Source organism: Entelurus aequoreus, linkage group LG12, assembly GCF_033978785.1.
Source record: "Entelurus aequoreus isolate RoL-2023_Sb linkage group LG12, RoL_Eaeq_v1.1, whole genome shotgun sequence".
In the NCBI taxonomy this organism is placed as follows: Eukaryota; Metazoa; Chordata; class Actinopteri; order Syngnathiformes; family Syngnathidae; genus Entelurus; species Entelurus aequoreus.
This window is the reverse complement of record NC_084742.1, coordinates 39,972,642-40,116,820: the sequence shown is the minus strand read 5'-3', so window position 1 is coordinate 40,116,820 and position 144,179 is coordinate 39,972,642. Positions and strand designations below refer to the sequence as shown.

General features: G+C 40.4%; 1 protein-coding gene and 1 long non-coding RNA gene across 2 annotated transcripts; both read left to right on the top strand.

Moving 5' to 3' along the window:
• Nucleotides 1–63,759: 63,759 nt before the first annotated feature.
• Nucleotides 63,760–133,435, top strand: LOC133661280 (uncharacterized). Its single transcript, XM_062064417.1, has 7 exons — nt 63,760–63,817; nt 70,520–70,618; nt 79,258–79,446; nt 79,564–79,835; nt 118,507–118,636; nt 119,830–119,914; nt 133,167–133,435. Exons 2-7 carry the CDS (start codon nt 70,559–70,561, stop codon nt 133,433–133,435), a joined length of 1,005 nt encoding a protein of 334 aa, XP_061920401.1. The 5' UTR covers nt 63,760–63,817; nt 70,520–70,558.
• Nucleotides 133,436–138,769: 5,334 nt separating this feature from the next.
• On the top strand, nt 138,770–139,653 carry LOC133662839 (uncharacterized). The gene is made up of 3 exons (XR_009828174.1): nt 138,770–138,839; nt 138,899–139,015; nt 139,078–139,653. It is a non-coding gene; the product is annotated as an uncharacterized LOC133662839 (long non-coding RNA).
• The last annotated feature ends 4,526 nt before the right edge of the window (nt 139,654–144,179 follow it).

Below are 144,179 nucleotides of genomic sequence, written 5' to 3'. Positions count from 1 at the left end.
CAGACCATACTACTACCACCACCATGCTTGACGGTAAGAATGGTGTTCCTGGGATTAAAAGCCTCACCTTTTCTCCTCCAAACATGTTGCTGGGTATTGTGGGCAAACAGCAAAATTTGTGTTTCATCTGACCTTAGAACTTTCCTCCAGAAGGTCTTATCTTTGACCATGTGATAAGCAGCAAACTTTAGACGAGCCTTAAGGTGTCGCTTCTGGAGCAAGGGCTTCCTTCTTGCATGGTTGCCTGTCTGTCCATGGCGATTGAAAACACGCTTGACTGTGGACACCGACACCTGTGTTCCAGCAGCTTCCAATTCATTGCAGACCTGCTTTTTGGTGGTTCTCGTTTGACTCTTGATCATCCTGACCAATTTTCTCTCAGCAGCAGGTGATAGCTTGCGTTTTCTTTTTGATTGTGGCAGTGACAAAACTGTGCCCTGCACAAAGTATTTCTGATTCTGATTTATACCTAGAAACAATTGTCTGCACAGTTGCTCTTGGGACCTTAAGCTGCTTTGAAATGGCTCCAAGTGACTTTCCTGACTTGTTCAAGTCAATGATTTGTTTTTTCAGATCTGTGCTGAGTTCCTTTGACTTTCCCATTGTCACGTTTGTCACCGAGTCTTATGACTGCATCACATGAGCCCTATTTAAATGGGCTCAGAGAAGTCAACAGGTGTCGTCAATCATAATCACTCAAATGAAGTTAAGAGGCCATGCCATGAAGCTAATTTGATTTGATTGTAACTTTTCTACATCACCAAAATTGATAATGTATGTTGCTGTATGTATACTTTCGACCCAGCAGATTTGGTCACATTTTCAGTATACCCATAATAAATTAATGAAGGAACCAAACTTCATGAATGTTTTTTGTGACCAACAAGTATGTGCTCCAATCACTCTATTGCAAAAAATAAGAGTTGTAGAAATTATTGGAAACTCTGGACAGCCATGACATTATGTTCTTTACAAGTGTATGTAAACTTTTGACCATGACTGTATGTCAACCAAAAAATTCTGACTGTCGACTTTGTTTTGGTAATCCTGTTACTAGAGATGTCCGATAATTTCGGACTGCCGATTTTATCGGCTGATAAATGCTTTAAAATGTAATATCGAAAATTATCGGTATCGGTTTCAAAAAGTACAATTTAAAACGTTTTAAAACGCCGCTGTACGGAGTCGTACACGGACGTAGGGAGAAGTACAGAGCAGTTGCGTCTCCCAGTCCCAGTTGCCAACCCTCCCGATTTTCCCGGGAGACTCCCGAATTTCAGTGCCCCTCCCAACAATCTCCCAGGGCAACCATTCTCCCGGATTTCTCCCGATTTCCACCCAGAAAACGATATTGGGGGCGTGCCTAACAGGCACTGCATTTGCGTGCCGGCACAATCACATAATATCTACGGCTTTTCACACACACAAGTGAATGCAACGCATACTTGGTCAACAGCCATACAGGTCACACTGAGGGTGACCGTATAAACAACTTTAACACTGTTACAAATATGGGCCACACAGTGAACCCACACCAAACAAGAATGACAAACACATTTCGGGAGAACATCCGCACCGTAACACAACATAAACACAACAGAACAAATACCCAGAACCCCTTGCAGCACTAACTCTTCCGGGACGCTACAATATAACCCCACCCCCCTAACTCCTCATGCTCTCTCAGGGATAGCATGTTCCAAATTCCAAGCTGCTGTTTTGAGGCATGTTAAAAAAAAGAATGCACTTTGTGACTTCAATAATAAATATGCCAGTGCCATGTTGCCATTTTTGTTCCATAACTTGAGTTTATTTATGTTGGAAAACCTTGTTACATTGTTTAATGCATCCAGCGGGGCATCACAACAAAATTAGGCATAATAATGTGTTAATTCCACGACTGTATATATCGGTATCGGTTGATATCGGAATCGGTAATTAAGAGTTGGACAATATCAGAATATCGGATATCGGCAAAAAAGCCATTATCGGACATCTGTACCTGTTACCAAAACGAATGTTGCATTACAGCCCAAGTAAACAGCGTCTTGTGGCACAAACTATAAATGCTCGCAAAAATTAAAGCACTGCGTCAGTGAGGTTTCCGTCCCTTTCTGATCTGCATCACAGACAACAGCCACATGAAAAGCCTCTCTTATCTTATTTGAGCAGTTGCCTTAGGTATTCCTTTAAGGTCCAGATGGGGAGGGAATTGTAAATCAAACAGAAACAAGATGGCAATCAGCAAGCATTGTTGCAAAGACGACTAATGAAAGCGCCCACGCCTGTAAATGACCTGGAGATCTGCTGTGATATTGACTCCCCGTTGTCACCAAGGTGTGATACAGCAGATCCAAAAACACCGTCTCCCACGATGCCGCGTGGGCTGGGGAAGGCCAGATAAGCCCCCCAAAAAGCAAGCAAATACACCTCTTTGTTTGTTTGTTCCATTACACGTACGACAGATTGTTTCTGATTCCGCTGCTTTCTGTTCAACAGCAGCACAGAGGACATTACAATTTTAACTGGGAGAGGAATACAAATGTGTTGCTTGGTTTTCCCTGCGGTAATTCACATTTACTGTAAATTACAGACTATAAACAGCTACTTTTTCCCTAAGCTTTGTACACTGCGGTTTATAAAACAGTGCGGCTAATATATTGATTTGGGGCCATGATGGCCATAATGTTTTTGAGTACAATAAGTTTTCATTAAACCCAAGCATTGTTTGTGCTGTGGCACCATCTTTTGGACAAGTTCACTCACTGCAGTTTGAAACTTCCTGTTTTAATGCCTAAAACCACAAGTAAATCTGTCCATAACGTTTCTGCTCGAAATTATTCTTTATTCATCACTCCAAGCAAAGTTTGGAATTTTCACAATTTACTTAAACAATTCATACGTACGAAACAGTCCCATGTGTGATGTCTGTAGGAGTGTTTTCATGCATATTTTTATGTGCTGTTGTAATGTAATGAAGCTTGTGTCGTTAATCTTAGCTAACACATTTACAAGGGTCAGTTTTAGTATTAACTTACAATGGCATTCTTTTTATATTGTCTTCAGTTTCGCAAATTCCTCAGTAAATTCACCAAAACGTCACCGTGAAGTTATTGAGACTGTTTAGCTGATTGGAGAGATAGCTTTCGCAGCTAGTGGGTCCATGACGATGACTTATGTTGTGTTTGATCAGCCGTTTTACTGCCGTGTTATGTATGTATGTATGTAAGATATATATAAAATATGTACAAAATATTTCTGTGTAAATAACTCATTTCACAATATATACTGTACATCTGCAGCTTGTAGTCCAGGGCGGCTAATGCGGGGGTCAGGCTCTTTAGTGCCGCCCTCGTGGCTCCTTGGAGCATTTTTAAAAAAGGATTGAAAATGGAAAAAGATGGGGTGAAAATATTTTTTTTTGTTTTAGTATGTTTTTTGTTTGAGGACAAACATGACACAAACCTTCCCAATTGTTACGAAGCCCACTGTTTAATATGTTTGTGTGTATGCTTCACTGATGAGAGTATTCGGTGAACATCGTTTTGTCCTACTAATATCTGCGGTTCTCAAACTCACCATAGTGTGTACTGTGACGCTACAGTTTGTTTACATGTAAAATCTTCTTCTCCTTCTTTGTCTCATTTTGTCCACCAAACGTTTTATACTGTGCGTGAATGCTGCCGTTGATGTTATTGACCTGTTGGAGCGCTAATCAGGCATATTTGGTCAGTGCATGACTGCAAGATAATCAATGCTAACATGCTATTTAGGCTAGCTTTATGTACATATTGCATCATTATGCCTCATTTGTAGGTATATTTGAGCTCATTTAATATACATTTTTTATCCTCTTTGAATATAATTTAGTTTTGCCTGTCTTATGACACATTATATGTATGTAATATTGGCTGCATTTCAGACAGCCTGACATTTCCTTTAACTTGGACACACACATATATACCTTTGGCCATGAAAAGACAGTAATTTCCAGGAGTTATCTTACCTTCTGAATAGCCTCTGATTTACTATACTTTATTCTACACATGTTGTAAAAATGTGTAGAATAAATATTACATTTCAACATTTCTGTCAACGAAGATTTGCTTCAGCCTGCGACACATGTCATTTTGATAGTAGGCTATTATAGCTAATATAGACACTTACGTCATGTGTTGCCTTCATTACAAGACTTATATACGGCTTTTAATTTTTTGCGGCTCCAGACAGATTTGTTTTTTGTATTTTTGGTCCAAAATGGCTCTTTCAACGTCTTGGGTTGCTGACCTCTGGGCTAATGTATGGAAGAAAACAAATAGTTTCTTCTAAAATGTAGTGGGTACGGCTAATATCCTGCTCTGTAGTTCGGGGGGAAAAAACAGTAATTGTAAATATGTGCTCCAACCTTTCCTTCGGAATAAATTAGCATGTTTGTGATTGTTGCTCTGCGCTTCCAAGGACCTCACAGTGATCAAAGCGGCACGTTTGTTTGAAGAATGAAGCATTCAGCATATTTTAAGTTAACAAGGGCTGAGTTCTCCTCTTCACTCGTGTTGTCTGTGCATCCTCTCTCCACTCATCAAATATGGGGTGTCATCGCTTTTTATTCATTTTCTCTTTTTATCACCACAAACGCATCTCCCCATACATGGATGGAAACCTCATCCTCCCCAACAATGTCGTTAATATCTCTTACTGCACCTCTAAATCGCCTCATGTTATGTCTTAACGGCACGGCCAGAAAGCTACGCTGCGCCTCTGATGCTCGCAAAAGTTAAAGTTCATTTAATTTTTTTCATTTATTTATTTATTTCAGGCAATGACATAAAGAAGTACAAGTTGACAACACATAATAATATAAATTATTTTAGTGCATGATTGTCCAGTTTTGCCTGAAAGGGAGTGGGAAGAAGATAACTTATTTAATCCCACCCCCAGTTCTCCATTCTGTGATTATTCACATGAGTTTCACTCTTACGTTGTTCAAGGATTATAATACAGATGTTGTATCATAGTGGCATTACCACAGGTAACAATAATTATTACACTGTAACAATAATTTGTATCAACAATGTAGGAATAATGAATATACCAACAATGGTAATAGACAACAACGCAATAATGGTAATAGACAACATAGTGGTAAGGAAACATTGAGCACATGTTAATAATTTGAGACAACAGCAGGTCAAATTAAAGACCTTCATCTCTATATTTGAACCAGACCCCATGTTTGTATAATAGTTTAAAGGCCTACTGAAATGATTTTTTTTTATTTAAACGGGAATAGCAGATCCATTCTATGTGTCATACTTGATCATTTCGCCATTTTGCCATATTTTTGCTGAAAGGATTTAGTAGAGAAAATCGACGATAAAGTTCGCAACTTTTGCTCGCTGATAAAAAAAGCCTTGCCTGTACCGGAAGTAGCGTGACGTCACAGGAGCTAGTATTCCTCACAATTCCCCATTCGGACCGAGAAAGTGATGATTACCCCATTAATTTGAGCGAGGATGAAAGATTCGTAGATGAGGAACGTTACAGTGAACGACTTGAGAGGCAGTGATGGACGTATCTTTTTTCGCTCTGACCGTAACTTAGGTACAAGCTGGCTCATTGGATTCCACACTCTCCTTTTTCTATTGTGGATCACGGATTTGTATTTTAAACCACCTCGGATACTATATCCTCTTGAAAATGAGAGTCGAGAACGCGAAATGGACATTCAGTGCCTTTTATCTCCACGACAATACATCGGCGAAATGCTTTAGCTACGAGCTAACGTGATAGCATCGTGCTTTAACTGCATATAGAAACAAAAAAAATAAACCCCTGACTGGAAGGATAGATAGAAAATCAACAATACTATTAAACCGTGGACATGTAAATACACGGTTAATGCTTTCAAGGCTGGCGAAGGTTAACAATGCTGTGCTAACGACGCCATTGAAGCTAACTTAGCAACTTAGCAACCAGACCTCACAGAACTATGTACTCTCTCATTTTTCTATTGTGAATCATGGATTTGTATTTTAAACCACCTCGGATACTATATCCTCTTGAAAATGAGAGTCGAGCACGCGAAATGGACATTTAAAGTGACTTATCTCCAAGACAATACATCGGTGACACACTTAGCTACTGAGCTAGCGCGATAGCATCGTTCTCAAATGAAGATAGAAACAAAATAAATAAACCCCTGACTGGAAGGATAGATAGAAAATCAACAATACTATTAAACCGTGGACATGTAAATACACGGTTAATGCTTTCCAGGCTGGCGAAGGTTAACAATGCTGTGCTAACGACGTCATTGAAGCTAACTTAGCAACCACCCCTCACAGAACTATGTACTCTCTCCTTTTTCTATTGTGAATCACGGATTTGTATTTTAAACCACTTCGGATACTATATCCTCTTGAAAATGAGAGTCGAGCACGCGAAATGGACATTTAAAGTGACTTTTATCTCCAAGACAATACATCGGTGACACACTTAGCTACTGAGCTAGCGCGTAGCATCGTTCTCAAATGAAGATAGAAACCCATCAACAGCCGTGCTCACCTGCATTCCAGCGATCAACGGTACGACGAAGGACTTCATCCGTGGGTTTGGCGGCAAGCATCGGCTAGGCGTAGTAAGTAGTCCTTGTTGTGTTGCTGTAAGTATTGTAATGCCCCGCAGTGGAGAAGGAGTCACACAGACGAGGAAGCGCTGCTCAATCGCTTTATTAAAAAGCGGTAACTGGTTGTAGTTCAAAAAGTAACGCACACACATACACGAGCTGCTGTTAGCCAAAACTCACGCTCACACACACAAGTTCTCCGCCAACTCACTCGCGCATGCGCATTCCCCAAACCCTTAAAGACAGTACACTAATGCAAATATCACAGATATTACAGTATTGTACTTAGCCGCTAAGACACCGATCGATCCCACCTACAACGTTCTTCTTTGCAGTCTCCATTGTTCATTAAACAAATTGCAAAAGATTCACCAACACAGATGTCCAGAATAATGTGGAATTTTGTCGAAGAAAACAAGAGGCTTTTCTATCGGGTCCGATGGGGTCCAACCACTTCCGTTGCTTTTCTGACGTCACGCGCATAAATCATATCCAAAGGAGTTTTTCAACCGGAAGTGTGGCGGGAATTTTAAAATTGCACTTTATAAGTTAACCCGGCCGTATTGGCATGTGTTGCAATGTTAAGATTTCATCATTGATATATAAACTATCAGACTGCGTGGTTGGTAGTAGTGGCTTTCAGTAGGCCTTTAAATCGATTAATAGTTTGGCATTGCTTGTGTTGTAAGTCCAGTTTGTTCCATAGTTTTACTCCGCATACAGACACACAAAAACGTTTACGAGTGGTTTGAGCTCTCGGCAATAAGAAATATCCAAAGCCTCTCAAGTTATGAGCCTGCACTCGTCTTATAAAAAAACGTTGTAGATTAGGCGGCAATAATTTGTTAAATGCTTTACATAAGATTATTAATGTATTGTATTTAACAAGGTCATCAAATTTGAACAACTTTGATTGTATAAACAGGAATCAGAGAAGGAAATAGAGCCAGATACAACTTTTTTCCTTCCATATCAGGAATAACTGTTCTTATTACACGGATGAACACAAACTGTCAATTATTCATTTCAAAAATGCCTCAACCACCCTTGCAGCATTCACACAAGTCAACAAGCTCCTACACAACATATGGCTCGCTTTGCTTCAAACATGGCTACTGGCATTAGCCCAATTTAACTTAACATATGAAATCCCTTAGAACTTGTTACCTTATGTGCTTTAATTAAACTGATGCAGTATGTCTTTATAATTTTTCTGCCAACAACATAAAAGTCTGAATGCAATATCCCTATGTTAAGAGGTGCCATGCATTACAGGCTGTTGTGAAATACATGTGAGAGTCCCATGATTGCATTTTTCAAAAATAGTCGGATTTTTGCTCTGGTTAAAACCATCAACATTAGGGTTGTACGGTATACTGGTATTAGTATAGTACCGCAATACTAATGAATCATTTTCGGTACTACACCGCCTCTGAAATGTACCAGTCCCACGCCCGCATCGTCGTCACGTCGTGTCAATGCTGGATTTACGAGCAGTGGAGCAAGTTCGGCAGTGCACAATCACGGAGTACTTACAAGCAGACAGTGTGTAGACAGAAAAGGGAGAACGGATGCATTTTGACTTAAAAACTAACAATAAAGGTGAAGTTATAACACTGTAACACCCTTAGGAAGAGGTGCTTTAAGACATGGCTAGCTAGCTAGCGGCTAACGTCAGTCGGCAGTGTTTTAGCTACTTTTAAATCACTAATCCTGGTCTCCATGGCGACAAATAAAGTAAGTGTCTTACAAGTATTATCCCTGCAGGACGAGGAATAGCTAAACATGCTTCACTACACACCGTAGCTCACCGGCGTCAAAATGTAAACAAACGCCATTGGTGGATCTACACCGGACATCCACTGTAATGATATCAAGTACAGGCACGTATCTAGTCGATACTACTATGATTACGTCAATATTTTTTGGCATCACAACATCTTCTTTCGTTTTTTTTTTATTCACATTATGTTTATAAACTCAGGAAATATGTCCCTGGACACATGAGGACTTTGAATATGACCAATGTATGATCTTGTAACTACTTGTTATCAGATTGATACACACATTTGTGGTATCATCCAAAACTAATGTAAAGTATCCAAACAACAGAAGAATAAGTTGTTATTACATTTTAACAAAAGTGTAGATAGAACACATTAAAAGAGAAAATAAGCAGATATTAACAGTAAATGAACAAGTACATTAATAAACAATTTTTACAGCTTGTCCCTCATAATGTTGACAAAATAATAGAATGGAAAATGACAATATGTTACTGCATACATCAGTAGACTAATTAGGGGCCTTTGTTTGTTTACTTACTAATAAAAGACAAGTTGTCTTGTATGTTCACTATTTTATTTAAGGACTAAATTGCAATAAGAAACAAATGTTTAATGTACCGTAACATTTTTTGTTAAAATAAAGCCAATAATGCAATTTTTTTGTGGTCCGCTTTATTTAGAAAAGTACCAACAAGTATCGAAAAGTACCGAAAAGTATCAAAATTATTTTGGTACCGGAACTGGTACCAAAGTATTGGTATCGGGACAACACTAATCAACATTATGTTGAAAGTTGTGACTTAAAAGTATGAGCACCGTGCCTGTGAATGTTATCATTCATCCACGCCATTGAATTTTCAGGGCATTGAATCGATTGCAACGGGACTGTTCAATTTGTTTTAGAAGACATTTCACCTCTCATATGAGAAAGATTCATCGGGTCATACTCAGATTTAGATTGGGCAGCTTGAGTCCGAGCGCCACGTGACGGATCCAAAGTATTTAATCCTCCCCAGAAGGGAGCATGTCTTGGCAAGAATGTCTTGAAGTGGTCATAATATGATTTATTTTCTATATTTGAAACACTTCCTAGTGGTCTGCATAACATGTAATGGTGGTTCTTTGGTCAAAATGTTGCATAGATTATGTTTTACAGATCATCTTTAAGCTGCTTTTTGACAGTCGCTTCCGGATGCACCGTTTTGTGGGCGGTCTTATTTACATGGCTCACCTTCGGCAGCGTCTTCTCCCCATCATCTTTGTTGTAGCGGTGTAGCGTGCAAGGACGGGAGTGGAAGAAGTCTCAAAAGATGGAGCTAACTGTTTTAATGACATTCAGACTTTACTTCAATCAATAACAGAGCAGCATCTCCTAATCCGGAAACAACCACACCGGAAATGTGTCTCGTGGAAAACCGTACGACCAGAACTCTAATAACTAAAGTTCCTTGGGTGAACAATGTAAACTCACTACATCGGTATGTTTTAGCGCTTTCATGGCAAGTTTACTGACAGATATAAGTAAGAGCTTTACACTACTTTATAATAGAAATGGCAACAGTGGAGGATGAATGTCCCATAACAAGAAGATAGAGAAAAAGAAGAAGATTATCGACTACAGTACAGACTACAAAGGCAAACCCGCACAATTTTTCAGGATTTACAGAAATCCCAAATACACATCAGCAGGTATGAAAAGTTGCTTTTGCTTAATATTGCAAAACAAAATGCCAGATAATATGTCTTACCTTATACACACCCCATAATAATACCTGTATGTTTAATGTGCCGACAATCCTTCAAGTGGTGCGGCTTCATAGCTTACCAAAGTCGTACTAAAACATTTTGATAGATTTTTGAGCGCTGTGTGTAATGTTCTATATTTTCAATGGAAACTTTAAAATGTTGGTGTGGTTTACTTGAGACCCATCATAGTGCAGTCTACATGTATCTCTTATGCTTGACTGCCATCTACTGGTCACACTTATCATTACAGCAGGTACCAAATAAAATAGCTTAGATATGTTGAAGAGGTTCATTTAGCCTACTAATGTGTATTTATAAATGGTTGATTTATATAGGCTAGTAAGGTAAAGTTTTGTACCTGACAAGTTTCGGCTATCTTGCTTCTGCAGCCTTCATCAGATGACGTCACGCTAACATCACGTGACATCTCTGATGAAGGCTGCAGAAGCAAGATAGCCGAAACTAACCTTACTAGCCTATATAAATCAACCATTTATAAATAAAAAATAGCTTAGATGTGGGTATGCTCAACCAAAATGATTCCTTACATTAAGCGCACCGGGTTATAAGGCGCACTGTCAAGTTTTGAGAAAAAAACATATATTAAGTGCGCTTTATAGTCTGGAGAATAAGCGCTTCCATACTGAATTTACTGAGAGTTTTAAGTTTGAACCGAGTGATACTTTGTATTAGAAATGGCAACAGTGGAAGACGCATCAGAGATGGGAATCGAGAACCTGTTTGTTATTGTTGAACCTGTCTGTTCTTAACAACCAGTGTATCAATTCCTTAGAAGAAGAGCTGCAATTTTTTCCAACATTTTACAAGAAAAAAATGCAACAGCACTACTTGTAATCATTACAAGGTTACTATTTCATCAAGAGGACAATATAGGAGCAATATTCAATAATATATATATATATATATGCAATATCACATTTCAACACACAGCATACAATAACGACTGGACAAATATTGAAGCTCCCAGAGCAACCACAACAACAACAATGATAATGGAGTCTTACAGAAAACAAATCGACATTCAACTCCAAAACTTCAACTCTTGAAGCGATTACTGAACAACAAGACATGTACTTAGGTGCACATTCATTTACATTTATCGACCTTCATGGAGCAACACAAACGATTGCTGAACAGGGATGTATGGAACCGAAAACCTTCTGCAGCATAGATCACAATAGTCCGGAATCAGAGAAGGAAATAGAGCCAGATACAACTTTTTTAGAAATAACTGTTCTTATTACACGGATGAACACAAACTGTCAATTATTCATTTCAACAGTAGAAGCTTGTATGCAAACTACAACAACGTGAAGTGTTTTTTTGGAACAATTCAACAAACCCTTCAAAGTGATCGCTATCTCAGAAACATGAATAGATGCTAAAAAAGGAATAGATTTTGATCTGGAAGGATATGAACTAAAGTATATCAACAGAACTAACAAGAACGGAGAGGGAGTAGCTGTGTATGTGATGAAGAACTTGAACCATAAAGTGGTAAATAAAATGTCATTAGCTATTGATGACATCTTAGAATGTATAACCATTAAAATATGTCACGAAAAAAGCAAACGTTTAATCAACTGCTTATATAGAACACCTGAGTCAAACATTGTAATGACATCAGTCAAAAAATAACTATGTGGTGACTTCAACATTGACCTCTTGAATCATGACCAACAAAAGTCCATAAATGACTTCATAGACACAATGTATAGTCTGAGTTTAAGTCCCTAACCCCACAAATCACAAGGCCAAGCGGAATATCGGAACACAATGCCAAACTTATTGATAATATATTTACTAATGATTTTTATAATAATAGCACAAGTGGTCTGCTAATATCAGACATCAGTGATCATCTGTCAGTGTTCACAACCTATTACGGAAACTATAAGAAGAAGGACATTGAGGACAACAAGACAATTCAAAGAATATGCAAGGAGCATGAAAGCTTTCAAGAATGAGCTGAGAGATCAAAGTACGGGCAATGTATCCAGTGAAAATCAGAATCAGAAATACTTTAATAATCCCCGAAAATTTATATTTTCAGCACAATTCCATTCAAGAGCAGACAAACATTACAGGGAGACAGAACAGGATCGCTGACGGGTCTGCCAACTTCCGGCGGCCCTTACAAAAATGGTGAGAAACAGGTAAACGCTGGGAAACAACTTGAAGCAAAAGAAAAACAATCAACCATTGATGACAAAAGGACTGAAAAAAGCTTGCATAAGAAGAACACATTATCCATCCAGCCATCCATTTTCTACCGCGTGTCCCTTTTGGGGTTGCTGGAGCCTATCTCATTATATAAAACATTTATAACACAAGGTTCTACTGAGGCAGAAAATAAGTAACAAAAAAAACAACTCATAAAAACAAGCTAACTAGCATACTAAGAACATGAAGGAAATAATACTACAGTCAATTAATAGACCGGAACAAAAACATCTTGAGAGCACCAAAGGACATCCTAAATAGCATTGTTAAAAATGGTGATAAGAAGGATTATCCTAAATACTTCTGGCAGAAATGTAAAAAAATAATATATGAACAAAGTAGTTGAACGCTTCAATAACCATTTTGTAAATATTGGACAAAATCTGGAGGAAAATATTCCAGATCCCGAATCAGTTAAGGACTTGAATTACACTATAGGGTTGCTGGTTACTGGGGTTCAATCCCCACCTTCTACCATCCTAGTCACGTCCGTTGTGTCCTTGGGCAAGACACTTCACCCTTGCTCCTGATGGCTGCTGGTTAGCGCCTTGCGTGGCCGCTCCCGCCATCAGTGTGTGAATGTGTGTGTGAATGGGTGAATGTGGAAATACTGTCAAAGCGCTTTGAGTACCTTGAAGGTAGAAAAGCGCTATACAAGTATAACCCATTTATCATTTATTTATAGACATAAATCCCCACTCGATGTTACTCAAGGGTGTGACAAAGGAGGAAATAATCAATTTTGTGAAAAATGTAAATCAAAGACCTCAAATGATTGTAACGAAATTGATATGGAATCTATAAAAAAGGTTGTTGAAGAGATTTCAGAACCTTTAACATATCAGCAAACTATCATTTCAAACAGGCAAATTCCCAAATAAAAATAGCAAAAGTTGTACCAATTTACAAGACTGGAAACAAACACCAATGTACTAACAGACCTGTTTCTTTACTTCCACAATTTTCTAAAATTACTAAAAAATTGTTTAACAACAGATTGGACCAATTCATAAATAAAAATGGAACACTCACAGAGCCAGCATCTTAACATCAACAACACTAATCAAAATAATGGAAGAGAGTACTAATGCAATTGATAGTAAAAAAGTGTGCTGCAACAGTGTTAATGGATTTAACAAAAGCATTTGACAGAATCAATCTTAATCTCATAAAAAACAAATTAGAATGGTATGGCATCAGAGGGTTGGTCTTGAAAGGAGTATGAAGCTACTTAACCAACAGAAAGCAATACGTGAAGATAGGCGAACACACGTCTACAGAACTGAATATATCTTGTGGCATACCCTTGGGATCCATACTGGGACCAAAATTGTTCAATCTTTATATAAATGACATTTGTAAAGTTACAAAAGACTTAAAGTTAGAGTTATTTGCAAATGGCACAACTGCGTTTTGTTCAGGAGAGAACACACACAAGCTAATAGAAATAATAGAAAAATAAACTAATTAAAGAGATGGTTTGACATAGACTATTTTTGAATCTCAGTAAGACAAAAATAATGGTATTTGCTAAATGTAGAACAGTAAAATTTCAAACAGAAATACAAATACACTAAGTAGACATTGAAAGGGTGAACAAAAAAGTTTTGGGTGTAATAATGACAAAGCGAACTGGAAATCTCATGTACAAAATATACAACAGAGACTTGGATTGATGAACACCCCAGCCACTTTCCAAAGGTGTACAGAGGAGTTTTTGGAAAATGTGCTTTATTTAATGATACCATTGTTTACAAGCCCATCTTTTGACGATCATGTAAACCATGTCCGGCAGTATTTAACTTAATGAGAAAGCGCGGAATAAAACTAAAGCCTCGCAAATGTGACTTATTCAAACGAGAGATTTGCTTCTTAGGAAGAATTGTTTTAGCTGAAAGTGGCAAAATTGACCCGGCTGATACCATTACTTGTCAGAGCTCTGAAGGATAACGGGCCAAGTGACATTGCAGAGCTGCACACTATTATGGACTTGCTGAGCTCCTACCGGCAGTACTGTACATTTACAACTTCTCCCATACTGCAGGGCCGTTTTATAACTTGCTGAAAGACACAACTGAAGATGAAAATGTAACACGACAAACACTTGACAACTTCTGGGGAAAAATATAAGGTGTACCATCACACAAAACAATTGTGTGGACAGAGGCACATCAAGACATGTTAGAACACTTAACAGCCTGCCTGGTTCAACCACCTGTCCTTGGGTTCCCAGACTCCTCACAACTATTCATTCTCCACACAGATGCCTCAAATCAAGGTCTCTATGCTAGCCTTTATCAACGCCAAGATGGCAAAGAGCTTACGGGTCTCGAACACTGACTGCTGCTGAACAGAATTACCACCTCCATTGAAAAAAGTTTCTCGCTTTAAATTGGGTACTTAGAGAAAACTTCAAAAATTACCTGTACTATGCACCCACCCAGTGATTATAATCCACTTATTTTTTGTTTAAGATGAATGCAGCGTATCGATGGGTTGCATAGCCTGCAGACTTCCACTTTACTATCCGATACCGTTCAGGTAAAGAAAATGTCGATGCAGACAGCATATATGGTACTATATATTGAGGAAATGATGGAACTAGTGTTGTCCCGATACTAATATTTTGGTACTGGTACCGGTACCAAAATGTATTTCGATACTTTTCGGTACTTTGATACTTTTCTAAATAAAAGGAGACCACAAAAAATTGCTTTATTGGCTTTATTTTAACAAAAAAATCTTACGGTACATTAAACATATGTTTTTCATTGCAAGTTTGTCCTTAAATAAAATAGTGAACATACGAGACAACTTGTCTTTTAGTAGTAAGTAAGCAAACAAAGGCTCCTAATTTAGCTGCTAACGTATGCAGTAACATATTGTGTCATTTATCATTCTATTATTTTGTCAACATTATGAGGGACAATCTGTAAAAATTGATTATTAATCCACTTGTTTATTTGCTGTTAATATCTGCTTACTTTCTCTTTTAACATGTTTATATCTACACTTTTGTTAAAATGTATTAATCACTTATTCTTCTGTTGTTTGATACTCTACATTAGTTTTGGATGACACCACAAATTTGGGTATGAATCCGATACCAAGTCATTAAAAGGATCATACATTGGTCATATTCAAAGTCCTCATGTGTCCAGGGACATATTTCCTGAGTTTATAAACGTCATATAAATTTTTAAATTTTGTGATGCTAAAAAATATCGATGTAATCATAGCAGTATCGACTAGATACGCCCCTACTTGGTATTATTACAGTGGATATCAGAAGTAGATCCAAGCATGGCATTTGTTTACATTCAGGAACGGCGTCATTAGTGGTGACGCCGGTGAGCTACGGTGTGTAGTGAAGCATGTTTAGCTATTCCTCGTCCTGCAGGGATGATACTTGTAAGAAACTTACTTTATGTGTCGCCGCGGAGGTGAGGATTAGTGATTTAGAAGTAGCTAAAACACTGCCGACTGACGCTAGTCGCGAGCTAGCAAGCCATATCTTAAAGCACCTCTTCCTGAGGGCGTTTCAGTGTTATAGCTTCACCTTTATCTTTAGTTTTCAAGCCAAAATGCGTCTGTTCTCCCTTTTCTGTCTACACACTGTGTCTGCTTGTAAGTACTCTGTGATTGTGTGCTGTCGAACATGCTCGTCTGCTCATAAAGCAGCAATGGGGGGGTGGTGGTACTTTTTAGAGGCGGTATAGTACCGAATATGATTCATTGGTATCGCGGTACATTACTGAATGAATGAATGAATGAATGATCTTTATTTGTCATTGTGCATGTACAGGTACAGGTCCAACGAAATTTAGGTTGCTTCCCTAAGGTGCTTTGCATTTTAGAAAAAAAGAAGAAACCACACAATATGCAGAAACAACACAATATACACAATATGCAATATACAATATGAACTAAGAGGCAATGAAAAAAAACAAAAAAAAACTAATACCGGTATACCGTACAACCCTAGATGGAACAATGTACTGAGGAACTGACACCAGATTGGATTGCAGCGACTACCCAAGCTGTTGGGATTGAAGACTCCAGCTCATCATAGACCTGCTCAATGTTTATTCCCAATGTCACTTCCTGTCAATGAGAAAGGACGCAAAGAAAAAAGCTCCGCTTCTGCTACCGGAGTTTTTGTTAAGTCTGAAGATTTTGACCACTGATTTGACCACTGATTTGCGATCACAGCCACAGGAGAGTCACCTGGCATCTTCGATCTGATTTTGGTCAGTTGAGAGGCACTGATACGCTGAAATAAGGCGAGTGGAAGAGTCGTTAGCCTCAAGCCAAAGGCGCCTCCCGCAGTTCAAAGCGGTTGCCTAGCAACCAAAAGTTACGGCGAGTTTACAGCTGTTTTAAAGTGATCCCGACGTCGCAGAGTGATATAAGTTGACAGGCTGACACCTCAAATTGATCTCTGAACGGCGCAAAGTACGAAATTGTTGAAAAAACAAGTTAAAAGTGCCGCAAGTCGCTAAAGAGGTAACTGCCCTTAAGACATAAGAGGCGCTGACGTCAGTGACTGCCGCGATGCCAAAAGTTAAAGGATTGACTGGAAAGACTGACTTGAAGCTGGGCACAGGACATGATGGGATTCAAGAAGGGATACTACAAAAAATACTCCAGGAATTTAAAGAAGAAATGTTAGAAAAATTGGAAGAATTGATGGATGGATGGAAAGAGGATATGAAAGAAATGAAAGAAGAAATGAAAGAAATGAAAAAAGAGAACAACTCCAGAAATAAAGAAGCCACTGAAATGAGCAAACAAATGAAGATCCTTCAAGAAGACAACAACATGCTGAGGAACATCATAGATGAAATGGATCAGGATAAACGAATGAATGATATCATTGTGACAGGGCACCGAATTAAACCAAGATCCTATGCGAAAGCTGTGAATAATGAAGGTGAACCAGATGAAATGGATATGATCTCAGCAGAACAGCAAGTGGTCAACTTTCTGCAATCAAAAGAAATTGAAATTGACATTAATACCATCGAAACATGCATCCCACTGAACGGAGGAAACAACAACGCCACTCCAGTCGTGCTTGTGAAACTCGTAAACAGAAAATCTAAAATGGCATTGCTGAGACAGGGAAAGAAGCTGAAGGGAACAAATGTGTACATGAATGAGCATCTCACAAAACGCAATGCTGGAATCGCCAAGAAAGCACGCGACTTGAGAAGGCAGGGAAAAATCCAGGGAACTTGGAGCGCCAACTGTAAAATCTACATCAAGCTGAATGGAAGTCCAGAAGCAAGAGTAATTGTTGTCCATGACATCAAGGACCTGGACAATTTTTAAAGTTTACACAGCTACCACAACAACGATGATAATGGACTCTGACAGAAAACAAGCACCTAAATTCAGCAGCGGCACTACTATGTTCCAAGGGACGACTAAACAAGAGGACCTAGATTCAAGATTGCATCCACCTACACTTATAGAGATTATTGAAACAACATCAAAGTTTGTTGAACAAGAAAATATGGAACTAAAAAATTTCTGCAACAAAGATCACAAAAACCAGGATTTGGAAAATGATATAGATCCAGATACAAATGTTTTCTCCCACATCAGTAATAGTTGTTTTTATTATACAGATGATCAATATAATAGCAACATTGAATGTGATAACAAATTGTCAATTATTCATTTTAATAGTAGAAGCTTGTATGCAACTTACAATAACATTAAGAACTTTTTGGAACACATCAACGAACCCTTCAAAGTGATTGCTGTCACAGAAACATGGATTGATGATAAAAAAGGAATAGATTTTGATCTGGAGGGATATGAACTAAACTACATCAACAGAACCAACAAAAATGGAGGAGGAGTAGCTGTGTACGTGATGAAGAACCTGAACTACAAAGTGGTAAAAAACATGTCATTTGCCATTGATAATATCTTAGAATGTATAACCATTGAAATATGTCAGGAAAAAAGCAAAAACATATTCATCAGTTGTATATATAGATCACCTAAGTCAAGTATAGAAACATTTGAAGAATGGATCAAGGCAACTTACATGGACAATGGTCAAAGAATAATGTTCTTATGTGGTGACTTTAATATTGACTTATTGAACCCCAACAAGCAAAAGTCTATTGATGACTTCATTGATACAATGTACAGCATCAGTCTATATCCTAAAATCACAAGGCCAAGCAGAATCACAGCACACTGTGCCACGCTTATTGATAATATTTTTACCAATGATTTTGATAATAACACTACAAGTGGTCTACTTATAAGCGACGTTAGTGATCATCTGCCAGTTTTTACAATATATAATGGAAACTACAAGAAGAACATGGAAGACAAAAGGACATTTCGAAGACTATGCACAGAGAAGAGGATGACTGCCTTCAAAATTGAGCTACAAAAGCAAGATTGGGACAATGTGTATAATGAAAAAGAGGTTGATGAAGCATATGAACATTTCTTAAACAAGTTCATAATACTTTATGACAAACATTGTCCATGGATACAACTCAGTCACAAGCAGAGAAAGAATAATCAACCATGGATGACAAAAGGATTAAAAAATGCTTGTAAGAAGAAGAATACACTATATAGAGAATTTATAGAACAAAGAACCATAGAGGCAGAAATTAAGTACAAAAAGTATAAAAACAAGTTAACAGACATACTACGATCATGTAGAAAAGAATATTACAGTGAATTGTTGGACAGGAACAAAAATAATATGAGAGCAACATGGGGCATCCTCAATAGCATTATTAAAAATGGAACTAAGAGGGACTACCCTCAATACTTTTTAGATGAAAATAAAAAAAATGACAACATAAAGGAAGTAGTTGAAAGCTTCAATAATTATTTTGTAAATATTGGACCAAAATTGGAAGAAAGGATTCCAGACCCAGTTCCAAGTGAGGACTATAATGATACCATAGAGCGAAATCCCAACTCCATGTTTCTCAGTAATGTGACACAGGAGGAAATAGTTACAATCGTGAAAAAATGTAAATCTAAGACTTCAACTGATTGTAACGGAATTGATATGGAAACGATAAAAAAGGTTATTGAAGAGATCTCAGGACCATTAATGTATATTAGTAACCTATCATTTCAAACAGGTACATTTCCAAACAAAATGAAAATAGCTAAAGTTGCACCAATTTATAAGACTGGAGATAAACATCAATTTACAAATTATAGACCTGTTTCTCTACTTCCACAATTTTCTAAAATCATTGAAAAACTGTTCAATAACAGATTAGAAAGTTTCATAAATAAAAATAGAATACTCGAAGAGAACCAATATGGATACAGAGCTAATGTTTCAACTTCAATGGCTTTAATTGAAATTACAGAAGAAATTACCAATGCAATAGATAGTAAAAAATGTGCAGCAGCGGTTTTTATGGATCTAACTAAAGCATTTGACACAATTAATCACAATATTTTAATCAAAAAACTAGAACGATATGGCATCAGAGGGTTAGTCTTAAACTGGATAAGAAGTTATCTAACGAACAGGAAACAATACGTGATGCTAGGCGAACACACGTCTACAACGCTAAATATATCCTGTGGTGTACCTCAGGGATCAATACTAGGACCTAAATTATTCAATCTCTATATAAATGACATTTGTAAAGTTACAAAAGATTTAAAGTTAGTATTATTTGCGGATGATACAACAGCGTTTTGCTCAGGAGAGAACACACAGGAGATAATACAAATAATAACAGAAGAAATTAACAAATTAAAAAGATGGTTTGACAAAAACAGACTATCGTTGAATCTTAGTAAAACTAAAATAATGCTATTTGGTAACAGTAGAAGAGAAAGTCAAACACAAATACAAATAGACGGAATAGAAATTGAAAGAGTAAACGAAACCAAATTTCTAGGTATAATGATTGATGATAAATTGAACTGGAAATCTCACGTAAAAAATATACAACATAAAGTTGCAAGAAACACGTCAATAATGAATAAAGCAAAACATGTTCTAGACCAAAAATCCCTTCATATTCTCTACTGCTCACTAGTGTTACCATATCTGAGCTACTGTGTAGAAATATGGGGAAATAATTACAAAAGTACACTTCATTCATTAACGGTGTTACAAAAAAGATCAGTTAGAATAATACATAATGTTGGATATAGAGAACATACAAATCCTTTATTTATTGAATCAAAAATACTGAAATTCCACGACATAGTGAATTTGCAAACAGCTAAAATTATGCACAAAGCAAACTATAACCTGCTACCCAAGAATATACAACAATTCTTCTCAAAAAAAGAGGAGAAATATAATCTTAGAGAAAAACGTAATTTAAAACATTTGTTTGCACGTACAACACTTAAGACCTTCAGTATATCAGTATGTGGAATTAAATTATGGAATGGATTAAGCAAAGCAATCAAACAATGTACTAATATGATCCACTTCAAGAAACTCTTCAAACTTAAAGTGTTTACAAAGTACAATGAAGAAGAACCATGACAAACATTCTCAATTTATTTCATCCATCCATTCATTCATTCTTAAAGTAATCTTACTTATCTCATCATATGAAATATGACTTACTTCACCAATTATTATTATTAAATTCTTACTATTATTTATTTATTTATTTTTATTGTAATTACTTATGGAGTTTATTGTGAAAAAATTGTGAACAGGAAGTGAACAAAAAGTTTTGCAACTGTTATGTAAAGAAAAGGGGTAGGATTAAATAAGCTCTGCTTCTTCCTACTCCTTTTCGAACATGTTGAAAAGAAACTGGAAATTGTGATGTATCATGTTGTATGCTTGCATGTTCGAAATAAACTCAAACTCAAACTCAAACTCAATGCACAGCCATAAGTGAGGAGCATTACAAAACACTGTCGGCTGCAGAAATGGTAGAAGCGCAACAAAACGACATACACATTGGTCCAGTAATGCAATGCAAATTGAAAGACAGTAAGGCATCAGGGCCTGAACTTGGTGCTATTACTATGCAATGCAAGAGTTTGTTGCGTGAATGGGTTGGACTTCACATTGACGAAAAAGGAGTTCTTTGCAGAAAGACAGCAAACAAGACACAGCTTGGACTACCTGAGGTATGTAAGTCAAACTGTCCTGAAAGAGATGCATGACGAAATGGACCATCAATGCATTGATAGAGCAACATCATTAATTAGAGACAGATTTTTTTGACCGTACATGCAAAAATAAATTGAACATTACGTAGCCAGGACATGTACTTGTTTGAAACAGAAAGCACTATGCAACGAGCATTGTGACTACCCAGCCCTGGGAATTAGTTTTGATACCTTTTCTCCACTTAGACAAAGGCAAAGGTCGATATGAATACATATTGGTCATCGTAGATAATTTCACACGCTTTGTGCAGGCTTATGCCACCACCTCCACGTCTGCCAAAACAGCCACCTTGCTCCTGATGTGCTGTGGTTAGCACCTTGCATGGCAGCTTTCCGCTCATCGGTGTGTGAATGGGTGAATGTAATGTGTAATGTAAAGTGCATTGGGTATCGTTTCAGGCTAAGGAAAACTCTGTATTAATACAGATCATTTACCAAATTGGAAATACTCCCCAAAAAATTTAATCTATGCCTATAATTGCACAAAATGTGAAGTCACAGGTTACTCTCCACTGTATCTGCTTTTCAGGAGGCCACCACGGTTACTTGTACCACCAAAACATGACATTAATGGCTTCATTTTAACAGAAAATGTCATGCTAAAACTTATGATTAAACTTATGTTTCTTATTGAACTCAAATAACAATTTTAGAAGATAAAATTGAAATACATTAAACACACTGAGCTTTTCTTATTGCACTCAAACAGTTCACAATTGTACATATCACATTTCGCCTGCCATAACCTCTAATTTGGTTAGAATATTGAATTGAATTGAAGTATTTATTTCAAACCTGCACAATACAACAACACACGTTTTTTTTTACATTTTGGCAGAGACATTTATGCAAGGCTTGAAAAGGGTTTGGATGAAGCAGATGCTTATAATATCCCAACCCCTCTCACTCATTCCACATTTAACATAAACAATATAATACAAGAACAATACTATACAAACAAAAACAAGAAAAGCTCCTGTACACTAACAATACAATAGTACCGCTGTTACTATGAGACACGACGAGACAAAACACACACACACACACACACACACAAGCCCAAACACTCTCCGACCATACACCTCTCTCCCATCGCTCTGTGCTGAGGGCATCACTCTCTTTCCTCCTCGTACTTCTTCAGTACTTCTTTTTTTAAACAGTCTTTTAAATTGAATCATGTTAGAACAGGTTTTTAACTCGTCCGCTAATTTGTTCCACAGAGTGACTCCACGCACTGAAATGCACATTAATTTTAAAGAAATAAAATAGAAAGCTTTATTGACATTGTATTAAATGCTTCATGATTTATGGTTTCCAATTTTGATCTGATTCTGCCCTCCTTCCGACCTCCCTCCACCCACCCCAAAAGACGGTTCCAGACCGCGGGGAGCGCGTCTGGGATCCGCTCCTTGAGGGGGGGGCTAGGGCTGGGAATTGTTCAGGTGGGGTGGGTCAGCTTCGCCATGCCAAGCCACAGCCACCAGCACGACCCCCACCACCAGTCTTTCGTCACGCCAAGCCACAGCCTCCAGCACGACCCCCACCACCTGTCTTTCGACCTGCCAAGCCACAGGCTCCAGCTAGGCCACCTCCACCTGCTCCACGCCCAACTCCACGCCAAGCCCCACAACGCCAAGCACCACCAGTATCTGCTCCACGCCAAGCGCCACCAGTACCTGCTCCACGCCAAGCGCCACCAGTACCTGCTCCACGCCAAGCGCCACCAGTACCTGCTCCACGCCAAGCGCCACCAGTACCTGCTCCACGCCAAGCGCCACCAGTACCTGCTCCACGCCAAGCGCCGCCAGTACCTGCTCCACGCCAAGCGCCGCCAGTCGCAGCTTCACGACGCCAAGCGCCGCCAGTCGCAGCTTCACGACGCCAAGCGCCGCCAGTCGCAGCTTCACGACGCCAAGTGCCGCCAGTCGCAGCTTCACGACGCCAAGTGCCGCCAGTCGCAGCTTCACGACGCCAAGTGGCGCCAGTCGCAGCTTCACGACGCCCAGTGGCGCCAGTCGCAGCTTCACGACGCCCAGTGCCGCCAGTCGCAGCTTCACGACGCCAAGTGCCGGCAGTCGCAGCTTCACGACGCCAAGTGCCGCCAGTCGCAGCTTCACGACGCCAAGTGCCGCCAGTCGCAGCTTCACGACGCCCAGTGCCGCCAGTCGCAGCTTCACGACGCCCAGTGCCGCCAGTCGCAGCTTCACGACGCCCAGTGCCGCCAGTCGCAGCTCCACGACGCCCAGTGCCGCCAGTCGCAGCTCCACGACGCCCAGTGCCGCCAGTCGCAGCTCCACGACGCCCAGTGCCGCCAGTCGCAGCTCCACGACGCCCAGTGCCGCCAGTCGCAGCTCCACGACAAATCCAAGCACCCCCAAACCAAGACCAAGTCCAAGCACCGCCACACCAAGACCAAGTCCAAGACCAACTACGCCAAGACCAAGACCAACCACGCCAAGTCCAAGACCAAGACCAACCACGCCAAGTCCAAGACCAAGACCAACCATGCCAAGACCAAGACCAAGACCCCCGCCAAGACCAAGACCCCCGCCAAGACCAAGACCCCCGCCAAGACCAAGACCCACGCCAAGACCAAGACCCTCGCAAAGACCCGCCACGCCAAGCTTCGCCGCCTGATGCGCCACGCCAAGCTTCGCCGCCTGACGCACCACGCCAAGCTTCGCCGCCTGCCACGACAACGCGCCCACCTCCTTGTCGGCCAAGGATGAGGCCATTCCATGGGCGTCCGCCACGCCAGGTGCGCCGACCTCCTCGTCTGCCACGAATGTGGCCATTCCCAGGTCGCCCACCTCGTCAGGTTCAGCGGCGGTCTAACCGCCGCCGCCACCTGGCTCTGCCCCGGTGGATTCGGGGACACCTGGTCTGGCGACCCACCGCCATGTCCCCCTCCCCCCTCCCATGACTCTTGATCCTGTTTTTTGTTTTTGGACATCTGGGATCTGTCCGTAAGGGGGGGGTTCTGTCATGTCTGTGTTCATGTTTTTGTTTGGCCATGTGCTGTTTTGTTTTTTGGACACTTCCTTAGTTCCTGGTTTCACTTCCTTGTTTTGTTTGTCACCATAGCAACCATTAGTTTCACCTGGTTCACATTGTCATGTCACGCACCTGTTCACGGTTAGTCACGCACCTGTTTTCACTTATCATGTCACTATATAAGCTTTTCTGTTTCTGTTGTTCGTCCTGGCGACATCACACCTTCTCCACACAAATTTATGCTCTGCACCTGTTTACCATAGTTCTTGTTTCATCTCATGCCAAGTAAGTTTTGTTTATTGTTCATAGTTTTGTGCCCACGTGCATGTCTTTTGTTTCATAGTCTAGTTTTCTACTTCCGCATTTGTGCGCGCCTTTTGTTTGTACCTTTTTGTTTGAGTTAAAAGATTAAACATGTCCTCACCTGCACGCCACGTATGGTCCAATTCATTTGCACCACGGGAGAGCAAACCACGCCACAGACCAAGTCCTGACAATTTGGAAGCAATTTGTGTTGTGTGGCCTCACTGGCCTGGGATCAGTCAAACCCCCGCCCCCTCCCCCTCGCCTCCTCTGACACACACAACCTGTATTACTGTCAGCAGCAAGTTGAGGTGTCAGTAGACGTTTTCATACATAGGGCCAATTTGCCCGTCATTTTGGCAGCTCGGTCATAGTTTTCATACAGAGGGCGGTAAATTAGGGGTCTGTTTTGGTTCGGCGATTTTCCGTCTGAGAGAGTACACTTATTTCCGCCTCAAATTTGATATAAAACCGAGGCGGCAATGTGCCGGCCCGTGGCTGAAATGGGCAAAGGTGTTATTGGCCTCCTTTTGGAAAAGGAGGAATATTACACCTCTAATTTTAGAAAGACAGGCCAGCAAATTGCCCTTACCTAGGAGCAAATATGCCGCTTTCTCTATATAAAAAGGGCCACCAATAGAAAAGTGCGGTGGGAGTCTTGAAAACTTGCGAGTTTTGTTTTTTATTTTTATTTTTTATTGCGCCCTGGGCGCATACTTGCCAACCCTCCCGATTTTCCCGGGAGACTCCCCAATTTCAGTGCCCGTCCCGAAAATCTCCCAGGGCAACCATTCTCCCGAATTTCTCCCGATTTCCACCCGGAAAACAATATTGGGGGCGTGCCTTAAGGGGGCATGCTTTAAAGGCACTGCCTAGCGTCCTCTCTCGCCTGAAAAGGAGACTATTATATATGTCTCCGTTATCCATAGGTTTATCTATAACTCATAAAGTAGGCAGGCACGGAGCTATTTCTCAGCGTGTGTTTATTCCAGCCGGCACGTTAATACACTGACACACAACATCTGGATTCCCATCATGCATTGCTTCAAAACTACGGCAAGTAGTAATGTCCAAAAACATAACAGAGACAAAGCAGAAGAACGAAGAAGAGACATGGCGACGACGAGTAAGAAGAAGTACGCTTGCAAGTTCCAAAATGATTGGAAAAAATAATTTCAGTTCATCCAGGACAGCTCGAAGGGGAAGGGGTATGCTGCCTGCAAATTTTGTAGATCAGACTTCTCCATTGAACACGGTGGCCGAACGAATATACTCATTCATGAACGGATTATTTATATATATATATATATATATATATATATATATATATAAGAAATACTTGAAAATATATACACCCCCCCCCCCCCACCTCAACACCCCCCATCTCCCGAATTCGGAGGTCTCAAGGTTGGCAAGTTTGCTTGGGCGGTCGCCCACATTTTCCATAAGAAAAACAGGCCCTGGTTTAAAATGCATTGATATTCACTTTTATATGTTTTTATTGTGTATTTAGAGGAAATTACTTGTCACAATGTGTCTAATGTCTGCAATTGTTTTTCTAAAAGTGATGTCGATCCTAAAAAGACTGAAATTGTGTACCGTATTTTCCGGACTATAAGGCACACTTAAAATATATATTTTTTCTCAAAACTCCACAGTGCGCCTTAAAACCTGGTGCGCCTAATGTAAGGAATAAGTTTGATTGAGCTTACCCACCTCGAAGCTATTTTTTTGGTACCTGGTGTAATGATAAATGCGACCAGTAGATGGCAGTCAAACATAAGAGATCATTCTAGGCTGCACTATGATGGCAATATGTCTCAAGTAAACACCAACATTTTAAATGTTCCATTGAAAATAAAACATTACACACGGCGCTCAAAAATCTATCAAAATGTTTAAGTACAACTTTGGTAAGCCGTGAAGCCGCACCGTTTGATGTGCGTCAACATACGAGTATTATTATGGTGTGTGTATAAGGTAAGACATATCTGGCATTTTGTTTCGCAATATTATGCAAAAGCAACTTTTCTTACATTCTGGTACCTGCTGATCTGTATTTGGGATCTGCATAAATCCTAAAAAAATGCGCGCGTCCGTGCCGACACCGTTGTTGATAAGCTTCTTGTTTTTCTCTATCTTCTTGTTATGGGACAGTCATCCTCCGCTGTTGCCATTTCTAATATAAAGTAGTGTAAAGTTCTTATATCAGTCAGTAAACTCGCCATGAAAATGCTAAAACATACCGGTGTAGTGAGTTTACATTCTTCACTCAAGGGACTTTAGTTATTAGCGTTCCGGTCGGACGGTTTATCACGGGACACATTTCCGGCGGATGAGGAGATGCTGCTCCGTTATTGATTTAAGTAAAGTCTGAATGTCATTAAAATATATAGCTCCATCTTTTGACACTTCTTCCACCCCCGTCCTTGTTCATCAGTCAACTCATTGGTGTTAAAGGCCTACTGAAACCCACTACTACCGACCACGCAGTCTGATAGTTTATATATCAATGATGAAATCTTAACATTGCAACACATGCCAATACGGCCGGGTTAACTTATAAAGTGCACTTTTAAATTTCCCGCTAAACTTCCGGTTGAAAACGTCTATGTATGATGACGTATGCGCGTGACATCAATCATTGAAACGGAAGTATTGGTACACCATTGAATCTAATACAAAAAGCTTGGTTTTCATCTCAAAATTCCACAGTATTCTGGACATCTGTGTTGGTGAATCTTTTGCAATTTGTTTAATGAACAATGAAGACTGCAAAGAAGAAAGCTGCAGGTGGGATCGGTGTATTAGCGGCTGGCTGCAGAAACACAACCAGGAGGACTTTGACTTGGATATCAGACGCGCTATCTGACGCTAGCCGCCAACCGCACGGATGATCGGGTGAAGTCCTTCGTCGCGCCGTCGATCGCTGGAACGCAGGTGAGCACGGGTGTTGATGAGCAGATGAGGGCTGGCTGGGGTAGGTGGATAGCTAGTGTTTTTAGCATAGCTCTGTGAGGTCCCGTTGATAAGTTAGCCTCAATGGCGTCGTTAGCAACAGCATTGTTAAGCTTCGACAGGCTGGAAAGCATTAACCGTGTATTTACAGGTCCATGGTTTAATAGTATTGTTGATTTTCTGTCTATCCTTCCAGTCAGGGGTTTATTTCTTTTGTTTCTATCTGCAGTTAAGCCTGATGCTATCACGTTAGCTCCGTAGCTAAAGTGCTTCGCCCATGTATTGTCGTGGAGATAAAAGTCACTGTGAATGTCCATTTCGCGTTCTCGACTCTCATTTTCAAGAGCATATAGTATCCGAGGTGGTTTAAAATACAAATCTGTGATCCACAATAGAAAAAGGAGAAAGTGTGGAATCCAATGAGCCAACTTGTACCTAAGTTACGGTCGGAGCGAAAAAAGATGTGTCCTGCACTGCACTCTAGTCCTTCACTCTCACGTTCCTCATCCACGAATTTTTCATCCTGGCTCAAATTAATGGGGTAATCATCGCTTTCTCGGTCCGAATCGCTCTCGCTGCTGGTGTAAACAATGGGGAAATGTGAGGAGCCTTTCAACCTGTGACGTCGCGCTACTTCCGGTACAAGCAAGGCTTTTTTTATCAGCAACCAAAAGTTGCGAACTTTATCGTCGATGTTCTCTACTAAATCATTTCAGCAAAAATATGGCAATATCGCGAAATGATCAAGTATGACACATAGAATGGATCTGCTATCCCCGTTTAAATAAAAATATTCATTTCAGTAGGCCTTTAAGATGCATTGAAAAAACTTACTTCCAGCTGTTTCTATTGACTGAAAGACTCAGTGTAACATTATGACACTGTGTTAAAACATACAGAATATTTTTGAGTGGAAACAATTTAAAACTTTGGAAATATTATTAGCTTTAAACATATACCAATCATACAAAACAAAATTGTATCTTTTTAAATGCATGACGTGGCTTAAAAAAACTTTATTCATTTAATCAGTGACATGTCTATACCACCCTACTACTACCCTGATAGCAAAAAGTAAACGCTCCGGATCTGCAGCAAAAGTATAAAAAAAGGTCTGCGCCGGAGGCACAAAACGGCACCGCATTGGCGTGTGCTTGCACACCGCCTCGGAAGCATACCAACTGCGCCGCACAAAGCCTGAACTGACTCGCGGCGAAGGTGTTGCGGTTCCGTACTAAAATGTACAGATTCAATTGCGGCTCTGTCGCGGCCGTGTTTATTATTTAACTAGCTGCTTTATATGCTTCATGTTTGTTACTGATCTACTCAGAGTTAGCTTAGCATGGTAACGGGAAATGTCAAAATAACAAAAACAACACATTTTTGCAATTTTAAGCCATTACATGAAAAATGACGACTAAACTGTATTTATAACAATGTCATGATCCGTTGCCCCAGTCATGTTATGTTTAGTTTGGTATTTCCTTCGTTCGGGTGTCTACAACCTGCGGCTCTCTAGCGCCGCCCTAGTGGCTCCCTGGAGTTTTTTCAAAAATGTATGAAAATAGAAAAAGATGGGGGGGAAATATATTTTTGTTTTAATATGGTTTCTGTAGGAGGACAAAATGACACAAACCTAATTGTTAGAAATCCCACTGTTTGTATTAAACATGATTCTCTGATGAGAGTATTTGGCGAACGCCGTTTTGTCCTACTAATTTTGGCGGTCCTTGAACTCACCATAGTTTGTTTACATGTATAACTTTCTTCAACGATGCCAGAGAAAGACATATTTTATGCCACTCATTCTTTGTCTCATTTTGTCCACCAATCTTTTTATGCTGTGCGTGAATGCACAAAGGTGAGCTTTGTTGATGTTATTGACTTGTGTGGAGTGCTTATCAAGCCTATTTGGTCAGTGCGTGATTGCAAGATAATCGATGCTTTAAGGCTAGCTTTATGTACATATTGCATCATTATGCCTCACTTGTAGGTATATTTGAGCTCATTTAATTTCCTATGTCCTTTGTGTATCTGGCATTCTCCCCCACCTTCGGAGCCAACTCACCACTCGGTGATGATCGGTAGAAAGCTCTGCTCCGGAAATTGTGAAGTCGCATGGTATCGGAACTCTCTGCAGGTCGAATCAGACATTTCCGATCTGTGAATTACATTGTTATTAGAATCGAATACCGATACTGGACTGGATCGGCTTCATCACTGTAAAGCAGAACTTCCTATGTTTTAGAGATGATTGGGTTCTGCGCCAGTCCTGTAGGTGGCAGTAAATGTGGCACAAAGTGGCTTCAAAGTCAAAATTGTAAGATCCAAAATTTCCTGTGGACTGTCATACAAATAAATATAAACAGTATCTGCTTTACACAGTACAATGTCATCTCTGTGTTTGTACAGAGCCTGAACAGATGAAGATAGAATAACAGCTGGGAACAAATGGAGAGGGTGTGGACAGACAGTGATGGAGTATGAGAGTGACAAACAAACCTGGCGCAGCACTTTCGCTGACTGAGTACAACAGCGAGCGTATCGCTGACTTTAAAATCACTCCCTCCTCTCTACATTTACAATTTACAAAATTATCGCTCACTAGAGAGGTTGTTTTGCTTAACAGGTTGAGGATACAGATATCAATAACTGTAGTGCAGTTTCTTCCAGATAGATGTGGTAGTATCCATAGGCGCCGAACTACATTTCTGCCAGTAGGTGCTCAGTGTGTGTGTTTAAAAAAAAAGAAATTAATGTTCAGCAAAGTTAATATCCCATATGATTTGTGGCTTCATTATTTTGTAAAATAGACTAAACTCGCCACAAAATTAACTACAACAAGATTGATTTAAAAATATATATTTTAAAGATTGAAAGTTGCCATCAATCCCACGTGGGTGCTCAGCATTGTCCGTGGGTGCTCGGACCCCGAAGCACCCACAGGATCGGCACCTATGGTAGTATCAATCTCACTGGTGTTGATCAGGGCCGGCCCGTGGCATAGGCCGTATAGGCAAATGCTAAGGGCGCTGTCCATCAGGGGGCGCCACGCCAGTGCCACAAATGTTGGAGGAAAAAAAAAAAAGTTGGTACTATTATTTTTAAATACATAAAATAATCCCACGTTAATTAAAATGCAAAGTAAAGCCTATTTAATAGAAATATTAAATAGGCACGGTGCGCCCCCTCCCTTCCCGTATCATGACTCTTTTTGGACGTCACCACATAAAAAAAATCAACAGAAGATGTCAAAACGGCCAAAACTGTCAGGTGCCCAGGGGAGAAAAGAAGGGGAGAAACGAGAAAAAGACAGAGGTAGCAGGTAGGTAACGTTAGCCTACATGAAATTATTTGTCTGTTACAGAATGTGATAGTAACCTGTCTTTTTAGCATTAAGCTAATGTTACATGATTCGGCAATTGCTAATCAATAAATAGCTAGTTCTGTTTTAACGTCGGGTTAATATTGTGGAGGGGGCTAAATTGTTATGAAAAATAATAATGTAACGTTAGGTAATTACAGTACTCCCTGGTGTACAGTAATTTGTAAGTCATTCTAGTTAATGCAGTATTAAAAAGCACAAATAGAGAACTCTGTAGGATCCCCTTTTTTTGTAATATAGTTGTTAAAGTCATACTGGTTTGATATCTTGTTTTGTGCAGTGCCTTATTTATATTGTATTTTTAATTTATTTTATGCAACTTGTTGACACGTTTTATTTTGTGTTTATGTATGTAAAAAATATTGTATTTCATATATTCATATATTCATTTTTTATTTTTTGTATTCATTTATTTATCCATATTTTTTTTTAATCTTGTTAACTATTCTGATTGTTAATTTGCTTTCTTTAAGTAAAAATAAAAGGTCAAAGACAAAGCTATTTGGTTTCTTGTGAGTATATACACTTCACTGCCGATGTGGGGGGGGGGCGCCACCTAAAATCTTGCCTAGGGCGCCAGATTGGTTAGGGCCGGGCCTGGTGTTGATCATCCATTTGTCCAAAGCTTATTTGTGACCATCCCCACCTCAAAATGCATTATAACAGCAGGTTGTGGCATACTTGTCCACACTAAATCATATTTTGTAGGTCTGACATGACTCCTACAGCCTCAAATATACAAAAAACATACTAATGGTTAAATAATAGATACAGAGAGTATTCTAATTGATTGTGTATCCTTGATTGGGCCTGAGCACACTAATCTATGATAGATAACCTCTGCTCATTACAAAACACTAAGGGGTATTAGATGACTCATTGTGTGATGATTGGTAGAGGCCAGAGCCTTGGTTAATTACAGCCGAGGAGTCTAATAGGATTGGGGTTGCACACTTCTGCTTCCAAGTACCATATCACACCTTTAAGTAGGCCTACTCAGTCAAACAGGGTGACCTCAAAACTTCCAATGCGTTTCCAGCTTGGTTGTGATCAAATCCTTTGCATATTTCCCAAAAATGAAGCTAATCTGAGTTTTTAACATGCATGTGTTTTGTGCCTAAGTACTAGGGGTGTGGGAAAAAATTGATTCAAATTGGAACCGCGAGTCTCACATTGTGCGATTCAGAATGGATTCTCATTTTTAAAAAATAGATTTTTTTTTTTTTTTTTTTTTTTTTGATTTTTTTTAATTAATCAATCCAACAAAACAATACGCAGCAATACCATAACAATGCAATCCAATTCCAAAACCAAACCAGACCCAGCAACACTCAGAACTGCAATAAACAGAGCAATTGAGAGGAGACACAAACACGACTCAGAACAAACCAAAAGTAGTGAAACAAAAATGAATATTATCAACAACAGTATCAATATTAGTTACAATTTCAACATAGCAATGATTAAAAATCCCTCATTGACATGATCATTAGACATTTATAAAAATAAAAATAAATGAACAATAGTGTCACAGTGACTTACACTTGCATCGCATCTCATAAGCTTGACAACACACTGTGTCCAATATTTTCACAAAAATAAAATAAGTCATATTTTTGGTTCATTTAATAGTTAAAACACATTTACATTACTGCAATCAGTTGATAAAACATTGTCCTTTACAATTATAAAAGCTTTTTACAAAAATCTACTACTCTGCTTGCATGTCAGCAGACTGGGGTAGATCCTGCTGAAATCCTATGTATTGAATGAATAGAGAATTGTTTTGAATTGAGAATCGCATTGAATCGAAAAAAATCGATTTAGAATCGAATCGTGACCCCAACAATCGATATTGAATCGAATCGTGGGACACCCAAAGATTCGCAGCCCTACTATGTACTGAAAACATAAACTTTGTTTCTACATAACTAACCTTATTTAGCAAAAATGAATGCCTATCAGTAATACATTTTGCGCAGCTAAATAATTAAACAAAGATAACTGAGACGTGTTGGTTTAAGAATACAGGCAAAAGAAACCCAGGCTAAAACAATAACAATAACACAGCTGCTTCATCTCTTTAGGGAGAGAGAAGTGTAGAAAACAACCATTTGTTATATGAGAGAAGCCTCTAAAGAAATAATTATTTCATGTTATTCTTTATTTAACTCGACTATGTCTATAAAGACCATCTTATGCCTTGTATCTGCTTTGGCGCGTCCTTGGTGTCTCATTGAGACGTGAAAGTATCACAACGCCACGCTGCTGTTTTTCTTTTTGAAAAATGCATTTCAAGCGCCTCTGAACTCTCCATAGCCTTCAATGCAATTGAGCGGGGAAACGTGTGAAAGGCGTGAATTTCATCCCGACTTTACCTCAGCCTCTTTAAGAATAAAGACCATATATTTTATTTAACATATTCAGAATAGTTATTTTAGCCAGAGGGCAAGATTGGGATTTTCTGTAAAATTGTAAACCACCTGTTATATCAAAACTTAACAGAATTACCCAACACATTTTGGAAGACATAAGTAAAGATCTAAGTAATGTTCATTACACTGGGATTACCAATTATTGTATACTTGAATCGATCGTAACTGGACTGATCTGTTTATTTTAGAAGACAAAGTGAATATATATGTTCCCTAATATAATTGCTCTATATATATAAATATTAGGGTTGTCAACGTTAACGCAAGTGATTAATTAAAAAAGTACCGTATTTTCCGGACCATAGGGCGCACCGGATTATAAGGCGCACTGCCGATGAATGGTCTATTTTTGATATTTTTTCATAAATAAGGCGCACCGGATTATAGGGCGCATTAAAGGAGTCTGTTTTTTTTTTTTTTCTTAATTGAAATCACTTCCCCGTGGTCTACATAACATGTAATGGTGGTCAAAATGTTGCATAGATTATGTTTTACAGATCATTTTCAAGCCGCTTTCTGACAGTCGCTTCCTAATGCGCCGTTTTGTGGGCAGTCTTATTTACGTGGCTCACCTTCGACAGCGTCTTCTCCCCGTCATCTTTGTTGTAGCGGTGTAGCGTGCAAGGACGGGAGTGGAAGAAGTGTCAAAAGATGGAGCTAACGGTTTTAATGACATTCAGACTTTACTTAAAACAATAACGGAGGAGCATCTCCTTATCCAGAAACAACCACGCCGGAAATGTGTCCCGTGAAAAACCGTCCGACCGGATCTCTCTAATAACTAAAGTTCCTTGGGTGAATAATGTTAACTCACTACACCGGTATGTTTTAGCGCTTTCATGGTGAGTTTACTGACAGATATACAGTAAGAAACGGCTTTATACTACTTTATACGAATGGAAACAGCGGAGGATGAATGTCCCATAACAAGAAGACAAAGAAAAAGAAGAATATTATCGACTACGGTATCGGCACGTACTACAAAGGCGGATTTATGCAAATTCCAAATACAGATCAGCAGGTACCAGAAGGTAAGAAAAGTTGCTTTTACATAATATTGCGAAACAAAACACCAGATAATACGTATGACCTTATACACACACGATAATAATACTCGTATGTTGAAGCACATCAAACTTCACGGCTTCACGGCTTACCAAAGTCGTACTTAAACATTTTGATAGATTTTTCAGCGCTGTGTGTAATGTTCTATATTTTCAATGGAACATATAAAATGTTGGTGTTGTTTACATAAGTATTATTGCCATCATAGTACAGTCTACACATATCTATTATGTTTGACTGCCATCTACTGGTCACAATTACATTTACACCACGTACCAAATAAAATGTCTTCGAAGTCTGTAAGCTAAACCAAAATTATTCCGTACATTAGGTGGGTTATAAGGCCCACTATTGAGTTTTGAGGGGAAAAAAAGGTATTTTAAGTGCACCTTATAGTCCGGAAAATACGGTATATCACATTATCATAAAATAACTAACACTAATCACATTATTTGTTATGACCGCTTGTGAACCCGGAAGTCGGTGCCTATTATTACACGGTGCAAAGATGAGTAATGAGAGGCGGCCAATTTTACTTCAAAACACACTCTGATGGAACTTTAGATAAAACTGATGTAATTTGTTGGCATTGCAGCTAGGCCTGGGCGATATATCGATATACTCAATATATTGCGGGTTTGTCTCTGTGCGATATAGAAAATTACTATATTGTGATATTCGAGTACCGTATTTTTCGGATTATAAGTTGCAGTTTTTTTCATAGTTTGGCCGTAGGTGCGACATATACTCCGGAGCGACTTATGTGTGAAATTATTAACACATTACCGTAAAATATCAAATAATATTATTAATCTCATTCGCGTAAGAGACGAAGCAAATGGCAGCAATCGTCACACACACGTCAACCAATAAGAATTTGGCGGGGGAGGGTCATGGCAGAAGTGCATTGTGGGATGCTAACTGCTATATGCTATATGCTACTGCCGTAGCTATTAAAATGGATCACATCAACATTGGCGGTAACTTATAAAAACTGAGAAGGGCTGAACTAAAATGGCACCGAAAAGGAAATCATATACTGCAGATTACAAGCCGGACGTAGTGAAATATGCAGCAGAGAACGGCGATCGAGCAGCAGAAAGAAAGGAAACGGCGCACACCAGAGGCGACACCGGGGAGGAAGATTTCATCGGATATAGCGATCGGGAGTGACAGATTGTTTGGTAAACGTATAGCCTGTTCTATATGTTATAGTTATTTGAATGACTCTTGCCATGATGTGTTGCATTAACATACCAGGCACGTTCTCAGTTGGTTATTTATGCGTCTATATAACGTACACTTATTCAGCCTGTTGTTCACTATTCTTTATTTATTTTAAATTGCCTTTCAAATGTATATTCTTGGTGATGGATTTTATCAAATAAATTTCCCCCAAAAATGCAACTTATACTCCAGTGCGACGTATATATGTTTTTTTCGTTCTTTATTGTGCATTTTCGGCCGGTGCGACGTATACTCCGGAGCGACTTATAGTCCGAAAAATACGGTATACGTTCTCAGGCAGTTACTTTTAGCTGCGGGGCATTAAACTGCATGCGTTTCTCACTCTTTCCTGTCTCTCCTTCTCACAGAGACTTAAAACAAGCGCACCTTCTTACAAACGTCACATACTGTCACGTGAGCAACGTCACACGCTCCACGGAGCAGACAGGTAGCGACATGGTAACGTTAGCTGTGATGCTAACAGCTAACGGTGTGGTTTGAATGGTAATACGAGAGAAAGAAGGTGCAAATCTGGTAACAAATGGAGGAATAATTAATTCCCAAGAAAAAACAGCATGGGGTCCATCGTCTGGCGGTGGTTTGGCTTCAAGCGGGAATATGTCTTTACATGTCAACATCTCCGTTCGTTGCCACACCAACCAAATGCCGAAGCAACTATTTCCACATCAACACCGTAGGACATATACTATTTGATATGCAGCTCATTTTTATGTGACACGTATTGAAATATCTCGTGTGACATCATGTTTTAAAGTATTGTAGTGGGGTTATGTACAAAAAGTGCACTTTAATTTAGTGTAGTTTTGATAAGTCATCTTAGTGACATCATGCACACAAGTGTAATAACTTGTTTTAAAATGTCTCTGACAATCTTGCAATTTCTGTTTTGGAAATGACATGAATGTTTGTGCCACTGCTTAATAACTGTTTAATAAATACAGTTTTGCTAAATTGACTTAGTTGTGATTTCCCTCTCTGCATGAAAGTTTAAAATGAGCATATATTAATGCAGTTGGAACAAGAATGTTTTAATGTAGACACATAGAAACATCATACTGGTGATTATATGTATCAAGTGTTCATTCAAGGCTAAGGCAAAATATCGAGATATATATCGTGTATCGCGATATGGCCTAAACATATTGAGATATTAAAAAAAGGCCATATCGCCCAGTCCTAATTGCAGCGACTGACTTTCTCATCATCGGCGCACAACAGGTTTGCAATAGCATCTTAAAGCAAAGCACATAAGTGAGGATGGCGCTAGTATGAATGCTACATCGACACCAACTTTCCAAGCAATAAAACAACAACTTCAACGCTGGTGGAATTTACCTGCGTCAATGTTATCAACAAAAGTAGCGCATGTAAGTTGAACATAGCCTTCGCTAAATAGACAGTCAGCCCATGTAAGCTACTTAACATCGGTGAAGACAAAGTGCTGCAAGAAGATGTCAATCATATCACCACAGCTGATAGCTTTGTACCAAAAAGAGAGATCAATAGTGTCATCTAGGGCAGGGGTCCCCAACCACCGGTCCGCGGCCCGGTACCGGTCCGCGGACCGATTGGTACCAGGCCGCACAAGAAATTAAAAAAAAAAAAAACTTTTTTTTTTAATTTTTTTTTTATGAAATCAACATAAAAAACGCAATATATACATTATATATCAATATAGATCAATACAGTCTGCAGGGATACAGTCCGTAAGCACACATGATTGTATTTATTTATGTAAAAAATAAAACAATAAAAATGTTGTCCCACCGGTCCGTGGGACAAATTTTCAAGCGTTGACCGGTCCGCAGCTACAAAAAGGTTGGGGACCACTGATCTAGGGTTGCCAATCATCCCTTGAAAAACGGAATCATCCCGTATTTAGAAACAAAAATACAAAACCCTAAAAAACCAGTGAAGGTCCGTAATATCATCAAAAGGTTCAGAGAATCTGGAGAAATCACTGCACGTAAGCAGCAAGGCTGAACACCAACATTGAATATATATATATATATATATATATATATATATATATATATATATATATATATATATATATATATATATATATATATATATATATATATATATATATATATATATATATATATATACATACATATATATTTATATTAGAGATTATCGGCCGATAAATACTTTAAAATGTAATATAGGAAATTATCGGTATCGGTTTCAATAAGTAAAATTAATGACTTTTTAAAACGCCGCTGTACGGAGCGGTACATATCCGGTAAAACACGGACGTACGGAGCAGTACAGAGCAGTTAAGTCTCCCAGTCAGTAGCCCCTCCCCTCTCCCACACACAACACAGGAGTTGACGACTGCAGCATGAGAGGTTTACTGGCGACGCCTGATGACCTCATCAAACCGCCACGTGCGGAGTATAACAACAACAAGAGTGTGTTGTTGCCGGTGCTGTAGTCATGGCTAACAAGCGAGCTCGCTCGGTGACTGACTAACGACACCATGTCCATGGTTTGGGATTATTTTAAAGTGTGTCTGACGGATACTGGCAATTTGCAATGACTGCAAAAAGTTGCTTATGCGAGGAGGAACCAAGACGTCTTCCTTTAACACGAGCAATTTGATCTCCCACCTCTTCAAGAATCATAAGGAGATACACGATGAATACAAGCGGAAGATGGATGAAAAGCAAACACTGAAAAAAAGTAGTACCACACAGTTGTCGCTTAAAGACTCCGCCCAAAGGGACAAGCGGTAGAAAATGTGCAAGCACTCACCATTAGCTTAGCTTGCAACACATTTGTGTTACTCATACAAATACATTAGAGCAGGGCAAATTAAACCTAGTTTATAACTTCTTGTTATACAGTATGCCAGGTAGTTTTGCACTAAAGGAGGACTATGTTATTGTTTACTTTATTACTCTAGTATACTCTGGACTGAAGCTGTGTGCCTTCATTGTTTTTGTAGCTGTTGTTTTGAGGCATGTTTAAAAAAAATAAAAAAAATAATGCACTTTGTGAAAGTCAAAGTATAGTATTTCCCATAGTTGTAGTGGCTATCTGGATTATGGGAGAGCATGTCCCAAATTCCAAGATGTTTTGAGGCATGTTAAAAAAAATAATGCACTTTGTGACTTCAATAATAAATATGGCAGTGCCATGTTGGCACTTTTTTCCATAACTGGAGTTGAAGTTGTTCTCTTATTTTGGAAAACCTTGTTTTTGATTGATTGATTGAAACTTTTATTAGTAGATTGCACAGTACAGTACATATTCCGTACAATTGACCACTAAATGGTTAAAGTTAAGTTAAAGTACCAATGATTGTCACACAAACACACGAGGTGTGGCGAAACTATTCTCTGCATTTGACCCATCACCCTTGATCACCCCCTGGGAGGTGAGGGGAGCAGTGAGCAGCAGCGGTGGTAACACCCGAATACGTTTTTCAACTTGTTTAAGTCGGGGTCCACGTTAATCAATTCATGGTAAAGTTACATTGTTTATATCGGAATATCGGCAAAAAAAGCCATTATCGGGCCTTTGCGAGCATTAGGAATTACTATAGGAGAAAAAGGGGTATGATTAAATAAGATATGCTTTTATATTTAAAGATATTCAACACTCATATATATATATATTATATATATATATGTATATATATCCATCCATCCATCCATCCATTTTCTACCGCTTATTCCCTTCGGGGTCGCGGGGGGCGCTGGAGCCTATCTCAGCTACAATCGGGCGGAAGGCGGGGTACACCCTGGACAAGTCGCCACCTCATCGCAGGGCCAACACAGATAGACAGACAACATTCACACTCACATTCACACACTAGGGCCAATTTAGTGTTGCCAATCAACCTATCCCCAGGTGCATGTCTTTGGAGGTGGGAGGAAGCCGGAGTACCCGGAGGGAACCCACGCAGTCACGGGGAGAACATGCAAACTCCACACAGAAAGATCCCGAGGCCGGGATTGAATTCACGACTACTCAGGACCTTCGTATTGTGAGGCAGATATATATATATATATATATATATATATATATATATATATATATATATATATATATATATATATATATATATATATATATATATATATATATATATATATATATATATATATATATATATATATATATATATATATATATTTATATTTATATACAGGTATATATCAGGGTTTCCCGCAGCGTTTTGTTGTTAAGGCGGCGGCCTTAACAACAAAGAGCCACCGTCTAAACTGACGTCTTAACAAGATCTCCAACCACATGTGCGCATTTAAAAAACTATTACTGTCCCCAAGCAAACGCATACACTGAGTGTCATACGCATGCCAAAATACTGGGAGCGCTGTAGCCTAGGACTTAAGACCATTTTAGCCAATCAGAAACATCCAAAACGTCATTTCCGGAGGCAACATATGGGCGCGTCACGGCAATAAATCATTATATGTGGACTGACAGAGAAGTAGAGCTACTTTTAAGCATCGTTTTGGAGTTTAGAGTTAACAAAACTCAAAGTCTTGACTGGGAAACTTGCCAGTCCAAGTCTGGTGACATTCTTACCCTTATTTTGGAACGTTCTGGACTTGAAGGGACATCTGAGGAATTTCCTCATTGGAAACAGGACATCACAAAAACAACTATCGACACTAAACTGAAAGCGATTCGTGGAAAGTACAGACAAGCAGTGGACGAAGGTGGAATAAGTGGTTAAGGTAGAGTTGTTTTGTTGTACTTCGAACTATGCGAGCAGATCTCGGGTGGCTCTCCATCAACTACATCCATTCAATTTGGAATAGAAACATCAGATATTGACACAAGCTCTCACAAGAGTTCAGATTCTCCATTCACCCTTGACAGCCTGGTCACAGACAAAGATATGCCAAATGATGTACAAGAGCAGGAAGATTCCAATAGGAGCAATCCACAATCTTCTGTGGTGAAAGAGAGAAGAGCTCTACTTCAGGTATGTAGGCGCTAACGTCATTGCTAGGAAGTAATATTGTTAAAAGGCAGATAGTATGTTGTATATCTGGGGCATCAAAACATTTTTATATGAACTGCACTGCAATTACAAATGCTCTCAGATGACCACTTTCAACAATGTGGAATCATATGTTGCCCATTTGTTTTAATATTATCATTGTTTGACAACAGTGTGACAAAATTACTTGCTTTGGAATCAGAAGTCAAGATGGCAAGCATATATTAAAGTTCAGCTGTTTTAGATGTATTTAAATAGGGTTGTATTAAAAATGCTTTGAGTAGTTTTTTGTAATAAATAATATTGAGTTAAGTAAAACTGCAGTTGCATTAAAAATAAAAAAAATTCTGTCAAAATTAAAATACCTCGTAGTGCTTTATTGACACACATTGTTTCCCGACGATGTTGAGGGCCATTTGGTAAATAACATGTCACTATCTTACACCTGTGCTAAAGTGGGTTTATCCCAAATAATGTATTCATGATTGTTGAATGTAATTTTGTAAAAATCCTTATAATTTTTTTTTTTTTTTCACTAGGCAAAACTCAACAGCCACAAGCACGACAGACTAAAACGAAAACTTCCTATTGAGACAAAGTTGCTGAATGCAGTAGAAGAAGACGTCCAGATAAAGAAGAGACTTCTGGACATGATGGAGACATCAGAGAAGCAATCGCCTGACAATTTAGACAAACTAACCTCAAATTACTAAGTCAAAATATTGACTTACTAATAATGACATACTTAGTACCTCAAGTAACCAGGACTGTTTTGTGTTTTGTTTGTACTTTATGGAAAAAATATTGAGATATATATCGTATATCGCCATTCTGCAAATGGAGCGGAAAACACAAGCAAAAATTGTAGGCTTCTTTATTTCGCTATTATTTTTATTTATCATAAGATATTGTTATTTGGTTATTTTTTAATAAACAATGTGTTCAATGTAATCAGAGTCTGTAGTCTATTGCCCCCCCCCCCCCCCCCCCCCCGGGCTGTGGTGGCAGCAATGAGGTGGAGACGTGATGTCGACAGGCCGAGTTACACTGTTCTTTACAGTTGTTGACAAAATACACTGTACATTATATACCTCAGCTAACTAAACTATGGAAATTTATAATATAATTCATATAGCAATACGATCTCACTGCACAGCAGGCCAGCAGTTAGCCGAGTTATTGCGCAATCCATGGTGAGGCTCAACTGGCTGCTGACTCACCGCAAGTTTCTTCTCAGTATTTGAACGGCATATGTGAAAATTCAGCGATTTTGAATACAAATAATCTAAAACTGGTGAAGTTAAATAGAAAATAACTTTATTGTATAATCACTGGATACATATAACAATTTAATTTTTTTTTTTTCTTTTAACATTTTTTTTCTTTCCATGATGGCACGTGAGGCCCCGCCTCACCTGCCTCCCCTGAACGTCACTGATATATATATATATATATATATATATATATATATATATATATATATATATATATATATATATATATATATATATATATATATATATATATATATATATATATATATACACACACATGTATATATTAGTGCTGTCAAATGAAATGTCAAATTTATCACGATTAATTACAGGTTATAACTCGCCTGCGTAATTAATTTAGATTAACTTAAAAATATATTTAGACACAAATGTAATTTTATTGTCAGAATGTCATACAGGATTTAGAAAAAGATATTTTTTTACTTGAATGCATGTCATTTATTTGCTCAAAATGTTTTATCGAAAGTCCAATCAAGGTGTATTCGGAGTTTCCTCACTCGTCTTTGCATTGTCCTGATAACTGACCTTAAACAATGCACGTCTGCTTTCAGGTAACCATCCGTGGTTAGGGTAAAGGAGCATGTACAGTCAAAATAAATTGCGTCATTAATCTGCATATATGGGTCTACATGATTAATGCTATCATTTTTTTTAGATTAATGTGAAACCACAGAGGGTACATAGTGTGAGAGTGATGTATGATAAATAAGTCATAAACAATCTGGCAGCATGGTTGTAATGTAATCACCTTCCTTAATATTCATACCAAATTGAGAGTGACTACATCAATGATATAATAGTTCCAGTGACTTGATATATTAATCTCAACATGAAGACATGAAATCATTTTTTCATGGCAAGACGTGGCCCTGACACGGTGTTAGATCAAATAAACCAGTGGCCAGTTAGCATGGAAAAGCCCATGGTAAAGAGGGGCCCTCGTGCGCCCACCCATCTCGCATCAAATTGAGACGAACCGACTTGCTTCGCACCGCTGTGTTCTTTAAGCTCATGCCTGACATTATTGCTGAGGGTTTGGGTTTAGCAAACGGTCACCTGTCACCGCTGAAACATTTTACAGAGCCCGCCAGTCGACTAATCCGCGTCGTAGACAATCATCCGTCAGTATATGCGAACAGAGGGAGAGCGCGGCATCGCTGACTGATGGCCGTGCCTTTGCCGGAGGAGGGAGCGTTCATCTGCAACAAGGCCTGACTAATGAAGAGAGAGCTTAAATGCAAACACTGTCAGGCACTCCCTCACTCGCACGGCAAATGTAAATACACGGACGAGTCACCCAGCATTCGACTCGATTGTTGTTTGTCACCAGGGCAAGAAAGCATTTGTTAAGGTAATCCAATATTTTGGTCCTCCACTTAAAGTAGCAAGCACAAGTTCTCTGCTGGCCTATCAATGAGTTGCTATGAGCCAATCTAGTAACAGAGGCTTGGTAGCAGTGGCGGGCCGTGCATTTCCCACCTAGGCCTTCAGTGATGTCCGACTTCAATAAGTACCTCTCAAAATACCATCATTTATGTCACCACATGACCATGGCTGGAGAAATACCATACAGGAACACATTTACGCCCTACTGCACATTGAAACACATCAACAGTGTACAAAACGGGTTATTTTCTGGCGCATTTAAAAATCAATTAAAACGCATCAGCAATGAAAACATATCTTATGTGGTACTGTCAAAATTAAAATTGTAAAGAACAAGAGACGTCCGATAATATCGGACTGCCGATATTATCGACCAATAAATGCTTTGGAATGTAATATTGGAAATTATCGGTATTGGTTTCAAAATTATAGGTATCGGTTTCAAAAAGTAAAATGTATGACTTTTTAAAACTCCGCTGTGTACACGGACGTAGGGAGAAGTACAGAGCGCCAATAAACCTTAAAGGCACTGCCTTTGCGTGCCGGCCCAGTCACACACAAGTGAATGCAATGCATACTTGATCAACAGCCATACAGGTCACACTGAGGGTGACCGTATAAACAACTTTAACACTGTTACAAATATGCGCCACATTGTGAACCCACACCAAACAAGAATGACAAACACTTTTCGGGAGAACATCCGCACCGTAACACAACATAAACACAACAGAACAAATACCCAGAACGCCTTGCAGCACTAACTCTTCCGGGACGCTACAATATACAACCCCCGCTGCACCCTAACCGAGCCCCCCCGCCCCCAATACCACCACCAGCTCAACCTCCTCATGCTCTCTCAGGGAGAGCATGTCCCAAATTCCAAGCTGCTGTTTTGAGGAATGTTAAAAAAAATAATGCACTTTGTGACTTCAATAATAAATATGGCAGTGCCATGTTGGCATTTTTTTCCATAACTTGAGTTGATTCATTTTGGAAAACATTGTTACATTGTTTAATGCATCCAGCGGGGTATCACAACATAATTAGGCCTAATAATGTGTTAATTCCACGACTGTATATATCAGTAACGGTTGATATCGGAATCTGTAATTAAGAGTTGGACAATATCGGATATCTGCAAAAAAAGCCATTTTCGGACATCTCTACAAAGAACATTAAAAGTGAAAAAATAAAATAATTGAACTCACTATTCAACGCAGCATAAGTCAGTGGTACCCCTCGTCGTCGACTGAATGGCGAGCATTTCTCCATTTGATCGCCAGAACAGCTGCGCTAGCGTCCAGGGTTGGCCGACAACATCTCACAAGATGTAGTTTCTCTTTAAAAATCCTTCTTGAAAATGGCCTTGCAACTATATTGTAGCGTTCGATGGGTTAGTAATGGTCAATAGTTGAAGATGTCAAGAAAAGATTTCACTCTGTCAAATTATTGCCATTTTTAATGATCATGACAAATTTAAACACACGTGAATGAAGGGCATACTTAGCCAACAGCCATACATGTCACACTAAGGGTGGCCGTACGAACAACGCCAACACTGTCATCAACATGTGCCATATAGTGAAACCATACTAAACTAATTGTTGATTCTGAAGGCCTCCGGCAGATTTCGTACAGCATTGCAACATAAGCTAGCTGAATTCTGATTGGATACAAACTAAAAACAACAGCACTGGAATGAGCATAGTATGACATGAAGAGAATATGAATAATTTTAGATATTTAGGGAATGTAATTAAAAAATATATTTTATCTTTAATTATGATCATGATTTCTGGTTATGTTAGGCCAGCAGAGAAGGCCTTGCTGGCCCTGACGGCACACCACTGCTTGGTACCAATGTTCCCTCTAATTTTTCATGTGTGTGAGCAAACGCAAAAACTCCCTGAGCATTCAGTGGAGCCCATGTGAGTGACTTTAGACGTGCACACTGTGGCCATACCAGCAGCACACCTGTCCCAAACCTGACTAAATAAGTTAAATGTTTTATTATTACAATCAAATGACAGCAGTTATTTCCATGACATTATTTTCTACAAACCCCGTTTCCATATGAGTTGGGAAATTGTGTTAGATGTAAATATAAACTGAATACAATGATTTGCAAATAATTTTCAACCCATATTCAGTTGAATATGCTACAAAGACAACATATTTGATGTTCAAACTGATAAACATCTTTTTTTTGTGCAAATAATCATTAACTTTAGAATTTGATGTCAGCAACACGTGACAAAAAAGTTGGGAAAGGTGGCAATAAATACTGATAAAGTTGAGGAATGCTCATCAAACACTTATTTGGAACATCCCACAGGTGAACAGGCAAATTGGGAACAGGTGGGTGCCATGATTGGGTATAAAAGTAGATTCCATGAAATGCTCAGTCATTCACAAACAAGGATGGGGCGAGGGTCACCACTTTGTCAACAAATGCGTGAGCAAATTGTTGAACAGTTTAAGAAAAACCTTTCTCAACCAGCTATTGCAAGGAATTTAGGGATTTCACCATCTACGGTCCGTAATATCATCAAAGGGTTCAGAGAATCTGGAGAAATCACTGCACGTAAGTAGCTAAGCCCGTGACCTTGGATCCCTCAGGCTGTACTGCATCAACAAGCGAAATCAGTGTGTAAAGGATATCACCACATGGGCTCAGGAACACTTCAGAAACCCACTGTCAGTAACTACAGTTGGTCGCTACATCTGTAAGTGCAAGTTAAAACTCTCCTATGCAAAGCGAAAACCGTTTATCAACAACACCCAGAAACACCGTCAGCTTTGCTGGGCCTGAGCTCATCTAAGATGGACTGATACAAAGTGGAAAAGTGTTCGGTGGTCTGACGAGTCCACGTTTCAAATTGTTTTTGGAAACTGTAGACGTCGTGTCCTCCGGACCAAAGAGGAAAAGAACCACCAACTTGAAAAGCCAGCATCTGTGATGGTATGGGGGTGTATTAGTGCCCAAGACATGGGTAACTTACACATCTGTGAAGGCGCCATTAATGCTGAAAGGTACATTCTGGTTTTGGAGCAACATATTTTGGTATCCAAGCAACGTTACCATGGACGCCCCTGCTTATTTCAGCAAGACAATGCCAAGCCACGTGTTACATCAACGTGGCTTCATAGTAAAAGAGTGCGGGTACTAGACTGGCCTGCCTGTAGTCCAGACCTGTCTACCATTGAAAATGTGTGGCGCATTATGAAGCCTAAAATACCACAACGGAGACCCCCGGACTGTTGAACCACTTAAGCTGTACATCAAGCAAGAATGGGAAAGAATTCCACCTGAGAAGCTTCCCAAACGTTTACTGAGTGTTGTTAAAAGGAAAGGCCATGTAACACAGTGGTGAACATGCCCTTTCCCAACTACTTTGGCACATGTTGCAGCCATGAAATTCTAAGTTAATTATTATTTGAAAAAAAAAAAAAAAGTTTATAATATCTTGTCTTTGTAGTGCATTCAATTGAATATGGGTTGAAAAGGATTTGCAAATCCTTGTATTCCGTTTATATTTACATCTAACACAATTTCCCAACTCATATGGAAACAGGGTTTGTAATATACAGTCAGTGTTTTGGCCCACTTACAATGACAATAACACAACATATTGTTTTTCATGAGCTGTGCACTAGTATCGTATGTCTGGGTGGGGAACCTGCTTTGGAAATTATTTGCACCCCTTTCAGATATCGCATTTAGTTCCCATTAAAACATTCTCATGTTGCACAATGAGATGTAAGCATGGGATCATGTGTACATTCTTGTAACTTTGTTTGTAAAATATATAATTTTTTTTACCAATGTTTTGGTCATGTGTTGATGAGTTTTGCTCAATAAAGTAATCAATGGAATGTGTGTCCTCCTTAAAGCGTCTCGACAGACGTTACACTAATTGAACATAATTTGATTTTGGGCGTGGCATAGATTTGCCGTGCACAGAGGACGCATTAGCAGTGCGCAACTGCACAGGCGTGCACCTTCGAGGAAACATTGCTTGGTACCCCTACCAAACAATCTGGAAGGGTATAACGAGGATGTCGTTGTGGCTTGTGCAGCCCTTTGAGATACTCGTGATTTAGGGCTATATAAGTAAACATTGATTGATTGATTGATAACCAGGGTTGACCATGACAGACACAGGCCACTGATACAGACAAAATGGACTTGATGGTAGTGTCACGAAAGTGGATAATCTTTCGTCATTTTCCCGTTGATGGTCGCTGTCCCAAACTCCTTATATGCATTATCACCAACGCGCTTCTACTTGCCTCCGCGCAGCCCTGCTCAATAAACCCTGACATTTCCCCGCTGCCTTCTGTCACCACTCAACGACAATAATAGTCCGCTCGGGTGTGATGTTCCAGGACAGATTGCTGCTCTGCTGGCAAATTGGCTTTTAATGTGCGGGTGGGTTCGCCCCAAAACAAAGCGGAGTGTCGTCCGAAAGCCGCAAGAGGCTGTTTAAATGGCCGTGATACATGCCTCAGGAAGGCGTGCGCTGCAGGGAGGAAGGGGGGGAAATGGCTGTTACGTTTGAATTAAGTGGATGCCTTTCTGGGAGTGAAATTGGCTGACTATGGGATACATTCAACAGAAATAGCTTCGCTTTGCTGAGACCGGTGCAAAATATCCAACTCTACCTTTGTCAGCATAGAGTAGCACCGCCAATATCTTACTTTTCCTGCCACTCTCTATGTCAAACCAATCTTTTATAACATTTGCAGACTTATTTCCCAAGTCTCCATTCGGGTGCATCCAAACTCAGGACCTCGCCTGAATGATATTAATTAAAGCTCCCTTACTAATTGTCTGTTACTTTTTGCTGTCAACCAATTATGTTTTACACTCTTGGGGAGATGCAGGATCCTCCCGCTCACCGTGAAACTCCAGCTGTCATTGAATTTCAATGAGCATGTATTTAATTAACACCGGAAGCCGCTGGAGCATACCAATGTTTATTTCTTTCGCAGACAAGACTGCGGCTTCATTTCACTCAGGTGAGCTGACGCAAGGAGAACGTTTGATTGAGGAGCCATAATAATGTTGGCCTTCAGTGCGCTGCTGCTTTTCCAATGTATAGGTTCATTCTACAGCTGCGCCCTGTCAGTGGGTGATGGCGTCGAGGTTCAGATGCGAATTACGAGAATTGAAGTCTTGGCCATTCGTCTCCCTTGTGAGTCTGTCTTGCACTGTTATTTTGTCAAGTGCATTTTTATGGATCTAACTAAAGCATTTGACACAATTAATCACAATATTTTAATCAAAAAACTAGAACGATATGGCATCAGAGGGTTAGTCTTAAACTGGATAAGAAGTTATCTAACGAACAGGAAACAATACGTGAAGCTAGGCCAACACACGTCTACAACGCTAAATATATCCTGTGGTGTACCTCAGGGATCAATACTAGGACCTAAATTATTCAATCTCTATATAAATGACATTTGTAAAGTTACAAAAGATTTAAAGTTAGTATTATTTGCGGATGATACAACAGCGTTTTGTTCAGGAGAGAACACACAGGAGATAATACAAATAATAACAGAAGAAATTAACAAATTAAAAAGATGGTTTGACAAAAACAGACTATCGTTGAATCTTAGTAAAACTAAAATAATGCTATTTGGTAATAGTAGAAGAGAAAGTCAAACACAAATACAAATAGACGGAATAGAAATTGAAAGAGTAAACGAAACCAAATTTCTAGGTATAATGATTGATGATAAATTGAACTGGAAATCTCACGTAAAAAATATACAACATAAAGTTGCAAGAAACACGTCAATAATGAATAAAGCAAAACATGTTCTAGACCAAAAATCCCTTCATATTCTCTACTGCTCACTAGTGTTACCATATCTGAGCTACTGTGTAGAAATATGGGGAAATAATTACAAAAGTACACTTCATTCATTAACGGTGTTACAAAAAAGATCAGTTAGAATAATACATAATGTTGGATATAGAGAACATACAAACCCTTTATTTATTGAATCAAAAATACTGAAATTCCACGACATAGTGAATTTGCAAACAGCTAAAATTATGCACAAAGCAAACTATAACCTGCTACCCAAGAATATACAACAATTCTTCTCAAAAAAAGAGGAGAAATATAATCTTAGAGAAAAACGTAATTTAAAACATTTGTTTGCACGTACAACACTTAAGACCTTCAGTATATCAATATGTGGAATTAAATTATGGAATGGATTAAGCAAAGCAATCAAACAATGTACTAATATGATCCACTTCAAGAAACTCTTCAAACTTAAAGTGTTTACAAAGTACAATGAAGAAGAACCATGACAAACATTCTCAATGTATTTCATCCATCCATTCATTCATTCTTAAAGTAATCTTACTTATCTCATCATATGAAATATGACTTACTTCACCAATTATTATTATTAAATTCTTACTATTATTTATTTATTTATTTTTATTGTAATTACTTATGGAGTTTATTGTGAAAAAATTGTGAACAGGAAGTGAACAAAAAGTTTTGCAACTGTTATGTAAAGAAAAGGGCTAGGATTAAATAAGCTCTGCTTCTTCCTACTCCTTTTCGAACATGTTGAAAAGAAACTGGAAATTGTGATGTATCATGTTGTATGCTTGCATGTTCGAAATAAACTCAAACTCAAACTCAAACTCAAACTCAAATCATCTAGATCAGGGGTGTCAAACTCATTTTAGATCAGGGGCCATATGGAGAAAAATCTACTCCCAAGTGGGCCGGATTGGTAAAATCACGGCACGATAACTTAAAGATGAAGACAACTTCAGATTGTTGTCTTTGTTTAAAAAAAATTCTGAAAATGTACAAATCATAATGTTGTTGGGTTTTTTTTTTACACTTAAATGTTGCGGTTAATAGTGTTACGGCACATGCGCATACCATAATTCTGTCCGCTGGAAGCGCCGCTAAGAGGGCCTCTGGACATGCCCCTGCTCGTTATCCTCAGACCGCGGCTGCGGGCAATCTACAATCCGCGCACCTGGATCTAATGAGGCTCAACAACAAAGAACAGCGCAGCCTGAGATCCAGTGATGGAACGTAGTTCTCTGTCCCACAGTAAGCTTCGCGTCTCTGGCTCCTCTCCTGTGTTTGCTCTCCGTGTACTTCCTGCCCTTGTGCTCACCTGTCCTTGTCGTTTCCCTTGTTCCCTCAGAATACTCTCCGTCGTCTTGGAAGTGAGCTGTGCACCTCACTTCCCTGGACCCCCTCTGGACTCTGATTGCCTCCCTCGATCCTCGACCCCCGCTTTGGACACAGACCTCTTGACGCCTCTCTCCAGCCCCACGGACCTCCAGCTTGTGTTACGGACCTTCTTCTATAACAAGATCTGATAGCTCAGTACAGCTCTTTTTATTACCAAATATGTGTTATATGTGTTTTATGTTGCACGATTGCACCAAGAAAAATTCCTAGTTTGTGAACCCGTTCTCAAACAATGGCAATAAAACTATTCTGATTCTAATTCTGATTATCTTCTTCAGCCTAGCCCCTTTGGACTTGTCTGCGTTCTCAACCAACACACACCTACAACAACCTCCTGGTAACATTTACTTACTAATTCCTTCACATAGTCTTGCACTCACACACATAGTAGCATACACACTCCACCACTTCATTAAGCTCAATAAATTCCTGTTGGGCGATACTTCCTGTGTCGTGCCATCTCCTTCCCCCGTCGTACGTGACTGTTCTATTTTTATGTGTCGTTATTTATACTTTCTGAATAAATTATGTGATAATGTTCATCAGTCAACTCCTTGGTGTTAAAGGCCTACTGAAACCCACTACTACCGACCACGCAGTCTGATAGTTTATATATCAATGATGAAATCTTAACATTGCAACACATGCCAATACAGCCGGGTCAACTTAAAAAGTGCAATTTTAAATTTCCCTTGAAACTTCCAGTTGAAAACGTCTCTGTATGATGAAGTATGCGCGTGACGTCAATGGTTGAAACTGAAGTATTCGGACACCATTGTATCCAATACAAAAAGCTCTGTTTTCATCGCAAAATTCCACAGTATTCTGGACATCTGTGTTGGTGAATCTTTTGCAATTTGTTTAATGAACAATGAAGACTGCAAAGAAGAAAGCTGTAGGTGGGATCGGTGTATTAGTGGCTGGCTGCAGCAACACAACCAGGAGGACTTTGACTTGGATAGCAGACGCGCTATCCGACGCTAGCCGCCGACCCCATCGATGATCGGGTGAAGTCCTTCGTCGCTCCGTCGATCGCTGGAACGCAGGTGAGCACGGGTGTTGATGAGCAGATGAGGGCTGGCTGGCGTAGGTGGATAGCTAATATTTTTAGCATAGCTCTGTGAGGTCCCGTAGCTAAGTTAGCTTCAATGGCGTCGTTAGCAACAGCATTGTTAAGCTTCGCCAGGCTGGAAAGCATTAACCGTGTAGTTACAGGTCCATGGTTTAATAGTATTGTTGATTTTCTGTCCATCCTTCCAGTCATGGGTTTATTTCTTTTGTTTCTATCTGCAGTTAAGCCCGATGCTATCACGTTAGCTCCGTAGCTAAAGTGCTTCGCCGATGTATTGTCGTGGAGATAGAAGTCACTGTGAATGTCCATTTCACGTTCTCGACTCTCATTTTCAAGAGGATATAGTATCCGAGGTGGTTTAAAATACAAATCCGTGACCCACAATAGAAAAAGGAGAAAGTGTGGAATCCAATGAGCCCTTGTACCTAAGTTACGGTCAGAGCGAAAAAAGATGCGTCCTGCACTGCACTCTAGTCCTTCACTCTCACGTTCCTCATCCACGAATCTTTTTCATCCTGGCTCAAATTAATGGGGTAATCGTCGCTTTCTCGGTCCGAATCGCTCTCGCTGCTGGTGTAAACAATGGGGAAATGTGAGGAGCCTTTCAACCTGTGACGTCACGCTACTTCCGGTACAGGCAAGGCTTTTTTTTATCAGCGACCAAAAGTTGCGAACTTTATCGTCGATGTTCTCTACTAAATCCTTTCAGCAAAAATATGGCAATATCGCGAAAAGATCAAGTATGACACATAGAATGGATCTGCTATCCCCAATTAAATAAAAAAAATTCATTTCAGTAGGCCTTTAATTTCCAATTTATCAAGATAAAAAAACATATCAAAATCAAATTACAGGATGTTATTTATGTAGTTTGCTTATTTTCCTGGACTGGTGCACTAACATCATGTGGTTTGTTTTTTACATATGTAGCATAATTTACAAAGATACAAATAATTGCTATTGCGACATCTAGTGGACACATTTAGAATAACAATTTATTTCATTCAAAAAATGTGGCTCATTTTTATACTTAGCTAACTCATCCCGGGGGCCGGATAAAACCTGTTTGCGGGCCGTACGTTTGACACCACTGATCTAGACGTACCCCCGTAACCCGTGCCATAACTCCGCTGGCGACTAATGCATTTCAGAGGAAGATGGGAAGCCAAATGCCGTGCCAAAGGCAACTGCCCCTGGGATGTTTTTTTTTTTGTCTTGCTTTCCTGCTGGGTCAGCAGGAAAAATGCAGCAAGCAGCATCAATGGATTCATCCATGATATCAGGAAGAGAAGGCTTAGCTTTGTCGAGGAGCTCTCTTTTTCTACCCCTCTCTTCTTTTTCTTTCATTCCTGCCGCCACCTGCCTCCTTGTAGCACTGTCACACATAATGAGGACCGCGTTGGAGAAGGAGCGGGTCGAGACAGCCGCAAAACAACAGCCCAGTGGGCCACTGCAGAAGTCGTACATATTTTAGCATAATGGTCCATCAACGCTTCCCCCTTTTGGGTCCGCTGTGCTTTACACAACAAACACTTGATGTGACTACCGATCCAACCTTCCCCTACACCATGGGTGTTAAACTCTGGCCCGCGGGCCAAAATTGACCCGCCGTGTAATTTCAATTGGCCCTTGAGGCGATATCAAATTAACACTGGAGCTGGCCCGCCGATTATATACAGCGGCGGTGCCGCGGTAACACCGCATTCACCGCTAATTCTCATACTTGCCAACCCTCCCGGGAGACTCCCAAATTTCAGTGCCCCTCCCGAAAATCGTCACGTCCGCTTTTCATCCAGTCCAACGAGTGCGGGCCCAGTCACATAATATGTGCGGCTTCTGCACGCACACACACACAAGTGAATGCAACGCATACTTGATCAACAGCGATACAGGTTACACTGAGGGTGGCCGTATAAAGTATAAAAGACTAATTTAAGTATAATTATTTTGTATTGTTTATTATTATTATATATAAATATATATATATTAATGATATATGTAATAAATCATTGAACATTAGTGCCCCCTGGTGTCTGAGCCGTCAACTCCCATTTAGCATACATAACAACTTCACCTTTATTGCTAGTTTTTAAGCCAAAATGTGTCCGTTCTCCTTTTTCTGTCTACACAACTTAAGTACTCCGTGATTGTGCGCTGCCGAACATGCTCATCTGCTCATAAACCAGCAATGACATGACATGACGATGACGGGGCTGCAAGGTGAACCCTAGTTCAAAGTAATAATATTTGGTTTAAGCTCAAACGTTATCTAGCACTACCTTAATCCACCTTGGCGTGGAATTCACCAGACCTGCACACAATCACTGGTGGATGTGGTGGATGTTCGACACTCCTCCATCTTCCTCTTCCTCCCACAGGTGCTAAATGGAGTTCAGACATACGTGCCCTCTCCGTCTCCTTCAGTTTCCTCAGCCTTCATTAGGAGATGGTTTGGGCTCCTTTGCTTGTATAAGATCATGCTCTGTGTCACTATGTCACAGTCGGTGTTGGAATTCTTTGTTATCTTTAAATGAACCATTGAACGGCGTGGCGCTGTTGGGAGAGTGGCCGTGCCAGCAACCTGAGGGTTCCTGGTTCGATCCCCACCTTCTACCAACCTCGTCACGTCCGTTGTGTCCTAGAGCAAGACACTTCAACCTTGCTCCTGATGGGTCGTGGTTAGGGCCCTGCATGGCAGCTCCCGCCATGAGGGTGTGAATGTGTGTGTGAATGGGTGAATGTGGAAATAGTGTCAAAACGCTTTGAGTACCTTGAGGGTAGAAAAGCGCTATACAAGTATAACCCATTGCTCCTCCAGAGTTGGCAGCAATCATGCAGCCCCAGACCAGCAGCGACCGCCACCAATCTTGAGTCTAGAAAAGGCACACTTAGCTTGTTACTCACTTGTGTTGACAGCTCCAGACAATAGTCTGTGTGTTGAATCACTTTGAGTGGACAGTCATGGTACCTCAGTTTTTGTTCATAATGCGTTCCCTAAAATCCGACGAAAACCGAATTGTATGAGAACTGCATACATTATCCCCATAAAAAAAAAAAGTAAATCGGATTAATAATTTTCAGACACATTTTATAGAGAATATTTTTAGTTGTACATGGACAAAACTATGCAAAATACACATAATTTAAATATTAAATGGGTCATATCGTATTTGTTTTCATACATTTAAAACATCCTTGTGGTCTAAATCATACTAAAATAGTAATGCTAAAATAGTCATCCTACCCTTGATTTTAATTGTCCATCCATCCATCCATTTTCTACCGCTTGTCCCTTTCGGGGTCGCGGGGGGTGCTGGAGCCCAGCCAAGTGCGTGTTTCTCAAATCCCTTCACTGGCTTCCTGTTCCACTCAGGATTGAATACAAAGTCTCCCTACTAACTCACCAGTGCCTCCATGGGAATGCCCCCCTCTACCTCAAAGAACTGCTCACCCCCAAATCCTCCACACGACACCTCCACTCCGGACAGGCTAACCTCCTCCAACCTCTGAGGACAAAGCTCCGAACTATAGGAGACGGGGCTTTCTGCTCCGCCGCTCCAAGTCTGTGGAACGCTCTCCCTGACCACCTGAGGGCACCACAGACTGTAGATGCTTTAAAAAAAGGCTTAAAAACCCTTCTTTTTTAAAAAGCCTTTTGTTAGATATATGTGTGCTAGTTCTAGCTATTAGGCTGTTCTAGTTTTTATTTTATTTTACTATGTATTTTAATTGTTAGTAGCAGCTATTTGTGGTTCTAGCGTTGGTGTTTTTTAAATGCACTATAGCACTTTGAGGTTGTTTGTTTAATGTAAAGTGCTTTTACAAATAAAGTCTATTATTATAATTATTAACACAGATAGACATACAACATTCACACTCACAATCACACACTAGGCCCAATTTAGTGTTGCCAATCAACCTATGACCAGGTGTAGGGGAACCCACGCGGTCATGGGGAGAACATGCAAACTCCACACAGAAAGATCCCGAGCCCGGGATTGAGCTCAGGACCTTCGTATTGTGAGGCACATGCACTAACCGCTCTTCCACCGTGCTGCCCTGTTTATGTTATTGTACCTTGAAAGTATATACAGTAATAAAATGTGGGCTGCAATGCAAGGATTGCACTTACTTTTGTGGGTTACTGTATATCATGAAAAAACCCAAACATTTTTTCTTAGCTACACTGAAATATCTGAACGAGTAAATGCTTGATTCTCTTTTGCAGCCAATCTTTACTTCCACACTGCAGCTCAGTAAAAGTGTCACGGCCCGGGCGCACTCCAGTGCGCATTCATCTGTGTGCTGCGCGCGCCACTCCAGCTGCATTTAATCGCCAATCAGTCAGCACTCAACACACCTGCCGCTGATGAGCTCCCTGGGCTTCTTAAGCCAGTTGAAACCTGCGTTCTGGGCCAGAACGTAGCGACCTGTTCCAGTACAGTAAGCCGAATATTTCTAGCTCTATGCACACTCTCTCTCTCTGTGTTTCTCCCCCGCCATGTTCATTTGTCTCGTGTGCCTTGTCGTCTTCCTCAGCATTCTTCCGTTCCCGCGTTACGAGGAGTGTGTCTCGTCTCCCCCTATTCCCTCTGGTTCCCTGGCTGCCTCTCGGATCTCAACCTCCCGCCTGGACATGGACTCTGACGCCTCGCCCCTGCCCTTGACCTCACGCCTGCTCACAGACCTCCAAGCTTGTCTTGCCCTTCAACATATAATGTGAAGTGAAGTGAAGTGAATTACATTTATATAGCGCTTTTTCTCAAGTGACTCAAAGCGCTTTACATTGTGAAACCCAATATCTAAGTTACTTTTAAACCAGTGTGGGTGGCACTGGGAGCAGGTGGGTAAAGTGTCTTGCCCAAGGACACAACGGCAGTGACTAGGATGGCGGAAGCGGGGCTCGAACCTGCAACCCTCAAGTTGCTGGCACGGCTGCTCTACCAACCGAGCTATACCGCCCCAATCACTACACATAGTTGCAAACATATACATTTTGGTTTAGTTACACGCCTCATTGCATATTGTTTATATTAATAAATGGAGCTAAACAATGTCCCTGCATTCTGTGCCTTCTTCTCCTCCCTGTACCGTAACAAAAAGTCTGGCATGCATGCCAGTGTTAAGTCATCCACACACCTCCCACTTCCACGTACCCGAGATGACAAAATGTTTTTTCCTTCCCTTCCGTTGCATTAGATCAGGGGTCCCCAAACTACGGCCCGCGGGCCGGATCCGGCCCCCCAGCATCCAAAATCCGGCCCACAGGAAGTCCCAAGTTAAAAAAAAAAATGAAAAAATATATATTATTATTATTTATTTTTGTTATCTTTCCTTTCTAATCCATTTTCTACCGCTTGTTACTCTTGGTGTCTCCTAGTCACTCAGGCAAATCATATTGTCTAAAAATGATTTTTCCCATTGATAACGTGACAATGTTAAATGTTGATGAACATCAATGTTAATTGATGTTAAAAGACAAAACGGATTATAAAGACAATGTATATATGTATATATACATGTATGTATATATATATATATATATATATATATATATATATATATATATATATATATATATATATATATATATATATATACAGTATATATGTATATATATACATATATATATATATATATTTATACAGTATATATGTACATATATATATATATATATATATATATATATATATATATATATATATATATATATATATATATATATATATATATATACAGTATATATATATATATATGTATATATATATATATATATATATATATATATATATATATATATATACACACACACAGCCAGGCCCCCGGCCAAATTTTTTTTAACCCAATGCGGCCCCCGAGTCAAAAAGTTTGGGGACCCCTGCATTAGATCGTCTCAGGGCTTTTTTTTTTTTTTTTTTTAACCCCCCCATTCATTTTTACGCATCACTTTTTCCACCATCCACCCTGCCTGCCGGGAATGCACTCATTGGCTCAATTTGAGTGTCATCATGTCACCCCTAAGACGTGTGGCAAGATCGTATAAGTGAAGTAATTACCAGGAACACATGATTAGAATGTCATTTGGAAGACGAGGGCTAATTAGGGGACGTCCTCTCTCATCATCCGTTCTCCGCTGACACTCCATAATAGCGCCGGACCAAAAGTGGCGATGTGAACTTTTGCCTTCGCACGGATGACACGGCCCTCTTGATAATTTGTGTCACCTCAGTCATATTACTTTTTTTTTTAGCAGACTTTATATGATGCTCTATTGGCGACGACTTTATCTTGACCTCCAATTTTTTTTGTCTAATTGGCTTCGACTTTCACAAGGTCTTGTTTTTCTCGTTACAAAACCTTCCAAATGTTGCCTTAACGTACCCGTCGGTGGAAATCAAACAATGAGACTCCAGATGGCAACACCCAGCGTGCCTTGTAGTGGCACAAAGGAGTCACTGAACTATTGTATAGCAAACAGCGGAACAATTAATTACAGTGTTGAGTGATGTGTAAATGAAATAAATTTCCCCTGCAAATTATCTTGGGAGCTATCACGCGACAACGCTGAACAAGAGGAATAATTGCCCAGACTTGCAGTTGAACTTTACTGTATAACGGCCGCATATGTACAGTACACTGAGATGGTTTCTCTTGTACTTTGGCTCTACATTGAAATAATAAGAATGGTGATCAGCTTTAAGGCCAAATAACTCCCTTTTTTTGCAGTTTCTTTCAATGCAACTGAGCGAAATAGGGGAGTCAGTGCATGCTTTCCTGCAGCATAACGAGCTCTTTGGAGGCTTGACTCCCACTGGGTCTGTCTGAGGAGCGTTTTTCCCGAGATGAGACGGGTTTGGATTCATCCCCGGGGGGAAAAACGGCTGCTGGCGGCCCAGCGGACCGACCATGCAGCGTTCTCCCTGGAGCTTTGGGGAGGCTGCACACGGGATGCAAATTGATTAACATACATGTTTTGGAATGGGGGTGACACGCATAATAAAAAGATAAGCACAGAAGAGAAAGTAAAGGTGTCTCATCTATTGTGCAATTTACATTTTTATCAGTTGTACCTTCTACTTTCATGCATTTTCACACAGGTAACATTGAAAAACGTGTGTTAGATCTACAATGCTAATGTTCACCGCAACGCAGTTTGAGAAAGTTTTAGTTTTCACGCTCCGGGGTAAACACTAATTGAAATGTGTCAATTAACATATAAAAGGGCAGAGAGGACCTTCATGTGGAGCTTTTTTTTTTTTTTAAACCCTCTTTTGACCTTATCAGCCGCAACAATAAAGTCAAATCTCAGTGACAAGTTGCTTTTCATCTTCTTAACAGCCGTTTCCAAGCGAGATCAAGGCTGCTAAGATTGCCAGGTAAGCTGCGCTGCAACTTTGCTCCATTGAAATGTTCACCTACAATTACTGCCTAGGACGGTGTTTTTCAACCACTATGAGATACAGTCTGGTGTGCCGTGGGAGATTATCTAATTTTACCTATTTCGGTTAAAAATATATTTTGCAAACCAGTAATTATAGTCTGCAAATGATGTGTTGTTGTTGAGTGTCGGTACTGTCTAGAGCTCGGCAGAGTAGCCGTGTAATACTCTTCCATATCAGTAGGTGGCAGCCGGTAGCTAATTGCTTTGTAGATGTCAGAAACAGCGGGAGGCAGTGTGCAGGTAAAAAGGTGTTAAACCATTAAATAAACAAAAAGTAAGTGCCCCTAAGAAAAGGCATTGAAGCTTAGGGAAGGCTATGCAGAACGAAACTAAAACTGAATTGGCTACAAAGTAAACAAAAACACAATGCTGGACAACAGCAAAGACTTACTGTGGAGCAAAGACGACGTCCACAATGTACATCCGAACATGACATGACAATCGTGACGGCGTGGCGAAGTTGGTAGAGTGGCCGTGTCAGCAATCGGAGTGTTGCTGGTTACTGGGGTTCAATCCCCACCTTCTACCATCCTAGTCACGTCCGTTGTGTCCTTGGGCAAGACACTTCACCCTTGCTCCTGATGGCTGCTGGTTAGCGCCTTGCATGGCAGCTCCCGCCATCAGTGTGTGAATGTGTGTGTGAATGGGTGAATGTGGAAATAGTGTCAAAGCGCTTTGAGTACCTTGAAGGTAGAAAAGCGCTATACAAGTATAACCCATTCATCATTTATTTATTTATCATAATCAACAATGTCCCCACAAAGAAGGATAAAAAAGCAACCAAAATATTCTTGATTGCTAGAACAAAGCAGATGCAGGAAATATCGCTCAAAGGAAGACATGAAACTGCTACAGGAAAATACCAAAAAAAGAGAAAAAGCCACCAAAATAGGAGCTCAAGGGAAGAACTAAAACACTACACACAGGAAAACAGCAAAAAACTCGAAATAAGTCACGTCGTGATGTAACAGGTCGTGACAGTACACCTACTTTGAGACAAGAGCTGTATTGATGCATGGTTGGTTATGGTTTAAAGTCATATCCAACAATTGCGACAACGACTTTTTATTGTCAACTGAGTTTCGTTTTTTAATGATTTCTGCTGGTGGTGTGCCTCCAGATTTTTTCAACGCAAAAAATGTGACTTGGCTCAAAAAAGTTTGAAAAGCACTGGCCTAGGAGACATTCATGTGCCGCTACTGTGCTATGTTGAGTAGAGAATAGTTGCCAAACAACCCTTTGTTCACCCTTGTACACCAAAAAGTGCATAGTTTCATGTTTCAATGGATAACGACAGTGTGTCAGCAACACACCACGGGCCTCATGTATTCAGAACCAGAATCAGAAATACTTTATTAATCCCTGAGGGGAAATTAAGATTTTCAGCACAATCCCATTCAAGAGCAGACAACATTACAGGGAGACAGAACAGGATCGCTGACGGGTCTGACAACTTCCGGCGCCCCTTCCAAAAAAAGGTGAGAAACAGGTAAACGCTGGGGAAGGGGAGTAGGGGGTTGAGAAAAAAAAATCAGTCTAAACCTGGGCCCCTGGAGAGGGTGTCCAGACTGAGGCCAAGGAAGAAAAAAAAACTCATAGCCATAGCACACATAAGCATGTAGGGTAAGAGGGAAACCTCAAACATCAAAGAACACAAAGGACATTAAAGACATTAAAAGAGCAGAGCTGATGCAACCAACCATTTCTACATACAGCTACAAAAGTAAAACAACAACAACAAAAAATGAAATGAAAAACATATACACTGTGGTGGCCTATGCGGTGTGCCACGCCATCGTCTGCTGGGGTAGGGGGAGCATGGCCAGGGACAGGAGCAGACCCAACAAAGCAACCAAGAGAGCCGACTCCACCCTCGGCCGCCCACTAACTCTCGGCCAGTGTCCAGTCTGCATGGACACATTAGGACATTTCCGACTAAAAATGAAGATGTTTCCTGTTGGCATATACATCTTCGACATATGATGGCGCTTTTATAGCAATGTGTGTGCAGTCAATAACTCCGATTACATTAGGACAACCAGCTGTTACTTCAAATTGCGCTTTAGATTTAGACTTGGAAAAACTTTATTTATCCACAAGGGAAATAGTTTTTTTAATATTGGCCTGTTCAGTTGCCCTGTATGGGCTAACATGACGATCATTTAATGTGAGTTTTTGCACCTCTTTTATATCCATTCGTGTGATTGCACACACGTCTCCTCAGTTAGTCTGAGGAGTAATTGTTTGACATTTCTTTGTATACACCAGGGGTCACCAACCTTTTTGAAACCAAGAGCTACTTCTTGGGTACTGATTAATGCGAAAGGCTACCAGTTTGATAAACACTTAAATACATTGCCAGAAATAGCCAATTTTCTCAATTTACCTTTAACTCTATGTTATTATTAATAATTAATGATATTTATCTTTGTGGAAACACTGATCATCTTAATGATTTTTTACATTAAATATATGTAGAAACAGATCAATATCAATATGCAACACTTTATTTTTATATTTTTTTAAGTGCACATTTTTCAAATTGAACATTTTCAAATGATCACTTCTAAGACAACCTTGTGAAATCACAATATCCCATTTTAACTAGCTAGCCACTAACATTTTTTTTAACATATCATGAATTACTTTGCACCATGTTTGTACAAATAATAACTCATGTAAAATAAAAAAAATAAAAATAAAAATTCATGGAACATCATTAGTATTTTTTCCTGATTAAGATTAATTTTAGAATTTTGATGACATGTTTTAAATAGGTTAAAATCCAATCTGCACTTTGTTAGAATATATAACAAATTGGACCAAACTATATTTCTAACAAAGACAAATCATTATTTCTTCTAGATTTTCCAGAATAAACATTTTAAAAGAAATTCAAAAGACTTTGAAATAAATGCAATGAAAAACATATACACTGTGGTGGCCTCTGCGGTGTTCCACGCCATCGTCTGCTGGGGTAGGGGGAGCATGGCCAGAGACAGGAGCAGACCCAACAAAGCAACCAAGAGAGCCGACTCCACCCTCGGCCACCCACTAACTCTCGGCCAGTGTCCAGTCTGCATGGACACATTAAGACGTGTGTATTTCCGACTAAAAATGGTGTACGTAAACCCGGAAAACGTACACGCAAAAAAATAAATCCAGACGCATTAATCCAAGCACATTTCTTTTGTACATCCCGATCAACCTGGAACTAAGCGCACATGTTGGAGGGGCTGTCCACAGCCCAATTTAAATATTGAAATCATATTTAAATTAGCCACGCAGCTGAGATCTCCCATGGTTGCACAGTCAGAAAACAGAAAGATAATGAGCAAGGTGCCAAAAAAGAATAATTTTAAGACAATGAGTTGGCGGTGCGTCTTGCTGGAGTGGAGGTGCGCAAAGGTGTTCTCTATTCCACTATTGTTGTGAGTTGGTGTGGTTTAGTGTTTCACTTTTTACACAGAGGTTTTTGCCGCGAGTGCACTCTGCACACAGAGACAATCAGGGACTTGTTTGAAAGATCTTAAAATGTAATCTAAAGGGGAGCTTCACCTTTTTTGGAATTGTGCCTAGCATTCACAACCCCTATATAAGACAAAAACACATATTATTTTATTGTTTTACTCATTCTACTGAAAAATGTAAATAAACACTAGCAAATGTCTGCTAACAATGGAGCTAATGGGATTTTTTTCTATTCTGCCTAAAAGACTATTTTAAAACGTCTAAAAACGTCCATAATTTTAAATGCATGCTGTAAGTTTACAGTATATAATATAGTAACAGGCACATTCATAATACATGAAATATTGTCGTATTGTCGGTTGGAATTGGGGATTAAATCACCAAAATGATTCCCGAGCACGGCCAACGCTGCTGCTCACTGCTCCCCTCACCTCCCAGGGGGTGGAACAAGGGGGTGGGTCAAATGCAGAGGGTAATTTCACCACACCTAGTGCGTGTGTGACTATCAGTGGTACTTTGACTTTTACTTGAATTTCACAGACGCATCACAACGTTGGCTTTTCCCTTCAACAACAACAACACTACTAATCATGGCAGACATCCTGAGAGACAACAAAGACTAATTTGGGACAAATGATGATCCAGAACCTTATATTTTTGAGCCTGAATATAAGATGAGCTACAAGTTTAAGAAGCTGTTTTCAAAACAGATCCAGCTTTGTGTGACCCACCCATAATGTGTCACATTTTTGTGTTGATTTATTTATTTCATTTTGTGGTTTGAATTTGTTTTTGGAGCTGTCATTCCACATTTATCAGTATTCACATTGGTCAGTAGGGGGCAGTAGGGCGTTTCTTCCCAATTGAATGCGATCACCTGCAGAGCGGAAGTGTCTTGTCATTCTGATGAGAGCGACCAGTCCGTGAACAATTGAAGCGTTCTGTGTGCTTTTTCCTCCTGTATAACAGGTTAGTTTTAGTGAATCAACTCACTGAATAATATCCATGTGATCTTTATAAGTTTAAGTACACATTCTGATGGTGGAGTCTAACTCTAAAGTGTTTGTGAGTTGTAGTTTGTATTTGTGAATGAATCCAATGCACAGCTGCAGTAATCAATACAAAATGGCGACGTTAGTGTGCAGTGTTTGTATAGGAACTTCTGATACTAATTCAGACTTCCAAATTAGAGCTCCCGTTTTCTTATTGATTTTATAATGTATTGTAGCGGCTGGCTACGGGGTGTTAGCCAATGGCTTTGGCTGGGGGGCAGGACTTCTGGGGAAGTGAGGGAAGTGACGTTGTTGACAGGAAGTGTTGGTTCGAGTTTTGCCGGGAAAGGAGATAGACGCATGTTGGAGCTGTTGTGTGCCTTAAATGCATCTTGTACAATAAATGCAAGATAACTGAAGAAGTCTCTGAGCCTACATTCCTGAGATTATTACACTGGTGTCAGAAGTAAAACCGACGATTTTCGGAAGAGACTTTGTCGCGGTAAGGACACGCTGCGTATCGCGCATTAGCAAGTTAGCTTCAGTCTGTGAGTTAGCTAGGACCGCAAGCCGTTTAGCATGTTTAGCTCCGGTGAGCATAAGTTTAAAGTTGAGCGGGATGACGCTGTTTTGGAACGGGTGACCGTCGAACAGCCGCGCTCCTGCTCGCACACGAGCGGCTCGTCAGCCCATGAGGACGTAAAGATGTCGCCGCTGCCGCCGCAGCCCACACCTTCCCCGCACGGCGCGTCCCCCCCACCGTCTGCGGCCTCAATGAAGACGCCAAAATTTGCCGGTGGATCAGATTGGGAGGCGTTCCACGCTCAATTTGAACTGTTGGCGGACGCTAGAAGGTGGGAAGAAAGGGACAAAGCATTGCAATTGGCTTTGTGTCTGGAGGGAGAGGCTCTTTCGTGCCTTCTGCTGCTGGACCCTGAACAGCAGCGGTGCTACGCAGCCCTGGTGGGGGCGCTCAAGAGGAGGTTTGGGAGATGGTCTCAGCCAGCGCTTTTAAAAACTGAACTGAGAGGGAGGTGCAGGAAGCCTGGCGAGCCACTCCGGGGGCTCGCTAATGACATTGAGGGCCAGGTTCGCCGTGCATATGGTCACCTGCCTGCTGATGCACGGAATGAGCTCGCAACTGACCTGTTTGTTGGAGCCATTACTCCTCCTGATCTGCGTGTGCAGGTGCAGCTTCAGCACCCGAGGTCCCTGCAGGAGGCACTGGAAGCTGCCGTGGAGAGGGAGATGCTGAGGAGTGCAGCTGCAGCCGGGGAACTGGAAAGTATACCCCATCCAGTGAGGGCGGCATCGTCACACCCGTCTAGCGACGGGGCTCCGGCTTGGGCGAAAGAAATTACCGAACTGCTGAGGTCGGTGACTCTGCAAAGTCAACGTGGCCCGCGCCCCATGCAGGTCTGCTGGGGATGTGGCCAACCTGGACACTTTCGCAGGGAGTGCCCTGCCACTCGTCGTGAGCCGGGAAACGGCGCCGGGCCCGCATAGTCAGGGGTATGCGGGCCCCTACGTCCACCGCGGACCCTGACTCGCCAGCCCAGGCTCGTCAAGCAGGGGAAGGAGCACATCAGCACAGCCAGGGGGGAGGGGCTCCATCCCCCCCAGAAGCAGACGACGACTCGCCTTCTACTCCTTCTTCTCGCTTTCGGGCACCCGGAGGAGCCCAGCGGCACAGCCAGGGGGGAGGGACTCCATCCCCCCCAGAAGTAGATGACAGCAGTGTGCCACCTATGGCGGTGGGCTGGACACGGGGGGGGGCCAAAAGTGGGGGCTCCTGCCATGTTGCTGTCTCTGTCCAGGGGGTGCCTACCGTGGGTCTGGTGGACACAGGGTCATCGGTAACGCTGGTAAGACCGGACGTTCTTCCCAGCAGTACACCACTTGAGCCCACAGCAGTACAGCTACGCACAGTCACGGGCCAGCTAGCTCCTATGGTGGGGAAGGGGTTCCTGTGGTTGTGCGTGGGGGGAAAGCGAGTTCGCCACCTAGTTTGGGTGGCAGACGTGCAAGACTGCTGCATCTTAGGGCTGGACTTCCTCCAAGTCACTGGGTGCCTGCTAGACATGGGGAGGGGTACACTTAACTTCCCGGGGGGCCCTACAGTTGCCATGGGTACCCTAGTTCCCGGGCCCCTGCCCGTTTCACCGCATGCCTCTACATTCTTATTGCCTCAAACCTCACCTAGTTACTACCCCTGCCCTCGCCCTGTCTCCCTTCAGCCAATGAGGGGGGAGACAGAGCTGTGTATTACCCGGGGATGCCAGCCCTGGGCATCCCTACCCACGGGCCCCCACCCGCAGCCGGCACCCCCGGTCATAGGGGGAGGAGTGTGGAGAGAGGAGTACAGGGACTTGGAGAAACAGCAACAGGAGCAGCTGAAACAGCTGCTGGTGGAATTCCAGGGCAGCTTTGCAATGAACGAGAGTGAAGTGGGAAGAACCCACTTGGCAGAGCATGTCATAGACACTGGCTTGGCGCGGCCCATCAAGTGCCACGCACGCCGCATCCCCCTCGCTCGACAGCAGGTATGCGACAAGGCCGTAGATGATCTGCTGCGGGCCGACTTTATTGAGCCGTCCGAGAGCCCTTGGGCGGCACCTGTGGTCATGGTCGCCAAGAAGAAGGCTGGAGATTGGCGATTCTGTGTGGATTACAGACGGCTGAACGAAGTGACCACAAAAGACTCTTACCCCCTCCCCCGTATTGATGAGTCCCTGGACCTAGTTTCCGGCTCCTCGTGGTTCACCACTCTGGACCTTAAAAGCGGGTATTATCAGGTACCCCTTTCTCCTGAATCTCGCCCTAAATCTGCCTTCTGTACTGGCCGGGGCTTGTGGCAATTCAAAGTCCTCAGTTTTGGGCTCTGTAATGCCCCCGCCACTTTTGCCCGGCTTATGGACAAAGTGCTGGCTGGTATTTCCCGTCAAGAGTGCCTGGTGTACCTGGACGACATCTTGGTACATGGGCGTTCTTTCGAAGCAGCCCTGGGGTCCCTGAGGAGAGTCCTGGAGAGGATTCGAGCAGCGGGCCTTAAACTGCACCCCGAGAAATGCAGTTTCATGCGGCGGGAAGTAACTTTCTTGGGACATGAGCTGGGGGCAGATGGCATTGGTGCCATGGGAGAGAAGGTGCGGGCTGTGAGAGATTGGCCCGCCCCTCGGGACCAAGGACAGCTGAAGAGCTTCATTGGGCTTGCCTCGTACTATCGGAGGCACGTGCGGGGTTTTGCCACAATCGCCGCGCCCCTATATCGATTGCTGGAAAAAGGCAAAGACTTTGTGTGGTCCGAAGGGTGCCAGGAGGCATTCTGGGGGCTGAAACGGGCCTTGTGTGAGGCCCCGGTACTCGCCCCACCTGACCTCGCCCTGCCCTTCTTACTGGACACTGATGCCAGCGGAGTGGGGGTGGGGGGTGTACTTGCACAGCCGTGGCAGGAAGGGGAAAGGGTGGTGGCATACTTCAGCCAGAAACTCAACAAGTCTGAACGGAACTATTGTGTCACCCGCCGAGAACTCCTGGCAGTGGTGCTCTCTATCAGACACTTTAAATATTACTTGTGTGGCCTCCCCTTTGTGATCAGAACTGACCACTCTGCCCTCCAGTGGCTAATGACTTTCCGGGAGCCGGAGGGGCAGGTTGCCAGGTGGGTGGAAGAGCTGCAAGGATACAACTTTAAAATAGAACATCGGCCAGGTGCTCGCCACTCCAACGCGGACGCGCTCTCGCGCCGGCCGTGTGCAGCAGACGGATGTCGGTACTGCGAGCGCAGGGAAGCCCGGGAACAAGAGCGGCGGGCAGAGGGCGCTGAGTGTGCGGCCGTCAGTCAGGCTGATGACGTTGTCTGCGGAAAACTACAGACTGTGACGAATGCTGACTGGAGGCGCACGCAGGTGGAGGACACAGACCTTCATCCTGTTTTGCAGTGGGTAGAGGCTCGGCAGCGCCCGCCTTGGGAGGCGGTGGCACCATTCTCTAAGGCTACTAAGGGCCTGTGGGCCATGTTTGACTCATTGCGGGTGTCCCAAGGCGTGTTGCAGCGGGCATTTAAGGCCACGGCCACGGGGGAAGAACAGTGGCAGGTGGTGGTGCCAAAGGGACTGCAAGGGGCAGTGCTTAAAGCAGTGCATGGGGGAGGTGGGTCTGGACATTTCGGGGTCGCCAAAACACTCAAGCGGCTGCGACAGGGGTTCTATTGGGGTCGGCAGATCAGAGATGTGGAGGACTTCTGCCGCCGCTGTGACCCTTGCGTTGCCCGCAAAGGCCCCACTGGGCGCTCACAGGCACCGCTCCAACAGTTCCCAGTGGGGTGCCCCATGGACAGGGTGGGGATTGACATTACAGGGCCGTACCCACTGTCTGACAAGGGGAACCGCTATGTCCTTTCCGCCATAGACTATTTCACCAAGTGGCCAGAGGCATACGCCATTCCCAACCAGGAGGCAGAGACCATTGCTGATGCCCTGGTGGAGGGCATGATAGGTCGGTTTGGCATCATGGCGTCTCTGCACAGTGACCGAGGCACAAACTTTGAGTCCCGGGTGTTCGCGGCCTTGTGCGAGCGCCTGGGCATTCACAAGACCCGCACTACCCCATTGCACCCTCAGAGTGATGGGTTAGTGGAGCGGTTCCATCGCAACCTGGGAGACCAGCTCGCCATTGTCACCTCCCGCCACCAGCGTGACTGGGACCAACACCTACCACTGGTGCTGATGGCGTGTCGCTCTGCTGTCCAAGAATCCACGGGGTGCACACCGGCGCTTCTCATGTTAGGGAGAGAGATGCGCACACCAGCAGAGCTGGCCTTTGGCCGCCCACCGGATGCCCCGGCCTTCGCTGCAGGGCCAGAGTACGCCAGGAAATTACAGGACCGGCTGGACTCAGCCCACAGTTTCGCTCGGGAGCAGCTGCAGGAAGCTGGCATCAAACAGAAGCGCTACTATGATGTGACGACCCGAGGAAGGGACTTCGCGCCAGGCGAGTTGGTCTGGGTCTACAATCCGATTCGGAAGAAGGGCCGCAGTCCCAAGCTGGACAGCAAATGGACAGGACCCTGTAAGATACTCCAGAAGCTGGGAGAGGTTGTGTATCGTGTCCAGCTGCCCCCCCGGGGAAGGAAGGTGGCCCTCCACAGAGACAGACTCGCCCCCTACCGGGGGGGTCCCCCTTCCCTTGCCTCGGATACACAGGTGACCTCTCCCTTGCCCGCCCAGCCCTTTACCAATACCCCGCTTACGCCCCAGGGGGAACCAATTTCCCCACTCCCCTCCTCCCCCGCCCCCTCCAGCTCCCTCCCGAGGACTGGCACACCCGACCCAGCTGTCCCACTGCTGGGAAATGGAAGAGAGCGGTCGAGGCGGATGAAGAGGCCTCCGGACCACTTGCAAGACTTTGTGGTGTCCTTAGACTGAAGGGAACGGGGGTGGGGGGGTTTGTGAACCCGTTTTTGTGTGATGTGAGGATTATGTTGTTTACACTGTTTTGTTTGCACTAATGGGTTGCTCTGTTTTATATGCTGCTATGGTGTTGCCAAATGTTGCCTTACGGGTCAGTCCTCGAGGGCGAGGACTTTTTGTAAGGGGGGGGTGATGTAGCGGCTGGCTACGGGGTGTTAGCCAATGGCTTTGGCTGGGGGGCAGGACTTCTGGGGAAGTGAGGGAAGTGACGTTGTTGACAGGAAGTGTTGGTTCGAGTTTTGCCGGGAAAGGAGATAGACGCATGTTGGAGCTGTTGTGTGCCTTAAATGCATCTTGTACAATAAATGCAAGATAACTGAAGAAGTCTCTGAGCCTACATTCCTGAGATTATTACAGTATATTTGTATAGTGTGTGTGTTCTGAAATAGGTTTTACATGCTATTTTGTTGTGTTTAGACATGGTTATATAAGTTATGCTCTCAGGAATGGTCAATGAACATTTCAAATACAGTAACTTAAAGCTGCTATTATAAGAAGAAGAATATGAAGAAAAGTAAAGTGTTTAAATGAATGTTGCTAAAAAAGTGCATTAAGTTAAAGGTGAATATTCCTGAGAAAGACAAGACAATGAAATAATGTCTAATTGGGCATAATATTGTATGTTTTGGAGTGATGATGTGGATATGTAAAAATATATGGCAAAGGCATACAGTATTGTTATGGTAATTATAACTCCAGTGATACAGTAACGGTTTAATGATACTTTATTGAGTGTTTTGATGAAATTAGAGGTGAAGATAAAGTAAAATACATTGACATGATAATACAAAGTGACAAAATATATGGGAAATGAAGTGAATTGTGGATTTGTAATTTCTGTTAATAAATTCTGATGAGAGCGACCAGTCTGTAAACATCTGAAACATTCTGTGTGATTTTTCCTCCTGTATAACAGGACATTATTATCTGACTGCTTGTCCTGGCTACCTGGGACCTGCAACATTTGCTGAATCACTTGCATCATGTAGCACTATTACTAAGTGTTAAGAAAGAAATACAAACTATATACATAATAAAATAACTACGTACTGTACAATGTCTTCTCTCACTGGGACGCTGACTGATGGGATGTTCATATATTTTCGTTTTATTGAAGAATTAATCCTAAACCTTTATGCAGGCTTAAAAAAAAAGGTGTCTCAAACTAGCCTCTTTTTGTGTCTTTTTTCGCCATCTCTGGGTCTAAGTTAGATGACAAAGTTGACCGACATTTACGTACGCGTGGCATGTCGATGCCGGAGGTTGTATTCCCAAGATGCAGAGGAACGTCAGGACGCAGCTTGCAGGTAAGAAGAATTATTTATTCTTAAATGCAGACAAAAATATGGCCACGGCACAGAAAACAAGAACGGCTTAGCCAAAAGGATGCTAGTCAAAAACACGGACTAGGAGCAGGAACGAGAACGTAACGTGTTGCATGGAAGCAAACAAAAACACCAGACCGAGTGAGGCGAGAGGATGGAATAAATAGCTCTCTGATTAGTGCCCAGGAGCAGGTGAGCGTCCCTACGAACACTAATGAGAGGCAGGTAAAAACAATCTGCCGTCATGGCAACTAAACCACAAAACAGGGGTGCTGAAAGCAAGGCGTCAAAAAGTCCGTATCCAAGCAGGGGTCGAGGATCGAGGGCAGTCCGAAATCCAACAGGAAGTTGAGGCACACAGCTCGATCGCGGGAGACAGGGAAAGCACTGCGGAAAAACACAAAGGACATAAGACATGGGAACTGGGAAGGCACAGACAGAGAGCAAGTATGCGGGAGGGGAGCCAGAGACGCGATAACTTACTGTGTACAGAGAACTACGTTCCAGCCCTGGATCTTCAGGTACGCTGGCCTTTATGCCGTCTGCCCTCATCAGACCCAGGTGCGCAGATTGCAGATTGCTTGCAGCCGAGCAAGGGCGTGGCCGTGATGCGTGAAGAGCGAGCAGAGGCGTGCCTCCAGTGGAGGCACCGGCTGTGCTCGCAGCAGAAGGCATGCAGGACTGCGCATGCGCCGTGACACATATGTGTTGTTGTCATACATATGGATTTTGAATGATAGGCAAAAATCCAAGAAGAGTGCAGTTCCTCTCTTGAATGACATCTTAAGATCTTTGAAACAAATAAAAAAACAGTCAAGTCACTAACTTTAACCACTGACTGTAAAGACAAGATATAACATGTGAGTGCTCAATGTGCATCACAGGGATGAATATTAAGACGATTACAAAAATACATGTACTCACCAAGAAGCCACGAATCGTGCACAATGCCAGCTTGTCATCTGTTCCCTCCGTGCTGTTACTTAGAATGTGAGAACCACGCTTTGAACCAGGCCACATCGCTGCAATGTTGCTTCATTGCGTTTGCGAATCACATATGGTCTGTACATTGATCAAATGAAAATGTTTCCTGTTGGGATATACATATTCGACATATGATGGCGCTTTTATAGCAATGTGTGTGCAGTCAATAACTCCGATTACATTAGGACAACCAGCTGTTACTTCAAATTGCGCTTTAGATTTAGACTTGGAAAAAGTTTATTTATCCACAAGGGAAATAGTTTTTTTAATATTGGCCTGTTCAGTTGCCCTGTATGGGCTAACATGACGATAATTTATTGTGAGTTCTTGCACCACTTTTATATCCATTTGTGTGATTGCACACACGTCTCTGATGTGCAGATCAGTTAGTCTGAGGAGTAATTGTTTGACATTTCTTTGTATACACAGTTATCCAGCATCACCTCTGTGGATCACCAAAGTATCCACAGCATGAAGTTGGCACATTTGTACGTTCAGTTCACTCTTGATACATCTCAACTTGCCGTGAAAAAGTGCCAAGTTTTTGTGTCTATGCGTTCTGAACACATGAGACCCCGTAAAGCAGGCCTGGGCAATTATTTTGACTCGGAGGGCAAAATTTAGAGAAAAGAATGTGTCTGGGGGGCCGGTATGTCTATCTATCTATGTATACACACATATACACACATTGTATACATACACACACACACACACACACACATATATGTAAGCAGGGAACATTTGCTGTACAGTATGTGTGCTTGGGTCCTATTTTTAGGAACACTAATACAAAACCTGACAATAATGTTTGATTGAATGCTAAAAACGTTATGACAGACCGCCTTAAAAAAACGGAATGGAATTTTAATTTTTTTTACTGAATGAGACACCCAGAATGTACATGAAAATAAAGAATGTGGGATTTACAATATTAACTATGAACGATAAAACACTGAATATTGACAACATATGAACGTCACCCCGCCTCTTGATCGACATATTTTACAATCAAGCGAAACGCAACAAAAATGCAATTAACAGCGTAATATGAATGTGTAAGGTAAATTAAAAAAAACACCTACAATCTGATACATCTGAAACATCACTAAGCTTTAGAACTTTGTTGTAGAAATCTCCTTCCGCGTCTGTCCCTGACAGGGGCGCCGCTAGGGATCTTGGGCCCCATGAAAATAATCTTTACAGGGCCCCCTGTATTATAATTTCATCATCATTAGGGGCCTCTTTGGGCCCCCCTCCATTATGGGCCCCTAGAATATGTCTCCTTTACCCCCCCCTTTTCGGCGCCCCTGGTCCCTGATACCCGCATTCCAGGCTGGCTGCTCTGGAAACATTCTGTGGAAACACTCCCCACCCACACTGCTTGGTGCCTCATCTGAGCTGCTGTGACTTAGATTACCATAGTAACTAAATAGATTACCGTAGCAACTAATTAGATTACCATAGTAACTAGTATGTCATGCAAAAACGCAGATTCCAACCATTGAAATACTTTGTATAGTTCATGACTTACGGTAATTTGAAAACATCACTGCACATCATAATGGCAGCTACAGTTTCCATCTTAAAGATCAAAAACAATTATTTGGGAATGTCCGGCGGGCCAGATTGAAAAGCTTAACGGGCCTTAATTTGCCCAGGTCTGCCGTAAGGTCAACTGGGCTGCCTCACAGAGTCTGGCTTTTGTTTTATGAAGCCAGAGCACTAACAGTACGTTTTGGTAGTCAAAATGAAAACCTTGACAATGTTGAAAAAGTTGCACTGACACTGAAAAATGTGTCCATGCTCACAAGGTCGAGGGCCCTTCCAGAAACTTGATGGTTCCTGATACGAATCCAGTTTCCGCCATTCTAATCGCTGCCATTGTGTCCTTGGGCAAGAGACTTCACCCACCTTTCTTTATTTTTTTTATTTTTTTTCTCGCTTAAGTCTCTGGTTTAACTTCAGATCTCTCTGTCGATTATACGTTTTTAAAAGTTTTTAATGTTTTTTTTTGTTTGTTTGTTAGCTTTATGCCCTTTTTGTCACAGAACATGTTATTTTATATTGCAAACACACAGAATATGCAACATTTTCCCCAATAAATATGTCAAAGTGGAATATTTGATGTGAAGTAATTGGAGTCTTAAATATGTCAATAATTCATGACATTGATTTTGATTCATTATTATTTTTTAGACTTAGACAAACTTTATTGATCCACAAGGGAAATTGTTCCGCACAGTAGCTCAGTTACAAAGGATGGAAAGGATAATGCAGGTATAAAGTAGACTAAACATGTACCATAGTACATTATATAGTACAGTATATAATATACACTGATATATTGTATTATTCTATTATATCTGTATATAATATATACAATATATAACAAATCCCAATTACCATGTACAATACTTACATTTTTTTTTTCTTTTCCCCCCCGCTGTTTATAATATTTATTTATTCATTTGATAGGGAAATCGTAATACAGGTACTGAGAAAACACACTTTTATTATCATTATTTTTTTGTTCTTTCAGCCAATTTACCCACCTTTCTATCAGCGCCACTCACACTGGTAGATGAATGTGAACGCTGGTCGGCGAGGCCATCGGCTCAAATTGTCAACCATGTTTCCGTCATCGTAGCATACCACCATCCGGGTGTGACTGTGGAGTAAATTGATGATGGCTTCCTACATCTTAGTCTATCACGCTTTCAGTCACCAGAAAAAAGCGCAATATGAATCCAATTCATTATTATCTTTATTTAAAAAAAAAGTGTTGGCATTTTAAAATACTCAAAGAACAGACATTTAGAAAACACAATATTTCCTCTGCGTTGTCTGAGTTGCTGTGAACTCCTAACCTTGGTATGTATTTAATTTCCTTTAAGCTGGTTTTAATTAATGTAATCAATTATTTACTAAACATTAGGTTTTTGTCTTTTTACTTTTTTTAGGCTGCCATTTATTTGACCGGCTAAAACCATCACGCTGGCTGCTTTGTTGGCTCTCTTCGTTATTCTGGGTTCTTTATATAGTTCCTTCAGTTTGGCTCTTTATTCTCTGTTTATTTTGTATTATTTCTATGGAGCGGACCACATTCGGGGTCTGACGCTGACTGTCGCCTGGGCCTGCTCCATCCTCTAGCCAGGGCCGTATCCAAGGGCTGCTCTGGGGGCCTATGACCCACGCCCAGAAATGATGATTATCAATATATTTTAAATACTTCATTCATTCGTTTCTTATTTTTTAATTTCTATTTTGATTGTGTGAGTAAATTTCCTTCGGCATTTATTGTGTTGAATTGATTTAGTTATTTCTATTTTCCAGTGGCGGGCCGTACGTTTCCCACCTAGGCCTTCAGTGATGTCCGACTTCAATGATTACCTCTTAAAATACCATAAATTATGTCACCACATGACCATTGCTGGAGAAATACAAAAACACATTTACTGTGCATTGAAACACATCAACAGTGTACAAAACGGGTTATTTTCAGGCGCATTTAAAAATCAATAAACCCGCATCAGCAATTAAACCATATCTTATGTGGTACTGTCAAAATTGAAACTGCAAAAAATATATTGAATGTGAAAAAATAAAGAACTAAAATATTTTAACTCACAATTTGTAGAACCTATTCGACACCGTATAAGCCAGTGGTGCCGCTCGTTGTGTGGCGGCCATTTCCCCATTTTATCGCCAGGACAGCTAAGCTTGCTTCCGGCGTTGGCCGATATGGTCTCACAAGATGTAGTTTGTCTTTAAATATCTTTCTTGAAAATGGCCTTGCACATATATGTGTTGTCTTGTCTAATCATAAAAGATGCAGACGAGGCATGTTGGCTGAGTTCTTAAAGTTTACACCACAGCAGCTCGTCAATAACATCCAGCTTACATGGCTACATTCAACAACCTAAACAGGGCTACTGCGCATGCTCTTCACTACTGTGGCATGCTGGGTAATGCAGTTCTTATGATACTTAGCTCAAAATATCACAATATTTATCTGCCTTAGACCAGCTAGAAGGCCTTACTGACAACAACTCGTGATCTGATTGGCTATTGCAACTGTCTATCAACTGTATGTCCCCGTTCACTTACAGTGCACGGACACCCGCATTGTTGATTCTGAAGGCCTCTGGCAGATTTGGTACAGCATGGCAACATAAGCTAGCTGAATTCTGATTGGATAAAAACTGTAACCTAAAAAACAACAGCGCTGGAAGGAGCATAATATGACATGAAGAGAATATGAATACTTTTAGATATTTATGGAAAGTATAATTACAATTAGGATAGGTTGATTGGCAACACTAAATTGGCCCTAGTGTGTAAATGTGAGTGTGAATGTTGTCTGTCTATCTGTGTTGGCCCTGTGATGAGGTGGTGACTTTTCCAGGGTGTACCCCGCCTTCCGCCCGAATGCAGCTGAGATAGGCTCCAGCCCCAAAAAGGACAAGCGGTAGAAAATGGATGGATGGATGGACTTTTATCTTTAATTATGATCATGATTTCTGGTTATGTTAAGCCAGCAGAGAAGGTCTTGCTGGCCTTGATGACCCACCACTCCGTAAACCTCAGCCCTGACCTTCATTCCCCCTTCTTGCCCAAGTGTCCGCTTTATTCCTTGGTGTGTGTGACTTTTTGTTTATTTTCTTTAATTTAGTTAATAAAGTTTGGTTACTTCTTAAGCTTAGTATTTCCTGGGGTGCAATTCCCCCAGGTGGTACTATACCACCCTCTTCTCGCCACACTTTGGATCATTTTTGTAGCATGAAATCTTTTTCAATGCTAATCTTCAGATTTATTTTTCCGGCCTGTCAAATGTATCGAATCAACGCATGTGATTAATCACAAAAAATATTGCTTTACACATGTATACATGCAGATTAATCACCCAATTAATCCTAACCGCGACAGGTTACCTAAAAGGCTGCGCGAGTTATTATGTCAGTGATCGGGTCAATGCATAGGCCAGTGCAGGGACTCCGACAGGTGAACTACACTTGCAAATATTGCTTCAAAATACACACAGATGGGACTTAAGTGTTTTGAGCAAATAAACGACAAGTAAAACATAAAAAAGTAACATTGTAAAAGTGTCCAAATATATTTTTTCAAGCTACTGTATTTTTCGGATTATAAATCGCTCCGGAGTACAAATCGCACCGGCCGAAAATGCATAATAAAGAAGGAAAAAAACATATATAAGTCGCACTAGAGTATAAGTTGCATTTTTGGGGGAAATTTATTTAATAAAATCCAACACCAAGAATAGACATTTGAAAGGCAATTTAAAATAAATAAAGAATAGCAAACAACAGGCTGAATAAGTGTACGTTATATGACACATAAATAACCAACTGAGAACATGCCTGGTATGTTAACGTAACATATTATGGTAAGAGTCATTCAAATAACTATAACATATAGAACATGCTATACGTTTGCCAAACAATCTGTCACTCCTAATCGCTGTATTCCATGAAATCTCCTTCCTCTGTGTTGCTTCTAAACAACTTTGCCAACTCCAAAGGTAGATAACGCTTCCTCTTCTATCGGTACGTCGCTTACGTCAGAGTCATCGTCAGTTGCAGTTCCAGTTATTATTTTTATACATTACCGCCAATGTTGAAATTATCAATTTTCATAGGTACGGAAGTAGTAGCAGGTAGCATCTTTTTTTTCACAATGCACTTCTGCCATGACCCGCCCCCGCCGAATTTTTATTGGTTGACGCGTGTGTGTGACGATTGCTAATATACGCCTAGTCTCTTACGTGAATGAGCTAAATAATATTATTTGATATTTTACGGTAATGTGTTAATAATTTCACACATAAGTCGCTCCAGAGTATAAATCGCAACAACTATGAAAAAAAGTGTGACTTATAATCCGAAAAATACAGTAATTGAAATTATGTAAGCAAGTAATTGACTGTATATAAATTGTGATTAATCACATCTCAAAAGTGTGATTAATTTGATTTTTTTTTAAATTATCATTTGACGGCACAATTTACTTTTTGTTATCGCAGGTTTTTATTTTCAACTTGTTTTTTTGGATTCACTTAAGTTTTTTTTCCACTTTTAACTCAATGAGGAACATGCTTTTTTTGCCGCACCAGAATATTATTAAGCATATGTAGCACTTGGCTTCACTGTAACCACGGTGGGAGACGGGGAAATACCGCTGTGTTGTTTCCTTTAAAGTTAATAAGCTTATGATGTTATACAGAGGTATAGTTATAACAATTTTATAGACTAATTATACTATTTATAGTCACGGTGGGGAGTGGGGGGGGGCGCAAAATATGTTATTCTTCCGAGGGGAGGTGTAACAGAAAATATTTGAGAAGCACTGTTTTACTGGCAGGGCTTTCACATGGAGGGGAGTGGGGTGGTTGGTGATTAGGGTGCCTCAGAGCCAATCAATGACCTTGTGGGCGGTCTAAAGGGAAACCGGCTCTGCTTAGTGTTAGCGCTTGACTCGTCTCCATTCAATATTGTGTGTTATTTTTGGATGCAATTCGGTGCTTTCATAGGCACCGATGGAATTCCGTTTGGAACTACAGGGTAATGATTCATGTAAATTCAAACGGCGCCATATTTTGATACCTTTGTTGCATGCGACGTCACGTGTGGTTGCAGACTCGGCCGGCTCAAACACTTGGCAAGGATATAAGCACTCAAACAGCACTAACTAAACTGTGTTTAAGTAATGTTACAACTTTCAATGGTAACAAAGCAAGTGTGAATGCTAAAAACACTAATTTCAAAGTAAAGCTCCAATTTTCAAAATGCGCTAGCTCAATGCCAATTTATATTGATTTAACCATAGGCATGCTACTGATTAGCGTTAATGATTTTCCAAGGCGATTCCAGGGCCTCTAAATGTTGTAATTAAAATGACAACAAAGTTACACTCAAACAGCTTGAGTGTAACAAACACAATACTTACTGTATAACACTTTTTAGGGCGCAACAAAAGACTAGATTCAGCCTAATGACGAGGCAACACACCATTGCCTATACACTACTGCCATCTAACATCTTGGAATTGCAACTGCATGCAAAATGTTCTATGTAATACTTGCAAATGAGACTCAGATGTGTAAGACCTCAATATATAACTGGACAACACCATTATCATGGTATACATGTTACATGCTTCCCACCCCTACCCCCATAACATCTTAATTGGCAGTGTACAATACTGTAGTAGGTAGAACAGTAAGGGTTGCTCCACTCTCTCCTTGAAACCTGCATGCGTGTTCACACATTTGGAATTTTTCCACAATGACAATTATGTTTTTCAATACCAAAACTTACTGTGAGTGTTCTGTCTCCTGGTGATGGGCAAGTTACTTGGAAAATGTAGTAAACTAAGCTACTAGCTACTAGTGATTAAATGTAGCTAAAATACAGAAGAGACTATCCCATGATAATTGTAGCAAGCAACACTACAAGCAAACATAGCCTGCTACATCAACACTACATATTAAATTAACACTCATTAGCTCCGCTTACCGCCATTTGAAAAGATACGTCAGGGAACCCCATAGGAGAAGATTTACAGGTATTACTGCTCTAGCAGTGATTTTCATCACCCATTTTAATTTCCATCTGCAGCAAGCGCCGCCGGCAGCTCCACTAGAAGCGCCCCGGGACACGCCCCTGCTCGCTCTTCCCGCATCGCGGCCACGCGCCTGCACGGCTGCAGGCAATCAGCAATCTGCACACCTGTATCTGATGAGGGCAGACGGCATAAAGACCAGCACACCCAAAGATCCAGTGCCGGAACGTAGTTCACTCCACGTAGTAAGCATCCCATCTCTGGCTTCCCTCCTCGTATCTGCTCTCTGTGCTTTCCCTCTGCCTGTGTCTTACATGTCTTTTGTGTTCCCCGCCGTATTCCCTCCGTCTCCATTGATCAAGCTGTGCGCCTCACTTCTCTGGACTTCCCGCCGGACTTTGGACTGCTTCCCTCAATCCTCGACCCCCGCACGGAAATGGACCTCAACACCTTTCTCCAGCCCCCGACCTCTCGCTTGCCCATGGACTGCCTTGTTGCCTTTCCCCTCTGGAATTTTGAAGGATCCATCCAACACGCACAAACAACACACGGTGGTAACATTTACATTGTTAAGTCTTCACATCGTCTTGCACCATACACTCTTAGTATCATACACACCCCAGTACATCATCAAGTTCAATAAACCTATTGGACTGATTCCTGCCGTTGTGTCGTCTCCTTCCCCCGCCATACGTAACAGTTTCGCCCTAACCTTAGCCCAGGGGTGTCCAAACTTTTTCCACTGAGGGCCGCACACGGAAAAATTAAAGCATGCGGGGGCCATTTTGATATTTTTCATTTTCAAACCATAACAAAGTATATGGATTTTTATTTTTTTATAATTTTTTTTTACCTTTAGGGCTTCCGGGGACCATAAAGGGTCTAAGTCATTAAAATGTTAAAAACAAGTCAAATTATTATTATTTTTATTTATTTAAAGCTTATAGTAAATCTCTTCAGTATATCAACTTCAGGTTGATATAAAGTAAAAGAAAAAAAAAAAAGGTTTTATGCCTTTTCTGTCAAAGAAAACTTTGTTTTTTTTATAATAAAACTGAAATATGCAGTATTTCCCCCACTGCCCAAAACATTCAGAAAGCAATGTTTGATGTGAAGTAATTAGAGCCTTAAAAAGATCAATAATGCAGGACACCATTGATTTTAATTCATTATTATTTTTGAATAATCACAGTGAAAAGATAAATAAAATCCCATTAAATATATTTGGGATCCAAAAGGTGCCCCACTCATATAAAGTGATACATTTTTATTAGTGTTTTTTTTACTTTCAACACTTAAGTTACAGGATCAACTTCAGATATATCGGTCGATTTTATGTTTGAACTATTATTTTGTTTGTTTTATGCTCTTTAGTCAAAGAAAACGTTGATGTTTTTGTATGGCAACCACACAATATTTTCTGCAATATTTTCCACATAAAACATTTTCAAGTGAAATATTTGAAATAATTGGAGCCTTGAATAGGTCAATAATCAATTATAACATTTATTTTTTTTTGTTTTTTTTGAGCAATGGCAAAAAAAGAAAAAGAAAGATAGACAAAAGAAGAAAAAAAAACAGCCTACATGGCAGCTTTGTGTCAACATTGCAACTTTTTCTAGTTAGATTTCCCCTCATTCCACTTTTTCTTTAATGTTTTTTAAATTTTTGCAATAGCATTTCCAGTATGTGTGGAGGGCCGCAAATGGCCCCCGGGCCGCACTTTGGACACCACTGCCTTAGCCAATCGTGGCTCATCATTCGTAAACCAACCAATCATCCTGGATCCTTGGATTCACACTCCATTTTTTGATGCAAACTACCTTGTTAGATGGGTCTCAAAACAGCTCAGCTAAAGGAGTCACTATTAGTTACTGCAAATTGGAGTTAAGCTACGTAGCGTGGCTACACACAGCGAGCTACCACCCAACATCGCTGGCTCTACACTGTTTTTGAGATTTCTTCCTAAGACGGAATGTTTCCTTGCCTCCGTCACCAACAACTTGCGTGCGTAGTTCAGTTGGTTTTCTTTAACGTATGAGTGAGCTCAATGTGTAAAGTGCTTTGAGATAACCTTTGTGGTAAATTGGTGCTATACAACTAAAAATGGCTTTTTTAAAATTTGACCTTGATCCACCAGTGATAGCAATGTCAATGTAATTGTATTCATTGTGTTGTTAATTCAAGTCGATTTTGGATGTGCAAAAGCATGTGACCTGTCTTTGAACCCAGGCCACGCACTCATTTCAGCATTTTTCATCACCCCGGAGATGTTTTCTTTCACTTTTAATGACACTTTACATGATTTTGATTTTGAATTTCGCACAGATTCACTACCAGACTCCCTCCATTGACAAGCTCCTTGTTTTGTACGGGACACGCACTGTGACTGAGGCGATTGAGTATGCAAACAAATAATTGACATAGTGGCTCGACAAGGTGCCCACGGGGATTCGTACTCGGTGAGTGTGCAGCCTCTCTGGAAGGCTCAGATCTGTCAGAGGCCAACAACATGGAATTTACCAAAGTGTAATGCGGGGCTGAAAAGCAGAACAAATAACGCGAGGGAGCCGTTTGTTTTTCCTTTGGAGAGAAGAGAAACATAACACCGCATGATGCTCCCCTGACACGTCCTTGTCTGACTGTCATTGATAAAAGTTGCTTATTCAAATGTGCATCCTATCAGGATCACTGTCTGATTGGGATTTGCTGCTTGGAATCACATGAAAACAAATCTGATGGATGCTTGCTGCCCGTTATTTTTGTATTTTTTTTTAATTTTTTTTTTCCGGAAAAACATCCCTCTAATCCCTGTGCTGTCTATGCAAATCACATGTCGCATTCTCTCGCTCTTACCGGACATCAAGCTCTCTGCCTATTGTTGGAATCGACTCGAGAGGACTATCAGATTCTTGCAGCAGCGTTGCGTGGGAGTGGAGGAGACACATTAACAAAGCCGACTCGGCAAATTGAAGTGTGTCACGTTCACCGCATGCGGGCTCTTGTGGCGTCGAGATGCCACCGTTGACAAGAAAGACGTCGTCAAGGGCATGCATCTCCCCAGGTGTCATTTTCCGGCAACAAAAGTGGATGATTGTGTCCGTTGGTCCTCAAGACAGTAGAGATGTACGTGCCACGCCCTGCTTTACGAGTGATAACGCCCACTGAACGGCTCGGTTTCTGGCCTCCCCTTGTATGCTTAAGGCTTCAGTCTACTGATAGGTGCATCAATTCTATGGGACTGATATATAAATACCCACACTCAGTATTGATTGAGTTTCAAGTACTCTTATTAGTACATGAAAAAAGTGCATGTGTCACTTCTACATCTTTTATGGCTCCCTGGACCTCTCTCAGAGATTTTTTTTGTTTTAATATATTTTCTGTAGGGAAACAAACATGACACAAACCTTCCTAGTTATACATGCTTCACTGAGGAGAGTAGTCGGCAAGCACCGTTTTGTCCTACTAATTTCAGCGATCCCTCAACTCACCGTAATTGGTTTACATGTACAACTGTCTCCGATGCTGCCACAGAAAGAGGTGTTTTATGCCACTCCTTCTTTGTCTCATTTTGTCCACCAAATGTTTTATGCTGTGTGTGAATGCACAAAGGTGAGCTTTGTTGATTTGCTGGAGTGCTAATCAGGCATATTTGGTCAATCCATGACTGCAAGCTAATCGATGCTAACACGCTGACATATTGCATCATAATGCCTCGTTTGTAGGTATATTTGAGCTCATTTAATTTCCTTTACTTATGTCCTCTCAAAGCTCTCAAATTACCGGTCGATCTGCATTCCCATCCTCACCTATGGTCATGAGCTTTGGGTTATGACCGAAAGGACAAGATCACGGGTAAAAGCGGCCGAAAGGAGTTTCCTCCGTCGGGTGGCGGGGCTCTCCCTTAGAGATAGGGTGAGAAGCTCTGCAATCCGGGGGGAGCTCAAAGTAAAGCCCCTGCTCCTCCACATCGAGAGGAGCCAGATGAGGTGGTTCGGGTATCTGGTCAGGATGCCACCCGAACGCCTCCCTAGGGAGGTGTTTAGGGCACGGGAAGACCCAGGACACGTTGGGAAGACTATGTCTACCGGCTGGCCTGGGAACGCCTCGGGATCCCCCGGGAAGAGCTGGACGACGTGGCTGGGGAGAGGAAAGTCTGGGCTTCCCTGCTTAGGCTGCTGCCCCCGCGATCCGACCTCGGATAATCGGAAGAAGATGGATGGATGGACTTATGTTCTCTGAGTATTTAATTTATATTTGCATGTCTCATGACACATTGTCTGTAAGTAATATTGGCTGCATTTCTGATAGTTGTTGGTGTTCCGTGTTGTTCCAGACCACAGCAAACGTTACCCAGCTTGCAAAGATTGTAATAAATCCATTAGAAGAAGACAGCCTGCCGTTTCCTTTAACTTGGACACACACATCCCCACCTTTGGCCATACGGAGCCAGTAATTTCCAGAAGTTATCTCAGCCTCTGAGAAGCCTCCATTTTACTAATGATTTCCAATGTTGCAAAAATGTGTAGAATAAAAATTAAAATACAACATTTCTGTCACGGAAGATCTGCGTCAGCCTTTGCTAGTAGGCTAATATAGCTAATATATACACTTACATCATGTGTTGTCTTCATTATAACACTTATATAAGACTTTTAAACTCGTTTTGATAGTAGGCTAATATAGCAAATATAGACACTTACCTCATGTGTTGCCTTCATTATAACACTTATATAAGACTTTTAAACTCATTTTGATAGTAGGCTAATATAGCAAATATAGACACTTACCTCATGTGTTGCCTTCATTATAACACTTATATAAGGCTTTTAATTTTTTTGCAGCTCCAGACACATTTTGGGTTGCCGACCCACAATGTGTAGTAACACCCAGTGTAGCATCAAATTGAACCGCTCTATTGATGTCACATGACCACTGACCAGAAGAGCAGTTATTCCACGCCGAGTCGACTGCACAACAACACAGGTTAATGTGAATGAAGTGGAACAGTAATGTCCTTGTCCGGGGCAAAAAGGGAGTGGGGTGTGGACCTGCTTTAGTCGAGCGGTAAAAAGAAGATTCAACATATGCACAGAAGGATCACTGTGGTGACACTGAATAAATTAAAGTTAAAGTTAAATTCGATTAAATTACAGTTAAATTAAATTAAAGTTAAAGTTAATGCTTTTATTTCAAGTCGCCTGGACTACTGCAATGCACTTTATGCTGGCATTAGCCAAAAAGCTCTCTCCCGGTTGCAGTTAGTCCAGAACGCGGCAGCACGACTTTTAACAGGGGCCAGGAAACGTGAGCATATAACCCCAATTCTTCGGAGTTTGCACTGGCTCCCTGTTCATTTTAGAATTGATTTTAAATCCTTGCTGTTTGTTTTTAAAGCTTTACATGGACTGGCACCTCAGTATATCTCGGACCTCATCCAAATTTACACTCCTGCGCGCGCTCTGAGGTCCGAGAGCCAGCTCCAGCTCGTGGTGCCCAGTACGAGACTTAAAACCAGGGGAGACAGGGCCTTCTCTGTGGTCGGCCCTAAACTCTGGAACACTCTGCCCCTCCATGTTCAAACTGCTCCCACAGTGGAGTGTTTTAAGTCTCGTCTTAAGACCCACTTTTATTCTTTGGCTTTTAACACTACGTGAGTTGTGTAGTCTTCTGTCCTCTGTTGTCCTGTGTGGTTAGGGTTAGGGTTATAAATTTTGATGTCTATTTTACTGTTTTAATTGGTTTTACCCTTTGAAATCGTTTTTAATCATATTTATTTTTTATATTGTCTCTGTATTGGTTTTCTATTAATTTATTCTTTGTTTTTATTCAGTCATTGGTGTAGCATAATATTGTTTTTAATATTGTTTTTAATATCGTTTTTAATATTGTTTTTAATATTGTTTTTAACATGGCTGTGCAGCACTTTGGAAACATTCTTGTTGTGTAAATGTGCTATATAAATAAAGTGGATTGGATTAAAGTTCTTACCTTGCTAGTTTTTCCACACTTGCAGGGAAGGTAAAAGAAAACAATTGTAAATATATTAAGAGTAAAAGTAATTAAAGTGTTCAGCACATTTATTCATTATCACTTATTTGTTCACTGTTCTGTTACAGAGAACAATGAAATTGGAGAAAATTGCTATGATATGAAAAGGGGTAGGATTAAATAAGCTCTGCTTCTTCCTACTCCTGGCGTGCTGTAATGAAACAACTGGAAATATGTGATGCATTACATCGTATCGTATGCACGTTCGAAATAAACTGAAACTGAACTGAACAAGACCGCCGACTTAGTTAATATAAATACAACAAATATAACTATTTAGGGTACATTGTGTACAATTAAAGCAATGTAATGTGTCCCTATGTTATGAAAAAAAACACATTAGAACTTGTTAATTCGTTATTGTATGGCATCAATATATCTGGTATTGCATCTCATTGTTTCAGCCCTAATTATAGGTGCTAACACGCATACTACATGCGCTACGATATTATCAATATTTGGCAACCATCTCCAATGAGCTGCAAAAGCCTGAAATGAACACATCAACAAATCACATTGGACGGGTTTTGATCTTCCTCCAGAGGAAAATGAAAATGTGCAATTTTTAAAGGAAATGACATCGGATGGAAAACACGCAGATGTTCACCTCCTTGCTGTATACCATATGTCCTCTTTCAAGCCAAAAGCAATACGGCAGCGTTTTGATAGCATCCGTTCAGGTGTGTTTGCTTCTGCTCTCGATTAATTTCTCTCATTCTGCTGCCGCTTTGACCTTTTTTGCGAGGAAAAAAAAGAATTAACCAATTTATTTTAAAGAAAGCTGATCATCAAAAAAAATAAAAAGTAGTTGATATTACCAATGAGAAAAGGCTAGGAGTTCTAACATTTACTTGAGTTTGACGGTGCGTTCGAGGTCAACATAAGGTAAAAGCCGCCATGACTCTGCTGCATGCGCAACTGCATAACCCTCCTAATACCTCGGTCATGTCAAGACTCCAGCCAAGCATAAAGAGAACTGTTGTTGCGTGAGAAAAGGTTTTTCTCAGGGCCACATGGTTGCCTCTGATACTTGCCTCCGTCTCAGATAGCTGCAGGACAAACAAAGTTGGGATTGTTGAGAGAAAAAATATACAACAGTTATACATGTAAGAGATCAGTTCGAGCACCATTTGAACAGAATGGTTGGGAGAAATATTACCTAGCAGAGGCATCTAGAAGATTTATATTGTAGTAATTTTTGCATCGAGGCTGCACCCAAATAGGGTTAGTCCAGATGAGGGCTGTCTTCAACTCAGGATTTTCATTGTCAAATCTGATTTGTTAGATTTTTCCCATTGTCCAAGATCAATTAAACCTATGGCAGGGGTGTCATACTCATTTTAGATGGGGGCCACATGGAGAACAATCTACTCCCAAGTGGGCCGGACTGGTAAAATCACGGCACGATAACCTAAAGATAAAGACAACGATTATTTTCTTTGTTTAAAAATACAAGAAGCACATTCTGAAATTGTACAAATCATAATGTTGTTGTTTTTTTTATTTACATGTTGCGGTTAAGAGTATCCTGTCTTTATTTTCTCGTTATTTATAATTTCTGAATAAAGTATGTGATAATGTTCATCAGTCAACTCATTGGTGTTAATTTTCAATCAATCAAGACAAAAAAAATAATATCAAAATCAAATTACAGGATGTTATTTATTTATGTAGTTTCATCATTTTCCTCGACTGGTGCACAAACATCATGTGGTTAATTGTTTTAACATATGTAGCATCATCTACAAAGATACAAATAATTGCTATTGCGACATTTAGTGGACACATTTAGAACAGCAGTTTCTTTCATTCAAAAATTTCAGGTTAATTTTGATACCGTATTTTTTGGACTATAAGTTGCAGTTTTTTTCATAGTTGCGACTTATACTCAGGAGCGACTTATGTGTGAAATTATTAACACATTACCGTAAAATATCAAATAATATTATTTAGCTCATTCACGTAAGAGACTAGACGTATAAGATTTCATCGGATTTAGCGATTAGGAGTGACAGATTGTTTGGTAAACGTATAGCATGTTCTATGTGTTATAGTTATTTGAATGACTCTTACCATAATATGTTACGTTAACATACCAGGCACGTTCTCAGTTTGTTATTTATGTGTCATATAACGTACACTTATTCAGCCTGTTGTTCACTATTCTTTATTTATTTTAAATTGCCTTTCAAATGTCTATTTTTGGTGTTGGGTTTTGTGAAATACATTTCCCCCAAAAATGCGACTTATACTCCAGTGCGACTTATATATGTTTTTCTTCTTCTTTATTACGCATTTTCGGCCGGTGCGACTTATACTCCGGAGCGACTTATACTCCGAAAAATACGGTACTCAAACTCATCCCGCGGGCCGGATAAAACCTGTTCGCGGGCCTGATCCGGCCCTCGGGCCGTACGTTTGAAACCCCTGATCTATGGCATCTTTTTGTAGTTATTTTTTTTTACAAATTAACAGTGTAGTACTATACACTAGTCACTAGGTGTCAGTAACATCACATGGGTGTAGATATGGCCACTATAGGAAGTAGGAAAAAATGCTAACAACTGGAGCAAGTAAAAGAAACATATAAAAAGAGTAAAATAATTCATTAAAAAGAACCAAACACAGATTTAATGTGCAACTTTTTTCCAGTTCCTTCTCCGACTCAATGATTAGCTCTCAGCAACAAGTGCAGTCAATCACATGAGAGACGAATTCACAGGAACCGTGTTTCCTGAACAGCATCCAATCACTTTGCTCCTGAGGTCTCGCCTCCAAAATGGCAAGTTATTTTACGCGCGTGTAGAAAGCCATCCACCAGCGAGCAGCATTTCACGTCGAACGTGTGTGCGGGGGACGTTTAGCGTGGATCACACTTTCATGTGAATTGAAAGTCTGTTCAAATGCATATTTTTTGTGCCTTTTAACTTTTGTCGTATTTCTGGCGCCGTAGATTTCCAACTCCACCCCAAACAGTGTACATGAGTCAGGCCAGATTTTCAAGCATTAACAAATTATATACCGTATTTTCCGGACCATAGGGCGCACCAGATTGTAAGGCGCACAGACGATCAATGGTCTATTGTCGATCTTTTTTTCCTATATAAGCCGCATTAAAGGGGTCATATTATTATTATTTTTTTCTAAATGTAAAACACTTCCTTGTGGTCTACATAACATGTAATGGTGGTTCTTTTGTCAAAATGTTGCATAGATTATGTTTTACAGATCATTTTCAAGCCGCTTTCTGACAGTCGCTTAAGGATGCGCCGTTTTGTGGGCGGTCTTATTTACGTGGCTCACCTTCGGCAGCGTCTTCTCCCCATCGGCAGCGTCTTCTCCCCGTCATCTTTGTTGTAGCGGTGTAGCGTACAAGGACGAGAGTGGAAGAAGGGTCAAAGGATGGAGCTAACTGTTTTAATGACATTCAGACTTTACTCAAATCAATAACGGAGCAGCATCTCCTCATTCGGAAACAACTACAAGGCCTGAAATGTGTCTCGTGAAAAACTGTCCGACCGGAACTCTGTAATAACTAAAGTTCCTTGGGTGAATAATGTAAACTCACTACACCGGTATGTTTTAGCACTTTCATGGCCAGTTTACTGACAGATATAAGTAAGAAATTTACACTACTTTATATTAGAAATGGCAACAGCGGAGGACAAATGTCACATAACAAGAAGATAGAGAAAAAGAAGAAGCTTATCGACTACAGTGTCGGCACGGACTACAAAGGCGGATGCGCACAATTTTTTAGGATTTACGTAGATCCCAAATACAGATCAACAGGTATCAGAAGGTAAGAACAGTTGTTTTTGCATAATATTGCGAAACGAAACGCCAGACAATATGTCTTACCTTATACACACACCATAATAATACTCCTATGTTGAAGCACAGTACAATCCATCAAGCGGTGCGGCTTCATAGCTTACCAAAGTCGTACTATAACATTTTGATAGAATTTTGAGCACCGTGTGTAATGTTCTATATTTTCAATGGAACATATAAAATGTTGGTGTTGTTTACTTGAGTCATATTGCCATCATAGTGCAGTCTACACATATCTCTTATGTTTGACTGCCATATACTAGTCATACTTATCATTACACCATGTACCAAATAAAATTGCTTAGGGGTCAGTAAGCAAAACCAGAATCATTCAGTACATTAGGCACAGCGGGTTATAGAGCGTACTGTCGAGTTTTGAGAAAAAAAAAAGATTTTAAGTCCGCCTATAGTCCGAAAAATACGGTATACTACTTTGACAAATGAAAAGCATATTTTATCGTAAGTTCATGAGCTGGAGTATACTCCAAAATATATTTGTCTTACCTTATACATACACCATAATAATACTCGTATGTTGAAGCACAGTACAATCCATCAAGCGGTGCAGCTTCATAGCTTACCAAAGTCGTACTAAAACATTTTGATAGATTTTCGAGCGCTGTGTGTGTTGTTCTATATTTTCAATGGAACATCTAAAATGTTGGCGTTGGTTACTTGAGCCATATTGCCATCATAGTGCAGTCTACACGTATCTCTTATGTTTGACTGCCATCTACTGGTCACACTTATCATTACACCATGTACCAAATCAAATTGCTTCGAGGTCTGTAAGCAAAACCAGAATAATTCCGTACTTTAGGCGCACCAGGTTACAGAGCGCACTGTCGAGGTTTGAGAAAAAAAAATATTTTAAGTATGCTTTATAGTCCGAAAAAAAAGGTATACTACTTTGACAAATGAAAAGCACATTTTATAGTAATTTCATGAGCTGTGGTATATTTAAAAATATATTTGTCTTACCTTATACACACACCATAATAATACTCGTATGTTGAAGCACAGTACAATCCATCAAGCGGTGCTTCTTCATAGCTTACCAAAGTCGTACTATAACATTTTGATAGATTTTTGAGCGCCGTGTGTAATGTTCTATATTTTCAATGGAACATATACAATGTTGGTGTTGTTTACTTCAGTCATATTGCCATTATAGTGCAGTCTACACGTATCTCTTATGTTTGACTGCCATCTACTGGTCACACTTATCATTACACCATGTACCAAATAAAATTGCTTCGAGGTCAGTAAGCAAAACGAGAATTAATCCGTACATTAGGCGCACCAGGTTACAGAGCGCACTGTCGAGGTTTGAGGGGAAAAAAAGGATTTTAAGTATGCTTTATAGTCCGAAAAATACTGTATACTACTTTGACAAATGAAAAGCATGTTTTATCGTAAGTTCATGAGCTGGAGTATAGTCAAAAATATATTTGTCTTACCTTATACACACACCGTAATAATACTTGTATGTTGAAGCACAGTACAATCCATCAAGCGGTGCGGCTTCATAGCTTTTCAAAGTCGTACTAAAACATTTTAATAGATTTTTGAGCGCCGTTTGTTATGTTCTATATTTTCAATGGAACATATAAAATGTTGGCGTTGTTTACTTGAGTCATATTGCCATCATAGTCCAGTCTACACGTATCTCTTATGTTTGACAGCCATCTACTGGTCACACTTATCATTACACCATGTACCAAATAAAATTGCTTCGAGGTCGGTAAGCAAAACCAGAATAATTCAGTACATTAGGTTATAGAGCGCACTGTTGACTTTTGAGAAAAAAAAAGATTTTAAGTCCGCCTTATAGTCCGAAAAATATGGTATACGACTTTGACAAATGAAAAGCATATTTTATCGTAAGTTCATGATCTGGAGTATACTCAAAAATATATTTGTCTTACCTTATACATACACCATAATAATACTTGTATGTTGAAGCACAGTACAATCCATCAAGCGGTGCGGCTTCATAGCTTTCCAAAATCGTACTAAAATATTTTGATAGATTTTTGAGCGCCGTTTGTAATGTTCTATATTTTCAATGGAACATATACAATGTTGGCGTTGTTTACTTGAGTCATATTGCCATCATAGTGCAGTCTACACGTATCTCTTATGTTTGACAGCCATCTACTGGTCACACTTATCATTACACCATGTACCAAATAAAATTGCTTCGAGGTCGGCAAGCAAAACCTGAATTATTCCGTACATGAGGCGCACCGGGTAGGCGCACCGGGTTATAGGGCCCACTGTCGAGATTTTAAGTGCGCCTTAAAGTCCGGAAAATACGGTAATCGAGAAAAATGTTAGTGTTGATGAAAAATGGTCAGACGGACTTGGAAAGTGTTCTAAAATGCTACATTTGCATTTTTCTAAGTCTCCAGGCTGATAGGTTCATATTAATATGAATTTTTTTATTATCATTTCATGGGCATTACTCTGGGTAGGAAAAACGGCAGCCATGAATGTCGGCCGAGCCGAAAGTGATGAAAAATGATGCAAGGATTCAGGCCGATTTCTTTCATTCAACAGAATGCCGGAAGAATTTTGCTCATCTGCCAGGCCGACAATCATCTTGGCTAAATCTAACAGCAAAGTCCACTCGTCTGAAAATGCTGAATAGCAATGGAAAACATGTGTAAGCCATGTCTTCCTCCCAAGCTTCTCTCTCTAATGACTCCAAAATGATCAGCATTTTCCTTCAAGTGTGTCAAATCCGAATATGGACATTATTCCTCCTCCAGAGCCCCACTTCCATGCCGGCAGAAGCCTGAATGCCTTTTTAGAAATTGGGAAATTTCCTCAAAGGATCATGTTTGCCAGTCGGGATTGGCAGACTGCACAGATGAGATACATGGCCGCCGGCACTTGTCTTAGCGCTTGTTATGATGTCGGCGGCGGCCCTGAAACGACATTAAGGCGCCTCGCGGCCAAACAACTTGCAACATACACAATAAATTGGTCTCTAATCGTTGGCGGTCTATATTTGGCCTCGTTCCATGACAGACAGGCTCTGTGAAGGAATGGTCGGATTTGGAAGCAAAGGTTTTTTTGAACAGGGATCCCGAGTGAAGATCAGCCAGTGTACATTGTGGCGAGCATGACAAGTACGGAGAGGGGCGAGGGCTACGACGGGGATTAGAGTCTCCAGCTTTGGTAGCGGGATTGAGCTGTGCAGACCATGCTCGAGAAGCCTTTTTTGGGTGGCATTGACATACGTTGGCGGTAGTGATGCACCAAATTTTCGGCCATCTAAAAATGGCCTAAAGTTGTATCGTCAGATTTTTGGAAGAAATAAAATACACTAGTGCCAATACCCGGTGTTGTGATGACGGTAGGAGGACACGCGCTTGTCTGGAGTAGAAGCAACTTGTCTGCACACCTGTTGTGGTAGCTATTTCTGTGTTATTTATATTTCTGTAGTCCTGTATACACTACCGTTCAAAAGTTTGGGGTCACCCAAACAATTTTGTGGAATAGCCTTCATTTCTAAGAACAAGAATAGATTGTCGAGTTTCAGATGAAAGTTCTCTTTTTCTGGCCATTTTGAGCGTTTAATTGACCCCACAATTGTGATGCTCCAGAAACTCAATCTGCTCAAAGGAAGGTCAGTTTTGTAGCTTCTGTAACGAGCTAAACTGTTTTCAGATGTGTGAACATGATTGCACAAGGGTTTTCTAATCATCAATTAGCCTTCTGAGCCAATGAGCAAACACATTGTACCATTAGAACACTGGAGTGATAGTTGCTGGAAATGGGCCTCTATACAACTATGTAGATATTGCACCAAAAACCAGACATTTGCAGCTAGAATAGTCATTTACCACATTAGCACATTAGCAATGTATAGAGTGTATTTCTTTAAAGTTAAGACTAGTTTAAAGTTATCTTCATTGAAAAGTACAGTGCTTTTCCTTCAAAAATAAGGACATTTCAATGTGACCCCAAACTTTTGAACGGTAGTGTATATTATTAAGTTAAATTAATTATTTATTTGTTGCTTAATGAATGCTTGGGCGTAATGCACTTTGGTGTTGGTCATTGCGGCAGTCTACCCCAGGGCAGCTGTGGCTACAAATGTAGCTTACCACCACCAGGTGTGAATGAATGATGGGTTCCCACTTCTCTGCGAGCGCTTTGAGTATCTAATAATAGAAAAGCGTGATATAAAATCTAATCCATTAATATTACTATTATTGTGGTGGTGTTTGATGAATACTTGGGCCTACTGTGCTACTCTACTTGTTACTTCTCTTGTTATGGTTGTGGTAGTCCTTTTTGTGTCATTAGTACTGCATATGTTAAGTTAAATTATTAATTTTTGGAAATGCCATGAAAATATGTTTTGATATGTTGCGAGTAGTGTTGTCCCGATACCAATATTTTGGTACCAGTACCAAAATTATTTCGATACTTTTCGATACTTTTCTAAATAAAGCGGACCACAAAAAGTTGCATAATTGGCTTTATTTTAACAAAAAATCTTAGGGTACATTAAACATATGTTTGTTATTGCAAGTTTGTCCTTAAATAAAATAGTGAACATACAAGACAACTTGTCTTTTATTAGTAAGTAAGCAAACAAAGGCTCCTAATTTAGCTGCTGACGTATGCAGTTCTGTTATTTTGTCAAATATATGAAGGACAAGTGGTAGAAAATGAATTATTAATCTACTTGTTCATTTACTGTTAATATCTGCTTACTTTCTCTCTTAACATGTTCTATCTACACTTCGGTTAAAATGTAATAATAACTTATTTTTCTGTTGTTTGAAACGTACATTAGTCTTTGGACGATACCACGAATTTGGGTATCAATCCGATACCAAGTAGTTACATGATCATACATTGGTCATATTCAAAGTCCTCATGTGTCCAGGGACATCTTTCCTGAGTTTATAAACATAATATACATTTAAAAAAAACGAAAGAAGATGTTGTGATGCCAAAGAATATCAATGTAATCATAGTAGTATTCGCTACTTTTCTTGATATCATTACAGTGGATGTTAGGTGTGGATCCACCAATGGCCGGTACTTTTCACAGGTGGTATAGTACCGAACATGATTCATTACTATCGCAGTACTATACTAACACCGGTTAGTATAGTAATTAACTTGCAACCCCAGTTGCAAGTTAATTTATTGAATTAGAAAGTCATTTACATTCTGTGTCATGTACAGCACCTGTGACGAGAGCATATAGGGGCGCACAGGTGAAATTGATTGGACAAAAAAATGTCGGGTTGAAAGATTAGCAGTGAAAACAGTTTTTGACCACTTTTAATGGAACACTTGAGCTTAGTTTTTTGTTTATAGCTTTGTATGCAGTTAAACTTGTTTTTGTTTACCTTGGATGGACTGTTGAAAAGAAGACCTTTTTGCAATTAAAGCTACGGCCTTTGATTTAGAACAGGGGTGTCAAACGTACAGCCCGCGGGTCAATCATGTTTTTTTCCGTCCCGCAAGATGAGTTCGCAAAGTATAAAAATGACCTGACATTTTTTAATCAAATAAACTGCTGTTCTAAATGTGTCCACTGGATGTGGCAATAGCAATTCTTTGAATTCCCTGACTTCAGAGAGGGCGGAGCTATGTGCCGTGTGTCAACACTTCCGTATTTGGACACTATTTACTTACGTTGCTTATTAATGATAGTTTACAAAATGTGGATTGTTAAGTTCATGCTTTGGTTGTCAAATATGTTGTTAATGTAACCTTTATTTATACCCAAATAAATGATTTTGATAATCTTGTGTTATACTTATAACTGGGAGGCATATTTGACTGATGAACATTATCACATCACTTCTTCAGAAAGTATAAATTACCCAAATGAAGATATACTATTAACCGCAATATGTCAAGTGCAAAAAAACAACATTATTTTTTAAGTTTCAGAATGTGTTTGGTCTATTTTTAAACAAAGAAAACAATCTGAAGTTGTCTTTATTTTTAAGTTATCATGCCGTGATTTTACCAGTCGGGCCCACTTGGTAATAGATTTTCCTCCATGTGACCCCCGATCTAAAATGAGTTTGACTACCCTGATTTAGAACCTGGGAAAGCTTGGAAAGGCCGAAACACTTGTCAACCTTCCCGTTTTTGTTGGGAAATAACGTTTTTTGTCATTCTTTCACAATGTTTTTCGCAGCGCTGTTTTTTCCCCTCACGCCTGCCTTCGGACCGCGACGCCTCACTTCAGCCCCTGACCTCCTGCCTCGTCCCTGGATCTCCGAGCCTGCCTTGCCCTTCCTGTACTTCCGCACCGATCTCAACACGCACCTTCAACACCACCTGGTAACACTCCTCATATACTTACCACACATAGTCACACCGTATACATTTGGGTGAATCACACACTTCATGTATATTTTTATATTTCAATAAACACGCCTAAGCTAACGACGTCCCTGCCTCCGTGCCGTCTCCTCCTCCCACTGTATCGTTACAATGTATCAACTTTCTATTTTAAAACATGGTCAAAAAGTCAAAACAACAACAGGCTTAAAGGCCTACTGAAACCCACTACTACCGACCACGCAGTCTGATAGTTTATATATCAATGATGAAATCTTAAACATTGCAACACATGCCAATACGGCCGGGTTAGATTAGTAAAGTGCAATTTTAAATTTCCCGCAAAATACTCTGCTTAAAACGTCTCGGTATGATGACGTTTGCGCGTGACGTCACGGATTGTAGCGGACATATTGGGACACCATTGTGGCCAGCTATTAAGTCGTCTGTTTCCATCGCAAAATTCCACAGTATTCTGGACATCTGTGTTGGTGAATCTTTTGCAATTTGTTTAATGAACAATGAAGACAGCAAAGAAAAAAAGCTGTAGGTGGGAAGCGGTGTATTAGCGGCCAGCTGCAGCAACACAACAAGGAGGACTTTGAGTTGGATAGCAGACGCGCTACCGTGAGTATGCAGCTTTGGCTTCCAAACATTTGATCGCTTGCCCGTCCGTGCGTGCCGCTATGTGCATGTCACGTACGTAACTTTGGGGAAATATATGTGCTGTATGAACTTTACGGAGGTGAACGGTACTTTGGGCTGTGGGATTGAGTGTGTTGTGCGGGTGTTTGAGTTGTATTGGTGGGTTATATGGACGGGAGGGGGGAGGTGTTTGTTATGCGGATTAATTTGTGGCATATTAAATATAAGCCTGGTTGTGTTGTGGCTAATAGAGTATATATATGTCTTGTGTTTATTTATTGTTTTAGTCATTCCCAGCTGAATATCAGGTCCCACCCGCCTCTCACAGCATCTTCCCTATCTGAATCGCTTCCACTGCCCTCTAATCCTTCACTCTCATTTTCCTCATCCACGAATCTTTCATCCTCGCTCAAATTAATGGGGTAATCGTCGCTTTCTCGGTCCGAATCGCTCTCGCTGCTGGTGGCCATGATTGTAAACAATGTGCAGATGTGAGGCGCTCCACAACATGTGACGTCACGCTACTTCCGGTACAGGCAAGGCTTTTTTATCAGCGTCCAAAAGTTGCGAACTTTATCGTCGATGTTCTCTACTAAATCCTTTCAGCAAAAATATGGCAATATCACGAAATGATCAAGTATGACACATAGAATGGACCTGCTATCCCCGTTTAAATAAAAATATTTCATTTCAGTAGGCCTTTAACTGTCCTCCTTATGCAGCCCCCCTGCTTACACACACACACACACACACACACACACACACACACACACACACACACACACACACACACACACACACACACACACACACACACACACACACACACACACACACACACACACACACACACATTGTCACTAGCCTTGTGGTGCACTCACAGTTTGCAATAAAAAAAACGTCTTAAATTTAACAGACAGGTTGCTGCGATGATAAGGAATAAACAATTAAATCCACTTAACCTTGTCGGGTAATCTTTGTGAATTTCAAACCACGCATTTCTTTTCAACTGCTTCTCTAGACTCATACCGCGCTTTCAAAACTAGAACATTTTGTAAAAAGTCTAAAAAAACGACCGCACTGCTCTGCTGATTGAATAAGCAGTGAGCTCTGGAGATCAATCAGCCGGCCCTCACTGGTTGTGCTGCAAGGCAAAAAGTGGCTGCCCTGCAGGCACACACAGGGTGGATGGAACGTTCATTGTTCGTACAGTTTAGGGGTTTGTATATCGAGGTTCCGAGGTACATCCGAGAATGACTCGCGGACAAAATGCAATGTGGAAATATCAAGAGGAGGATTTTCCACAAAGACGTTTCCACGTCGGGTTTAATCACCTGTTATCCAAACAGTCTGATCGCTATTCTGATTATGTGAACACCGAACAGAAAAACAAAGTTCTGCCAGTTTTGACTCTGCAGACATCGATCTTTCTGTGGCGCCTTTTGGTATTTGACCTGTAAATTACTATTTTTATTTTATATTGTTGTAGCACCTGCTGTAAATGAATATTTACATAATTGCATGATTATTTTATTCTTTGAAGAATAAATATCAGCATCTCTATCCTCCTTCAAAACCGCACCAAAAGAACACCTCCAGGCAACTTCAACCCTAAACTAACACCCTCCCCTCCTCATCATACCTCTTCGGATTGTAAACAATCAAATGTAGACACTTTTTCTTATACTTTCTGATCTTTCTCTCTGTGTCCACTACCTGCTGTACATATCCTACCAAGTCAGTCCAACACTGTTCCAATGTCCATTTCTCTGATGATGCAATTGTTGATGACTGAAGTGTTGATACCAACCAAACCTAACCCCCGTCCATATCCCACACCCCGGATTGTAAATAATGTAAATATTTCAATGTATATACTCGGTAGATTATATTGTGTGATGACTGTATTATGAAAATAGTATATATCTGTATCATGAATCAAATTAAGTGGACAAGTTGAAAAACGTATTCGGGTGTTACCATTTAGTGGTCAATTATACGGAATATGCACTTCACTGTGCAATCTACTAATAAAAGTTTCAATCAAGCAATCAAAAAGGCATGTGAAATGTCAGCGGGTTGCTCTTGCCTGGTTTTTTTGGGGCTTGCGTGACAGCCGAGTGAAGTTTTTCTCTCATTTTCATACCTGAAATATTAATGTGTTGAATTGCAATGGCTTGATTTGAGTGAAGTTAGTAAACAATCATAACTATAAATGCAATGGTAATAAAAAATGTGCATCATTTTCCTTATTTTATGTGTCGGTCAATTAATTTCGGTTCATACATAGATGGATGTAAATAAGGTCTAAAGATATAGGTGTCTATTTTTTGTCATAAAACCAATGAAACGCTTACTTGTTTCTAACTTGCTGTTAAAGCTGCTGGAAGCCTGAGTGGAGAACCTGTCGCCAGGAGACTAATAACCTCATGGCGGCTCTTGCAATGAGGCCGAACAGAAAGTTTGACAAGAGAAAACAATGTGTTGTTCTCTGCTGGGATGGCAGTCTGGGTCCCCATGCGTCTGCAAGATGAAGAGTACACAAAGCACATGTTTGTCTCGTCCTCCAGGGTCAGGCGTGCGATTAGAGAGCCCCCGCGAGCAACAAAACCAGGTGATGCAGAGGACCCAGACGTATTGGCGAGTTTGCTGGCTGGCGTAGTAGGTAAACTGCCTGTGGAAATTCAAAACACGTGAGGAATCCAGAATGTACGCAACATTTCATACATCTGATTAATTTTCCACCCCGAAACTTTCAGGCTGGGGAGTGGCAGCATTAACCACAGATAGCACTGACAGGGTTTGCTCATGTTCTTTTACAAATCCCAAAACCAGTGAAGTTGCCACGTTGTGTAAATCATAAATAAAAACAGAATACAATAATTTGCAAATCCTTTTCAATCTATATTCAATTGAATAGACTGCAAAGACAAGATACTTAACGTTCAAACTGGTAAAGTTTGTTATTTTTTGCAAACATTAGCTCATTTGGAATTTGATGCTTGCAACATGTTTCAAAAAAGCTGGCACGAGTGGCAAAAAAGACTGAGAAAGATGAGGAATGCTCATCATCCACTTATTTGGAACATCCCACAGGTGAACAGGCTAATTGGGAACAGGTGGGTGCCATGATTGGGTATAAAAGCAGCTTCCATGAAATTCTCAGTCATTCACAAACAAGGATGGGGCAGAGGTCACCACTTTGTGAACAAATGTGTGAGCAAATTTTCGAACAGTTTAAGAACAACATTTCTCAACCAGCTATTGCAAGGAATTTTGGCATTTCACCATCTAAGGTCTGTAATATCATCAAAAGGTTCAGAGAATTTGGAGAAATCACTGCATGTAACATTGAATGCCCATGACATTGGATCCCTCAGGCGGTACTACATCAAAAAGCGACATCAGTGTGTAAAGGATATCACCACATGGGCTCAGGAACACTTCAGAAAACCACTGTCAGTAACTACAGTTTTGTCATGTCTGTTGATCATGTTTTTGTTTGGCCATGTGCTGTTTATTTTTTGGACTCGTTTTAGTTCCTGGTTGTGCACTTCCTTGTTTGTTTGTTACCTTGCCAACCCATTAGTTTTCACCTGTCATGTCACGCACCTTTTTCACGTTTTGAGTCACGCACCTGTTTTCACTGATCATGTCACTATTTAAATCTGTCTGTTTCTGTTGTTCGTCCTGGCGACATCACACTTTTTCATCACTCTGCTTCATGTCATGTTCACAGTTCCTTGCCAAGTAAGTTTTGTTTATTATTGCCACAGTTAGTGTTTTTGTTTCATCGTTCATAGTTTCTGCCTTTTTGTGCAAGTTTTATTTTCATAGCCAAGTTTTTGTACTTCCGCCTTGTGCGCGCTTTTTGTTTATTCCTTTTTTTGAGTGTTAAAATGAAATCATGTACCCACCTTCACGCCACGTATGGTCAAAATCATTTGCACCACGGGAGAACAAATCACGCCAAAGCCCCAGTCTTGACAAGTTTGTCACTACATTTGTACAGTAAGTGCAAGTTAAAACTCTACTATGCAAAGCCAAAGCTATTTATCAACAACACCCACAAATGCCGCTGGCTTCGCTGGGCCCGAGCTCATCTAAGATTGACTGATGCAAAGTGGAAAAGTGTTCTGTGGTCTTACAAGTCCACATTTCAAATTGTTTTGGGAAACTGTGGACTTTGTGTCCTCCCGAACAAAGAGGAAAAGAACCATCCGGACTGTTATAGGCGCAAAGTTGAAAAGCCAGCATCTGTGATGGTATGGGGGTGTATTAGTGCCCAAGGCATGGATAACTTACACATCTGTGAAGGCACCATTAATGCTGAAAGGTACATACAGGTTTTGGAGCAACATATGTTGCCATCCAAGCAACGTTATCATGGACGGCCCTGCTTAATTTAGCAAGACAATGCCAAGCCACGTGTTACAACAGTGTGGCTTCATAGTAAAAGAGTGCGGGTACTAGACTGGCCTGCCTGTAGTCCAGACCTGTCTCCCATTGAAAATGTGTGGCGCAATATGAAGCCTAAAATACCACAAGGGAGACCCCCGGACTGTTGAACAACTTAAGCTGTACATCAAGCAAGAATGGGAAAGAAATCCACCTGGAAAGCTTCAAAAATTGGTCTCCTCAGTTCCCAAATGTTTATTGAGTGTTGTTAAAAGGAAAAGTCATGTAACACAGTGGTAAAAATGCCCCTGTGCCAAATTATTTGCAATGTGTTGCTGCCATTAAATTCTAAGTTAATGATTATTTGCAAAAAAAAAAAATATGTTTCTCAGTTCAAACATTAAATATCTCGTCTTTGCAGTCTATTCAATTGAATATAAGTTGAAAAGGATTTGCAAATCATTGTATTCTCTTTTTATTTACGAATTACACAATGTGCCAACTTCACTGGTTTTGGGTCCCCGGGTAAAACTGTCTAAAAATGTCTTATAGTTTATTAGTCTGTTTGTTAGCACAAAGCAAACGATTAAAACTCCCTTTTGGAGGAATTGTCGACAACCTAAAGATTTCATGTTTCACATTAAATATTTCGCACCATATTAAATGCATCAAGTTGGCACTTACACAGCGCTGCAGTCCCCCCCGCCCCCCTCTTATCGCTCTATCGCAGAGGCATTTTAGGCTGTGCAAGGAATTCCAAAGTACGTGTAAATCTCCCAACTTGCAAATTGGACGACATGGGAGAACCCTTGGCAATACATGAGAAAGATGTTGAAAGCCAGAGCGTTCCATTGATTTGACCCATGTGGGCCACACAAGCGTGAGCCATTAGTAGCTCCTCAGATGCCTCACATTTGTTTGCGTAAACGAGCTCCCAAGATGATTGCGCGGTAAAAAGATTGCAAAATGTGTGTTTTAATACAGCTATGACTTCACTTTCTAATAGATGGTGCACATACTGCAACAAGGGTTTCTACATTGCGAGTTATTCCGTAAAAAAAATCGATTCCACAGTTGAATACATTTCTTGCTGTGCGACCACCTGAGAAGCCCTAACAGCCCGACACAACAGTAAATAGCATTTGAAGCATTTATTCAGTACCGCACTCCATCCAAAGTGTATCCCGACCGCAGCGTACAAATTGAGCGATTCAATTTTAATCATTACACCTCCACCGCGCATCTCTGAGGGGTCTGCGTCAGATGTTTGTCTACGCCGTGTACTGGGCAAACTCCAAAGCAGTTGGCATCAATCAGCATTCGAGCGAAGCGCCTTGGCAGACAAAAGCCATTTGCAACTATTCCAGGGGAAGGAAAACAAAACAAAACTAAAGTGAAGCGTCTGCTTTTCATCCCGTGCGCTGATGTTTGCGTCAACAAATGACTTCATTACGTGCGGAGCATCTTTATTCATCGGCTTGGTCTCCATCCCTTAATATTAATTCCTTTACAGTATATTACATATTATGATATACCTGATCACTGAGCTTATAACAGCTTGCACACAACCACCAGGTCTGACGTCACACAGACTAACACCTAACCACCAGGTTAGTTAGTTAGTTAGTTAGTTAGTTAGTTAGTTAGTTTGAGTTTATTTCGAACATGCAAGCATACAACATGATACATCACAATTTCCAGTTTCTCTTTTCAACATGTTCGAAAAGGAGTAGGAAGAAGCAGAGCTTATTTAATCCTACCCCTTTTCTTTACATAACAGTTGCTGAAACTTTTTTTTTTATTCACTTCCTGTTCTCAATTTATTCACAATAAACTCCATATGTAATCACAATAAAAATAAATAAATAAATAATAGTAAGAATTTAATAATAATAATTGGTGAAGAAAGTCATATTTCATATGATGAGATAAGTAAGATTACTTTAAGAATGAATGAATGAATGGATGAAATAAATTGAAAATGTTTGTCATGGTTCTTCTTCTTTGTACTTTGTGAACACTTTAAGTTTGAAGAGTTTCTTGAAGTGGATCATATTAGTACATTGTTTGATTGCTTTGCTTAATCCATTCCATAATTTAATTCCACATACTGATATACTGAAGATCTTAAGTGTTGTACGTGCGTACAAATGTTTTAAATTACATTTTTCTCTAAGATTATATTTCTCCTCTTTTGTTGAGAAGAATTGTTGTATATTCTTGGGTAGCAGGTTATAGTTTGCTTTGTGCATAATTTTAGCTGTTTGCAAATTCACTATGTCGTGGAATTTCAGTATCTTTGATTCAATAAATAAAGGATTTGTATGTTCTCTATATCCAACATTATGTATTATTCTAACTGATCTTTTTTGTAACACCGTTAATGAATGAAGTGTACTTTTGTAATTATTTCCCCATATTTCTACACAGTAGCTCAGATATGGTAACACTAGTGAGCAGTATAGACTATGAAGTGATTTTTTGTCTAGAACATGTTTTGCTTTATTCATTATTGACGTGTTTCTTGCTACTTTATGTTGTATATTTTTTACGTGAGATTTCCAGTTCAATTTATCATCCATCATTATACCTAGAAATTTGGTTTCATTTACTCTTTCAATTTCTATTCCGTCTATTTGTATTTGTGTTTGACTTTCTCTTCTACTATTACCAAATAGCATTATTTTAGTTTTACTAAGATTCAACGATAGTCTGTTTTTGTCAAACCATCTTTTTAATTTGTTAATTTCTTCTGTTATTATTTGTATTATCTCCTGTGTGTTCTCTCCTGAACAAAACGCTGTTGTATCATCCGCAAATAATACTAACTTTAAATCTTTTGTAACTTTACAAATGTCATTTATATAGAGATTGAATAATTTAGGTCCTAATATTGATCCCTGAGGTGCTACATAATAATAGTAATGATGATAATTTATTAGATTTATATTGCGCTATTCTATCAAATAGATACTCAAAGCACTCACATTCACACTTCGGTGGTGAATTTTTGATTTTTTTTACACAAAATTTTTGTACACTGAATTTTTTTTTACACTGAATTAAAAAAAAAACTTAAAGGCCTACTGAAATGAATTGTTTTTATTTAAACGGGGATAGCAGATCCATTCTATGTGTCATTCTTCATAATTTCGCGATATTGCCATATTTTTGCTGAAAGGATTTAGTAGAGAACATCGACGATAAAGTTCGCAACTTTTGGTCGCTGATAAAAAAAAGCCTTGCCTATACCTGTGTGACGTCGCAGGTTTCCGTTATAGCACAACTGCAAAAGCCACAACAAATAAAAAACGGCACAACCCAACAACGTGAAGCTATAACACAACAACATATAGCCATAACACAACGATACAAAGAGAGAAGTGACAGCGGGCAAGTCTTGGTGACTCACCGACTTCCTGAGACGGAAAGTTTAAAAAACTGTTTAATGAACAAAGTTGGAAAAGTAAGTGAAGTGTGACCACCTTTTCAGTCATAAATAACTTTTTACGCCGTCACTTTCGTTGTGTCTGTCGCGTCCTTTGCGGTTTAAAGTTGTGTTGCAGCTTGATATTATTGTGTTGTGGCGTTTGTATTTGTTGTGGTTTTTGCAATTGTGCTGTACCTGAAATGTGTTGTGTTGTAATTTACGATACTTTCCTGTTGCGTTTGCATTTGTTTTGACCTTTCTCAGCCACTGTAGCTACCCGCCATTCTCGTTTTGCTGACTGATGGTGATGACGCCACAGACGGGCAAAAAGACTTAATTAACGTTAAACGCCCTTATCACTAAAAGTATTAAACTTCAAATAAAGTCTACCGTTCTTGTATCCAATGTTTTTCCTATTCTAGTATCGATAAAATCAATCGATTTCCTTTCAAAACAATGTTGGATCAATACTTATCTTGCGAGAGGCAAACTTGCCACGACAGATGGATGTCGTTGAATTTAAAGAATATAAATCGATATATCGATTATCGTATTTTCCGGACCATAGGGCGCACCGGATTATAGGGCGCATTAAAGATGTCATATTATTAAATTTTTTTTCTAAATGTAAAACACTTCCTAGTGGTCTACATAACATGTAATGGTGGTTCTTTGGTCAAAATGTTGCATAGATTATGTTTTACAGATCATCTTCAAGCCGCTTTCTGACAGTCGCTTCAGGATGCGCCGTTTTGTGGGCCGTCTTATTTACGTGGCTCACCTTCGGCAGCGTCTTCTCCCCGTCATCTTTGTTGTAGCGGTGTAGCGTGCAAGGACGGGGGTGGAAGAAGTGTCAAAAAATGGAGCTAACTGTTTTAATGACATTCAGACTTTACTTAAATCAATAATGGAGCAGCATCTTCTCATCCGGAAACAACCACACAGGAAATGTGTCCCGTGAAAAACCGTCCGACCGGAAGTCTCTAATAACTAAAGTTCCTTGGGTGAATAATGTAAACTCACTATACCGGTATGTTATAGCGCTTTCATGGCGAGTTTACTGACAGATATAAGTAAGAACTTTACACTACTTTATATATGAAATGGCAAGAGCGGAGGATGAATGTCACATAACAAGAAGATAGAGAAAAAGAAGAAGCTTATTGGCTATAAAGGTGGATTCGCACACTTTTTCAGGACTTATGCAGATCCCAAATACAGATCACCAGGTACCAGAAGGTAAGAAAAGTTGCTTTTTGTATACTATTGCGAAACAAAAAGCCAGATACTACGTCTTACCTTATACACACACCATAATAATACTCCTATGTTGAAGCACAGTACAATCCATCAAGCGATTTACCAAAGTGGTACTAAAACATGTTGATATATTTTTGAGCGCCGTGTGTAATGTTCTATATTTTCAATGGAACATACAACATTTTGGTGTTGTTTACTTGAGTCATATTGCAGTCTACACGTATCTCTTATGTGTGACTGTCATCATTATGCAGTCTGCATGTATCTCTTATGTGTAACTGCCATCATATTGCAGTCTACACGTATCTCTTGTGTTTGACTCCAATCTACTGGTTACACTTATCATTTCACCATGTACCAAATACAATAGTTTTGAGGTCGGTAAGCAAAACCCAAATTATTCCGTACATTAGGCGCACTGTCGAGTATTGAGAAAAAAGTTTTTTTTACGTGCGCCTTATCGTCCGGAAAATACGGTCGTCCAATATTTTGGTCCTCCACTTAAAGTAGCAAGCGCAATCTATCAAGCGACTTACCAAAGTCGTACTAAAATATTTTGATAGATTTTTGAGCGCCGCGTGTAATGTTCTATATTTTCAATGGAACATATAACATTTTGGTGTTGTTTACTTGAGTCATATTGCAGTCTACACATATCTCTTATGTGTGACTGTCATCACATTGCAGTCTACACCTATCTCTTATGTGTGACTGCCATCTACTGGTCACACTTATCATTTCAACATGTACCAAATAATATAGTTTCGAGGTCGGTAAGCACAACCAAAAATTATTCCGTACATTGACAGTACAGGCACTGTCGACTTTTGAGAAAATGAAACGATTTTAAGTGCGCCTTATAGTCCGAAAAATACGGTAATCATTAGACCCTGATGTGTATATATATGTTTGTATGTATATATACTGTATGTGGGTATGGCAGAACATTTCTGCCCTAATCAAGATCCTGTGGAAACAGAACAAGCTTGTTCATGAAGATGCAGCAGACACACGGCTCACATTCAGCCCCCGTGCGGCAAATGTACCCGTTTCCATGTTCACATACTTGATGGATTAAGACAAACAGGTTATTTATGAAGCCAGCCAAAGCTTCGCCGGCTTGCCCACACATTGTTTGCCGAAAGGGAAAAAGGCTGGACGGCGAGGACCTCTGCTTCTCCGGCTGGCATGAAACAAATCTAAATCAAACGCCAAGCGGGGAGTCATGTGAAGCAAGTTGATGTGAAACAATTGCTTTTTTTTTGTTGTTTTTTTTCTCTGCATGCGTGTGTGGGCAGGAGACAAGTTTCAACTTGAAAAGCTAAAGGGGAAAGATGTTTCTTCTCATGCCTTCACAGAAAAAAACGCCCCAAAATGTTTGAAATAGTTTTCTTAATAGTGCGCATGAGGCAACAAGCTGACTAACATTAATGTGCATTATCAAGCACCGTTATGTAAAGTTGCGGGAAAAAAATCTAATTATTTGGCTTACGGATTTGGATGTTCTCATCTTTTCATCATCAGTGTCACATTTGGAACACATTCTTTTAGGAATTTGAACGGTCTTAACATATACCTTGATGCACCCTGTTGTTGCAGCAAAATGGACCAGGCTTACACGGATAACCTGCCATATTTTTGGCTGCCTTTGCCTCATTTCATTACCCACGGAAAAAGTGCATTAGTAATTAGCGGTGCACATTTCAGCAGCATTACGCTTGAAGTGAGGAGGAAAATCTCCAATTTAATTTCGAATCTCCTCGCTTTTGTTTCTTTGCCACAGAAGGCAAAACTCTGATCCTTTAAGCTGCTTAATTCAGCTACTGTGACTTCATTACATCCTGTGCTGTTTGCAAAACTACCCTGTTCTTTTCCAGAAAAGCCTTTTCCAGCCTCTGCGGTTGGTGGGAATATTGTGTTGTGCCCATCCTTTGTTTTTCCGAACTAATCCAGGTGTGCTGGAACGCTGCACCCTAGAGGCTGGCACTATATTAAAAGTTTGACCGTGTCCCATAATAAAAAAAAAAACTCTGGCTCCCAGTGTGCAATTAAGTTCTGGCTGAAACTATTGATTTGATCTTTTGTTTGGTTCGTCCACCCACCTGCTACATTGCACACCGGGGAGTTCTCGCCTACCACAAACACTGCATCCCAGAGAGAAGAGATGATTGTGTGATGAAAGGAAATCTCCCTTTGTAGCTGCTAACATGTCAAAAACTGGAAGCTGATATTAAGTTGTAGATGTAAAATAGGATGTGGAAATGTGACGTCTGTTTGTTCGTCTTTGTAGTTCATAACTGGCCAAAGACATTTTTTTGGTACAATTTTTAACATTACAGTGCCGTTTTCAAATTACCGTAAGCCTTGAACTGTAGAAAGTACAGTATTCCAATGGGTGGAATATGCTCTTTTGAGTGATATACGGGTTATTACTAGAGATGTCCGATAATGGCTTTTTTGCCGATATCCGATATTCCGATATTGTCCAACTTTTAATTACCGATTCCGATATCAACCGATACCGATATATGCAGTCGTGGAATTAACACATTACTATGCCAAATTTTGTTGTGATGCCCCGCCGGATGCATTAAACAATGTAACAAGGTTTTCCAAAATAAATCAACTCAAGTTATGGAAAAAAAATGCTAACATGGCACTGCCATATTTATTATTGAAGTCACAAAGTGCATTATGTTTTTTAACATGCCTCAAAACAGCAGCTTGGAATTTGGGACATGCTCTCGCTGAGAGAGCATGAGGAGGTTGAGGTGGGCGGGGTTGACGTGTGGGGGGGTAGGGGGTAGCAGGGGGTGTATATTGTAGCGTCCCGGAAGAGTTAGTGCTGCAAGGGGTTCTGGGTATTTGTTCCATTGTGTTTATGTTGTGTTACGGTGCGGATGTTCTCCCGAAATGTGTTTGTCATTCTTGTTTGGTGTGGGTTCATAGTGTGGCGCATATTTGTAACAGTGTTAAAGTTGTTTATACGTCCACCCTCAGTGTGACCTGTATGGCTGTTGACCAAGTATGCTTGCATTCACTTGTGTGTGTGAAAAGCCGTAGCTATTATGTGATTGGGCCGGCACACAAAGGCAGAGCCTTTAAGGCAGGGGTGCTCATTACGTCGATCGCGATCTACCGGTCGATCGCGGAGGTTGTGTCAGTCGTTCGCCAGCCAGGCATTAAAAAAATAGTCTTAAAAATGAGCGATCATAAATCTTCACTATGACGTCACTTTCGTCACTTGATTGACATTCACGGCACCCGAGGGTCTTCTGAGATGACGCTGGCTGCTGCCAGCTCATTATTAAGAAAAAATTACAGACAGGAAGGCGAGAAACACTTTTTATTTTAACAGACTCTGGCGCCGTACCTGTCATCAAAACTCCAAAGACCGACTGCACAGTTCCTGCCTTCACAATAGAAGCTCTGCTTCATCCTGCCTGCGCTAAGAGTCTCAGAAAGCTGGCGTGCACAAGCCAGCAAGCTACGGAGTTTGCCGCGAATGTATTTCTTGTAAAGTGTATACAAAGGAGTATGGAAGCTGGACAAATAAGATGACAAAAACCAACCACTTTCATGTGGTATTGGACAGAAAGAAGGACTTTTTTTCTCCTCCATTTGAAAATGCGGACGTTATCAGCACCACTGTCTGATTCCAATCAAAGCAAGTCATCAGAATCAGGTAATACACCAACTTATATTCTTGTCTTCATGAAAGAAAGGAATCTATATGTGTTAAACATGCTTGTATTATCATTAAACACCTTTAACTTGTTAACAATATTAACTATATGTGTTAAACATGCTTGTAATATCTTTAAACACCTTTAACTTGTTAACAATATTAACTATATGTGTTAAACATGCTTGTATTATCTTTAAACACCTTTAACGTGTTAATAATATTAACTATATGTGTTAAACATGCTTGTATTATCTTTAAACACCTTTAACTTGTTAACAATATTAACTATATGTGTTAAACATGCTTGTATTATCTTTAAACACCTTTAACGTGTTAATAATATTAACTATATGTGTTAAACATGCTTGCATTATCACTAAACACCTTTAACTTGTTAACAAAACATATATTTCTTAAATAAGTAAATATAAATTATATATATGAATGAGGTAGATCCCCACGACTTGATCAATTGAAAAGTAGCTCACCTGTAGAAAAAGTGTGAGCACCCCTGCTTTAAGGTTTATTGGCGCTCTGTACTTCTCCCTACGTCCGTGTATCACTCCGTACAGCGGCGTTTTAAAAAGTCATAAATTGTACTTTTTGAAACCGATACCGATAATTTACGATATTACATTTTAAAGCATTTATATGTCCGATAACATCGGGCTGCCGATATTATCGGACATCTCTAGTTATTACGGTAATCATAGGAAATAATTCACAGCAGCTTCAGCCAGACAAGGCACGAAGCAGAGGGACATGGACAGACACGGAAGCCGATTTCTACTACAAAGTTCTGTTTTGCAGAAAAGTGATACATGGAATATGAGCATCTTTGTTGTGTTTTGCTTCATTGTAAAAGCTCGATCGATTGAGAAGGTGTTGTGAGAAGTAAACGTTCATATGTTCTTAATATTCAGGGCCTGATTGACTAAGATCTAAATACCACGTGTTGAACCAAATCTATATTCTATAACACCTTTTCTGAATCACAATCGAAACAAAAGAAACATGTCAATCAATCAATCAATCATCCATCCATCCATCCATTTTATACAGATTGTCCTTTTCAATCAATCAATCAAAGTTGATCTATATAGTCCTTAATCACGAGTGTTTCAGAGGGCTGCACAAGCCTCAACGACACCCTCGGCTCAGATCCCACATCAGGACAAGAAAAAACTCATCAACCAACAAATGGATCTAGTTAATAGTGTGAGAGTCCTGTCCATAGTTGGGCCAGCAGGGAAGTAGGCCAGCAAGAGTCATAGTTGTGACAGCATTAATATTGCGGTGGTTATTAGTAGCTTGTTGACAATAAGTCACAACTTCGAATTTTACAAGGTTGTGATCGGAAATTACTTTAGTGTACGGGAGTATCATAACTTTGGAGGTGGTGACACCCCGGACAAGGACTAGATCTATCATATTACCGTTGCGATGCGTGGGTTCATTTATTATTTCATTATTATTATTAATATTTATTATTTATTATTAATTGTGGGATCAGCTTTTATCCTTTTTATATGCACAACAACCTATGCATATTAAAGGTGTTTCTTAAAAAGACAACCAAGCACACATACAGTAAATTACGTGACACTTTTTAAAGCTAAAATATTGTGTCAAAAAACATTAAACAAACAAACTCCCAGTGTGATGTTAGTGTCAATATTTTGAAATAAAAAATAAAAAAAATTGAAGAATAGGACCTGTCATTTGTTAAGACTCCTGGTTTGCCTCCGTGTGGCCGCGCATGGATACTGGGTGCCTTGCAACTCCAGGCTAAACACAAGGGCATCTCAGAGCACCCCCCCTGACCCCAGAGGTAGTGTGCTTTGGCTCACTGATGTGTGGATGTGTCCTGGTACTCTAACAACCCCTGTCCTAGCTATGGGATAAATAGCAGCCTGGGATGGCCACAGTCCTGCTCAATGGGCTCTCCAGCAGCGCAACGGGGAAGGTGTCTTTATAGGGTGGTTCTCCTGACTTCATGGCAGGTTCCCAGCTGAGGTCGACCAAGTGTGTGTTATTGAGGATTGCACAACCTCCCTATTACCTTATTCTCTTCACTGTGTAGGTTCTTCCTCTCTCCAATTAAAAGTTCCGCAATTATTTTTTTTGTATTTTTATTTATTCATTATTATTTTGTTTTTTAAATTATTTTTTAAATGTATTTATTTATTTTTGTGTGGCGTCGCGCGGGTTTCGCTTCCTGTTGGGTGGGGTCCGTACCTGTGTGGGGTGTGTTGGTTGGTGATTTGTTGTTGTGTGTGTGTGCGTGTGTGTGTGTGTGTGTGTGTGTGTGTGTGTGTGTGTGTGTGTGTGTGTGTGTGTGTGTGTGTGTGCGTGTGTGTGTGTGGATGGATGGATGTAGGTATGTAAATATGTGTATGCATGTGTATGTATGTATATGCGTGTGCATGTATGGGTATAAATAATAAATTTAGTGGAATAGCCTTCATTTCTAAGAACAAGAATAGACTGTCGAGTTTCAGATGAAAGTTCTCTATTTCTGGCCATTTTGAGCGTTTAATTGACTCCACAAATGTGATGCTCCAGAAACTCAATTTGCTCAAAGGAAGGTCAGTTTTGTAGCTTCTGTAACGAGCTAAACTGTTTTCAGATGTGTGAACATGATTGCACAAGGGTTTTCTAATCATCAATTAGCCTTCTGAGCCAATGAACAAACACTTTGTACCATTAGAACACTGGAGTGATAGTTGCTGGAAATGGGCCTTTATACACCTATGTAGATATTGCACCAAAAACCAGACATTTGCAGCTAGAATAGTCATTTACCACATTAGCAATGTGTAGAGTGTATTTTTTTAAAGTTAAGACTAGTTTAAAGTTATCTTCATTGAAAAGTACAGTGCTTTTCCTTCAAAAATAAGGACATTTTAATGTGACCCCAAACTTTTGAACGGTAGTATATATATATATATATATATATATATATATATATATATATATATATATATATATATATATATATATATATATATATATATATATATATATATATATATATATATTTCTGGGGGTTGGCGCCTCAGGCTACTGCATCGGGCTGCGTGTCTGGAGCTCCTGGGTCCCACTGTCCATCCCTTACGGGTTCCCGTCTTAGTTGGGGCATGCTGAACCTAGTCCCCGCGTCTATTGTGGTAGCTTGGTGCTGCAAGGTATTTCGGGGATGCTGCAAGTCGGCCAGCTGCTGGGGTAGTGACCTTGTGTGTCAGCGTGTCTGTGATCTTATTTTAATCCTCTTTATATATATATATATATATATATATATATATATATATATATATATATATATATATATATATATATATATATATATATATATATATGGCCTGCAGGGGGAGTAGGCCAGCAAGATATGTATATATATATATATATATATATATATATATATATATATATATATATATATATATATATATATATATATATATATATATATATATATATATATTTTTTTTTTTTTTAAATTTATTTTACTTATATGTTTTATTATTATTATTTTTATTTTTTATTTTCCCCCTCCCTCAGGGGGGAATTCGACAGGGCGGTTGTTGGTTGTTCCATCTCCATCGTTGGGATCCCTGCGGGTGGGGTGGGTGCTTCCCGTGGGCCCCGTGCTGGGCGGTCCTGCGGCGGCCGACTATATATATATATATATATATATATATATACTGTATATATATATATATATATATATATATATATATATATATATATATATATATATATATATATATATATATATATATATATATATATACATATATACATACATACAGGCCCTTAATGTGGCTCTTCGATTCAAAATAATGCCCAGGGCTGCCATAGTTTATAGACGTGTATGTAAGATGTTACACATAGATCGTATGCAACATTTTATTTCTGTTGTTGAGATAAAAATAGTTTATTGGAACCATTACATACATTGCTTTTGCGTTTTAATGCCCTCTTTTGCACTGCTTTCTCAATCATTACGGTATTTAGTTGTTGTTTTTCCCCTTTACTCACGGGTACTTATAACTCCTGATTATCCCACACTGTGGAAGCAGAAATATTTAATGGCTTCTGGGCCGCTGATCACCAGTAAAACATATATATTTACAATCAATTTTCTGACGTATTGAGAGGAATAATTGAAAACTTGTGAGGAAAAGTCTAGGGATAACGAAAACTCATTAGAGTTTATCTTGTCTGCATCAATATTTCATAGCAATCAAGCCATCCGGTATTTGCGTTTATATGCGTTTGGTCGATGCATACAACCCCGAGGAATTAAATTCTCATTATGTTCAAGGGAGAATATTTGTAGATGAGATTTTTATAGATAACAGGGGAGGCAGAAATCAACAGCATGTAGCGGTTAGCAGCCCCAAAGAAAATATGTCATGATTCCTTGTCTTCACAAGCCGCATCTCTACAGCGCCATGGTGTCAGGGTTTGTTTCTTAAAGCTCACGAGCACCACAGAGGATGTTCTTTACCCAACAAGAATTCTCGTGTATTTGCTAAACATATTTTCCACTCCAACACAAAACGCGTCGGCCGATCGTAGCGTGAGCCTGCTGCATCCTCAAGGACGGTGCAACACCCGGGCTAGGGGAGACTATAGCCCTGTCAAAAATCAGTTAAGTCCCAGTTAAACACGGTGTAAACAGTGTGTAATGTAACTTGATCTTCGTAAACATGTATATTGTTGTACACTGTGTTCATTTACTGTACATATCTTACTAAATGTTTTAAATTAATATATACAGTTTGTGTTTTGTTATTTGTTGTATGTGTAAAAAAATGCAACTTTACGACTTCTCTTTTGTCTTTGCAGTACATGGTGTGAAGCTGATTTATGTTTTTTGCGTTTAATATAAAATAAAATAAAAAACACAAGTGAAGCTGTCCTCATATAGTATACAATGTTATAAAATATACATACAGTATGTTTATATAGAGCTGCATGCAAGGTAAAATAAATATATATTTTACACTATAAATAACTCTAGATTAGGGTTGTACGGTATACCGGTCGGTACAAGTATAGTACCGCGATACTAATGAATCATATTCGGTACTATACAGCCTCTAAAAAGTACCGGTCCCCTACCCCCCTCCATCCGCAGTCGGCAGTGTTTTAGCTACTTCTAAATCACTAATCCTCGCCTCCTTGGCGACAAATAAAGTATGTTTCTTACAAGTATCATCCCTGCAGGACGAGGAATAGCTAAACATGCTTCACTACACACCGTAGCTCACCGGTGTCAAAATGTAAACAAAGGCAGTGGGTGGATCTACACCTGACATCCACTGTAATGATACCAAGTACAGGAGCGTATCTAGTCGATACTACTATGATTACATCTATATTTTTTAGCATCACAAAATCATTATTTTTGTTTTTTTTAAATGTATATTATGTTTATAAACTCAGGAAATATGTCCCTGGACACATGAGGACTTTGAATATGACCAATGTATGATTCTGTAACGACTTGGTATCGGATTGATACCCAAATTTGTGGTATCATCTAAAACTAATGTAAAGTATCAAACAACAGAAGAATAAGTGATTATCACATTTTAACAGAAGTGTAGATAGAACATGTTAAAAGAGAACGTAAGCAGATATTAACAGTAAATGAACAAGTAGATTAATAATTCATTCTCTGGGGGGCGGTGTAGCTCGGTTGGTAGAGAGGCCGTGCCGGCAAATTTGAGGGTTCCAAGTTCGATCCCCGCTTCCTCCATCCTAGTCACTGCCCTTGTGTGCTTGGGCCAGACACTTTACCCACCTGCTCCCAGTGCCACCCACACTGGTTTAAATGTAATTTAGATATTGGGTTTCACTATGTAAAAGCGCTTTGAGTCACTAGAGAAAAGTGCTATATAAATATAATTCACTTCACTAATTCACTACACTTCTAACACTTGTTCTTAACAATTTTGACAAAATAATAGAATGAAAAATGACACAATATGTTACTGCATATGTCAGCAGTTAAATTAGGAGTCTTTGTTTGCTTACTTACTATTACTTCACCATTTTATTTAAGGACAAGCTTGCAATAAGAAACATATGTTAAATGTACCGTAAGATTTTTGTTAAAATAAAGCCGATAATTAAATTTGTTGTGGTCCCCTTTATTTAGAAAAGTATCGAAAAGTACCAAAAAGTATCAAAATACATTTTGGTACCGGTACCAAAATATTGGTATCGGTACAACACTACTTTAGATATACATTTACACTATACATAATACCAGTTGACACCAATTTCAATTATTAGCAGTGAAAATAGATTAAACTAGCTGCAATCTATGATACAAATGTTGTAGCACGTCACAGTTGCTGCAGGAAAGGCAGAGCGAACGAAAAGAAAAATGTGTTAATTTTGACTCAGCCGGCATTCGAACCCTGATCTCTTCGCCTTTCTCCTCCCCACTCCCCCATTTCTTCCACATCTTATACACACGATTGTTCCCCAGCTTTGGTATTGTCATTGGAATCATCAGTCTGTGTACACTGCAGACTATGTTGTTAATGCAATTATTCATTTTATTTCTGAAGTTCTGATGTTGTGAGCTGAATCATTCGACACAAGCTGTTTGCACTTCTCGTTGCAGCATTGAGGCTGCACTTTGTAGCCTATAGGCCTAATATTATTTTCATTATGAAGTTATGATGCTGTGATCCGAAACAATAGTGTTGTCTGTTTTTATGAATTATGCATTTGGATAAAGACATTTGTTGTCGCATTTTGGATGTATAGTCTGGTGATCCTGCGATGAGGTGGCGACTTGTCCAGGGCTACAGCGACCCCCCTCGCAATCCTGAAGGGAAAAAGCGGTAGCAAATGGATGGATTGATAGTCTGGTTATCAGTGGTACTGCACTATTTGGGGAATTTGTTCTATCTTTCGCAATAATTTTGAGAGACAAGACGATGGATGTATATATTTTTTAATGCATTCTAACATGTAAATACACTTACATGAAAGTCTGCTTACAGTCCAGCCAAGGGAGGTCCTCTATCCTCTATAACCCAATAAATAACCATCTCAAAACCGCCAACAATACTCAATTTACTGTACATTTCGTGACTTGAATATTAACCAAGTATTTGTGATATTGTTATTATAAGCGCTGACACAGACAAACAATTTATAGCAGCTCTGTTATCAAAGTGCGCAAACTAGCTTGTGTGGCCATGTTGACATCATAGGCTGTTCAGCTGCTTTTTCACCTGGATAATACGTTTGTAGAAGAATGAAGACATAAGCCGACAAGAAAGACACAAAAAGTCGATTGGTTTCAACTTCCTTTTTTCTTCGCGACGATTATGAGTCATTCTTCATTCATATTCTCGAAAAAAAGAAATGGGTTTTTAAAATTAAAGCGCCGCCATATGCTTAAAATGATCAAAATACGTAAATATTACATGTTATTATGAATGTGCCTGTGACGACATTACATATATACTAACATCACGTATATAAAACATCAATTGAGGTCTTTAGATGTTTGTAGAGCGCTTTATAGACAGAACAGAGTGACTCCCCTAGGCTACATTGTAAGTGGACTTTTGATGGCATTTATTTACTAGTTAGAATCCATTAAAAAGAAAGAAAAACCTGTATGAGCTTTTTTTATATAAGGATTGTGAATGATAGGCAAAATTCCAAAAAAGTGCAGTTCCCCTTTATCTGTTTAGTTGAATATTTTTTTGGGTCAAATTCAGTTATAATTATATTGCTTTCATATCGAACATGCTTCTGCTGTACGTCATAACTGTAACTATTTTCCACACCACGAATCGGTCAAGCCCCGCCTGAGCCCCAGTAGAAGAAAAAAAAATCCTGGTGCCGTCCCTGTGTGTCCTTGCCACGCAGTTTTAACACAGACTATAGACACTACTCACCAATCACTCTGCTTTCTTCAGTTGCCATGGCAAAGCCCTCAGCTTTCCTACAAATATAGCACCTGCTCTCTTCCCTCCCACAGCTGAGAAGTGAAGTGACCAGGTCTTGATGTAAGGCGAGTCAAATATGGATAATGGAACAGTTTTCACCCAGCTTGATAGCTGACAATCTGCTTCATTAATCAACCCAAGGAGGTGAGGTTTATGCTGCAAACATAATGGGACGTCTGGCGAGCCCTCATTCAGGCATCCGTGGCATGTGGAAAACAGATGCTGTCTTTTAGATGCCATATACACAAAAACACACATTTATATTAGGGTTGTCTGAATACCAATATGTTGGTACCGGTTCCGGTACCTGGTACCCTTTGTGTTAGAAAAAAAAAAAAAGTCAGTATTGGCTACATTTTAACTGAAAATCTTACGACACATTAAACATACGCTTCTTATTGCACTCAAACAAAGTTAAGGGGAGCTAGTTAAGTAAATTACCTGACGCTCTTTTATCTCCTTGTGCAGATCTGGATGCTTGCTATTTAAAGCTTAAATTAACAAGAGGAAACTTTTTCTGTTCTCATTTGTAACCTTCAAGACATTTCAATAAAAAGTATAGTAACCAACAGTATAGTAGATTTGCCTGTTACTTTTGCTTTTGTATTCCAACATCCAAATAATACATCGTTAATACCAAAATATCCAAACTATCCTGAATATTTTCAAGGAACATTACTATGGAAATTAAATTTTTAGTAGTCATTCAATCTACGAAGATCCAAACACCATGTGCTAAACAGCGTGTGCACAATATCAAATTGTGTGTACTATTAGTAGGCGTGTTGCGTGTGATCTACCAAGACTGCGTGTGCAATTGAGATCTGGCGCAGTTCGTCTTATTTGAATAGGACCTATTATGAAAAAAAAAAAAGTTTCTTACCTAATGGTACCTATTTTTGTGTATTTGGGATCTGCATAAGTTCCTAATTTTTTTCAAATCAAACCATTGAGGCATGGTGGGGATATCTCTAAAACAATATTGCCCTCCTTCATACTGTTTCCAAACAATAGAATTTCCCCCATTTGTGACATTTTGCCCATTTGTGACATTTTGCCCATTGGTGACGTCAGTGAATATTTCCATATATGGTAAAGTTTTACCTGAAGAGCTTTGTGCAAGTCCGCAATAGTAGTCCAACTTTGTATGTTGTGTATAGTCAAAAGGAAGGAGGTGACACCAAGGCGGAACTGCGGTTTACCAAGTTTATTAAAACCTTTGATGAATGTGTGGGGTGTATTTGCTACCACAAGTGAATGAGTGCGGACCATGTGTGGAATTAACAATGTGAGTTTTACCAGAGGATGTTGTCGGTGCGTGTTGAATTAATCTTTCGCCGAATCCAAGGAGGAAGGCGAAGAGGCAGTCAGCGGGGAGGCAAGCAGTCGGGGGCTGGAGAGAGGCAACGATGTTCGTGTCAAAGCAGGGGTCCAGGATCGAGAAGGGCAAGCAGAGATCCGGGTGGAGGTTGTGAGGCGAGACACGATCACAGGCAACAGGGAAGACACTGTGGAAGACACAAAGGACATCAAAACGGGAACGAGGAATAGCACAAAGAAGGCGAGCAAGGAACGAGGGAGGGGTGCCAGATGTGATGCTTACTCAGGAAGATAGGCTACGTTCTGGCGAAGGTCTCTTGGGTCCGCTGGCTTTTATGCCGCTCCCTCTCATCAGGTCTAGGTACGCTGATGCGCAATTGCCTGCAGCTTTGTCGCTGCGTGGGCGTGCTGCGCCCAGCGCGAGCAGGGCCGTGTCTGAGCGCGCAGCAGAGGTCCCGGCAGCTCCGGCTGCCGAGGAAAAGCAGGTTCGAGTCCGCGCCGTGACATTGTAATCAAAATGTTTCTTCTTTTTCTCCCGCCCCCTTTTTGTGGGGCAGACTGGCTCAGACAAAATAGTGTATACTGGTAGTTAAAATTTATATATGTCAGTAAGAAGTGCTAAAATCTACAACGAGGCTGACGATGTGAAAATGCAGTCGTAGTGGAAGCATGTGAATAAGACCGCCCACACAACTCACAAAACAATCCTGAGCGGCTTTAAGATGGTCTGTAAAACATTATTCATGCAAAATGTTGGCCAAAAAACACCATTGAGGTTATGTAGCCCACAAGGAAGGGTTTTAGTAGAAGCATTTAAGTCCCATCTTAAAATTCATTTGTATACGCTAGCCTTTAAATAGACCCCTTTAGACCAGTTGATATGCCGTCTCTTTATTGCTCTGCCCCCTCTCATGCGTGGAGAGGTTATTAGGTGACCACGAATGAAGCGCTAGCTTTCCAAAGTCGGGACCCGGGCTGGACCACTCATCTGTGCATCAGGTGGAGACGTCTCTGTGCTGCTGACTTGTCTCCATTCAAGATGATCGCCTGTTGGCCCCACTATGGACTGGACTCTCACACAATTAACTAGATCCACTCGACGTTCATTGCACCGGTTGTCCCCCCACATCTGCGGTCCACTCCAAGAGGCACCTATAAGATTTAAATTGTAGTCATTGTTTCTCATTGTTATCCCATTGGGTTGAATTTTTCTTGCCCTGATGTGGGACCTGAGCTGAGGATGACGTTATGGCTTGTGCAGCCCTTTGAGTCACTTGTGATTAAGGGCTGTATTAATAAACTTGGATTGATTGATTGACTTTGATGATTAAATGTAGAAAAACAATCATAATATTACCCCTTTAAATAAGGTTTTTGTGTGTACTTTGCAGCTTTCACCATTGGTTCACTCATTTATTGCACATGCACGTTATCACGCTCCTACCTGCAGCAAGCATGTACCACTTTTTCCGGGCATTCTAAAAGCCGCCATTTTTCCCCCCACACTTTGTACCATGCTAATTTATGGATTTTTCACGAGCTTCACATGACGCCAATAAATTCAGCTTTGTCAGACCAATGAAATTGCAGAATGGGTCACTGAGGTGGACCAATAAAAATGTCAGCCATTCAGCGCGTTATGCACTCACCCTCATGAAGACCTGATGTCGTCCCAAAGCTGAAGGAGATCGACCCGGCCGTGGAAAAAGGAAACGGCTACTGCATGGAACAGAAATCAAGTACCACCATCAACGTGCACGAAAGTGAGTATTTCAGTTTTAATTCACTATGCGCCCAAAAATGCAGTTCCCCAGACCCATGTTTGAGAATCCCTGGTTTAAGGGTTAAGCCTGTTGATTTCTAATGAGGGCGGGGGAGTCACAGAGTTCCCATTTTTCAATTGCTCTTCAAACTTGCAGTAATGATTGTAATGTCCAAGCAAGCACCTTATTGATTATTAATGATTGCTAAGGAGGAGAGTATTGTTTAATCTTAACCTCTGTTAAGAGTCATTGCCACATTGAGTCAAGGATGCAAAGGTGATGAAGCAAAAAGTAGCCTTGGTGTATTTTTAGATGAGTAAACAGTCTTTTTTTCAAACATGAAAGCTGTCTCCTGTAGGTACTGTCTTTTACCCTCCTGTTGGGAATTATAATTTGGATTAGACAGGAGAAAAGAAAGGCAGAGAAGAGAGTCATCGATGAAAGAGTGTGGGTGTTTAAAGACGGATAATCCATTTCAAAGCATCTCCGTCGGGAGCTGCGGCCGTGTTGTGCTCCCTATTTGTTTTGGGGGTTTTGGAGGAAAAAACTTGCTCCCTGCCTCCCGCAAGGGTCGGACGATGAGCTTGTAGAGATTGTGATGCTGACACAGAGGGCTTTCGATGCATGAGAGGATGGATGGTGTAAATTCCGCAGTGATGGTTCCCAGTGTTGTAGTGGCCTTGGTGTGCTGGCGGAGCGGGCCATCTATCATTCAGGCCGCACTCACTGACAGCAGTTCTTATTTTGCCTCCCATTAAAGAGAGTGGAACCATTCAGCACATACAGACCTGCTTTGGTACTGTCGTTCCACATAAAGCAGGGGCCGACATCAATGCATGCATGGCTTTAAGAATCAAGGCATAATTCTTTTAAATTGATTTCTCCCTGCAAGTCTCTTAATCTCAACACCATCGTTCAATTTTTTTAAATCCATTTTTAGCCATCTGCATAGCGCTGTTGTTCATCAATAAACCATCATGCCTGAGCCAGCAGATCCTAACCACAGGAGACAAGGATAGATCCTTGGGCAAACGTTATAAAGCTGGGAGAAATATCTGCATTTTCCTTTGACGTGTCCATCTTAGGCACATCTGTATACATTTTGCATGCTATACTATTTGAAGGCACGTGTATTAAAAGTTGTCCCTTTTGTGTAAAAACCCTGCTTCCTTGGGAGTTTGCATTATCTGATTCTAATACCCAAAGTCCCCTTGGACAGGCCAATTAGAGGCAATCAATAAACATTAAAAGTGTGTCGATGTGGCAGGTGGCCCTCTGCGAGTCCATTCATACAGTATTACTGAATAGGGGCATATATTTCCATTTTTGCCACAGCCCCTCGAAACAGCTGCAAATGAGGCAAGAAGGCAATGATCGTAGAGCTGTCACTTGATTTGAATTTGCAAAATGTGTCTCCTTCCCACCAACACATCACCTGCCTGTCATGAGACCAATCTACGCATTCACCATTCTGTCATTTGCCAACACATAATACCGCCTTGTATGGACACAATGTTATGGGTAGGGTTGTACGGTATACCAGTATTAGCATAGTACCGCGATACTAATGTATCATATTCGGTAATATACCACCTCTGAAAAGTAACGCCCCCTCCTCCCCCCGGTGGTTTACAAGCAGAGGAGCAAGTTCCGCAGCGCACAATCACGGAGTACTTACAAGCAGACACAGTGTGTAGACAGAAAAGGGAGAACGGGCGCATTTTGGCTTAAAAACTAACGATAAAGGAGAAGTTATAACACTGAAACGCCCACCGGAAGAGGTGCTTTAAGACATGGCTAGAGTCTAAAGTCCATCCCCACTCGGCAGTGTTTTAGCTACTTCTAAATCACTAATCCTCACCTTCATGGTGACAAATAAAGTACGTTTCTTACAAGTATCATCCCTGCAGGACGAGGAATAGCTAAACATGCTTCACTACACACCGTTGCTCACAGGCGTCACAATGTGAACAAACGCCATAGGTGGATCTACACCTAACATCCACTGTAATGATACCAAGTATTGGAGCGTATCTAGTCAATACTACTATGATTACGTCGATACTTTTTGGCATCACAACATCTTCTTCGTTTTTTTTATAAACTCAGGAAATATGTCCCTGGACACATGAGGACTTTGAATATAACCAATGTATGATCCTATAACTACTTGGTAATGGATTGATACCCAAATTTGTGGTATCATCCAAAAACTAGTTCATATAAAAATGGGACCCATTACCTCCCTGCTTGGCACTCAGCATCAAGGGTTGGAATTGGGGGTTAAATCACCAAAATGATTCCCGGGCGCGGCGCCACTGCTGCCCACTGCTCCCCAAGGGGATGGGTCAAATGCAGAGGACAAATTTCACCACACCTAGTGTGTGTGTGACAATCATTGGTACTTTAACTTTAACTTTAACTTAACTAATGTAAAGTATGAAACAACAGAAGAATAAGTGATTATCACATTTTAACAGAAGTGTAGATAGAACATGTTAGAAGGTACCGGCACCAAAATATTGGTATCGGGACACCAGTAGTTATGGGAGGTTAATATTAACATTCATCATGTCTTGGGTATTGGAATATGCAGGAAAGAGGGCAAGTATCCTCTTACTGTACATAATTCTTGCCGCAATACTAAAAACTTTTTGGACATAACCCTGATGCTTTCACTGCAGAGGAAGCCTGTCCAGCCCCTGAGGCCGGCACGCGCTGGCATCTAATGAAAATGAAACATGTGTTCTCAGGGGCAGCTCAGTGGCGGGCAGCTTGCACTAAAAATGACACACCCTTTGATAGATTGGTGACTAGGGGGAAGACGTGGGTGGAAAACCGGACGGAGCTAACTTTAGCCCTTAATGCTTTGTAAGGCTAAATGATAGCCTGTTCAGAGTCTTCTACTGTAATGACCTTCATGCATACCTATCTCTTCTATGTGTTTTATTCCTAGGGGCTTGGAATTTGAATATGGCAAACACAATGTTTCTTATGTCATAAACGACGAGGTGATCAACTTCGATGATCACAGCTTTAACCTGTGATCTTTGATCCTTTCCTTTGTGGGTGTTAAAACCTTTTGGGACGTGCCATTGAATCATTGGTACTATCCGGCTAGACTGGTTCCTTCTGGTGTGTAAAGCACTGCATCAGCACTATGACCCGACTCAAATCAAGTAGGGTACTGAAATATTTTGTTGATGGATGGACAATGAAAGTGAAATGGGTTCATTCTATTTGAAAAGTCATACTGTGCGCTGTCTTTCAATTTAGAACACATTAAAATTTTATTTCATGCTTTCTCTCCTTCTCTGTCTGTTCCAGCGCGTTATGTTGTCCTCTCTTATATTTGTGTTTTTGTCCTGGGCATATTATTATTCAAAATAGGCAATTTTATTTTGACAGCTATTTGTATGTAAAGCGTGAAGGGGGGACGTCTCGTCATTGCGCCTGTACTTTTGCTGAAGCAGCCCTTTTCCCCCTATTCCACAAAAGTCCAAAACAACCTCTCAGTGGATTAGCCATTTTACCTCGGAGTACACCCTCACTGTGAGGAAGTTGAGAAAAGAAAGTCAGCATTTAGCAGCAAAATATTGTCTCCTTAGATTTATATTTGCTATTAAACCTAATATTATCTTTCTATTTGAAGAAATGGGTGCTATGCTACAGCAGCAACTTTGGAAAACCATACAACTGCATTCATTTACGCTCTATTGGTTGTCTTTTGCTCAGCATTCATTTACGCTCTATTGGTTGTCTTTTGCTCATTTTAGTTTGGGACCAGATCGTCAATAAGTCCTGTCATGCTTTTATTTCTCCCGCAGGGTCCCGCCTCACTTTAATCTCTTGAACATAATCTTCACCTATGGGATTTTATCGATGGATGGCTCTTCAACAAGGTACCAGTCAGCTTTTAAATTAGCTCTTGTTACATCTGGAGATGGTCATCACCAAGGTATTAAACATCTCTTTAAAAGATCTCCAGTCACAGCCATAACTGAGTGTCGGTCTACTCATGGATCTGAAGTGTTCTTACATCTTGTTAAAGGCCTACTGAAACCCACTACTACCGACCACGCAGTCTGATAGTTTATATATCAATCTTTACATCGCAACACATGCCAATACGGCCGGGTTAACTTATAAAGTGCAATTTTAAATTTCCCGGGAAACTTCCGGCTGAAAACGTCTAGGTATGATGACGTTTGCGTGTGACGTCAAGGGTTGAAGGAGACATTTTGGAATAGCACGGTCGCCAGCTTAAATCGTCTGTTTTCATTGCTAAATTCCACAGTATTCTGGACATCTGTGTTGGTGAATCTTTTGCAATTTGTTCAATTAACAATGGAGACTGCAAAGAAGAAAGCTGTAGGTGGGATTGGTGTATTAACGGCTGGCTACAGCAACACAACCAGGAGGACTTTGAGTTGGATAGCAGACGCGCTACCGTGAGTACAGCTTTGGCTTCCAAAAATTTGATCGCTTGCCCGTACGTGCGTGGCGCTATGTGCATGTCACGTACGTAACTTTGGGGAAATATATGTTTTTTGCCGACTCTGATGGCGCCCGCCGCCGCGCCGCTGTCCTCACCTTGACTTTCTCCGTCTCCGGGCCGCCGACCGCATCGATGGTCGGGTGAAGTCCTTCGTCGCACCGTCGATCGCTGGAACGCAGGTGAGCATGGATCGTGATGAGCAGATGAGAGCTGGCGTGGAGAGCTAATATTTTTAGCATAGCTCTGTCGAGGTCCCGTAGCTAAGTTAGCTTCAATGGCGTCGTTAGCAACAGCATTGCTAGGCTTCACCAGGCGGTACAGCATTAACCATGTGGTTACAGGTCCAGAGTTTAATAGTAATAGTAGTATTGTTGATCTTCTGTCTTTCCTTCCAGTCAGGGGCTTATTTCGTCTGTTTCTATATGCAGTTAAGCACGATGCTATCACGTTAGCTCCGTAGCTAAAGTGCTTCGCCGATGTATTGTCGTGGAGATAAAAGTCACTGTGAATGTCCATTTCGCGTTCTCGACTCTCATTTTCAAGAGGATATAGTATCCGAGGTGGTATACAATACAAATCCGTGATCCACAATATAAAAAGGAGTGAGTGTGGAATCCAATGAGCCCTTGTACCTAAGTTACGGTCAGAGCGAAAAAAGATACGTCCTGCACTGCACTCTAATCCTTCACTCTCACGTTCCTCATCCACAAATCTTTCATCCTGGCTCAAATGAATGGGGTGATCGTCGCTTTCTCGGTCCGAATCGCTCTCGCTGCTGGTGTAAACAATGTGCAAATGTGAGGAGCCCTTCAACCTGTGACGTCACGCTACTTCCGGTACAGGCAAGGCTTTTTTATCAGCGACCAAAACTTTATCGTCGATGTTCTCTACTAAATCCTTTCAGCAAAAATATGGCAATATCGCGAAATGATCAAGTATGACACATAGAATGGATCTGCTATCCCCGTTTAAATAAGAACATTTCATTTCAGTAGGCCTTTAAGTTCTTCAGTTAGCGCTTCAGATAGGTCTTCAGTCACCTCTATTACCAGAACATTGTCACTATTCAAAATGGTGTGAAAGCCACTTCGATAAGGTCAATGTTTATGATTGATTGATTGAAACTTGTATTAGTAGATTGCACAGTACAGTACATATTCCGTACAACTGACCACTAAATGGTAACACCCGAATACGTTTTTCAACTTGTTTAAGTCGGGGTCCACGTTAATCAATTCATGTTGTCATGTCAAGATGGTTTGAGACATCTTGGTCTCTTCCTGAACAAGTGTCCTGACTCCTCTTGTAAGGTCTCAGACTTCAGACAGCTCTTCCAATGCTTTTAGTAGGAATGTACAGTATATTGTTCGGATTTTGTAGTGGAGGAGGAGTAACCCACATCACATTTTAGATTCAAGAGGGCTGAAAATACAGCCAAAAGTTCAGATGGCAACTCCTAACCTTTTTTGTTTTTAAACCCATTGGGTTCCAGAGAACCCAAATAGCCAAGATATATTAAAATACATGCCAATGGTTAGGGTCTTAGGAGGCTACAACTAGGGTAGATGCAATAAGATATACGGTTCGAGAAGTGGCTGGTTCGGCTACATTGGTGACAGCCCCCTCAATTGATAGGATCCAGCTGTAAATCCTTAGGTTAATCGAGTGTACACATAAACCGGTTATTGCGCCAAACTACAAATCAGTTGACAGTTTTTGTCTTTAAAACGACATGAGAGCCAGGGTTGTCCGTGAAAAGAGTCACGCACTTCTTATGTTACTTACGTAAGATGTAAGAAGTAAAATGAAGGAAAGATGACTTTAATTCACACCCGCTATAATCATGTTTTTACCCTTTAGCTCACAATTACGACATATTCTTTCGAACCAATCCAAAGCGAGTGCGTCTGCTGACTGCTACAGCAACTTAGATGACAGTGATTGCGTTGTGTACAGCAAAGTAATGTTCATATGTGACACAGTCATGAAGTAAGAGTTCTGCAAAATGATGAAAGCAACATACAAATAGAAATAGGTGTATTCCTGCATCCCTCAGGGTAAGAAGCAATTTCATTCATTGTGAAACGTTGAAGTGCAGCGTCAGGGTGTTTGAGCATCTTTATTCAACACACCATGCACGCTCACACATTCGGAGCTCACATTTTAAAAAATATTCCAAACTTTTGGGCGTTATTTGATTCAAAACTGCCCTTTTTTTTGGAATTTTGCCTATCGTTCATAATCATTATGACAGACATGATGGCGGATGGATTTTCTCTTACTCTGTGCTTTGGACCAACAATGTTTTTCTCGATTATTCACTTAGATTTTGGATTTGGGACTCTCTTTATAGCTTTCTTGGAACAAGAACCTTGCAAGATTTAAGGTGCTTCTTGGATCACGGACCAAATTTGTTCGCTTTTGGGACAGAGCTAAGCTAGCAGTGCGAAAGCCCTGTCTGACCGGATTCACTACATCTGACTGGTCAGTGTCATTAGCAGAATGCCCCCCAAGAGGTATCCGCCAATTAATGAGGTTCGAGGATATCCAAAATTCACTTGACTTGTTGGCTGAGGAGGTGACGACTGTCAGATCGCAGCAGAAGCAGCTCCTTGATCTCCTGGCCGAGGTCAAATTGTTGCAGCTCTAGAATGAGAATATTGACGTATCGCAGATCTGGCACAATGGGTGAACGACCTGGAGCAATATTCCAGCGTCAACGATGTGGTCATCACTGGGCTGGAGATAAAGACGCGACCGTCGCGGAAAGCGGCGAGCATGTGTTAATGAACAAGACAAAGGCTCGATGAAGTAACAGGTTGCATGATATCTGCAAAGTAAAGGAATAGAAGTGGACCTGCAGAGCATTAAGGCTTGTTAACCACTGCCCAAAAGAACAAATCAAAATGAAGTTGGTGAACAGAACAAACAAAATTGTTCTCATGAGACAAGGACGCAAACTGACAGGTTCAAATGTATACATAAATAACCACCTAACCCAAAAAAAATGCAGACATTGCCAAAACTGTAAGACACTTGGGTATCGTCAAACTGTAAAATATGCATACAATTAAATGGCTCACTGCAGGAATCAAAAGTTTTGGTGGCTAAAAGAATAGAGGACTTGGACAGATACTTTTAACACACGCACTTGGAAAACAACCTGATAAGTTGGAGGACTGGAACTAACATAATTCTCGACACATCCATGATGCTTACCAGCAGCAAACAATCCAATATGGAATTGGAAACCTTCTGAAACATAGGTCATAAAAGTCTGGAATTGGAGAATAATATAGATCCAGATATATGTTTTAACCCCACATCAGTAAAATATGATTTTATTATACAGATGAACAATATAACGCCAACATTAAATACGACAACAAACTGTGAATTATTAATTTCAGCAGCAGAAGCTTGAATGCAAACTGCACCTACATAAAGCATCTTTGGAACAGTTCAACAAACCCATCCAAGTAATCGCTATCTCAGAGACACAGATTGGTGATAGAAAGAAACAGATTTTGATCTGGAAGGATATGAACTAAATCACATCAAGAGAACCAACAAATATTTTCCAAGGTGGCATCGCTGTAAGGGCTGCCGTCCACAGGAGCTACATGTGTGTTTTCCTGTTTGTGTTTGTGAATTTCCCCCTTGTTTTTCATGTGTTTTCTACATTTTGGATCGGCCCTACAGGGCTGCGCAACAAGAGGTGGCACTTCTGTGGCTTCTGCGCTGCTTTTTTATGCTTTTTTGGAACTTTTGAATCTGCCTCGAGGGGAGCCGTGGCCATGTTTGCGTTGGAGACCGGCTGCTGGCTCTCTGCCACACCAGACTTTGTGTGGGAGGGTGGGGGGAGATGCAGAGGAGGAGACGGGGCTGCGGAGCTAGTTGCGGGATGAACTTTGCGGGGCCCTGGCTGAATGAGCATGTGTCGGACACTTCGGTCTGGTTGAACGAATTCTCACTCATTCGTGTGGATTGGACGATGGCTGAGAGCTGGTGGGCAGCCTAGGACGGAGTCAGCTCTCTTGGTTGCTTTGTTGGGTCTGGCCGTGCTGCCCACACACCCCAGCAGACAATAGCCTAGAGGCCCGCAGACGCCACCGCGGTGCATGTGGACGTTGAGAGGGTGTGTTTGTTTTGTTAATTGTCTATGCATGGTATAATCGTATGTGCGCAACATGTATTGGTTATTGCAAATTCTTTTGTTATTTTTTACTTTTGAAAAATAGCCCCTCTAAAGTGGCCGCTCACTGTATCAGCTCTGCGTTCTTTTAATGTATTTTATATCCTTGTGTTCTTTAACGTGGCCCTCTTGTTTCATACCAAGATCGTGCTGCGAATGGCCACGATGGTATTGCGCTCATTTGTCGTTGTTGCGTCTTTTTCTTGTTTTTTACATTGAACAAATAAAGCACAGCACCAAGTCAAATTACTTGTGTGTTAAATATTTGTCCAATAATTCTGAATATTGAAGTATTTCTTGCCACGTTATGTTGTATATTTTTACTTGAGATTTCCAGTTTATTTCATCATCTATTATTATTACATTTAAATCTTACATCACTAAAGTATGATCTACATCACTAAAGTACGATTCACGTCACTAAAGTATGATATACATCACAAATAAAGCACAGCACCAAGTCAAATTCCTTGTGCGTTAAATATTTGTCCAATAATTCTGAATATTGACGTATTTTTTGCCACGCTACGTTGTATATTTTTACATGAGATTTCCAGTTTATTTCATCATCTATTATTATTACATTTAAATCTTACATCACTAAAGTATGATTTACATCACAAAAGTATGATTCACGTCACTAAAGTATGATTTACATCACGCCAGTATGAAATATGATGTTGCCATGAATGGATATGGATGTATAAATAAAATCAATTGACATATTGTGTTTGGCGCAGCCGGACCGGAGCAGGAGGGGCTAGAAAGAAGAAAAAAAAAAAGAAGATAGAGAGGGAAATTGCGGGGACAAGGGGGGGATAAGACAGAGAGACAACAACAACAACAATAACAGAACAACATCAGCAACTACGATATATACAAATATGATACCAAAAACTAGAGCAAAAACCACTTAATGAAGTAGATAGTGATAACCCAGAAATGACAATGAACATTATTGAGCTACAAATGTAGCAATAAAATACCAATAAAAATAACACTATTGATAATGAATAATAAAAATGACCTCTATTATCGACGTTACAATCGCTTTAAATGCAACAATACATAAATGTAATGAATACTTCAATTAGAAAAGAAAGCAGATAAAAGGGGATGCATCGTTGACGATATAGCTCGGTTGGTAGCGCGGCCGTGCCAGCAACTTCAGGGTTGCAGGTTCGATCCTCCCTTCCGCCATCCTAGTCACTGCCGTTGTGTCCTTGGGCAAGACACTTTACCCACCTGCTCCCAGTGCCACCCACACTAGTTTAAAAATGTAACTTAGATATTGGGTTTCACAATGTAAAGCGCTTTGAGTCACTTGAGAAAAGTGCTATATAAATATAATCATTATAACATTTTATTTTACTGCCTTTGAAAAATACCAGTACTTTTTTTTCATCCGCATCCTGCCCTGTGGCGGTGACATACAGAGTCGAGGCGCCTATTGAGTGTGTCAAAATGCACACACACAGAGCACATACAAGCAAAAACAGTGTGGAAAGGAAGAATGGCAAAACATGGCAATTCGACTAGTAAATAAAGAGGGTGCGTGAAGCATAATATTGAGGTATTTGGCCATCAAAACGAACAATAATGGTGACGCTTTAAACCAGGAAGTGCAGCACCGCTTTAAAACATGCCTCGCCAAAGGTGGCAATACAGCATTACCACCATTGCTTCAAACTTAGGTAAACATTTAAATAAACATTTAGATCTGCACTAGGAGTTTAAAGAGTGACAGTTAATGTAGTTAACTAGCTCCCCTGCTGTGCCAATTTAGATACATAGACAGGCACACAGCTGGTTGGCTTGTTGCCAAATGTTAGTGCAGCCAAAACCGCCCACTTAGCGTCAACTAATGCAAGTAAAGAAAAATAATTTTGTAACAAATTCCTACAATTTAACTTTAACAATGTGTGTTGTATCTGTTACATGTCCTATCTGTGTAGTTTTTAGTATTTACAAATTATTGTATGTTTCTTAAAGCCAGACCAAGAGTGGCAACCATAAATCATGAAGCATTTAATACTTAGACTTAGACTTAGACTTCCTTTTTATCGTCATTCAAATTTGAACTTTACAGTACAGATGAGAAGAAAATGTTGTTCCATTAGCTCATGGTAGTGCAGGATAAAAAAGAAAAAAGGTGCATATATAAATAAATAAATAGGTTACTGTACAGATAAATATATTGCACTTTTTCATATGCATCCACGATTATGGATGTATGTTGTATTGTCTTTTTTATTCCAGCGAGTTAATCCATTTTGGGGGGAGTTGTACAATGTCAATAAAGTGTTTTATTATTTTCTAACCTAATCCTAGAGTATGGCAGGTTATATATACTCTTTTAAATTGTTCTTTGAGAGCAATAAAAAAAAAAAAACGTTTAATGCATTTAAAAAATTATTTTAATCTAAAATTGTTCTTTGAGTGCAATAGGAAATAGGTTTCATGTACCATAAGATGTTCTGTTAAAATGAGGCTAACAATGAAAATTTTTTTTGGTCCCCTTTATTTTGAAAAGTATCGAAATACATTTTGGTACTGGTAAACACCAAAATGTTGGTATCGGGACAAACCTAGAATGTATGTTTGTATGTGCAGTATATTTGTCTCCCAATATGTGCGGAAGCCAAAGTACGGCCCCATCACACAACTCTTTTCCTGAGGTGTATTCATGTTTTACTCATCTGCAGTTAACTTCTTTGGCGAGATTAAGCAAAGCCAACTTGAGCTCAAGATCAAGATTGGGTTTTCTGCCTGGCCAAAGAAGCAGTCAAGCTTGGAGTCTGGCCCACTCCTAGTGATCCAGAACTTCTGTTTTTGCAAAAACAGAGGCCAAAACGTCTGATACAAGATGGATTATTACAAAGAAAATTTTCAAGGTTCTCTGACTTTACAACTCGTCCTTCCAAGTCAGTTCAAACCACAAGTGATCAAGTCCCATCATGATAAGGCAGGACATTTTGAGGTCGATCGAACTAATTAAAGACCGATTTTTTTTGGCCCACAATGGTCCCCGATGTAACTAACTATTAAAAAAAACTGTGGGAGGTGTATTGCTTGAAAAACCTTGCCTCATCAAGCCACACCCTTACACCACTTGATATATCAAGCAATGGCCGTCTTGACCTTGTCTGTATCTGTCATGATCCGCTGCCCCGATCATGTTTGTTTAGTTTTCGATTCCCTCACTTCTGTTTTGAGCACCCCTGGGTTTGTGTTTTAGTTGCCATGACTGCAGATTATTTTCACCTGCCTCTGATTAGTGTTCGGGACGCTCACCTGCTCCTGGGCACTAATCAGAGAGCTACTTATTCCACTGTTCACCACACTCAGTCTGGTTTCCTTGTTTGCTTCCAAGCAACACGTTACGTCTAAATCTTCTTGATTCCTGAGCTAAGCCTTACCATTTGTTCTCCGGTTTACATGCTAAGCTTTCTTGTTAGCTATTCCGTTAGCTTCCCGAGCTATAGGCACGCTTGTCTTGTTTATTTTTGTATCCACTCTGGTTTATTGGACAATAAATCATTCTTCTTACCTGCATTTGGCCTCCGGAGTTTCCGTCTGCATCCTGGGACCCACGCATAAACATGCAACCCAACTGTAACAGTATCGACTTTTTATCAATTGAACCTAATTCCCGGGGAGTGACCAATGTCCTTGTAGTCACTGACCCTTTTACCCCCTATGCTCAGGCCTATATGAGCAAAGATCAGAGAGCTCTAACTGTAGCCAAGATACTAGTTGAATAGTTATTTGTCCATTATGGTCTGCCGGCAAGAATTCACTCTGATCAAGGGTGTGATTTTGAGAGCTGTTTAATTAAAGAGCTCCTGCAGATGTTGGGAATTAAGAAATCAAAATCAACTCCCTATCACCCCCAGGGTAACCCACAGCCAGAACGCTTCAACAGAACACTCTGAGCAAAATGGAAGCCTCCATCTTGCTCAAAAGACCAAGTGGAGCCAATACATTAGGTCACTTGTCCATGCTTACAACTGTACACGTAACGTTGCATCAGGCTACTCGCCATACTTTCTAATGTTTGGTCCGGAAGCCCGCCTGCCTGTTAACCTATTTTTTGGGACATCACCCGATGGCACTGACAACCAAAGCCACCTGCAATATGTGGAAAAAAGGAAGACTGAGTTGCAGAAAGCCTATAAATGACACACAACGTTTCCGCCAAAACCAACCAATGAAATAAGAGACACTATAACCTGAGAGTAAGACATCAAGCCTAGAACCTGGAGATTGTGTCCTTATTCGAGCCAACAGGTGTACTTGGCAAGAACAAACTTGGAGACAAATGGAACTCCACTCCCTATATTGTGTTCGAAAAGTTACCACACCTGCCTTTTTACAGATTGAAACCCAAAAAGGGTCAAATCTTTGTTAAAACTGCATAGAGACCATCTCCTGCCAAAATGGCACCAGGTTCGGTCCCCAGCTGATGAAGAGGAGATACAGGCATAATGCCATGCACACAAGTGATAATTAGGAAAAGGTGGAGTAAGAGGACTGTCATTTGTGGTACATGTCCCCAGCTCACCGAGAGTCTGTTTCCCAGGCCTTAGACTTCATCTCCGATAATTTCCCAAGCGAGGTACCTAATCTCAATCCTTCTAATGCTGATTTACCTCCAGACAATGAAGATCCCCATAGTGTTTCTAATGTGTCAGAGGAGCCAGAGGTTATGGCACTGCTGGAAGATCCTGTGCTGGACACGGGTCTGAAGGGGGACAGCTCCCCTCTGCTAGTATGTCTGAAAGTAATGCAAAGCCCATTGGCAACCGTCGATGTCAACGAGAACTAAAACCAGTAGCCGTCGCCCCCCTTCCCCTGCCCTCCTGGTGGTTTCAAGTTCCTCCTGTAATTTGAGATAGTCTAGCGTAACCCATTGTTAATCAATCATGGCAATTGAACTATTGTGGGTAAATGAATTTAATTCAGCTAGATAGTCCGATGAGGGCATCTGGACATTTAGAAGGGGGAGGATATAACCCCAGCGTATTTTAATATGCGCCTAAATACCAGTGGCGGGCTCTGCGGTTCCCACCTAGGCATTCAGTGATGTCCGACTTCAATGATTACCTCTCAAAATACCATCATTTATGTCACCACATGACCATCGCTGGAGAAATACTATACAGAAATACATTTACGCACTACTGGGCATTGTACAAAACGGGTTATTTTCTGGCACATTAAAAAAATCAATAAAACCGCATCAGCAATTAAAACATACCTTATGTGGTACTGCCAAAATTAAAACGCAAAAAACATTTTAAACGTGAAAAAAATAAAGATATAAAATACGTGAACTCACATTTCATCGACAGCTGAGCTATCTTCCGGGGTTGGCCGACATTGTCTCACAAGATAAAGTTTCTCTTTCAATATCCTTCTTGAAAATGGTCTTGCAAATATATGTGTTGTCTTGTCTAATCATAAAAGATGCAGACGAGGCGTGTTGGCTGAGTTCTTAAAGTTTACTCCATAGCGTGCTCATCAAAAACATCCCGCTGCCGGCATGTCTACATTAAACAACCCAAACAGGGCTACTGCGCATGCACTTCACTACTGTGGCATGCTGGGTAATGGAGTTCTTATGTTACCTGGCTCATAACATCGCTATGGCTGTGTCTCAATTTGGCGGCTGCATCCTTTGCAGTGCGCATTTGTGGGGTGCTGACGTCATCGCGATGCGCAAAGGCTGTCCCAATTCAAAAAAGTTCCATGTGTCCTTCGAATCAGGCCGTCAAATGTGTCCTTTTCGCGTCCTGTCATATCCCGAAATTATTTGCGCGCTCAACTCTGAAAATTATTTTCAACACAGAGACGCCATGCGGAGCGAAAAAAGCCACCTTAAAATATAAGTATAGTTTGATTTATTCATTGAAAACAGCTAAATGCAGACACGTCAAGTGAAATACATTTGTGTCAAAATACAAGACCTCGACTATCGTAATGTTGAGCGACCTCCGTGCTCTGCCCCTCTCTTTACCCCGAGGGAGAGACATGTATCCGACCATTGCAGACAGCTTCGTGCCTGGAGCTTTTTTCAATGTTTGAAAGTAAAACCCGACATCTTCTAATTTACTTTTTTAAACCGCAATGAGTTAATTATGTTCTATTAATGGGTGGCCAGAAAATTGAAGTTCTATAAACATGTGCATCAATGAACCAATATTGATTATTGCTGTTTTTTGTGTACATTTGCATGTTCTTTGAAAATGTTCACTTCTATCAATGATTATCGTGATCTTGTGTTTAACTTTTCTGCTTTTTTTCCCATTCAGAATAATCAAGGAGGACTTGGACAACAACAGAGCAAAAAGAAATGACACAAACACGTTTATACCAGTTTGGATGATCATTTAAAAACTAATAATTTTTATAACCTATATAAATTAATAAACTCATGTACTGAAACTGTAGTTGTTGTGATTAATTTCCTCTGCCTTCATTGCAAATAATTATATGATAATAGTAATATTATACTTGTCTAATATGTACTGTTACTTGCTATAATGCAAGCAATGTGACACAATTAGAAAAGGACATCAATTGTGAATCGAATATTAATAAAGTAACTGCTAAATAAGAGATTGTGGTAGGGATAGACCATGAGGACTCTTTCTGGGGCATCTTCTGGATTGTCTGCATGTTTTTAAAGGTACATGTCCCACTTCAACAAGCATTCACCAGCATAAAAATCTATCCTTAACTAATAATTGGGAATAACAGCTTTAGAACGCTTGTCAACATGTAACACATCTCCATGACAACCATCTCCCATGATCAAGGAAATCAGACGCCGGCGGTGCCAGGAGCTCTTAGCCACTTCCTCTGGAATAAGGTAAAGAACTAAGAGAACACAAAAAAACTATTGGACATTCTTCTCAATTCGTCATTAGTAAACCTCGGGCGAGTGAGCAGCAGATACGTGACATAAATGTAAGGGCGGGGACAACTGACGTAACCAGGAAGTGTCCCGTAGGCGAGACTGTCCCAATTAATATGGGAGACCTACACTGTTACAATGTCCATTTCTCAGATGATAAACTTGTATGATGACGGAAATATGCTGATAGCAACCTAATTGATTAACGTGGACCCCGACTTAAAAATGTATTTGGGTGTTACCATTTAGTGGTCAATTGTACGGAATATGTACTGTACTGTGCAATCTACTAATACAAGTTTCAATCAATCAATCAATCAATCAATCACTCCAGCCGCTGCTGGAGGACTCTCGCCAGGACCCACACTTCTTCGACTTCATGGGCTGGGTCCTTGGAAGGATGCAGCCCCCGAATGAAGACACAGCTATACAGTATATCTGCCTTAGGCCATCTAGAAGGCCTTACTGACAACAACGCGTGATCTGATTGGCTATTGCTACTGTCTATCAACTGTATGTCCCCGTTCATTTACAGTGCACAGACGCCCGCATTGCTGAATCTGAAGGCCTCTGGCAGATTCGGTAGAGCATGGCAACATATGCTAGCTGAATTCTGATTGGATAAAAACTCTATAAACTAAAAACAACAGCGCTGGAAGGAGCATAACATGACATGAAGAGAATATGAATACTTTTAGATAGAGATGTCCGATAATATCGGCCTGCCGATATTATCGGCCGATAAATGCGTTAAAATATAATATCGGAAATTATCGGTATCGGATTTTTTATTATCGGTATCGTTTTTTAAAATATTTTTTTATTTTATTTATTTATTTATTTTTAAATTAAATCAGCATGAAAAACACAAGATACACTTACAATTAGTGCACCAAGCCAAAAAAACTCCCTCCCCCATTTACACTCATTCACACTCATTCACACAAAAGAGTTGTTTCTTCCTGTTATTTATATTCTGGTCCCTACATTATATATCAATATATATCAATACAGTCTGCAAGGGATACAGTCCGTAAGCACACACGATTGTGCGTGCTGCTGGTCCACTAATAGTACTAAACTTTAACAGTTAATTTGACTAATTTTCATTAATTACTAGTTTCTATGTAACTGTTTTATATTGTTTTACTTTCTTTTTTTATTCAAGAAATTGTTTTTAATATATTTATCTTATTTTATTTATTTATTTTTTTTTAAAAGTACCTTATCTTCACCATACCTGGTTGTCCAAATTAGGCAAAATAATGTGTTAAATCCACGACTGTATATATCGGTATCGGTTGATATTGGTATCGGTAATTAAAGAGTTGGACAATATCGGAATATCGGATATCGGCAAAAAGCCATTATCAGACATCCCTACTTTTAGATATTTAGGGAGAGTAAATGAAAAATTACTTTTATCTTTAATTATGATCATGATTTCTGGTTATGTTCATACTTGCCAACCCTCCCGTTTTTAGCGGGAGAATCCCGATATTCAGCGCCTCTCCCGACAACCTCCCGACAGAGATTTTCTCCCGACAAACTCCCGGTATTCAGCCGGAGCTGGAGGCCACGCCCCCCAAAAAAAAGTCTGCCGCAGCTGCGATTGGACCTGACCAGCCTCCGGGTACAAGTACTGGAGTACCAATTGCTTGCCAGGGAAGATCTTCCCCAGGAAGCAAGGATTGACCAGTTTTGGGCCATGCTAGGGAGAGATGGAAGACTTAGACTTAGACTTAGACAAACTTTAATGATCCACAAGGGAAATTGTTCAACACAGTAGCTCAGTTACAATGATGGAAAGGACAATGCAGGTATAAATAGACTAATATAGCTATAAAAAATTAAAAAAAATTAAAAAAAATCTAACATATATACGAATATATACATAATATGTGTACAGAGTAATTTATATACAGATATATTATATTATGTCTATAACATATATACAATATAAACCAATGACCATGTACAATATTACAGTATATACAGTCTATATGACAGCAGCAGCATAAAATAGAGAGTAGGTCCAGCAGGAAATAGAAAATAGATATTATAAACAAAGAGAAGTAGCTAACATCTCAGGTGTCAGGTAATAGGCAGATGTCATCTATTGCTGTATGGCGAGTGATTATACAGCTGGATGGAGTGTGGAATGAAGGAGTTCTTGAATCGCACAGTGCGGGAAGGAAGTTGAAGGAGCCTGTTGGAGTATGAACTCTGCTGTCCCTTAATTGTCAGGTGGAGTGGATGGGCAGGATTGTCCATGATGGCCAGCAGTTTGTCCAGTGACCTCCTGTCCCTCACTGACACAAACGCCTCCAATTGCGTGCCAATAGTTTGGCCGGCTTTCCGGATCAGATTATCAATCTCACACTCTCGTGCATTTGATGAAAGCACCTTTGTGCGTGCCACACAGCAATGCATCATCAGAGAAGGTGTTCAGCATGGTTAGAAAAATAGTGACAGAGAATAGAAAGAGGATGGACAATTCAACCCTTAACAAAGCATTGTACTTTCAAGTACAACAATGAGTAGATGAGTGTTGTGTGTGTGTGCGTGTATATGTGGAAATAAATGAACACTGAAATTCAAGTATTTCTTTTATTTATATATATAATAAATATATTTATATATATATATATATATATATATATATATATATATATATATATATATATATATATATATATATATATATATATATAGCTAGAATTCACTGAAAGTCAAGTATTTATGTATATATATATATATATATATATATATATATATATATATATATATATATATATATATATATATATATATATATATATATATATATATATATATGAAATACTTGAGTTGGTGAATTATGGCTGTAAATATACTCTCCTCTTAACCACGCCCCTAACCACGCCCCCAACCCCCCCTCCCGATATTGGAGGTCTCAAGGTTGGCAAGTATGCCAGCAGAGAAGGCCTTGCTTGCACTGACGGCACACCACTGCTAAATGCCCCATTTCTATGTACAACATTGTCTTAATCGTAGGCGTGTTAATCGTACTATAATACTATCATCCTAGTATTCTTTTTATTTAACTTAATGTTGTGAAATAGTTTGGTTTTACATATAGTAATAGTCGAGTAAAAATAAAATGTAAAGGTGTGTCTTGTTAATGTTAAAATAGCCCTTTTAAATTGCAATTTACCACAAGTGCTTTTTACCTCTGACCCTGAACGCATCCTCAGGTAGCGGCAATTTTACTGGTCAATCAGAGTCAATGTGATTGTCTCTGAGGGATTGGTCTTTACCTGCTTGTCCAAAGGTGTGTATGATTGATTAGAGAGAGGAAGGCGTTTGTTTATTGTGAATGACTTTTTGAAGGGGGAACACTTTTATTCGGCGGGACGCGGCAAACGACTGAAGACAATGATGTGCCGGAAGTAGACTTGTTCTAACCGATTGACGCTAACCGGCTGTCACTCGAACATGCCGGGCGAGGTAAGTGACTTTTTTCGTACATCAAGCGGCGATGTCGGGCTGGACTTCGGCTGTTTGTAAAGTGTTTAGGCCACAATGGAGGACTTTGAGGCAGCATCGCCAACGTGACTGCAGTGGACACAGCTGCGTGGATGCCACCAACTGTATGCCAAGGGTGGGTGAGCGAGCCGTCCAACACAACGCTGTTTTGACCGCTGCTTTTCCCCCCGAAGTATTAATGAGTATTAATGAACTGTTCATGTATTGCCCTATGCTATTGTGCCGGCTTTTTTCAGTTGGGTTATGTTTTTTTTTTTGTGTGTGCGCTGACATGTGCATGTGAAATGTAATGTGTTGCAGTGTGTATGAAGGCTATGATTACTGTAACTATCAGGTGTGCCATTGGGACATAAGGTAATACAATATTGTACAGACATTTTCCAATATGGGGTGTGCATGCTTGAACTAATACATATCAGAACCAGAAAAATTAACATGTAAAATACAATTTTGAAATGTATTAATGTGTATTTGACACGTTTTTTTCCTAAGCAGTCATGATAGACATGAAGGATGTGGTTTTCTTTAACCTCTTAAGGCCCAAGCTGTTTGTTTACATGATTTTTTTTTATTTCTCTTTGCTATTTGGGCTTATTAGACCCTAATTACAATAAAAACTAAAAATATGTTTTTATTTGATGTACTTAGTCCATAAGTACACAAACTTATACTTCATGTGTAGTGACATGCTAATTTTAATTTTTACACTTTTTTTTTCCAAATTCCATTGTACAAACCCCGTTTCCATATGAGTTGGGAAATTGTGTTAGATGTAAATATAAATGGAATATAATGATTTGCAAATCCTTTTCAACCCATATTCAATTGAATGCACTACAAAGACAAGACATTTGATGTTCAAACTCATAAACTTTATTTTTTTTTTGCAAATAATAATTAACTTAGAATTTCATGGCTGCAACACGTGCCAAAGTAGTTGGGAAAGGGCATGTTCACCACTGTGTTACATGGCCTTTCCTTTTAACAACACTCGGTAAACGTTTGGGAACTGAGGAGACACATTTTTTAAGCTTTTCAGGTGGAATTATTTCCCATTCTTGCTTGATGTACAGCTTAAGTTGTTCAACAGGTCTCCGTTGTGGTATTTTAGGCTTCATAATGCGCCACACATTTTCAATGGGAGACAGGTCTGGACTACAGGCAGGCCAGTCTAGTACCCGCACTCTTTTACTATGAAGCCACGTTGATGTAACATGTGGCTTGGCATGGTCTTGCTGAAATAAGCAGGGGCGTCCATGGTAACGTTGCTTGGATGGCAACATATGTTGCTCCAAAACCTGTATGTACCTTTCAGCATTATGTAAGTTACCCATGTCTTGGGCACTAATACACCCCCATACCATCACGGATGCTGGCTTTTCAACTTTGCGCCTATAACAATCCGGATGGTTCTTTTCCTCTTTGGTCCGGAGGACACGACGTCCACAGTTTCCAAAAACAATTTGAAATGTGGACTCGTCAGACCACAGAACACTTTTCCACTTTGTATCAGTCCATCTTAGATGAGCTCAGGCCCAGCGAAGCCGACGGCGTTTCTGGGTGTTGTTGATAAACGGTTTTCGCCTTGCATAGGAGAGTTTTAACTTGCACTTACAGATGTAGCGACCAACTTTAGTTACTGACAGTGGGTTTCTGAAGTGTTCCTAAACCCATGTGGTGATATCCTTTACACACTGATGTCGCTTGTTGATGCAGTACAGCCTGAGGGATCCAAGGTCACGGGCTTAGCTGCTTACGTGCAGTGGTTTCTCCTGATTCTCTGAACCCTTTGATGATATTACGGACCGTAGATGGTGAAATCCCTAAATTCCTTGCAATAAATAATAAATAAATAAATGGCTTATACTTGTATAGTGCTTTTCTACCTTCAAGTGTACTCAAAGCGCTTTGACAGTATTTCCACATTCACCCATTCACACACACATTCACACACTGATGGCGGGAGCTGCCGTGCAAGGCGCTAACCAGCAGCCATTAGGAGCAAGGGTGAAGTGTCTTGCCCAAGGACACAACGGACGTGACTAGGATGGTAGAAGGTGGGGATTGAACCCCAGTAACCAGCAACCCTCCGATTGCTGGCACGGCCACTCTACCAACTTCGCCACTGGTTGAGAAAGGTTTTTTTTAAACTGTTCAACAATTTGCTCACGCATTTGTTGACAAAGTGGTGACGCTCGCCGCATCCTTGTTCGTGAATGACTGAGCATTTCATGGAATCTACTTTTATACCCAATCATGGCACCCACCTGTTCCCAATTTTCCTGTTCACCTGTGGGATGTTCCAAATAAGTGTTTGATGAGCATTCCTCATCTTTATCAGTATTTATTGCCACCATTCCCAGCTTCTTTGTCACGTGTTGCTGGCATTAAATTCTAAAGTAAATTATTATTTGCAAAAAAAAAAAAGTTTATCAGTTTGAACATTAAATATGTTGTCTTTGTTGCATATTCAACTGAATATGGGTTGAAAATGATTTGCAAATCATTGTATTCCGTTTATATTTACATCTAACACAATTTCCATCTCATATGGAAATGGGGTTTGTATCTTCTGACACCACCAGATAGCAGTATAAGTGTCCATATGTCGGCATAAGACCCCAATTCAATAGTGTACACAATTTTGGAAAGAAGAGCTAAAAGGTGCTGTCCACGCATGTGGCCACTAAGGCCTTTAGAGTTAATGCATTCTAACTCATGAATAAGAGTCCACTTGCAATGGAGCCAATGGGAGGTCCAGTATTCCACTCATAAATCCCAATAGATAACCATCTAAAAACCGTCAACATCACTCCATTTACATTTCGTGATTTGAATATTAACCACGTATTAGTGATATTGTTATTGTAAGCTCTAACGCAGACAAACTACCGTAATTTCCGGACTATAAGCCGCTACTTTTTCCCCTCGTTCTGGTCCCTGCGGCTTATACAAGGGTGCGGCTTATTTACGGCCTGTTCTTCTCCGACACCGACGAAGAGGATTTCGGTGGTTTTAGTACGCAGGAGGAAGACGATGACACAATGATTAAAGACTGACTTTTCATATACCGGTAGGCTGGTTATTTTGATAACGTACAGGTGAGCACTTTGTATTACTTTGCACCGTTGTATTATTTGTACTCTGCACGAATGCTGTTCGCCATGTCAAAGATGTGAAAGTTTGATTGAATGATTGAAAGATTTATTGTTAATAAATGGGACGCTTTGCGTTCCCAAACAGTCATCTCTGTCCCGACAATCCCCTCCGTGGTAGCAGGAACCCCTATATACTACGGTAATTACACATCAAAACCCTGCGGCTTATAGTCGGGTGCGGCTTATATATGGAGCAATCTGTATGTTCCCCTAAATTTAGCTGGTGCGGCTTATAGTCAGGTGCAGCTTATAGTCCGGAAATTACGGTATTTATAGCGGCGCCGTGATCACAACCTTGTATGCCTATGTTTAAATCATCGAGTGGTCTGCTGCTTCCTTGCTCCCTATAAGTTTATTGTAGATCTTAAATCATGCCTCTCACCTGGACAGTAGAAGGATGAGGACGTTATCCGTCAAGTTGGTACTTTGGCAGTCAATTTAAGCCAGAAAATGGCGAGATAAACACAATAAATCGCGAGGATTATGAGTCATTCTTCATCTAAACGGGAATATAACAAGATTCTATCAGTTGGCATCCTAATGACCGCAGACATTGTACAGTAAGGGATGTTGCATTGTTTCTTGGCTCTCATAAAGTCTGCAGTGAGTACTAATCAGTGATGTTGGATAAAAAAAACGAACGTTCTGATGCGTTTTTTAAATTAGTGCTTCGTGTATGCTTTAAAAATTTGCAACATATTATAAATGTGCCTTTTACTACATTACGTATGTACTTACAGCATGTATATAAACCTTAATGAAGGTTTTTAGATGTTTTTTTAAGGGCTTTTATAGGCAGAATAGAACTCCATAGGCTCCATTGTAAGCAGACTTTTGATCGCATTTATTTAATATTTAGAATGCATAAAAAAAACATTTGTGTGCTTGTCTTACATAATGATTGTTAATGATAGGCAGAATTCCACGAAAAGTGCAGTTCCCCTGTAAGTATGACTCATTTTCTAGTGGCGTGGTATATGCATAAAAACACGGCTCCCAAACAAACGGCTAACACGTGGGAATAGGTTCTCATTGTTCACTTAAGACTCGATCCGATCGCAAACGTCACATATCTAGTGTCAAAGCACCGTCCTCGTGTTTTCACTCCACATCCAAGTGTCTTGCCAGCTACATTTGTATTTTCCCTGCAGACGGTTGACTCGGTGCCTTTTGTTTTCCATCTGCATTTCATCTCCTTCCTGTGTTGGAGTCATGAACAAATCCCCACAGAAGGCCTCAGTCGCTTCCCTCGTTCATGGCACCTTTATCCATAAGGACAGCCTTACAACAGTCTTTCATGCAGGCGCAGTTTAATAATATTTGTCCATTAAATTTTCATAGGGCTTTCCAGGGCCCTCTTTTTTGCTCATTTCCTTGTTTATTTTTGAGGCAGTAAAGGGAGGTGCTCGGATAGAACGTTGATATACTGTATGGCTTTTTCCCCCCTCTGCCATTCAGGGTGCGCTTTCAATTATGCATGTGCTTCTTATCTGCAACTGTATGATGTTTTGGCTGTGCAGAAAGCACTCAGCCAGTGTTTGAATGCGGCGCAGTTCGGAGTCTGAGAGCATGCCACTGTTGATGCAGCAGGCACGGTATTAGGAACGGTTACGCTTCAATCTGTTTGTTTGAAATGTTGTTGTTTTTTCCCCCGCTCCCCTCTGAGGAGCGGTTTAATGCCTCAGATGTTTATTAACGATAGGAAAGAAGGGAACGCATATAATCAGGAAAGAAAGAGTAAGTGTCAGCTTCACTCTGGCCCGACAACTGCAAAAATCCCAGAGAAATTATTAAAGTATCTTGGTAATCTTGATGGTAGAAAAAAAAATGTCTTTCATAAATATTCAAGGTATTACATAATATCACAAGATTAGATTTTATTCACAACTACTGGAATATAATTGGATATCAAGATGTTGTACAAGCCAATTATATACTCTTGAAGAAATTCAATTTCTTTTGGCTTA

Coding starts and splice junctions, on each gene's coding strand:
- LOC133661280 (XM_062064417.1), top strand. CDS start 70,559: ATGTCGATGCCGGAGGTTGTATTCCCAAGATGCAGAGGAACGTCAGGA. Junction 70,619..79,257: donor CGTCAGGACGCAGCTTGCAG/GTAAGAAGAATT, acceptor TTCCATCTGCAG/CAAGCGCCGCCGGCAGCTCC. Junction 119,915..133,166: donor CACCATCAACGTGCACGAAA/GTGAGTATTTCA, acceptor ACATGTCCCCAG/CTCACCGAGAGTCTGTTTCC.